Source organism: Juglans microcarpa x Juglans regia, chromosome 3S, assembly GCF_004785595.1.
Source record: "Juglans microcarpa x Juglans regia isolate MS1-56 chromosome 3S, Jm3101_v1.0, whole genome shotgun sequence".
Classification (NCBI taxonomy): Eukaryota; Viridiplantae; Streptophyta; class Magnoliopsida; order Fagales; family Juglandaceae; genus Juglans; species Juglans microcarpa x Juglans regia.
The window spans coordinates 22,349,283-22,488,287 of NC_054599.1; the positions used below are offsets into that span (position 1 = coordinate 22,349,283).

At 36.7% G+C, this 139,005-nt stretch overlaps 18 protein-coding genes and 2 long non-coding RNA genes across 23 annotated transcripts in view; 12 read left to right on the forward strand and 8 right to left on the reverse strand.

The window, feature by feature from the left end:
• Positions 1 to 4,083: 4,083 nt before the first annotated feature.
• Positions 4,084 to 6,943, forward strand: LOC121257445 (probable xyloglucan endotransglucosylase/hydrolase protein B). The gene is made up of 5 exons (XM_041158445.1): positions 4,084 to 4,234; positions 4,368 to 4,558; positions 4,705 to 4,805; positions 5,017 to 5,210; positions 6,381 to 6,943. Exons 2-5 carry the CDS (start codon positions 4,372 to 4,374, stop codon positions 6,778 to 6,780), a joined length of 882 nt encoding a protein of 293 aa, XP_041014379.1. The 5' UTR covers positions 4,084 to 4,234; positions 4,368 to 4,371; the 3' UTR covers positions 6,781 to 6,943.
• On the forward strand, positions 5,217 to 6,090 carry LOC121257446. The gene is made up of 2 exons (XR_005939214.1): positions 5,217 to 5,376; positions 5,417 to 6,090. It is a non-coding gene; the product is annotated as an uncharacterized LOC121257446 (long non-coding RNA).
• Positions 6,944 to 7,926: 983 nt separating the features above from the next.
• On the reverse strand, positions 7,927 to 11,473 carry LOC121257444 (glyceraldehyde-3-phosphate dehydrogenase A, chloroplastic-like). Its single transcript, XM_041158443.1, has 5 exons — positions 11,304 to 11,473; positions 11,101 to 11,217; positions 10,144 to 10,448; positions 9,787 to 10,031; positions 7,927 to 8,602 (listed from the first exon to the last, which is right to left on the reverse strand). Exons 1-5 carry the CDS (start codon positions 11,343 to 11,345, stop codon positions 8,100 to 8,102), a joined length of 1,212 nt encoding a protein of 403 aa, XP_041014377.1. The 5' UTR covers positions 11,346 to 11,473; the 3' UTR covers positions 7,927 to 8,099.
• Positions 11,474 to 12,829: 1,356 nt separating this feature from the next.
• LOC121257447 (CDP-diacylglycerol--inositol 3-phosphatidyltransferase 1-like) lies at positions 12,830 to 17,835 on the forward strand. Of its 2 annotated transcripts, XR_005939215.1 has the most exons (12): positions 12,830 to 12,982; positions 13,579 to 13,710; positions 13,891 to 13,975; positions 14,075 to 14,124; positions 14,838 to 14,877; positions 15,057 to 15,101; positions 15,222 to 15,287; positions 15,439 to 15,553; positions 15,643 to 15,699; positions 15,796 to 15,897; positions 17,600 to 17,687; positions 17,750 to 17,835. XR_005939215.1 is itself a non-coding variant. In XM_041158446.1 (11 exons), the coding sequence occupies exons 2-11, from the start codon at positions 13,650 to 13,652 to the stop codon at positions 17,301 to 17,303; spliced, it is 681 nt and encodes a 226-aa protein (XP_041014380.1). In that variant the 5' UTR covers positions 12,830 to 12,982; positions 13,579 to 13,649; the 3' UTR covers positions 17,304 to 17,366. The 2 variants fall into 2 exon arrangements, 1 of the variants encoding a protein (XP_041014380.1); XM_041158446.1 differs by lacking the exons at positions 17,600 to 17,687; positions 17,750 to 17,835 and adding an exon at positions 17,244 to 17,366.
• A 329-nt stretch (positions 17,836 to 18,164) lies between these two features.
• LOC121257448 (heparan-alpha-glucosaminide N-acetyltransferase-like) lies at positions 18,165 to 24,094 on the reverse strand. The gene is made up of 13 exons (XM_041158447.1): positions 23,398 to 24,094; positions 21,717 to 21,854; positions 21,376 to 21,457; positions 21,056 to 21,132; positions 20,601 to 20,710; positions 19,984 to 20,098; positions 19,757 to 19,873; positions 19,574 to 19,665; positions 19,303 to 19,369; positions 19,139 to 19,217; positions 18,947 to 19,038; positions 18,634 to 18,777; positions 18,165 to 18,521 (listed from the first exon to the last, which is right to left on the reverse strand). The coding sequence occupies exons 1-13, from the start codon at positions 23,659 to 23,661 to the stop codon at positions 18,495 to 18,497; spliced, it is 1,404 nt and encodes a 467-aa protein (XP_041014381.1). The 5' UTR covers positions 23,662 to 24,094; the 3' UTR covers positions 18,165 to 18,494.
• A 2,398-nt stretch (positions 24,095 to 26,492) lies between these two features.
• LOC121257450 (NADH dehydrogenase [ubiquinone] 1 alpha subcomplex subunit 2-like) lies at positions 26,493 to 28,330 on the reverse strand. The gene is made up of 3 exons (XM_041158450.1): positions 28,163 to 28,330; positions 27,890 to 27,996; positions 26,493 to 26,818 (listed from the first exon to the last, which is right to left on the reverse strand). Exons 1-3 carry the CDS (start codon positions 28,246 to 28,248, stop codon positions 26,715 to 26,717), a joined length of 297 nt encoding a protein of 98 aa, XP_041014384.1. The 5' UTR covers positions 28,249 to 28,330; the 3' UTR covers positions 26,493 to 26,714.
• Positions 28,331 to 28,471: 141 nt separating this feature from the next.
• LOC121257449 (60S ribosomal protein L10-like) lies at positions 28,472 to 30,691 on the forward strand. Of its 2 annotated transcripts, none has more exons than XM_041158448.1 (2): positions 28,472 to 28,629; positions 29,814 to 30,691. In XM_041158448.1, exon 2 carries the CDS (start codon positions 29,819 to 29,821, stop codon positions 30,491 to 30,493), a length of 675 nt encoding a protein of 224 aa, XP_041014382.1. In that variant the 5' UTR covers positions 28,472 to 28,629; positions 29,814 to 29,818; the 3' UTR covers positions 30,494 to 30,691. The 2 variants fall into 2 exon arrangements, with proteins under 2 accessions (XP_041014382.1, XP_041014383.1); XM_041158449.1 differs by having other exon boundaries at positions 28,482 to 28,629; positions 29,818 to 30,691.
• A 3,861-nt stretch (positions 30,692 to 34,552) lies between these two features.
• LOC121257452 (DNA repair RAD52-like protein 2, chloroplastic) lies at positions 34,553 to 38,502 on the forward strand. Its single transcript, XM_041158451.1, has 4 exons — positions 34,553 to 35,104; positions 35,240 to 35,277; positions 35,408 to 35,499; positions 38,127 to 38,502. The coding sequence occupies exons 1-4, from the start codon at positions 34,668 to 34,670 to the stop codon at positions 38,262 to 38,264; spliced, it is 705 nt and encodes a 234-aa protein (XP_041014385.1). The 5' UTR covers positions 34,553 to 34,667; the 3' UTR covers positions 38,265 to 38,502.
• Positions 38,503 to 41,924: 3,422 nt separating this feature from the next.
• LOC121257454 (ankyrin repeat domain-containing protein 2B) lies at positions 41,925 to 46,607 on the reverse strand. The gene is made up of 8 exons (XM_041158453.1): positions 46,407 to 46,607; positions 46,031 to 46,182; positions 44,942 to 45,154; positions 44,695 to 44,843; positions 44,388 to 44,556; positions 43,758 to 43,850; positions 42,339 to 42,478; positions 41,925 to 42,223 (listed from the first exon to the last, which is right to left on the reverse strand). Exons 1-8 carry the CDS (start codon positions 46,438 to 46,440, stop codon positions 42,124 to 42,126), a joined length of 1,050 nt encoding a protein of 349 aa, XP_041014387.1. The 5' UTR covers positions 46,441 to 46,607; the 3' UTR covers positions 41,925 to 42,123.
• A 1,207-nt stretch (positions 46,608 to 47,814) lies between these two features.
• LOC121257453 (UDP-rhamnose/UDP-galactose transporter 3-like) lies at positions 47,815 to 50,252 on the forward strand. The gene is made up of 5 exons (XM_041158452.1): positions 47,815 to 48,049; positions 48,297 to 48,484; positions 48,597 to 48,797; positions 49,458 to 49,619; positions 49,699 to 50,252. Exons 1-5 carry the CDS (start codon positions 47,914 to 47,916, stop codon positions 50,068 to 50,070), a joined length of 1,059 nt encoding a protein of 352 aa, XP_041014386.1. The 5' UTR covers positions 47,815 to 47,913; the 3' UTR covers positions 50,071 to 50,252.
• A 1,301-nt stretch (positions 50,253 to 51,553) lies between these two features.
• On the forward strand, positions 51,554 to 58,233 carry LOC121257455 (chloride channel protein CLC-e). 2 transcript variants are annotated; one of them, XM_041158454.1, is made up of 7 exons: positions 51,554 to 52,022; positions 52,165 to 52,600; positions 53,203 to 53,403; positions 54,414 to 54,880; positions 56,097 to 56,654; positions 57,048 to 57,253; positions 57,456 to 58,233. In XM_041158454.1, exons 1-7 carry the CDS (start codon positions 51,606 to 51,608, stop codon positions 57,484 to 57,486), a joined length of 2,316 nt encoding a protein of 771 aa, XP_041014388.1. In that variant the 5' UTR covers positions 51,554 to 51,605; the 3' UTR covers positions 57,487 to 58,233. The 2 variants fall into 2 exon arrangements, with proteins under 2 accessions (XP_041014388.1, XP_041014389.1); XM_041158455.1 differs by having other exon boundaries at positions 57,048 to 57,234.
• A 1,716-nt stretch (positions 58,234 to 59,949) lies between these two features.
• On the forward strand, positions 59,950 to 63,337 carry LOC121257456 (tetraketide alpha-pyrone reductase 1-like). The gene is made up of 6 exons (XM_041158456.1): positions 59,950 to 61,170; positions 61,317 to 61,486; positions 61,951 to 62,139; positions 62,284 to 62,446; positions 62,575 to 62,767; positions 62,923 to 63,337. The coding sequence occupies exons 1-6, from the start codon at positions 61,044 to 61,046 to the stop codon at positions 63,059 to 63,061; spliced, it is 981 nt and encodes a 326-aa protein (XP_041014390.1). The 5' UTR covers positions 59,950 to 61,043; the 3' UTR covers positions 63,062 to 63,337.
• A 1,257-nt stretch (positions 63,338 to 64,594) lies between these two features.
• LOC121257457 (tetraketide alpha-pyrone reductase 1-like) lies at positions 64,595 to 67,605 on the forward strand. Its single transcript, XM_041158457.1, has 6 exons — positions 64,595 to 64,789; positions 64,936 to 65,105; positions 66,375 to 66,563; positions 66,711 to 66,873; positions 67,017 to 67,209; positions 67,430 to 67,605. The coding sequence occupies exons 1-6, from the start codon at positions 64,663 to 64,665 to the stop codon at positions 67,566 to 67,568; spliced, it is 981 nt and encodes a 326-aa protein (XP_041014391.1). The 5' UTR covers positions 64,595 to 64,662; the 3' UTR covers positions 67,569 to 67,605.
• A 1,548-nt stretch (positions 67,606 to 69,153) lies between these two features.
• LOC121257458 (phototropin-2-like) lies at positions 69,154 to 93,521 on the forward strand. Its single transcript, XM_041158459.1, is given in 25 exon segments — positions 69,154 to 69,462; positions 69,656 to 70,312; positions 71,414 to 71,596; positions 72,530 to 72,621; positions 72,697 to 72,982; positions 73,179 to 73,395; positions 73,895 to 73,965; positions 74,718 to 74,824; positions 75,025 to 75,074; positions 75,191 to 75,295; positions 76,546 to 76,605; positions 77,146 to 77,235; positions 78,584 to 78,660; positions 79,870 to 79,954; positions 81,048 to 81,128; positions 82,078 to 82,181; positions 82,628 to 82,677; positions 89,530 to 89,636; positions 90,189 to 90,311; positions 90,855 to 90,906; positions 91,561 to 91,599; positions 91,602 to 91,672; positions 92,896 to 93,036; positions 93,223 to 93,341; positions 93,510 to 93,521. Coding segments are annotated over 23 exon segments (2,925 nt in total). The 5' UTR covers positions 69,154 to 69,462; positions 69,656 to 69,695; the 3' UTR covers positions 93,340 to 93,341; positions 93,510 to 93,521.
• LOC121257460 lies at positions 83,302 to 89,129 on the reverse strand. The gene is made up of 2 exons (XR_005939217.1): positions 89,006 to 89,129; positions 83,302 to 83,454 (listed from the first exon to the last, which is right to left on the reverse strand). It is a non-coding gene; the product is annotated as an uncharacterized LOC121257460 (long non-coding RNA).
• A 583-nt stretch (positions 93,522 to 94,104) lies between the features above and the next one.
• LOC121257459 (AP-1 complex subunit sigma-2) lies at positions 94,105 to 96,642 on the reverse strand. The gene is made up of 7 exons (XM_041158460.1): positions 96,467 to 96,642; positions 95,793 to 95,879; positions 95,140 to 95,231; positions 94,921 to 95,029; positions 94,781 to 94,816; positions 94,497 to 94,583; positions 94,105 to 94,414 (listed from the first exon to the last, which is right to left on the reverse strand). The coding sequence occupies exons 1-7, from the start codon at positions 96,467 to 96,469 to the stop codon at positions 94,343 to 94,345; spliced, it is 486 nt and encodes a 161-aa protein (XP_041014394.1). The 5' UTR covers positions 96,470 to 96,642; the 3' UTR covers positions 94,105 to 94,342.
• Positions 96,643 to 97,540: 898 nt separating this feature from the next.
• Positions 97,541 to 100,162, reverse strand: LOC121257463 (pentatricopeptide repeat-containing protein At4g38150-like). The gene is made up of 2 exons (XM_041158463.1): positions 99,068 to 100,162; positions 97,541 to 97,920 (listed from the first exon to the last, which is right to left on the reverse strand). Exon 1 carries the CDS (start codon positions 100,078 to 100,080, stop codon positions 99,085 to 99,087), a length of 996 nt encoding a protein of 331 aa, XP_041014397.1. The 5' UTR covers positions 100,081 to 100,162; the 3' UTR covers positions 97,541 to 97,920; positions 99,068 to 99,084.
• Positions 100,163 to 100,262: 100 nt separating this feature from the next.
• Positions 100,263 to 102,091, forward strand: LOC121257462 (transcription termination factor MTERF6, chloroplastic/mitochondrial). The gene is made up of 2 exons (XM_041158462.1): positions 100,263 to 100,455; positions 100,789 to 102,091. The coding sequence occupies exon 2, from the start codon at positions 100,794 to 100,796 to the stop codon at positions 101,790 to 101,792; it is 999 nt and encodes a 332-aa protein (XP_041014396.1). The 5' UTR covers positions 100,263 to 100,455; positions 100,789 to 100,793; the 3' UTR covers positions 101,793 to 102,091.
• A 116-nt stretch (positions 102,092 to 102,207) lies between these two features.
• Positions 102,208 to 106,107, reverse strand: LOC121257461 (probable L-type lectin-domain containing receptor kinase S.5). Its single transcript, XM_041158461.1, has 2 exons — positions 104,627 to 106,107; positions 102,208 to 103,212 (listed from the first exon to the last, which is right to left on the reverse strand). The coding sequence occupies exons 1-2, from the start codon at positions 105,876 to 105,878 to the stop codon at positions 102,359 to 102,361; spliced, it is 2,106 nt and encodes a 701-aa protein (XP_041014395.1). The 5' UTR covers positions 105,879 to 106,107; the 3' UTR covers positions 102,208 to 102,358.
• Positions 106,108 to 135,997: 29,890 nt separating this feature from the next.
• The window catches only part of LOC121257466 (AT-rich interactive domain-containing protein 6-like), a 6,246-nt gene continuing 3,238 nt past the window's right edge, over positions 135,998 to 139,005 (forward strand). Inside the window, exons 1-7 of the mRNA XM_041158468.1 lie at positions 135,998 to 136,110; positions 136,194 to 136,344; positions 136,626 to 137,461; positions 137,548 to 137,587; positions 137,945 to 137,997; positions 138,305 to 138,350; positions 138,489 to 138,560. Coding sequence (XP_041014402.1) covers positions 136,707 to 137,461; positions 137,548 to 137,587; positions 137,945 to 137,997; positions 138,305 to 138,350; positions 138,489 to 138,560 — 966 coding nt within the window. The 5' untranslated portion in view covers positions 135,998 to 136,110; positions 136,194 to 136,344; positions 136,626 to 136,706. The remainder of the gene's footprint in view (positions 136,111 to 136,193; positions 136,345 to 136,625; positions 137,462 to 137,547; positions 137,588 to 137,944; positions 137,998 to 138,304; positions 138,351 to 138,488; positions 138,561 to 139,005) is intronic.

Consider the following 139,005-nt stretch of genomic DNA (forward strand, 5'->3'; position numbering starts at 1 on the left):
GCACAGGTTGACAGTCTTCTGTTGGTGTGCAGTCGGCAGACCAGCCACATGTTTTCAAGTCCTCTGGACCCCACTTCCTCCCAGCCTTATTCCTTTATCATCATCCTTCGTAAACAGCCACGCTTGGACCTTTCCTTCAAGTTCAAATAATACTACCGAATACTATGATACTCTTAAGGTATCCTTTGATTCGAAAATGAATTTAAAGGAATTATGAATAGTAATAAAATAGATTATGAATAATAATAAGATGGGTTGTAAATAGTAATAAAATTTATGAGTTAAAATTATTAAATAGTAGTGAATAATAGTAAGATAAGTTAAAATAGATTGAGATAGATTACGAATATAAACCGGTCGTTTCTTTTTATTACTAATTTACTATTTTTTTTTAATTTTATAAAATTAAATTTATTTTAAATTAATTTACATTATTACACTAGTTAATTGAATTTTTTTTTTAAAATTATATAAGAAGGTTATGTTGTGATATTTTTAATTCAGAAATAAAAGAAAAACAAAAATAATCATGCTCTTACAAACTTTAGCCACACAATCATATTATCATGATCATCATCTGTTTGCATGCATATTTGGATGACAAAAATAATGGCCCGGGTTCTTGAATCTGGGGAAAATATTTTCTTAGAGCATTGGTAATGGTCTAGTAATTATCAAGTCTAAAGTTTAATTAGAATCTTAATTTTTAATTATAATATCAATTTTTGACTAGGTGAGTCCACATTGGACTAATCATTATAAAGTTAAAATAATAATATAATATATATATTCTTTTTCAAATACAATTTATATATTTCTTAAATCTGTATACTTTGTAGAAATAATGTATCTACTCTATCAATTAGTATAAATAATGTTTTACCATTCAAAAAGAGAGAAAAGTGATGAAATAATTAAATATTACTTTTTATTATAAATAATAGCTAGTCATGTTTAGAGAGGACTTAAAATTTACTATTCATAAAATCTTAAACTTTGAATTATTGACTAATCTAATATAAAATTTTTTTTTCACATCTAACTAAAATTTAAATTTATATTGACATTTAACTAATCCATTATCAATACTCAGCCATACTCATTAAGCTGCCGGAAAAAAAAAAAAACTCAGACGCAAGCACTTCTACAGAAGACAAAAGAAGGAACCAGTTGGATCCAACTAGTAAACACAGGGGCCCAAGTTCTTTGCTGTTCTTTAGAGATTCGGGGTGGCCAAGTGATCGAAGGGACAGGATTTCCTCGAAGGAACCAGCAGATCAAAGGAGAACTTTGCAGTACACCTACAGAAGACTCTAGAACAATTCTGCATAAAGGAAAGAGTGAGTTGTCATGAGAATGGTCTTGTAAACAGAATTATATTATAAATTATGAAAGTGATCTTTTGAGACACGTGTTACAGAATTATATTATGTGAGACACGTGTCATATATGTGGAGAGTATTCTATTGTGAAAATCATCTATATAAACTTTGTAAAAAGGCATGACTATGTAGAGAATTAATATATAAATTATGAAAGTGATCCTTTGAGGCATTTCATCAAACACCTTGTCTATCAATTACATTTTCATTTCAATATGGTATCCAGAGTCCAATAAGACTCACGTCGTCCCTTTACAGAAAAATGACTCATCCATTTCGTCCGAAAACTCAACCCAGAACCCCTCCCCATTGTCAACACATCCACCATCAACTTTGCCAACCATTTTGTTACCATTAAACTCACCATAGACAATTATTGCTGTGGAAAGCTCAAATGTTTCATTTTCTCAAAGGAAACTAGTTATTCAGTCATGTGGATGGCTTTTCTGTTATGCCTTCTCCCATGATCGACTGCAACCATAACTCAAAATACACAAAATAGAATTTGCTATATCAACTTATTATTTCTGTTTTTAATTCTTCTTTATCTCAACATGTGTTGGCACATATATTTGAGTGTACAACCTCCCATGGGGTTTGGACCACCTTGCAAAACTTATCCATTGCCAAGTCTTCTGCTCACAACATGCAGACCCAATTTTAACTTGATATTCTCAAGAAGGGACCAAAATCCATAACTAATTACTTTCACAAGGCCAAAACTCTAGCTGCATCACTAAGTGTCGTAGGGCACCCCTTTATCTCCAACTAAATTTTCTGTATATCTTCTAGCTGGCCTCGGCATCGATTATGTTTCCTTGGTAACATCTCTTACCACACGGGCTGACACTTTATCCCCACATCAAACCTATAGCTATTTTCTCAATCATGAGTCTAGACTAGCCCAACAAACCCAAATACTATTGTTTGGAAACCCTTTAGCAGCTCACTTTACCATCGCAAAGTCATCCTCACCTTCATCAATTTCTTCATCCAATAGAGGCAGAGGTGGTTGAGGTCCTAGACGAGGCCGTGGAGGAGGTTGTGGTGGCACCAACTATTTTTTCAATCGAACTGATCAACACCCTACCTGTCAAGTATGCCATAAAATTGGACATACAGCTCTGTCCTATTATCACAGGTTTAATCATACCTATCAAGCTCTAGCCCCACCATCCATCTCAACCAACCTCACAACCACTCATTCACCCTCACTTTCACCCCACCTTAACACCTGGTTTCTAGATACGGCCGCCACAAATCATTTCACTAGAGATTTCAATAACCTCAACCTGGATTCAATATCCTATCAGGGATCTGATCAAGTCAGTATTGGGGATGGTTCCACTATTCCGATTCAGCATACCGGCTCAGCTCATTTACATACATTCTCTGGCAATTTTCTTCCGCCTCAACTCTTGCATGTTTCTTTAATTACAAAAGATCTTTTGTCAGTTCGTCAATTTTGCTTAGACAATTTGGATTTGCACACCCGAGAGGTTCTTCTTCAGGGCACTGTTAGAAATGGCTTGTATAGTTGTATGTACTACCCATAGATGTTTAGGCCTCACCCTCCATCGCCGCCTCCCCTCATGCTCTCATTGGTGAACGTACTTCATCTTACAATTGGCATATGCAACTTTGTCATCCCTCACCAAGCATATTCATCCTATGGTTACACGATCGAAAGCCATGTCCGTGCCGCCACCCCCTTCGCAATGTCCTTCCTTGATTTCACCTGCAAAAGCATCTCCTCATCCAACTCATCCTATGATTACGCGATCGAAAGCCAACATGCGGTGTCCTCGAACACGCACTGATGGCACCATCCCGCGGCCCCCATCCAAACCCCTCCCTCTCTCTCACGGTTTCTGAAATCACTGATATCCCTGGAGAACCCAAATCATATACTGAAGCGTCCAAATATCCCGAATGGCGAAATGCCATGAAAATTGAATTCCAAACTTTATTGAATAACTCCACCTAAGATTTAGTACCATTCTCTCCATCGTTCATTATCTCAGGACTAAAGTGGATCCTCAAAGCTAAACGGTGAGCTGGTGGAACTATTGAACGGTGCAAAACTCGCCTTGTAGCCAAGGGTTTTCATCAGTAGGCCAGAATTAATTACCACGAAACATTTTTCCCTATTGTCAAACCCATAACTATTAGACTCCTCATCTCTTTGGTTGTTTCCTCCAACTGGCTACTACATCAACTTAAAATCCAGAATGCATTCCTACATGCTGACTTGGAGGAGGCAATCTACATGCAGCAACCTCCTAGATTTGTAAATCCTAATTTTTTTAGATATGTGTGTAAGTTGAAAAATGCCATCTATGACCCCAAATAGACTCTTGTTTGGATAATGAGATAAGATAAAATAGTTTTTTATGAAAGTTGAAAGTTGAATAAAATATTATTTTTTAATGTTAATATTATTTTGAGATTTAAAAGTTAAATTATTTATTATATTTTATAAAAAAATTTAATAAAATTATAATAATAAAATGAAAGATTTCAGAATTGAGTAACAACTAGAAAACTTTCGCTAAAAGGGAGAATCATTAAAAATAAAATTGACTAGAAAGAAAAGCCTCCACCAGTTACCACCGCCATTGATATAGCTGTATCCTCCTTGCTATTATTAAAGTTGCGAGTCATTAATCTTGTCCATGTGTTACTTAGTAAATTAATGTTGCAGCAGATGACCTATTAATCGTATTGTATGTGTATGTAGATAAAATCAGACACCTACAAAAAGGCCTCCCCCTCCTCCACTTTTCCTCGCCACACCCTTACTACTCTCTCTCTCTCTCTCTCTCTCTCTCTCTCTCTCTCCCTGTGGCCAGGTACTGCTCCGGAAGACTATAGTCTCATTGCCTTACTTTCTTACTTTCATCTATCGTTAGAATACTCCTGAGTCTGTTTTTTCCTCCACTACATTGAAAGCGTTGTTTTTTTTTTTCTTTTTTGTTTATGCAGGAAAATGGCTTCTTATTTGTGGACTCTGCTACTGGGTTTCCTTTTCGTTGTCCCCGGAACTCTGGGAGCTGCTCCGAGGCAGCCCGTACACGTGCCATTCGGTAGAAACTATATGCCGACTTGGGCTTTTGATCACATTAAGTACTTTAATGGAGGCTCTGAGATTCAGCTCCACCTCGACAAATACACTGGTAAAAAGAGCTACAAAAAACTATTCTTTTTTCCCATAAATAGACAAATGCCATCGATTCGTAAAATAAGTCTTTGTATAAGTATCTTCCTTGCCGTTATCGCTAACATTCTCCCTACACTTCTGTGCTGGATTCTGAAAAAAAAGGTACTGGTTTCCAATCCAAGGGTTCTTACCTGTTCGGGCACTTCAGTATGCAAATCAAGTTAGTTCCAGGGGATTCTGCCGGAACTGTTACTGCCTTCTACGTGAGTGATTTTCATCGCATTTTCTTGTCGGTTTTCTTGCACATCAGTAGGAAGGTCTTTTCTTTCACCAACAGATGCGTAGTGTTGGCTCGTTGGTTGAAAAAGCAGAGACTTTTAGGCAGATTTCGGGGCTTTTTTTTTTTTTTTTGGTCCCTAGTTCAAGATATCTTGTTTCCTGTATAGAACTGATCTTAAAGTATTCATGCGGCAGCTATCATCTCAAAACTCGGAGCACGATGAAATAGACTTCGAGTTCTTGGGGAACAGGACGGGGCAGCCTTATATTTTACAGACAAATGTCTTCACAGGAGGGAAGGGAGACAGAGAACAGAGGATTTATCTTTGGTTTGACCCAACCAAATCCTACCACTCCTACTCCGTTCTCTGGAATCTGTATCAGATTGTGTTAGTTCCTCTCTTCTCTCTCCGTGATCTTTCTTTTCATTTCTGCATTTAGTTTGAAAATTACCGTATTAGATCCTTTACGATGATGTTGCTCGATGATGTTGCTCGTATCTAAGTATTTAGATAGCAAAATGGAAAATAGGAGCGTCTCCCGAACTCTAACAAAGTCTCGATCTCTAAAGGCTGCAACTTTTGTGGGAAACAAGGTCCCCCCCCGTTTGATACAATCAGATGCTGTTTGTTTGGATTAGATTTTCCTAAACGTCCACAGTTCTATTTGTCTCTTTTTTAGTTGAGATGTTGATCATTCTGAATATCACTTAATCCGAATGTTTTAAGAAGACTCTTATCACCCTGTTTTTGTAGAATTAATAACTATTTAATCTCGATCTCCTTTGAATTACGATCTTCCGAGTTATCACATGAAGTTATTCACAAGGACCCTTTATTTCCCGACAAAATAAAAAACTGCTTTGATGAAGCTCCTCCCCTGATATCTTGCATTCTTTTAAAAGACATTTTTAGAACTCATCAACATCCAATATCTGGCCGCAATCAGCGGGGATACAGATATCGCACATGTAAACAGGATTTTCCAACAGAATAAGAACAACAATGAGAAGTTGGGAAGTGTCCCATTAGTGTCAACTTCAGTCATCAGGAACGAGGATTGTTGGCCTCACGGGTCTTGCTTTTCAACGTTGATGCCGACATAACTTTCAAAAACCAATAGTTTTTAGCGGATTCGCTTTTTGACTTTTGTTTCTTTCGAAACCTGAATAAATATTAGCTTGTCTTCACGTGGAATGGGAGATTGGGCGGGAGATAAATGTAAATTTTTAATTTTTTTTATTAGTTATTACTTCAGTTTTTTAATTTTTTTTAAATTCAAAATTTAGATTTTAAATTTTATAATTTAGTTGTACTTATGAGATTTTAAAATAGATAATTTTAGATAAAAATTTAAAATTAAATAAAATATTATTAAAATATTATTTTTTAATATGATTGTTGTTTTGAGATTTAAAAAAAGTTAAATTTTTTATTATATTTTATATGAATTTAAAAAAATTATAATGATGAGAAGAAATATTTTTATTATTTAAATTTTTAAGTTTTTTTTTTTTAAATACAGTTAATATTTTATTTATTTATTTTAATAACGTGCAGATTCTTGGTGGACGATGTGCCCATTCGGGTGTTCAAGAACTGCAAGGATTTGGGAGTGAAATTCCCATTCAACCAACCCATGAAGATATACTCAAGCCTCTGGAACGCCGATGACTGGGCGACCAGAGGTGGGCTGGAAAAGACAGACTGGTCCAAGGCACCGTTCATAGCCACATACAAGAGCTTCCACGTCGACGGCTGCGAGGCCTCTGTCCAGGCCAAGTTCTGCGACACCCAGGGGAAGAGATGGTGGGACCAGAAGGAGTTCCAGGACCTGGACGGATATCAGTACAGACGCCTCAAGTGGGTTCGCAGCAAATACACCATTTACAACTATTGCAATGACAGAGTCAGATTCCCTTCCCTCCCTCCAGAGTGCAAGCGCGACAGAGACATATAATCATCCCTCCTACTGCCCTACTCTACTACTACCATTTATTTATTTTTAACATATGAATTAATGTCGTGATTTTTCTTTTATCTTAACATTTTTACGAGATTTCTTATGTTTATCACTTTGATAGATATTGATTTATGATGGGGAGTGCTGGCTTTATCTATCTTTATACTAATATATGGTTTAAATTAATTGATCTGATGATCAGAAGATTTGCATGTTAGGACAGGTATCCAGAGATTCGTGTATTCACATGCTTGGCTATTTGGGTTTTTTAATGATTTATGTTGATGCAATTAAAGATTCACGCGAAAGGTGCCGACTTTGCATGTGCATTAATAACAACACCTTACAAGGCTACGAGTTTTTGTGTCCTGCTTTTTCTACTTCATCTTCCTACACAGTTTCAATTCTCACCCAAAAAAGATGAAACTATAAACCATTGAGAAAGTTTCACATAGTTTAGAAATAAATTCATCAGGAATAACTCCACTCCTCTTATTAGTTTTTTTTTTTAATTTTTTTTTTTTTTATGGAGAGAAATGAGTGTTGCTATATGGTATTAGAGCAAGTTAATATATAATTGATGATGAGTTTCTGCAATCTATTCCATAATAGTACCGGAAATATTGGTCCACACGTAAGGGGGTGTATTGAGAAGTCTCATATGGCTTAAGAATAAATTCATCTTGGGCTTTATAAAGAGTTAATTTTACTTCTTTTATTAGACTTTTTGTGGGAAGAAATAAGTGTTTCTATATAAATTATATGTATATTTAGAAAAAATCTATTCATCGTTTATTTTCTCATCATTTTCTTATCATCTCATAATATGATGTTAGATGATAAGTTTATAAGTAGAATATAATAAATAGTCTTTAATTATGTAATATCACATCATAAGATAATGAGAATTGGGATAATGAGTAACATTACTCGTATATTTATATATGCATCTATATTTATAGAGTTTGATTCATACCAGATTAAAAATCATGGGCTTTTTTCATCAATTCTGTATTTGTTTTATGAAATTGGGAAAGAAATATTATGCAGTTACCTCTGATCTTAATTCAGTTCCTGTTACTAGTACCCACAGTTGCGCAATTTTACTTCTCAGCTTTTTATTGTTTGCTTGTTGCTCTCTGATTATTTCAAATAGGTTGCTGCTTTGCATTTCTTCTGATAGCTGGATGAATAAAACCAGTACTCATCTAAAAAAAAAAAAAAAATATCAGGTTCACATCTGATTACATATCTTAAAAATCATAAATCTACAAGAAAACTGGGAGACAAGTCCAGAAACAGCAGGAAATCGAAGATCACTTCCAATTGTTGGCAACAATGTCAGCAAGATCAACTACCCTCTGCGAATAACCCCACTCATTGTCATACCAAGCAATCACCTTAACCATGTCATCTCCCATAACCATAGTTAGTGAAGAGTCCACAGTTGAAGACACATCACTGCACCTAAAGTCCACTGAGACAAGAGGTTCATCGCACACAGATAGGATACCCTTGAGCTCTTTTTCAGCAGTAGATCTGAAAGCTTCATTTACCTCCTCTGCAAAGGTCTTCTTTGACACTTGAACAACGAGGTCAACAACTGAGACATTAGGCGTGGGCACACGGAGGGCAATGCCATTCAACTTCCCTTTCAAACTAGGAAGAACAAGGGCCACGGCTTTTGCGGCACCAGTGGAAGTTGGGACTATGTTGAGGGCTGCAGCTCGTGCACGGCGAAGATCACGGTGGCTTGCATCAAGAAGCCTCTGGTCTCCGGTGTAGGAATGGGTGGTTGTCATGGTACCTTTGATGATGCCTGAGATATGATATTTTACATTAGTCACTATGGACATGTCGTATAAGTCATGACCATGCCGGAGGAATTAGTAGGATTGCTGAAATATTCATGATTACAAAGAGTGATGAGATAACCGAAAGGAAAACTTCTTATAGAAAAATATTTACTAAGACAGTAATTAATGCCAACCCCAAACATTCATCTTGACTACATGTGCAATTATCCCAAGATGGTGCCCAAATCCAAGCAGAGAAGGCACAGAACAGATCATGCAAGAACAATATGCTGTAAATATTATTCTCAATGACTGGTAAAAAATGTTTTCAAGTTGGAATAAGAGGGCCAAGTGGATAAACTAAGAGATGAAGAGAATCCTAGACAATCATAGATCAGTATGAAGCCTGTCTCCTCTTTCCTTTTCATTGCTCAGGTGTATAAAGTCAAGCATTTTAATTTTTGACCGTTTCTAAAAGCTCTCTGCAGTCTATAGGCTATGCAGATGCCAATAAAAACAACTTATGATCTTTAGAAATACAGAATTTAGTTTTTAGAAAGTATTTCTCTTTACATCTTTTGCATATTCTTTAACTTTGCCATTCCATGCTTATTTCCCATTGCACTGCACACATTGTACGAATATGATAAAAAAAAATCTCCCACGGGGAGAGATTGTTCTTTCCATCCTCCAAAAAAAACCAAATGTATACAAGACTAGAGGGTGTTGAGGTTGGGTAGGACTTCCAATTCTTAAGCCACTAAGATGCCAATAGCAATGCTACTTGGGATATTTGAAAAGGTGATTGTGCCAAAATTGAGGAAGTTATATGGCCAACAGGTGAGGGTACAAATGACAGGGTTAAGCTTTGCAATCGGAAAACTAAGAACTTTTCTCTCAATCTAACGGGCAGAATGTTGGGGAGTGTTTGTAGCTTGGTGAATACAACTGAATGAAAATACTAAGATAATGGCTGAGACTTGGATAAACTATCCTCCATGAGGCACCCATGGAAACAGTCTTTAACAGAGCTACAGATTTAAGGAGAGAAAGACAAAGCAATATCATCGATCACTGAGGAGGAAACCTAATTGCTGTTGAGCAGTCATTCTGGAAGGAAAATATCAACGAATGGTTTGGGCATATATTTATAAAAAAGATTAGAAAGGCGAGATGCAGAGAAAGGCGGAGGTGAGAGGAAAGTTACCGAATTTCTGGTCGAGCACCTTGACAAAGGGGGCAAGGCAATTGGTGGTGCAGGAGGCATTGCTGATGATGGGCTCATCCGGGTTGTAGGCGTCGGCATTAACCCCAACCACGTATGTGGGTATGTCACCTTTCCCCGGAGCAGTGATGAGCACCTTCTTGGCCCCTGCCTGTATGTGCTTTCCAGCACCATCCCTGTCCACAAACACCCCCGTCCCTTCGATCACCAGGTCTATCTCCAAGTCCCTGCGCAAACCACCCTTTTTTGAGTTACTCTATATACGAGCTATTCCTCCATGCCCAGACTTGAACAGAATAGATGAGGCGTTCCATTTTTGGAGTCAAAATTTGAACTTACTTCCAGGGAAGGTTGACGGGGTTGCGGTTTGAGACAACTTTGATGACTTTTCCGTCAACTGAGATGCCATTATCACCAACGGGCTTAACGTCGGCATCAAAGATGCCGAGGGTGGAGTCGTACTTGAGAAGATGGGAGGCCTGCTTGACACCGCCTGTGTCGTTGATGGCAATGACGTCTAGTGGGGAGTCCTTCCGGCCATGCCAACACCTCAAGAAGTTCCTTCCGATTCTCCCAAATCCATTGATCGCCACCTTCAGCTTGGCCTCCACCACTCCCTTCCTGTAACCACCGTTGCTGCCCACCTACAAAAATGTCCAATACTCAATATATACCTACGTTGAGAACTCCAATTCTGCCTAAAGGTAATTAAAAACGAAAAGTATTTTTATTCTATCGCATATTTTGTTATTTTGCAAATTAATCTTCACTGAATCAAAGGAATGCGGCCCACGTTGGGTGTCACTAAACATACACAATGCAACTGGAAAGATAATGAAACATTCAAGTTGTACATAAAGCAAGGAATTTCTATTCCAAAATATGCGATGAAATCACGAAATCTCCAACGACGTTGAGTTTCTTCATTTTATGTTCAAGCTGATCATGTTGCGTGAATCATTGGTCTAAAACAACATTTTGGGTACTTGCCACCAGAGGTTGATCCTTTGCCAACGCCAACGATGGAAATTGATACAATTATATTTGAAGTAGAATCAATCACACTGAGCTGAAACTGGATCATCCAAGTGGATCATAGCCCAAATTATTATAAGAGTGTGTACTTTTGGGTAAAAAAAATAGCAATTTAGCATACACTTGTTATGGTTAAAATGAAGTAAAAACGATGCAAACATTATGAAGTATCAGCTTATCAAACTTGTTTCCTCTATTGCATTATGACTTATGAAGTGCCAACAAGAAGTTGAGAACTTTGTTGAGAAAATTGAAACTCACAGCCGAAGTCTGGAAGGCAATAACAGAGAGCAAGTCATCGGAGGTTTTCCGGGCGAAGGGAAGAGAAGCTGCTGAACTGCGAAGGCCAGCGAATTCTGAGAACCCCTGACTGTTTACCTGAATACAGAAACTAATCGATCATGTCAGTGGAAGCTAATGTGGAAGACATGGATGGGTTTTTTCAAGATAGTATTAAAAGAGACCTTGAGAGACGGCTTGGCCACAGAGAGAGTAGCAGAAGCCATGGTTGTTTTACAACCTGATCAGGAGCAGCAGCAGCAGTGGCTAATGTGAGTTCAAAATCAGGAGGTGGGAGGGTAGATAACATGGAGAGGATGAGATTGCCGATAGCCTCTCATTCAACTTATGGCTGTGGTTGCGTGGCATGTTACTTCTTCCACCCCCATCATCAACCTTACGGTCTTTCTCTCCCATGCACCTAAGCCATTGGCTTTTCGGGTTGGCCCTACGTGACCCTTGACCCTTGTTAATTCTTTCATCCAATTGGACTATATTCAGTGCATTGTTTGGAATTGCTGTGAGTAATATAGTTTTTATTGCTTGATAATCATACTAAAATACTTTCAAATATATTAAATTTATTTAAAAAAAATCTTTTTGCGGTTGAAATGACATAACAGTCCATTTAATTTTTTAAAAATTTTGATAAGAATATAAATCAAACCTTATAATCAAATAATAACGAAAATAGTCTAATAAGATTTTCAGTAAGTATAATGAAGAAATCCTTTCAACAATGCATAAGATCAAAGGGTAAAGTTATAACTATCTGAAATTTATATGGTTCTTTTTGCTCTTAAAATTAGAACTTGATTTCGCATTATTCAAAAAAGCAAATTTGATGTATTTAAGGTTCTCCTTAAATGTACTTTTTAATTTTTTTTCGATTGAAAATTACTTTAATATATAACAATTTTAGAATTACTTTAACGACTACTAACGCAACTACAAACAGACTCAATTTTAGAAAATGATATATACATCAACGGGGTGTACAAGTCTCATTTAATCCATTTGAAAATAGTAGGATCGACGGTAAAATAATAATAATAATAATTGTTTTGGATATTTTCCAATAAGACTTGCACAAAATTGGTGCAAATCATTTTCCTTTATGATGTAGTAAGCCTCTAATGAAGATTTAGGTCTCGTTTGATTACATAGATGAGATGAAATAAGATAAAAAATTTGTGAATAGTAATGAAATAGTTTGAGTTAAAATATTTTATGACATTTTAGAAAATGAAAAAGAAAAAATTGAATAGAAATATTATAAAGTTAAAATAATATTAGAATAATATTTTTTAATATTATTTTTGTTTTGAGATTTGAAAAAGTTGAATTATTTTTTGTGTTTTGTTTAAAAATTTTGAAAAGTTGTAATGATTAAATGAAAAATTTTAAAAATTGAAATTAAAATTTTTTTGTATTTGAATAGTATTTAGATATTGAGTTGAGATGAATTAAGACCATCTGTAAAACCAATTGAGACCTTAATGTTATATCTATTTCTTTTTACGTTATATCCAATTCGATTGAAAAATTAGAGGGTCTCAATTGGGCCTGCACTCCTTCCCTAATCGGGAGCCCGATATGGTGGGTATATGGGTAATGGTCTGTTTGGGCGTGGGCCTAAGAAATGGTTTTCGGGTCTAACTCCAAATGGAGCATGGGTCGGGTGCGTTCGGAGCCAGTTTGGCAAGGTTGGCAAAAGAGAGTGAACCCACCGAAATGGTCGTCTCTATCAATCTAACAATTGGGCAGCATCGGCAGTTCAGAATCAGCGTCGGCAGTTTAGAACCAAAAATATTCTGTCTCCGCGTATCGCTCTTTTTCCGTTATCTCAAAGCCTGACTGACTGGTACTTCCATCTCTATCTCTTTTTCTCTCCTTTTCTTTTTAGAAAGCTGCTTTTTTTTTTGGTTGAACTTTTTAGCAGTCTCCGTCTTCATAGGAAGAATAGAAAACTTCCGATACCATAAGTGGGTTCTATTTCCACTTCAATTGAGGTACTGTATATGATAATGAAACCCCTTCCCTAATGCATAAAAACATTTATTCTTGTCAATCCCACAAACGAGATTTAAGAATAAGATTAGTTGATTGAACGAGAGGAATATGTCCTGGGATCAACTGGTGCTGTAGCGTAAAGGAATCACTTTTCTTATTTTTTTGGGGGGAAAGAACTGTTCAAGAAACCCAGAATATGAAAAAGTAAAAAGCAGCGGAAACATATTCGTCATGTCTGTTTGAAGGCCACTTTGGCGTGAAAAGCTACGGTTTACATATCTGCACATTTCACTTAACTGTAATAGGAATTTCCTTACCAGTATTTTAAAAAAAGTTTAGGAGTGTGGGTTAAAGGCAACAACAAACAACTTCTCCTTCCCTCATATATCGATTTCCTTGCCTACAATTTTCTACGTTTGTTGGTTGACATGATATTGAACTGTGCAGGTGAAAGATGAATTTGGCGATTTGACAGTTTGGGGCAATTTTTCTGTTATTTCGAAAAAAAGAAGTCCATAATGGACACCAAGTTGCCTCGTACAAAATTATCTGTGTACCTGTACATTCCCAATATCATAGGTTTGCTTGATCTTTATTATATTTTTCTCATTGCGCGTGCTTTCTCTTTGCAATAAGAAAACTTTACATAAATTCTCAGGAAAAAATATCTCAAGAACGAGTTCTCATGTATTTCTATATGGTTTTACATAATTTTGTTGCCTTTTGAATGAATGATTTCTGCTTATCTTGAGCGTGTAGGATACATAAGAATACTCATGAACTGCCTTGCCTTTGCCGTATGCTTTTCCAACAAAAAGTTATTTTCCATTCTATACCTAATCAGGTCAGAGTCAATCTTTTGGCCTCTTCTCTGTGTTGAGTTTTATAAGCTTTGCTATTTGTGAAACTAGTGCTTCATGCTTATTGAAATATTCCATTTCAGCTTTGTCTGTGATGCCTTGGATGGCTACTTTGCCCGCAAGCTCAATCAAGGTATAAGTTGCATCCTGTATTATCACCGTCATTAGTATGTTATTAATCTTTTAACTGAAGCGTAATGCAACTGATTGATCCATTTTTTCAGCTCCCAACTAGTAATTTTAATTTGGTGCGCCTCAATTTTCTTTGTTGCCACTCGTGTTGTTAGATACATCAGTCAACAAAACGCCAAGTTATAGCAATCGTTTTCCCATGATCTATTTTAGTGGTAGAAAGTTTTCCATGTGGGAACTTGCCACCTTTTGACATTTTGTCTTTCAAACGTAATTGTATCATGGCAGGTGGTATTCAGTTATTAATTCAACTATCTGTAAAGAACTAACAAGTATAGGAAGTTATAATTCTTTCCTACTGCAGGCAACATTAAACCATATATGTTATGAACACATTATAATATGCCAGTGCTTTCTATAGTTAAGATAAAGCAGTTGGTGGAAGAGGAGCTTTTAAGAATCGTGATACAAAGAATACTGATAATGGTTGTTGTGCATCTGGAAAACTACCAGAAGCCTCTCTCTCTCTCTCTCTCTCTCTCTCTCAGTGAAACACTAACACCTTTTTTTTATAATGATTAAGATATGGAACTTGCTTTGATGATTTTAGCTTACATTACTTCTTAGACTGCTGATATCAAACACACACACACACACACACAGAAAGAGAGGTGATCTTATAATCTCTGTAATTCTTATCCTTTCCTTTTCCAGTTTCAACCTTTGGTGCTGTTTTGGACATGGTGACAGACAGGTGATCTTAATAATCTCTCTTCCTAATACCCCAATCCCAGCTTCCTCTCCATTTTTATGTGTCTTCTAGAAACGTGTCATGCTTCCCTCCTTTCTATATTAATGTTCAAATTCTATTTGTTCTTTATGTATTATCAATGTAAATTATCTATCAATGTAAATTCTATCTTTTCTTTCCAGGATTAGCACTGCTTGTCTTCTTGTCATCCTCTCTCAAGTTTATAGGTAAGATTAATATTATTATCTCTCTCAAGTAAGATATGTGATAATATCCCTCTTCTATTAATTTAATATACACGTTTTCAAATGCTCACTTAATTGTATTTTTAATGGGATAATTTCCAGGCCTGGGTTGATCTTTTTGTCATTGCTTGCCTTAGATATTGCCAGCCATTGGCTGCAAATGTACAGGTATTTGTTTTTCACCATGTTTAGTCTAACCTTATTCATATTAGATCTGTCCAGAGCGGTTTACTCCAGAAGAAGAGTTCCCTCTGCTGTCGAATAAAAACCAAGTGGCCATGATTTGATGTTACCTTCATTTTTTTTTTTTTTTTTGCAGCACTTTTTTGTTCGGTAGGGCTAGTCATAAAGATGTAAAAGACAGCACAAATTGGCTTTTTAAGGCATACTATGGGAACAGGATATTTATGGCTTACTGTTGTGTGTCATGTGAGGTTGTTATTGTTACTCTGGACTATCTTTTTAAAACATTTCTTCCAATGATTATTACTATTCTCTTGAAATGATTTTATGGCTTCTACAGGTTCTTTACATTATTCTATTTCTTGTTGCAAAAAACCAAACAAACGATGTGATTGATGTAAGCCTCTATTTTGTTTGTTCATGGCATATTTTTTTCTTTTTCCTTTTGAGTTGAACATTAGGTGGTAATCTAGTTACTGTCTTCACATTGTAGGTTTTAGTATATACTGCAAAACAACAGAATTCACTCCTGTCTCTTTTAGTTGCTTTAGCACTGTTTGGCTGGGCAATCAAGCAAGCAATCAACATAATTCAGGTAATATATAGACATGTATCTGCTTTATTGAATCTCATATCCTTCAAATTCTGTATGGAATTGAGAAATGTTCTTTAATAATTTTTCCCTGATCACTGTTTTTTGCAAATCCATGAATTTGGTTGGTGAAAGCTGCTTTTGTTATATTTCTTGTTCTAAAACATGTTTGATTTTTTCAAAATTTATGCAATGTGAATGCACGTGGTCGCGATTTTTTGGAGTCTTTTATATGGTTGACATTGTTGGTAGATGAAGAAAATGAATCATTTGGGTCATAATTCAGCCACATGCTGCATAAGAAATGTTAGATGATTATAGAATTGCCTATTTGATTCTGGGAAATTATTTGAAGGTGCTAAAGTTTTGAGCACAGGATTAGGATCCGAGAACATAGGCATGCCTGCCAATGGTAGAATAGTCTGCTGGCATGGGTTTTGGCCCTTTGGGTCCTTGAAACCTCATTTTCATGAGTAATTAATGTATAGTGTAAAAGTATTGGGGTATGGTAGAGTGAGCAACAGATTTATGATAGTGAATTACAATTGTAGGATTCATGCTGACAAGGATCTCGGGTAATTAAACCATTGTGAATTCAGAGTATTAGTAACCGTTATGCTAGTTGGGTTTTGTAATTAGTGATCGCCAATATTTCATTAATGATAAGCATGTTCATGGTGCATCACGTACAACATCTATTGAAGGACGTTAGCTGGGATACCAGATTTACATCTACATTACCCTACCTCGGCATTCTCTGCCCATCTGGCTAGCAGATGTGCCTGCTGATTTTGCCTCTTGGCATTGCCAGGGTTGTTGTTAGTCTTCGTACAAATCGAATTAATGACATTCCCAGTGATCCAGTCAGGGGTCTCCTTCCTTTATCGGGATAAATTGCTTCCTTTAAAAATAGAGGATGAAAAAAAAAATGTAGCCTGAAATCAAAGATCAACGTAAGGTATTCATATTCTGTATCTGGCTTGACAGTAATGTGGTGGAACATTGCTTTGTTTGGCATGTCCGGATGAAGTCTAATGGCTAAAAGTCAATGTGGAGTTTGTTCCAAGTGTATGGGGCCAAGTGTTGCATCTTTAAGGATGCTGCAAAGAAGGAATGATGATTAAGCGTTGGAAATGAACACTTTAGGCATCTGTGTGTAGGTAAACATAATAAATGCATTTAGTTCTTTTGAAGCAACATACTTAATATGGCATGTATGGATGTGTTCTTTACTACCTGATTATTTTCCTGATATGCCTGTGCTTGTTTCATATTTTCACTTGAAATAAAGAAACATTGAAAATAAAAATAGTGATTTAGACTATATCCAAATCCTCTCTTCATTCCAGATGAAGACTGCAGCAGATCTATGCGTGCTTTATGACATCAACAAGAAGCAGCGGCCCTGAATTTTATAAACTCGTATTTTCTGGGTTTGAGGTAGTTAACCTCTGTATATACTTGAAACCCAACTTATTGTTCTTGAGCTTTTATGTAAAAGTGGCATTTTTTTTTTTTTCAAATTTCCTCTCTTCTTTTAACGGGTAAAAAAATGATACAGATTGTCTCTTATGCTTGTTTCATGCAATCCGACGGCCAAAAGTTACCTAATTAGTAAATGATTCGGGCATGAGCTACTTTTGTGAATAGTACGCAATTGTTCATTGCTGATTTGCCTGCTGGTTTATATATTCTCGTTTACTAGCCGAAGTGGTGGTAAAAGACAGCTTAATGAGAATGGGCGCGAACTGGATTCTTAACTTGGGATTGTAGCAAGGTGTTCTAGTAACAAGGGAAGAGTCGCTACCGATAAAAAAAAAAAAAAAAAAAAAAAAAAAAAAAAAAAAAAAAGAAGGGAAGAGTCGCAAACAGCTCAAGGTTGCGTGTTTCAGATTTATGCATTTTTTTGAAGAGTGTGCGGAATTTTTATACTCTAAAACTGCAAATATAATTTCTCCTCTTCCACATTCTCATATGGTTCCTTCCAATTACTAAAACATCTCACCAATGATATCTGTTCCATATACAGGGAGTAGATCTCATTCCTCTTCCCTGTTTCTATGGTTCTGTACTGAGTTTGCTTTGGATCTTGGAAAATGTTTTCCTTTCCATATTTTTTATTCTAGTGGTCTAGCTTATTGAATCGTTTCAGCCGTGGGTTTTAACAAATGAGGTTGTTTTGATACTATTCTCCATCTCTTTTCCTCGATCTCGTCTGAATAAATTCCATACATATGGTACCAACAATGTAAACTCAGCGAGTCAGCTTGCTGATAATGACATGCATACTTCTGTTTAGCATTCTTAATCATACCATCATAGAAAGTTGAGTCAGAATAGGATGAAAAAAACATTTTATAACGAAACAACATCCTATAGGTACGACCAAAAGTTGCAATATCAAGTTTTCCCATTTCAAAGGTTTGCCTATATATTTCTACAAAAGCTTCCGATGGAGAGCGTGTTGTTCATAAGAGACACAGGAGAGTTTGCCTCCAACACTGTGAAGAGCCGATTCCGAAGTTCTCTCTTAGCACCAACTGCAACTACCCAAAATCGATAAGATGTAGTTAAAGTGGCTTAACTTCAATGCTACCATTTTATGCTCCAATTCCAATTAACCTAAGCTGCAGGAGATGAAAAAGGTTATCAGATCACAATTCAATGAGTCACAGGTGCAGTAATATCCAACAGCAGGGAAAGCAAGAGATCACAAAAAAAGAAGATCAAAGGAGATACAATATTATTCTGAGGCCTCCTCCAATAGAATCCCTGGAGGACAACTGGGAGGACGTTGCAGGCTGCAAGGACAAAAATAATCAGTGCATGCATGCCCATCCACTCCATCACAGCAGTGGGACGCCTATATCTACACACATCAACCTGTGGAAAACCACCATGATTATCAGCACGAAGACAAAGATAACATATAAAGTGGAAAATAACATTTAAATGGAGTTCATTGTTTTTAACCGTAACTTCACCAGAAATAAAGATCCATCCTAGACAATGATAAGCAAATGAGCGAATTTAAGATTATTAGACATCCTACCAATATGTAAATCCCAGCGAAAAGAATACCAGCAGCACCAGCAGTGAAACACATGTAACTGAACGTGTAGAGAACCTTGTTAAAATGCATCCCTGCAACAGTGAAGCATATGATGAAATAAACTGTAAGTAGCGTAATGACTACCCAATACCATATATTAAATTTTGAGATATATGTGAAAAGACTACTTACCACAGAAGTCCAATGCAAGGCCAAAGACAACAAGACAAGACGACGTAACCATCCAGTGAAGGATCCTATCTCTGTGGTCCTAAATGACAGTGAATACAATTCGTGAGAGGAAATAAACCTTCAGTGAAGTAAGGAAAACACGCTCCGACATTATTATTTATCACCTTATAATGGACAATAATGTGCCCGTAGTGCAAACCAACCAAGCAGGTAAGAATGGCCATCACTGAACTACAAAAATAAAGATGGTGGTCACCCCAAAAGCACCAAAATTAAAATTTGATTATAATCTTTACTAGCAATCTCATCTCCTATTCAAGGATTCTAAGATGATGGGATTCAGTTTAAGAAATAAGATCATCCAATGGCCCAAGTAGCATTGTTCCTTTGTCCAGATTATAGTGGAACTTTTCTTTAAGCTATACCAGAACACACCTTAGAAGTCCTTCAGGATCAAAAGGGGCTTGACACCATGTCGGAGCATCAGAAGGTAATGGGCCATAATCCGGGGAGTTAATACTGCATTGCTGTGAGCAAAGAGACAGAAATATGAGTTTTTTAGGGAAAAAGGGCAGCCCGGGGGGAAAGGCAATTGTAAGCAACTTTACAAAAGGATACCGGTGTTCGTAAATAGATTGCTCTTTTGTACAAATGTTGTATACCCAATATCTTACGATCGATCATTCCAACAGCATTACAAGCTGGCCCAGTGTCACCATGCACTCCACATTTCACCTTCCAAAGAGAAACTTCAGCCATCAGTTTCATATGTAAAACCATACCTCAGAATTCTTTAACCTTGTGTAAAATCATCATGGGGGATGAAATAAAAGATCAAATCTTACCGAAAACAATTTTGGTGTAGAGGAGTTTTCAGTTGGAATTTGGTACTCCCAATCAGGCACATACAAGCCATATAACAAGGAAAGATATAGAGTGGTAAGCATCAAAGCCAAAGCCCTGAGAGAGAGACAAGTAGCATACATTAAAGACAGTGCAAATGCAAATACACAAACAGAGAAGCCAACATTTGAAACTACTAACTAGGGAAGAAATACAACATTGGTATTTCCACGTTCAGAGGCAATCACCTCATTTCCAGCATATTTTTTCCCCATGTATCAATATATCACAATTGATTTAAGCTTCCAAACGTCATTATCATATTCCCCCCCTCCCCCTCCCCCTCCCCACAAGGAATGAGTTCTATTTTTTTCCCTATTATTGCTTAAGGTCCCTTCTCTGTCAGCTATTTGTTTTCTCAGTCACTTGTGTAACAAATCAGAGATATCATAGATGGACTTTCTGAATTAGCAAACAATCACAGATATGATCCACTTTCTCCAGTTTCTATAAATTTAAATCCATTGGCCTCTACAGAGGCACAGGTTCACCAATACCTCAAATTCATAAATCTAGAGTTTGGCTGAAAATTAGAAATAATGCAATCAGCAAAACCTACCATTGGAATCGATATTTTCTGAGCAAGGAAGACCCCAAATAAACATCATCATCATCACCCTTCAGCCAAATCTCACACAGTGCTGCCAGCAGATATGCTATTGCAATTCTCTGTGGGGGCAGAGAGGGAGAGGGGAAAGGCATGAGTTATTAAAGCTGATGAATGCACTGCATAAAATTGGAAATTTGTTTCATTGGCAGTCCATAACAAATTATAGGTTAAATCTAGCACAGTATTAAGCCAGGCAAAGCCAATTCCAGAAGACATTAAATCACTTATGCAGTATGTTCTGCTCTCAGGTTCAACTAATAGAGATTTGAATGAACCATTTTTTTGATAAGTAAGATTTGAATGAACCATAGCCCACCATGACTATGCTTCTTGCTTATGGTACCTGGCATAATAAACATTCAACAAGAGAAAAACCTAGACATACCCACACACACAAGACATACCTGTAGAATACCCATCCATCTCATAAGGTTAATATCCACTCCATATGTTAAATCTTTAAGGCCATGGAGGAAGCCACCTGTACAGGAGGTAGAGTATACATTCAGTAAAAACAAATGAAAGATGCATTCTTGATGAAACACCCCCAAGATTAATGAACATAAAATACTCGGCTTCTGCAAAACAATGAATATTATTATCGTTAATATCCTACTGTTACTGCTAAGCATTTTACCTTCATCTGCAGGGTAACAGCAAAAAAGAAAAACTTGGATAAATTCTGGTATAGAGGAGGCCAAAACATGAATATCTAGTAAATCACCTTGAAGAAACAGGCCTAACATTAAAAGCTTTAGAGCCCGTAGTATTGCTTTTCTAGTTGCAGTAACTCTGCATGACAATCTCTGTAGATGGCAAGGACTTTTGTTAGGCTCAGGGATCAATAGTAGTAGAAGTAGCATCCATGCAATAAGATTATTTTCTCTAAATACAACATATGATCTAAGTTATCTTCTTCTCTGCCTTGAACAGAATCACAAGAAAAGACAAATTAGATTGAAAACAGAAATGAAAGTAACATTTCACATTAATCATATTAAATATTGCATTAAAACTACTTGGATGCTGATGATAAAAGCACTAGGTTGCCAGAGCAAGAGATACCTTGTAAGTAAGTGCAAGCGAAATACCAACAATAAAGAGGAAAAACGGCATGACAAAATCAGCAAGGGTTAAACCATTCCAAGGTGAATGATTAAGAGCAGGAAGGACTCCACCAGCATCATCCACGATTATCATTAGCTGCATCAAGAATGAGAGAGATTTGGAAACATAACACCAGTTAGCATATATGTAGAGAGTATGGGCAAAGAGAAAATTTTGTTTAGCATGTACATGGAGGGTATATTATTGTCAATAAATGAAAAAGGGGCTTGCACCTTGCCTTGATTGAGGGACATCATAGTGCTAAAACGGACATAACTAACATATCAATGACAATTGGTGCCTAACTCAAACAGTTGCTCACTTTTTCCCATTAATCTGCACAAATGCAGTCCAGGTATACAGTCCATGCAAGCATCATGCTGTAGAACACACCGCTAGCTTTACTTATTTATTTATAGTTAAGATGGAAAACACCATAAACCAATTGCGACTTTAAACAAGATAGATGCTTTTCATTTCCCTAAAAACTCCAGTTAGTTCATATAGAGCAAACTAAAATCGACATATATAAATCTTTTATACCCCAACATGCATTCCCTTATTTTATATCCCCCATACTCGAGGCTTCAACAAGTTTGAAGTTCTGCTGTGTTCCACTCTGCATTTGTGCATCATTGGCAGGGCGGTCTAAAGTCTTAAGAGTACCAGGTTTTAAACCCTATGGTGGTGTTAGCTACCCAGCACATCCCAAACAGGCCAAAGTCCCACATAAGCAGCTGTTCTAAAACAGTATAGAGAAATGACAGAGGACTAGTGCAAGCTTCCTCAACAAGGTGGTGGGTCGGGGGGCCTGCTCCCGAGTGCCCCGTCGATACTAACTAATATAAAGGAAAGTGGTGCATTAAATGCCTATATCAAACAATTCGGGCAGACATTATGACTGTTGATTCCTTTAGCATAAAAGCGTTACAAAGGAATATCGTTGACTTTGCCAGTCCAATCGTTGCCTGCATCAGATGCTCTTGATCCTTTACTCTTTCAAGCGCCAATGACTTCCTCTCTTATTTTTCTTCCAATATAAACTATGAATCATTATGATATGTATCTCTAAACCATCTACCATAAATACATATCATATACTATGGATTTGGTCTAGTGCACATCAACTTTAGAACTTATTCTGAGACACTGCAAATTACAACGCAGCTGAAGCCCGAAAAATATAAGTGTTTATAGGGACGTACAAAGCTTAAGTAGCAACCCTTTTGATTTAGTAACTAGATATAAGTCCTCTTTCTCCTCGTTTAGATTAACTCAAACAATAAGGATCATGGGGGCAACCAAACCAATTCAGGAAATAGGAAAAAACAATTTCTTTTTTCAACCAAAAAAATAATATTCTTTTTATGTTCTGCAAATAATAAAACGAAAAGTAAACTGTACTCAATTGAAACGGAAGTCAAATTCTTCCTCGGACTGTAGAAAATCGAAGCCGCATGAAGAGGACGTTGTCTGATCTCAAGTCCTCTGCTTCCGAACTCCCAAAGATTTGGTTAAAAAGAATTAAAAACGTGCAGTGGAACCCCAGTTTTCTAAAATCCACATTATGTGTGTGAAAAAAATGAATGCAAAATAAGAGGCACATAGGAGAAAGATGATGGGCGTGGGGAACCATTACCGCAACAGTGATGCCACGAAAAACGTCCAGCGAAACAAGACGTTGTTGTTTTTGCTGCTGCTGCTGCTTTTGCTTGGGGATTTCCTCTTCGATCTTATTTAAACCACCACCACCGGCATTGAGAATGACGGTGCCGGATCTTCCACGGACAGCCATTTCAACATCATCTTCGTCCTGAACAGACGAGGGCTTCACTCCACGCTTGATTTTCTCCTCCTGCTCCTCAGCATCATCGTGCCCTCTAATAGGTTCGTATATTCCCATCACTCACTCTCTCTCAAATCCCGTTCTATAGATTTATTTCCCGATGCTTCCTCCGTTCACTCAAATGTCAAAAGCAAAATGCAGTCCCACGAACTAGTCCCATCAACACCTCTCTCTGTTTGTAATGCGACGAGAAACACCTGACTGAGAGCGTCAGATTTGTTGTCGTTGCTGTTGTTTTCTTTTTGAAGAAAAGAATAAACTTTCCACAAATGAAAGATCGATCAGATTTCCCTTTTCAGTTACCCTGAATCCTCCCCGATTTTCTCTTTCTATTTCGTCTTCGTCTTCTGCTTCCCTTACTCTTTTCTTATCTTCCCATATTTATAGGAAGCAGGAGTTTTGGAGATAGAGATCAAACGGGTAGAATTGATCTTCAAGGAATAACATTGACGGGTTACGAATAGCCGAATAAGAATCGCATTATGATTGTTCTTTTGAAATCCACCATTTTCTCCACCTCTGATATCTATATTTAAATAAATAAAAAAAAGAAAATCTCAAAACAGAAACAAAATCTTGGTAAAAATCTTTCTTTTCTTTTTTGTTCTCTTTTTTGCATGGCAAGTGGTCGAAAGGGGTTGAGTCGTGGCAGTAGCTGCAACCGACAGATCATCCTCGTTTAATGCTAATAATATATAAGTATCGAATCTATGTAAAACAAATATCTAAATATCGAATCTAAGTCGCATAGATGCAATGTTTGTTCTTAGATTTCTAATAGTTCTTTTACCGCTCAATAAAAATCACGTGGAAAATATGCATCTATAAGTTAAAAAAAAGACTTGGATATGTGACACTCTAAGATCTTCATCCACCAAATCTCTATCTTATGAATGTTTATGAAGAAAATTACAAAATCAGAGTTAAAAAAAAAAAGTTATTTTTTTAATTAAGAAAAATAAAAAGGAGAACCAGCTGGCTTTCTGTAGCTGAATGATAAGGAGCAGCATTTATTCTGTAGCCGCAATGGCAATAGATGGGTTTCTTTTTAGTAAAGCAACATGGCAATCGATTGCAAATCGTCCACAGTAATTAGACCTGCCACCACCGCCCAAAGCAAAGCAGACATCCCCAAAGTTGCTGATGACCAACCAGTGACAGACACTGATGTATGCGTGCGCTTGCAGACACGTATGATGTTGAAAAGATGTTGCTCATGGCAAGATGCAGAAAAATAGCCAATAATTTACTCCACCTCTATCAAATAAACTGAGTCAGATTGAAGACTCAGAAAATTTGCTGTATTGTAATAGAGCACACGGAAGGAAAAAGACATGGAAGATTGATTATGGCCAATATTACCTGAAAATGATGGAAATAAGAAAACATGACCAGGCAGACATGATAAATTTTCAAAGATTTTATTCCTACCTCATCAACCTACATTTCAGAGCATGCCCTTTTTGTTTCAGAGCATGCCCTTTGATCGGTGCGGTACTAAGCTTGTTATGCCTTAATTATTAAAAAAAAAAAAAAAAAACAGAGAGCCTTGTAGCATGCATTTTGATCATTATGTTTTTTTTTTTTCTTTTCTGTTACTTATGAAATTGTTCATATGTATGTTGTGTTTAAGAGCATTCTTATTAGCTTGATTAAATGAGAAGATTGACTAAAATTTATATAATTGATGTTAAAAACATCCCACATTAAATTGGACAAATCTAAAATAATTTAGATTCTTGCTACGATAGTTAGCCAAAGATAGAGAACTACAATTGATTCATCAAACATTAAAATACTAATTTCTCACTCCAAGCAAACATTAAAATATTAATTTCTCATTCCATGCAAAAATATTATTTGGTTTGTAATTGAGAAATTTAGATAGAATTTTAGATGAATTTAATCAAATATTTTTTGTTATTAGTATTAAATGACTTTTGAAAATATAATTTTTTAAAATTAATTTAATAAGAATAAAATTATTATTAACATTTAATTGTTAAAACTACAGAATGTAATCAAAATAAATTAAATAAAAAAATTATTAAATTAATAATATTTTATTATTATATAGAGAGTGAATGTATAATCTAATGTGGAGATTGAATTTAAATGAAATAAGCAAATACAAAAAAGTGTAATATTGACTAAATTTTGAAGATAAATTTGACCAAATTAATGAAAATGCTCTAAGAAGAGGAAGATAGTAGCCTTCAATCATTTGTGGGTGTTTTAAGTATTGATTCCACTATACTTAAAGTAATGATATCATTGTTTTAAGCCAAATTTTGTAAATAATAATGAAAAAGTAATGATAAAATATTGAATAATAGTGAATAGTAATAAAAAGTAAGTAAAAATTAAAAATAAAATAATAAATAATAGTGAGATATTTTTAGGATCGACACCCAAACTAGAAAGAACCAGACTGAAAAAGTGGATTATGGCAGCAAAATTATGTCACCTAAGAAGAAGAACATCCGCCCATCCATACAAGCAGATGGATAAGGATTATCTGAAAATATGAATTAAAGATGGTCCTGTGCTTCTATCCAACAAGAAATAAAGAGAATAACTGGAAAAAAACAAGAAGATATCATTCATGACTATTGGATTGTCTATTTTGCAAGATTATTACATTTAGAGCATCATATATCTATTACCATTAACGTACTCACATGTAGAGATTGCCTGAAACAATTAGCTACTAAATACATTGTGGAATGGCATTGCATTGGAGTAATGATAAAGAGTTTTGCACAATTTATTGATCAATGATAGAGATCCTCTCAGTTTTATACCAAATCGGATAATTCAATTCACTTGTTGATCAACACCAAACAGTACCCAAAAACATAGGTCAGATTATAGAATTGAACTCATTGTTTGTAGCCAAGCATTGGCCAGATGGTATATTGGTTTGATTAAAGAGAAGATGCTGGTACATCAAATTATCAAACCACACGCCAGAGATAAGAGTCCTCAATAAACATGTTTTTTTGGAAAAGAAAAGAAAAACACGACTGATTGTTTGGACAAAAAGGTCTCTGGGAAGATTCTCCACTTGTATTAATTTATTCCATTTCATAGGGTCAATGGCAGCACCATCAGGCTTTAAGAGACGCCCCCACTTTCACGAGGTCTTCAAGTGCCTTTAAAATTTGTACCTCATTCAAGCCTTCCAAACGAATGCCCCTCTCAACACCCATGTCTGTGGGATAAACAAACATTAAATACATGAAACTAATGCATACAATTCAAGTTCAAAGAACAGGGCCAGACAACCAATGATCGATTGCATAACATGAATAAGCTTAAACAAAGAGACTCTATTCACGTATCAATAAGCCAATGCCAAGTCTTCCCAATTGCCATTTTATATCTAGAAGAAACTTCGATGTAGAAATGTTAAATTTAGCCTAAAACCGTTTAAGAAGGAGAGAAGCTATTCATCATCAAATATCTATTGTCTTCTGTTAATCATTCGCCACATCTTACGTGTGTTAGTCCAAATTACCAGACAAACTGAATGAGATAACTATGCTAATAGGCCAGAGTTGGCTGCTGGTACAACAGGGTGGCACCTTCACCTGTCACCTCAACCATGCAAGCAAATACTCAGTTGAGAGGCTATGTCCTCCATCCTTTTTCTTACAGTGCTGTTCTTACTATGGGAAACCCTATTTCATTCATTACATTTCTCACCGGCACGCAACTGATTGATGTTTTGTTCCTATGCTTAATCTATTAAAATACTGCACCATCGATTATTAGACACATATTGTGGAATTACTGAAACCACTGAAACACAGACACCCAGGCACATTTCCATGTCCTCAATGCCAACCAGCTCACTGACCCTTCCCTCCCTTAGTGACCACAACTCTCTCTGCAAATTGCCTAGAGGAGGGCCCGATGTCAAAGAATATTCCTATAAACTTAACTATCCAGGTCACCTCCATTCTTACAGGATAAAAGACTTCGACCCCAAAAACATATGCATATACCACAAGGAGGAAATGCATCTGGACTTGGATAATAACAATGTATTTCAACAAAATACTTATATATTAATAGACATTACTGCATATTGGTTGCTTGCTCAATAAGTGAAGACGAATAAGTGAACATGAGATTCATAATTCGTGGATATTTACACACTCCTAATAGATTTTTCCAGTTACTTTAATTAAAAACATTAGAAGCATCAAGGCATGGAAGTCTGGTAAATCGTCGAGAAAAGGAAAAGGAGAGACACAGAGTATACAAGAAAAGGAGATACCATATCTAGCCCATAACTGGGGCTCGACCCCACTGCATTCACGAATCAAGATTGGGAGTTTAGGGTTCAGTGTCTTGAGATCCTTGTAATTCTTCTCCACGAACGCTCTTTCAGAAATTCCAAACAACAGAACTGATTAAAAGCATATCATTGCAGATTATATTTGGAAAAAACACTAGCTTCTTCAAGTCCGCCAGTAGTAATAAACAATGAAAAGAACATTAATATCTCAAATATTATATATATATATATATATTGGTAGAAATGAAGAACCTGGTAGCCGAGCTCGCAGGGGATGATTGACATAATAGGATCCGAAGCTCCTTCATATTCCGAGACAGATGTCCCCTCCACGCCATTCTCTCTCTCTCTCTCTCTCTCTCTCTCTGGTTTCTGCCCCTGCGATCTTCAGCAGTTTTCAAATAGCGAAGTGAATTGAAAAGGAAGGTGGGCCTTGGCCCAGTATACAGCCCACAAAACTAATGGCTGGCTATAGGACAGCGTGTAGTATTTTAGCGTTACTCGTTTATCGACCGCGGTTTAGAAAGCAGAAGAGTATAAACCATGGTTAACCGAAATTGAATGACATGCGGTGAAAGTGTGGTTAGGTTAGGGTTTGCGAATCCTTAGCAGCAGATACGTGTCGCCATGACTCTATAAAAGGAAGGTGCATCCGAAGTGGAACGGCCGCCCCATTTCTTCTCGTATCCAGCTTCGCGAGCGTCCAGAGGTGTACACAGGTAAGCCCTAATTTACTGAGATCTATTGTTATTCTATTACTCCAAATATGCGTTCTGGAAGAGGATGCTCTGATTTGCGTTCGTTCTCTTTGTTTTCTTCTGCTAATGGATTCGTGTCGTAGTATGTTGGATGTTGTGTTGTTGTTTTTTTCTTGGAGAGAGTTTCGTTTTCGTTACCTTGTAAACCTAGAAACATATGAAGATTTAATTGAGACTTTCTCATATTGTGCGCTGTTCTTTGTGTATTAGTTATATATATTTTTAGGAAGACAGCGGTGATTCAGGTCTCAGAATTCATAATGCGTGAGTTAGAGTTATATTTGAAGACGATATCTTTTGTAAAATACTGAATATGTAATAAGATGACTTCCTCATGGTAAAAAGCTTTTCGCTTTTATGTTGTTTACAAGATCTTATGCGATCTTCGAAGGTCTTCTTGGATCCCTGAATTAATGATATGATTTGGGTTCATTTGGGTCAGGTTCCTTGGGGAAGATCCATGGCCTGTCATCTCATAATTCACACTGGAAAGTATAAAATTTACTAGAAAATTAGCTAATGTCCATGATTGATGATTTTTTTACGGTTCATATAGATTGGTAAAGCCCGGTTAAATCTGACCTATTTATCAAGTTTGTGGATTTCTCTTTTTTAAGTTCTAGTTGCTACTTTTTAGAATAGCTGTTGGGTTTTTTGCTAGTACCCGGTGGATTGCTTCAATGGGCGGTGTTCATTAATCAAATTTCTCTACAATCCGTGTTCACGTTTGTTTTACAGAGTACTTGCTACATGCTTCTAGTGTCGATTTGTTAAGCTGATACTGTTCAATTGGGTACTTTTTTTTTGCCTCGTTTACATGATTGCTCTTGCCTGTATCTGCTGGCATGTTTTTATGGGAAAATATTTGTCTCAGTTTACCGGATTGTTTCTCTTCTTCATGGATCCTCTTTTAGTGGTTGCTTGAATGTTGCTCCCAATGATTGAATAGATGTAAATCAGTTTCAGCCTTGTCTGAATTTGGATGTTGATAACTACACTTCTGAGGGAGCTTACTTATATTTCTGTTATGATATTTGTGGATGGGGGTGTAAGCACAAATATAAATAATAAGTGATGTGTGGATCTTATCTCCTTTTGCTTATAACTCTCTCTCTCATTAAAGCCTTCTCTTTATTTCTGGGCAGGCAGAATGGGTCGAAGACCAGCAAGATGTTACCGCCAGATTAAAAATAAGCCATATCCCAAGTCTAGGTACTGTAGAGGTGTTCCTGATCCTAAGATTAGGATTTATGATGTGGGCATGAAAAAGAAAGGAGTTGATGAATTTCCTTTCTGTGTCCATCTTGTTTCTTGGGAGAAAGAGAATGTCACAAGTGAAGCCCTGGAAGCAGCACGCATTGCGTGCAACAAGTACATGGCCAAGTTTGCAGGAAAAGATGCATTCCACCTTCGAGTGAGAGTCCATCCTTTCCATGTCCTGCGTATCAACAAGATGCTTTCTTGTGCTGGAGCAGATAGGCTCCAAACTGGCATGCGAGGTGCCTTTGGGAAGCCCCAGGGGACTTGTGCCAGGGTAAGTATTGGTCAGGTACTGCTGTCTGTCCGATGCAAAGATGCAAATGGCACCCATGCACAGGAAGCACTCAGAAGGGCCAAGTTCAAGTTTCCTGGACGACAGAAGATCATTGTCAGCCGCAAATGGGGCTTCACAAAGTTCAGCAGAACTGACTATGTCAAGTGGAAACAGGAGAACAGGATTCAGCCGGATGGAGTGAATGCTAAGCTCTTAGGATGCCATGGACCCCTTGCTGTGAGGCGTCCAGGGAAGGCTTTCTTGAGCGAAGTATTGAATCCTGCAGCTTGATTTCTTGGCGTTCAGACAGTTTGTCATCAGAATTAATGAAATACCTTAATGTCTTATTTTAGACTTTGTTTCCGTTTTGGATCTTTGAACCCTTGTTAAATCTTTGAGCCTTTGTTGAACTGCCGAACATCTATTTCGATGACATTTAAATTTGGATATCTTTGTATGTCTATAGCACATGCTGTGATCCTTCTTCAATACTTGAGATCCAATGTGGATGTGGATGTCATATTATGCCCTCGGCCTCCATGGTATACGTACAGATGCGACCGTTAGATATGCTAAAGTTCCTCCCATAACTATAAGTCTATATATATACATCAGGTCAGCGCCAACCACCTTCAAGGGAAGATAAGTCCCTCTACCTGCCATCATGCACTGGAATCCTTCATTTTTTCTAGTAGGTTTGGCATCCCTAAACAAAAGCGCTATGTCGACAGATTTATTCCCCATTGCGGCTAAGAACTCACTCATATAAACTTGAAATGTTTATTTTCTTCCCCCATCTGTCATTTCTTTCATTGCAGAAATGGTCTTGAAAAAAATTTTTTTTAATAATATTGTGAATTTTTTAAAAATATTTAAAAGTGTTAAAAAAATACATATAAAAAAATAAAAAAAAGGCACATAACGTATGACTAGGGCCGAAAATTGATGTGTTTAGCATGGTTTCGGTGCCAAACCGACATTGAAGTGACAACGTCTGTCGTGAGAGAAAAGAATCGGCCAAAATTGGTTGATGGGGGGAGAAAATTGATCTCGGTGCAGCGTAGTCTGGTTTCTCGATTTGCCGTCGACGTCTCTGTGAGGGAGGAGGGATGCCGTCAACATTCACCATGAGAGAGCAGAAGAAAGTTGCATGCGAATTGGCGACTAAAGAAGGAAGAAGACGTGAGGAAGAAGAAGAAGAGGGGCCACAGGGTTTATTAAATCCATTTTGAAACGGCGCCGTTTGGCACCTTCCATATCTTTTTTTATAAAAAAAGTTCCAAGGGGCAAAACGATGTCGTTTTACTTATTTAAGTGAACGACACTATTTTATATACATATATTTAAATATATATATATATAGAGGGTTAGTCTGTTCATCGATTTTCCAAGGGTATGTCGAACTGGCCGATATTGATTTTCATCAATTCCTGCCGCTCAACAATCGATTCCTTGCTCCGGCGGCCGAATTGATAGGTTTTTGGCCGATTTAGGTGGTTCTTGTACACCCTTACGAGAGACCCAACGGTGTCTATAGAGCGGCTAGAGCCACCATTGTTTGATTACATTTACCCCAATATCTTCAACCAAAGCTTTCAAATCTGCAGGAACCTGACTTGACTACAATGTCTGCTCACCAAAACCAATATAAGTTTGTAGATATGTTTGAAGTGAGATGAAACACAAAATTCTCATCTCATTTCATCAATATACTTTTTTTAAATTTTTACACCAAATATAGTAAACAATTTAACTTTTTCAAATTCCAATTCAACTTTTTCAAAATCTACTAAAAAAATTCCAACTAACCAAAAAGTTGGGACCTTTCCAAGTCTTGCAAACCTCTTCAAGAATCCGGAAGTTCACAATGGCAGCTTTCACACCATACCAATGAAACATGGTAAAAAGAGAAATAATATTTGTAAGTTTAGAATGTTCAGTTCCCCGTGCATTTTTTTTAAATAAATATATAAGACTTATGTGAAGAATCAAAATTTTAATGGCAGATTTCACCCTTTTTTAAAAAGAGTATAGAATTTGTACATCTTATGATTATATCTAACATTACTCTCTTTTAAAAATAAAAAATGCTAGTGGAGCCCTCAAACTTACTGCTCATGCATTTTATTTAATTTAATTTTTTTTGTATTTAATGGTTAAAGAAATGACTATTAGTGAAATTATATATATATTTTTATTTTTCTTAATGATTAAGAATGTTAAAAAAATACTTAAAAAAAATCAAAAGAAAAAGAACAAACAATTTATAACGAGCGGTACATCCAGCGGTAAATGAGCGGCCTGTTAGCATATAACACTTCGATAATTAGAGGTGAATTTGTAATATTAATTTTAATATAATAACATAGTAAGAATTTATATCACTCATATTTTAAGATTATTTAATAATTATTTTTTAAAAATGACAATACATTAAGAAATGGGTTAAATTATCCAACAAGGACCACGAAGATGGAACAATAAACTAGTTGAGCATGCCTTTTTTATTTTATTTTAACAATCTATCAATGAATCAAATCAACCCAATTAATTTAATGTGGTACTATTGTACAGAACGGTTCTTCAGCTCAGCTTGAGAGGAACTATACTAAAAATATTAATAATTATTAGATAATTTAAAGTATCTGTATATTAAATCCTATTATATCATGACATTGAAAATTAATATTAATAGAATCTGCTCCATCTACATTTTATAGTTTCATAGTGATCCTTAGGCCGCCAGCGCCTACATGTTAGAATAGTTATTCTGGTCCAACTTCTATTACCTCATCACACATGTCACGATAAATCACGTATAACCAAGCATCACAAACAGGAATTATTCGTTCTACGCATTAATCTTATTAAAGTAATTTTCCTAGTTGGCGTGTCAGTTAATTTTCTTCTCAGTTGAATTTTTTAATTAATATTTTGATGAGATAAGACTAGCATTATCATTACTAAATCAACTTATAATTTGTCATTTGTTAAAAAAAAAATTATATAGATGTGCAATTCTTGTAAAAAATATGAATAAATATAGATAGAAGTCACTGTTGGAAGTAACCATTTTACACACATGATGTGACATCATCTAGACCACACATCTCCCAAGTCTAAAATAAAAAAATAGAGAACTAAAAGTAGTCATGTAGTGAGTGCAAAGTGTGCACTGCTATAGTGGCTTCTCTCTAGCATTACTCAAAATATATATATATATTTGCAACTGTAAATTGTGCAAATGTTGGCTAATTGTTTTGAAAAAAGTGAATAAAATATAAGACTCACATGAAAAAAATTAATTTTTTAATAGTAGATCTTACTCTTTTGCAAAGCGACTACGTGACATTTATGCACTTTATGATTATATGTAAAATTAATAAAAAAAATACACAATCAAATTCAATAAATGAAAATAGAGGAATGTTAGAGATATAATATAGGAATTCCACGAACTCACCTCTCATGTCAACTTTTTATTATTCTTTTCTCATTTTCTCCCCTCCCCTTCCCTAAACCCTCGAGCCAAGCACCACTATAGCCCTTCATTGATGTCGCCAGAGCAGCTCCTCATCGACGTCACTGTCGCACCTCTCACCGCAACCCAGTCATCTTCCTTGCCCCGTCATCGATGTCAGAACATCGTCATCATCACCCTACACCTATAGGTACGTGATCTCTCTCTCCTGATCTGGGCTAAGGGGGTGGGTAATGAGGGCAAGGAAAGTGACAATGCTAAGTACAAGCTTAAGTTTTGTAAATATTGTGCAAGCCTTTTATTAAAAAAAAAAAAAAAAAGGGGGATCCCACTTAAAAAAGTAATTCCCACTTATATTTTTCTATGGTAGAATTTAATATTTTATAAAGGAACTTAGCAAGATTTACGTATTTAAGATTTATATAAATCATTATTTAAAAAAAAAAAGGTAATGTCAATCCCTACACAGTTCTTTTGAAAAAAAAAAAAAATTAGAAACTACGGTTAAAAAAATAATTTTTTTTATATAAATCTCCGATTAACTCTTTTTTTTTTAACAAAAAAATAAAAAATACACAATTTAAAATTACAAATATCAAAAACCCATAAACGGGTGGTACACAGGAGGGTCCGGGGTAGAAGACAGAGCCCAAGATTGGGGGTGGGGGGACTGGGGGCTGATATATGTCCCAATCTCGGGCAATGCTGACTAGTAGCGTTAGTAGGTGAGCCGATTAGAAAGTGCCGTTGTCGTGGCCGTGTTTCCTTTCTTCTTTTTTTTTTTTTTTTTTTTTTTTTTTTTTTAATAATTCTATATTATTGACTTAATTATTTTATTTTCTTTCTTTTTTCTTCATATTTCAGTTCCTAAATCTATATATCTACCGGTCCGTCCTCTGTCTTCATCTTCCACTCCGATCACGTTTACTTTTCCTCTCCATTCATAATTCCGAACAGTGATTGGAATTTTTGGTGGATCCTGTAATGGCTTTGCAGAGCCTTGCGAATCATCATCCGTTCCTCACGAAATCTGTGTCGCCATCCGTCTCCCCCCCATCTTCGTTTTTGTCCAAATGCGACAACGTTAATCAGTTGGGAGTCGCTCGAGTTGGAACGCAGGGTAGGAGCTCCAGAAGAGGGCGGAGGGATGCTCTGGAACTCGTCGTGTGCGCTCTGGACCGTACCAATGGAAGCAATAACAGCAGAGGCGCCAGCGATGGTGGTAAGAAGGGAGCAGTGTCCAATTCCAACTATGTGGTGCCCCTGGACAAGTCGTTTTCCCCGACCAACTCGTCCTGCATCACTCGCCCTCTCGTCGAGATCCTTCGTGACCTCAACAAGAGAATCCCCGACAATATCATCAAGACGAGTTCTCCCCCGCCTCATGATGATCATACTGTGCCCACAACCTTCATCCCCTGGTAATTGCCACTTGTTCTACAGTTCGAATTTTTTTTTTTTTTTGTCTCTATAGTTTAGCAAGGAATAATGGATATCAATCCCTTGGTGTTTGATCCAATACAAGTTTTTGGTGATCTGACGATGCCCTTGTGTAGGTATCATGCCAACCGGATGTTGAGCTTCTACGCCCCAGGTCAGTCTAATCCTTCCTTACCTTACTTCCCTAGCTAATATTATTTAGTACGTACATGCGTATATGTGCCGCGATCTCAACATTCAGATTTCTAGAACTTATCATGCTACTTAAAATTTGAATATGGCAGGATGGTGCGGAGAGATGCGTGATGTTATATTCGCTGAAAATGGAAGTGTGACTGTGGTTTATCGTGTCACCATTCGAGGATCTGATGGAGAGGTGTGATTTTCTCTTTAGTGTCCTATGTGTTTTGTGTATGGACGGACACTAACAAACAAAACTGAATTACATTCCTATCTAGCACACTTAAAGATATAAAAATTTTCTAGGATGCAATGATGCCCGTTTGTTTGGTTATTCAATATTTGTTTAGGTGAAAAGTATCGATTCCTCTAATGTTACTTTATCCTGCATCCTGCATCATGCATGCCATTACAAATTCTCGTTATTCTGGTTAAAATTATCCCTTTTGTATTTTGGTAACACCCTTTTTGCTTATCAATAACAACTAACTTATCAAAAACCTAATTACATGGGATTTGGGAAGTACTAAAAAAAGCAAAGCATGAATATAGTGTTTGAACCTGCATGATAAAATTCATGGTTGAGAAGATAGAATAAACCATTCAGCTTGTAGGGAAGCCAGACGAGGGAAACTGATATACATTAGCAAAGGAAAACTTAAGGGTGTGTCACCGAAGAGAGAGGTTAGAATTGAGTCATATTCAAATTTGTCTAATCAACTAAGATCTGCTAGCATGTTTTAGGGGTTTGAATGGCAACTTCTAGGCCCTTGCTCCAGTGGACGTTCAAACGGGTGGTCATGTAGTTATATGAAATCGGATGGTGGTGGCTGGTTGGGTGGGTGGTTTTAATGGTCTTTACAAATAAATCGAGTCATGGTACAACCCCTCCATGATTCGTTGTTTACAATTTAATTGGCTACTCAAGGGATTAAATGGTATAGCTGCTACTGATAACATGACTAATGCTTTTAGATAGGTCGTTGCATAAACTCTCCTTAATCAACCTTATGCGTTACATTTTTTTAATCTCAATAAATATATGTTATGGATTAGGTCTTAACTGTTGTTTTATTAAGAGGGTTGGTCCTGCTCCTGTAACAGTCTTTTACTTGGCGTTTTCTCTTCAACATAAGTAATATTCTTTCGGTTTTGATAGAAGTATCATATTTCTTGTTGTAGTAATGGTTATATATATGTGTTCTCAATCAATTGTGAAGTTGTTATCTTCGGAATTTAGGAAAAAGAGGCTAAAACATGCAATCTTGATTGTGATTGACAAGGTCTTTTATTATAAATAAATAGAAGTTATTGACAAGGTCCTTTGGGCATCTAAGCCATGCTTGATCCAGACAATCAGCTGAACTGTCTTGCTTATTAACTTTGCATATAGTTATTTTGGTGTTTGGGTGGGTAATCGCAATGTAAGAATCTTCACTCGTGAGAAATGATGGACCCTTTTACCTGAAAAACGTGAAATGATTCGACAGATTCATATCTGGTGTCATCTAATGAACCCCTCAGTGAATATTTCAGAAGTTTATCCATTTGGAGTTGTATTAAGATCATTAGTTTTTATGGATGTGTTTTCTTATTAGTCAATGTAAAACATTTTCCTTGTGACAATTTTTTTAATTGAAACCTTTTAAGGGAACATGTTTTATTTTATTGCTTAGTTGGAACCCCAAATTATATTAAAAAACCCCACAAAAGCTCCCAAAAGTTGGTTGGTACTGACACCAATCAACTATGATAGATTGGATTGTTGTCAGGTTGTGTTAGCTTGGGCATACCCTTTGACATGTGAATGGGGAGTGAGAGGGGAGGATTGATGACAATGGTAAGTGTGGACGAGAAGGAGGGGGTAGGTAGCGGTTGTGGTAATGGTGTGAAAGAGTGGAGGATAAGAGAGGGAAGTGGTGGTTTTGGCATGGAGTGGAGGGAGAGGGCATAATGAGAAAGGTATCGGTCGGGAGCAATTAGTTGTGAAAGTCAGTTGCCATTGCAAATGAGGAAATTGGGTTGACATAAGATTCCAAAGGAAATTAGTAGGCTTGATAAGGTTGCCGGTTTTCTTTGTGGGTGGCCAAATCGGTATTAGGAATAAAATTGTTAGGAGAAGTTGATGTTTCAGAAGATTCTGAATAAAAGTTTTTCTTTTCCCAATTTTCTTGCCTATTGGATGTCTAAACCCATAATGCAAGTGTTGGTTAATTTCTTGATACTAGGAAATTAGTATTCTCGGTGAGAAAAGCCTTTCATGGGAGGAAATTATGGTGCCCCTCTAAAAGAGGTAAAAATAATAATTTGAAAGAGGGCTTTTAAGGTTTGGATGACGAGAGAGATGATTAATGTGATACGAAAATTGGTAAATGTTTTAGCTGGGTGAGATGAAATTGATCATAATTTACTACAATTAGGAAATATCAACACTTCCACAGGAGAAGACCAATGACCATCACAATTCTCTTCAGTCTTTAGTGAAAACAAGAAACAAGAATAACCTTTAATTGGAATTAAGTTGATGTATTGAAGTTCATTGTTTCAGAGTTGTATGAGGAGTCTCTCTAATCCCTTATTTTTACTTAGAAAGAGTTGTATGAGGATGACATGGAGAACGGTTTTTTTAAGAAAAATGTTAGTCATCTCGTGGTTGTACATTTTGAGTGTTGCCTAAAACTTGGATGAATTAAACCTATATATTATTACATATGCTTTAGGAAGAGGGATACGCTACACCTAATAGTACAAGACCAAGAAGAAAATCTCATAATGCTTCATTTTAGCTCTAACGTATATTGTTTATCTGACACACTGATACAGGCTCATCGCGAGTCAACCGGAACAGTATCGCCCGGTGAGGGCCACATTGTGGATCCAGTTGCTGCAGCAGAGGAAATAGCTTTCTGTAGAGCATGTGCTCGGTTTGGCCTTGGCTTGTATCTCTATCACAAAGAATAGATAAGACAGAGAGAGAGCAAGGAGAGGTCAATCTTACAATTATGTATCGAGCTTTTGTTTAACTTTTTGAGAGTTGGACGGTACTGTCTGCCCTTCCAGTTGATGTAGATATATTTTAATGATACAAAGTGTAATCGAGAAGTTGCAGATTATCCAGTTTGGTGAAGAACTAAGCAGTAGACGGTTTGCTACAGAGTTTTTCAATAGCTTATAAATAAGACAAATAGATGTCTATTTTTAACATGTTTGTGTAGAAAGGAAGACGCAACCTGCAATAATCCTTTCTATTTGTTTCTGAGATCAATCGGATGATGCAGAAGATGCAGAGGAGAAACCTTACATTCCTGGTTTTCCACCAACACCACCACCACCCCCTCCACCACCCCCCCCCCCCCCCCCCCCTCCCCGGCGTCTCATCCCCGCCCCAGGAAAGTGCCCTGTGCTGGTTTTCTGGAACTACCTGTTATAAGATATACAGATAGTGAGGATCCTGGAAATGGGGGAAGAAGACATATCCAACCTCACAGAACTCTCACTGGCTACTTACAGGTTCTACATGACCAGAAATATTGTTGCAGGAAAATATTGGTTGATTGAATTTTTCACCATGAACGTAAAGCTGCAAATTGGAACCATCAAATACTTGAGATGTTGATACATGGTTGCACATGAACAACGCCCAAAACATCAAATTACAGCCTAAATTGCATTTCAAACTCGATAGAGCTTCCGCAATTTCGCACCATTCATAACAAATGAAAATCAAAAAGTAATTTAAACAAGAGCAATCTAAAAAATAGTTTGGATAGTGAGTTGAGTTTAGTTGAGATAAAAGTTGAAAGTTGAATAAATTATTGTTAGAATAAATGAGTCTTAAAAGATATAGTATGAATCAAAACCAACCACCAAAGTTGAAAAAAAAAAAAAAAAAAAAAAAAAATAAAGAAAAGAAGAGATCATTAGGTGCATGGCAACTTCTTTAACATGACTTGTTTGCAGATAGAAACAGAGTACACACATACAATAAGAAGTACACACCAGGGGCATGTCAAAAGCAGTAAAGTTCCCAACAGGTTTATTTGCAACAAAGACCATGCGTATTTTCGACAAGTAGATTGTTCCCTTTGTTTTAAGGTGGCCTCCATTAAATCTGGCAATTCAAGTGTTGAGTTAATTTTAAACTAGAGAACAAAAAACACCATGAAACTCCATCAGCATCAAACTTAATTAAGAGAAAAGGAACCTGAAACACGTGTGTGCTTTTAACGCTTTAGGCAGCAAGCCATACCACAATTAGTTATTCTTTGGCAGCATTGGTGTTATTCTATCATGGATTCCAGTGCTCTTTTGGATTTTCGACAGCAATCTCTTGAGAGGATACAGGGTGCACCCCAATGTGTTCTTGTTTATTTTTGTGTCAAGAAATTTCTTATTACTTTATCAAAGAACAACAGCATTTATAGCTGTGAATTGTGATGACCGTAGTGAGTTGCATCCCAATCTTTAAAATTTCATGAATAACAATCACGAGACATCTTCCAGAATAGTTTTCCAATTGGCAGCAGAACAGAGTCCAATGCCACGCTGAAACTTTTAAGGGTACGGATAACCCAAACACCACCACAGAAAGCACGATCTGAAACTTCATTTCTCGTTTCCAAATTCAAAGAATCCTCATGAGTCCTACTTTAACACACCGCCAAAAAGAAATCAATTCCTTTCTCACTAATCCAATCGAGAATCGACGAATAAAGAAGGAAAAGGGGCAGGTCGCTCAGAAATTTTTAATTATACAAACTAAGATTATACACAATAGCAGTGGAAGAAGAAGAAGAAACTGACCCGGGGATCTTATCGACCTCGAATTCGACGCCGTCCCTGGCCAAAACGAACAACTCGTTGACGAAAGGAACCGGCATCCTATTAGGAAACAGCTGCGGGTTGATGATCAAAGCGAAGAAAACCACGAACGCTGCCAACTAACTATTGCAGGAGAAAGCAGAAGATTCGACTACGTTCCATCCTTGCCGCCACCGAATGAAGCGAACACGTACTTGAACACGTACCTGCAATGCCTTCGTGAAGCCATTAGATCCAAGACATCAAAGAGAAGCGTATGAGTTCCAATGGATAATTAACTCTATAACCATTGTTGAAGATATCGAAGATGACGAGCAAGCACTCAAACCGCCAGCATATGACATCTGACATCATTTCTTTGATCCAACTTGGCTTATACAAAGACACAGATGTCGAAATAGGTAACTACTATATGTTAGTTAAATGAGTACTTAAGTGATTAATTATAGTACATATTTTATAGTATGCGTAATAGTAGTAGGTAGCACTTGGTAGTTTTATTTAGTACAATGTAGAAAGAATATAAGAAATGTATTCATAAAAATGTTATAATCTGATAATTCAATTTTAGTTGTAAAAATTCCATTAGATGTATTTATATATATATATATATAATTTGGTATTTTTAATTATTCAAAATAAATAAATAAATATATAAAATAGTACAAACAAAACTCGAGTAATAACTTGACTCGACTCGACTCAGTTCGGAGTCGTTAAAGAGTATAGACAAAGATCGATATATAACTAGACTCGACTCGATCTCGTGTTTGATCAACTCGAGCTTGGCTCGCCATGATGAGCTTTCAATTTGAGCTCAAGTTATTTGAGTCCAACCCGTCTCCATAATCCAAAAACTCAACTCACTTCGGATAGATTACAACCCTACTTCCAAACAAAAGAGAAGTTTTGCTGCAAACTGACAATCAATGTCTTGCGAAGTTGGTAGAGATCTACTGTTGGTTCAGTTGTCCTATGTTATGAGAAAGGAAAACACTAGTCTGCCGCCCCAACTTGACCGCTCCTTTTGACCGCTTGGCAAATTTTTTTTTTTTTTTTTTTACTTAGTAATTAAGGAATTTTTTTAAGTATATTGGTGTATTTTTTTTATTTTTTAAAAATATTTAAATGTATTAAAAAATGTGAAAAAAAGATTAACACGCGGTAAGAGTAAGGCAGCAAAGTAGTCCCACTCTATGAGAAAAATGATATAACCATTGGGGCCCCGATCGATAGTGTGTGCAAAATGTGTAAGAGATGAAAAAAATAAATAAATATGAGATTCATATAAAAAAAATTAATTTTTTAATAATAGACCCTACTCTTTTTTCAAAATAACTGCACGATATTTACACACTCCACGATTGTATGTAACATTACTCAATACACAATCAGTCCACACTATCCGTTCACTTAGCATATTATTATTACGAGAATTTTATTTAAATAATTATAAATTTATAAGCATAATAGATTTGCGGTATTCGCACTGTATCTTTAGCATTTCTGTACCAGCATTGTACGATAGCAAAACCGGTGTATAATCAAATTACAAAAATTTAATTTATTTTTTCAAATTCACAGAAATGATGGTGAAAACCATTTCCTTCGAGAAATCAAGCAAAGATGAGAAGATGCAAGGGTCATCATTATGAGTGATGTTTGTCTACTCGAAACATGCTTCTTTCTTTTATTCCACCTCAGATATAATGTGTAATTTTCCTTTTCCTGTTTGTCTGTAGGCACTAAGACAAGTAAAAGCAATGGGCTGGGAAATACAGCACACGTGGAAGGTCACAGTGATCCATGAAAGAGACTTTTTTTTACGTCACTATCAAATTCATGCAAAGTAGCAATCAGGGTAAATACAGGATAGACAACGGATCAAGTTGTGGTGATTGCAACCTTATGCTGATCAAAGCAAATTGGTCTAAAGCACAATGAAAATGCTATAACATGCCACAACAAAAGCATACATATGCCACCCCACCTACAAAAGTTACAGGAAGGCATCCTTCTCGAGCAGCTTCAGCGCGTCTTGTTGGTTGTTTAACTTAGCAACATCAATGGGAGTCTTTCCATCCATGTTCTGAAGTGTACTGCAGAACGCGGAGGAAAAATAAAATAAAATTTTTGTGCTGCAGATCCAAAAATAAGAAGTAACAAGAAATCAGCCTGTCAAGGATGGAAAACATTAGTAAGTTTTTTACTTACACGGCGGCACCGTTCTTCAGCAGTAATGCCACACACTCCTTCCTTCCATAACCAGCTGCATAATGAAGTGCAGTATTTTTATTCTTGTCCACTGTGTCCACTGTTGCTCCAGCTTCGAGAAGGACCTGAGCACACTTCACCTAAAAGGAATTCAAGAGCATCTGCTCAGACTTGGCCAATTTCTTGTAAAAAATTCGAAAACCCATTTCATTTCACCTCCCCCATTTATCATGAGAGCAATGTCAGTATCCCGATCACTTCGCCTAATTTCTACAACCATTATAACTAATGCAGTCTAGACTCTAAATAGTGAAGAAGTTTTACAATGAGCCCCTAAGCCCAAGCCAATTACAGCAGGTTTTGCTTCGACTCGTTGGATGAGCTCGCAACAAGGGTGTGCCCTACTTCGATACAGAAGCAAACGACAAGAAGCACATAGCTTTTCTGTCATGGTTGCAACAGTTCCAAACCATAGTTAACTACCAAACACTGCTACTGGTGGTTAGATGATGCGCTGATTAGTACAAGCTATAAATGCTGCGATTGCTCTCTCAGTCTGAATGGCAATAACTTTGAGAACAAAGTCCATTAAGTCAGCCAAATAATTAATGCACACATCAAAATCACACCAGTTGGGGTTGGGTTGCCAACCGATTCCACCTCATGGTATATCCTAATAAAAACTCAAAATAAATGTGTAAGGTAGAACAAATCACAATCCTGCAGAATCCGATTCCATGAAATAGAATGTCAGAGATAAATCTCAATCCATTGATCAACAAGTCCAAGTATTTGGTCAGAACCTTAGTTCACTGTTCGGTAAAACGAGAAATACCATTTTCCCATTCATGTGTTTTTTTAAGTATATATCTAAATACTATTATAATTACACCAAATGAAATTGCACACACCTCATAAGAAAAAATATGAAACCAAAGGCATTTATGACAATATCATCAGGACAAACGACAGAAACAGAACATTGAAGCAAATCTGTAATTCCTGACAATATAAAGGGGCATTTTCGAAACATTCGAAAAAATGCAGGTTCCAGAAACCAATTCAACTTCTATCACAATGTAAACTCACTTGGCTTTGGCCCACAATCAGAGCCTTTTCAGGAATGCTAGGGTAGAGTATCACCTTTTCTATTCTCTTTTATTTCTTTTTTTTTTCATTTTAGGATTCCACAGAATCTTCATTCCAAACATCAAGCAGGTACAGGATTCTCAAAATTTACTCATAATCAACTCCCAATTTAGCCATTCCTCATATCAAAACAGTCTGACCATTCTACCTGCTAAGGCTTTAAAAAGCCCCTTGTCCAAAGATATTTAACATTTTTTTAAAATAAGGAAGAGGTCTTACTCATGGGGAAAAGAAAGGAAACGGTAAGAAAACTTGTGAACAATGACATACCTCACCATACCCGCATGCAAAATGCAATGCTGTCCTTCCCTCCGAATCTTCTTCATCCTTGTCAGCACCAGAGGCTAGTGCTTTTTTCAAACCCTAATTGATATACAGAGGGAAGACTTCAATTCTAGCAAATCTGCTAAAATGAATTACCTATAGAAAACAACCTCCAGCATCTTTCTTAGGCAATTCAACACCAAGACAAGGCACCTGATGTAGGATGCTTAATTTTCTTAAAACAGATTGACAAGTATTCTTAATTTCTTTCGTACATTTTACAGGGAATAAGGTGTTAATTTGTCATATCCATTTCTATCTCAAAACTGATCTTGTTCCCCATTAAAATGGAGTTAGAGGTAAGGATATAGATTCAGAATCCACAGAGTTCATATTTAAACTTACCAATAAATGAAAAAAAAAAGGCTTGATTGAGTTCAGTTGAGTTGTACAACTCCTTGCAAGGGAGACACATTGCAAAGGAGATAAACTATTTTTTTAGACAATCCCCACACCAGTAGTCAAATTTTAAAACATTTTTTTAACTCTTCACAACCACACCTCAATCACACTTCCAAACCACACTGACCAACCAAACAGCACCTGAAAGGTATATGAGAAATGGGAGTGCCATACCTCTACATCACCAACACTAGCAGTGTGATGAACAATTGACTCATCCTCATTACCCGGATCTTCAGGTTCATCTGGTACAGAATTTTCAGCTGAAGTGGTTGCATCTCCTGCAACTGCAAGACCCATAGCTTCACCCAACTTCTGTAGAACGTCTTTATCGTTCCAGTACCTGCAATACCAGAATTTTACCCACTCTAAAGAATGAAAGCTTAGGGTCAACCGAATCCAACCACCATACCATACAGCAAGTCCAAAAATATTATAGCACAAGCGTTTAATGATACAATGATATCTTAATATTCCCAACCTCATCATGGCAGCGGGACCACCATTCTCTATCTCTTCTAAAATAGGCTTCAGAGATGGATCTTCTTTGATGCGTGCCATTCGTTCCTCAAGCTGGTCTTTGTTTGATGGATTTGAAAAACTTTCAAGCACATTAGACATTGATGGATCCTAAGAAGAGATAAGACTTAACATCTGACAGATGACACTTTTATAGTGCATTGACAATAATTACAAAATAGGAATAACTTATAATATACAATAAATACCTGCATTAATGAATTACCAAGGCTCTCAGCCATGGTCATAAATTGGGGATTCTGCATAACCTGTTGCATGGTGTTGTAATATTGTTGAGTATCAAACTGTGGGAAACCATCTTCAAGTGATGCACCCTGAAAAGTCTTCTGGAGTTGCTCTGCCATCTGGTTGAAGGAAGGATCTTTTGATATCTGTTCAGCTAATTCCTTAATGCTTGGATCCTGTGTATTTCATGCATTGGATTTTTGTAAGCAAAAAATAGGGGACTTAAATAGATGTTGAAATTTAAGATCAAGTTCAAGGTCAGAGAAGAAATGGGGGAGGGCAGAAGAAGAATCAAATGTTATATCCATATGGCTCTTACACCATTTCACAAGAGAAAACACCTTTAACTTGTAGAACCCTTCCAATTTCCAAAATTCTAGAATTCTGGTGCTTATCAATCAGATTCGAAAAGTGATTTTAAAGGCAATACTTTTTCCTTGGCAGGCAATCCATATTTCAACCATCTGAACATACCAGGGTTCCCTAGAGTGGTTGTACTTTCAGGTGGCCATGTGTCATTCTAAGTGCAGACATCCTATCAATGTATATGGTGCACAAAAGCAGGCCAACACCCAACACTAGATGTAGGTGAGTTGGCTCATAAAGTCTAGCTTGGCATTTTAATAAATGAACTTTAAAACTTGTGGATAGAAAGATTTCAACACACACACACCCATATGGATACAAAACAAATGCATGCATGCCCTTAGACAGCCATCACTAAATTACACATTAAATAGTAATAAAATTAATATTTATAAAATAGAATGAGAGCTTATTAACAAGATAGATAACAAATAATCTGTAAAAAATTCCTTCTCCCACTTAAAATTACAGACAGATCCTCTTTCAAACAAATACAATAATCAAACTAGCGATAAATACAGAATTGCATCCGTCGAAAATCAATTGAACACCATAATCAGAGAAAGAAAACATAAAGGTTATCAACTGCAATAATAATTCCTAACTGCGGGATCTTCATGAATGCACCGTGTAAAATAAACCGTTCAAATAAAACTGACTATGAAAGGCAATAAGAGATACTGTACATTGAGCAGACCAGACATGGCTGAAAAATCGAAAGGATTGTCAGGAATCCCAGCTCCTGGCGGAGAAGTAGGCCCTCTTTGTCCTGTCTGTGATTCCCCGGAGGATGTCTCAGTTTTGGTGTTTTTTTTATCTGTTGAACCTGACTTTGCATCTAAGACGCAACAGACATATGTAAGAGAACTAAACACCTTAAAGCAGTTATCATTTTCCATCTATCAAAAGAATCTAAAATCAAATTACTCGTCAAAAACATCATCACTGACGCTGCGGATAACCCAAGGAAATCCAACAAGCCTTGAATCCCAAAGCAAACGAAAACGAATTTATAAAACACAAAATGAAATACAAAAGGCATAAGTAAAAGCAGCAGCTCACCAGCAGGAAGATCCTTCGAAGACTTAGAGGCCATCGGGGAAGAGGAAAGGAAAACGGAGATGTAACTTAAGATACTCTTGAAACCTTGATAAAGCTGTATCCAAATTCCCAAAACCCTATAGAAGAGCCAACGGAATTGCTCAATGCTTACCACCAGCACCAGCACAGCACAGCACAGCACAGCACCGCACCGATTATATCATATAATACAGCTACACAACCCAATACAAGCCGAGCCTAAGAACACTGTCGTGGGCCATACCAATCTTCATCATTTTGATTTTATTAAACGACCCTCTCGCCTTTGGGCTTTCTTCTAGATAGCTTCAGCGGCTGACCAAATAATGGGCTCAATTATGTCCACCAAGATTGGGCCCTAGGCTTGTGGGCCAAGAACTAGCAACATATTATTAGATTCAAAATAAAATATTACATCATTCATGTAATTTAAAATAATACTATTTGATTTATAAAATTAAAATTTTAATATTTATCTTTTAAATCAAATTATAACATATTTTATCAGGTGTTATCCACACCGAATTTTAAATATAATTTTTCTATTCTTAATCAAATACGTTGATATTTGAGCTTCGGAAAAATAAAGAATCAAGATAATTTAAATTAAGTAAAATCAAGAAGAAAGCTAGGAAAATGGAGGAGATATTTTCATAATTTAGTTATAATATCACGTTGAAAAAATTTAAAAAAAATTATATAGAAACGAGCTTGTATCTTTCTATTTGATTACAATTATTTATATAAATAATCACTTGTGAATAATACAAAAAATATAAATTGTAGTTCGATCGAGATACTAAAAAGTAAAAAAAAACATTATGAACATGTTCACCACATGTGGGGGGCACGTCAATCGATTCACAGGGTTGACTCGTGATTAAAAAAAAAAAACATAAAATAAATTCCAAGCATTTCCGAAAAAATGAAGTCATTGAAAAAAGTAAACTACTTGGAATGTAATCATCCTAGCTAATTGCTAGGATGCTAGCTGCAAGATCCTGGTTTCCGCTTCAAATTCATACATATATACATATATATATATATATATTATATATAAAAGGAGGAGACATCTTTCAAGTTCCAATGGTGGAGGTGTGGAAATGAAGGAAAATATGAAGGAGTAATGGAAGTGAAGGAGGAAATCTGGATCATCAATAGTCAATACTAACGTACAGGTGTTAAAAAGGATAATAGGGTTAACCCCATCTTCACTTCACGTCTATATTTATTTATTTATTTTGTATGTGTGTATTTATGTGACTAACATGCTGATTGCTCTGCAAGACGGCAAAGGAATGAATATACATACATACATACATATATATATATATATATATATATGAAATCAGCCATAAAAAAACAAAGCACTTTCCCGAGTTAAAAAAACATTATTGTTTGTGTTATAAAAAGAGTCACTATACTGATCTGTACGTTGTCCATCGGCTAGAACTTTGGCATCTTTATGCGATTTGCCAAGTTTACGTAAATGGAGAAGGAGAGGAAATCATCGACTGTAGCAGTGTCGGATGTTGGAGCATGGGCTATGAACATTATAAGCTCTGTTGGGATTATCATGACCAACAAGCAGCTTCTGTCCTCTTCTGGTTTTGCTTTCACCTTCGGTCAGTTCCTTTTTTTCTTTTCTTCTTTTGTGTTGTTTCTTTCCCATTTGCCTTTGAAATTGAGTTACAAATAGTAAACATTCATTCTATTTACCTCCTACAATTTGAGATCATGAAATACTACAGCCTGCAATTATGCTAATGGGTGGGTTTGGGACAAAGCTGTGGATAATGTCCAAGAACATGGCACTTAATCACAATCACTTCCTGTAAAAACTGACCCTTGTCTCTGCTTTGCACTCTACAGCAACAACTTTAACTGGCTTCCACTTTTCTGTGACTGCATTGGTTGGTTGGTTGTCTAATGCTGCCGGTTATTCTGCTACATCAAAGCACATCCCGATGTGGGAGCTTCTTTGGTTTTCAATTGTTGCCAACACTTCAATCGCTGGAATGAACTTCAGCCTCATGCTGAACTCTGTTGGATTTTACCAGGCACGCATTTCTTAACAAGTTTTTCTTTTTTTACCCATTTTTCTTGTGGGCAATTAAGTTTGCATACTTGCCTTACTTTTGATCTTTTCTATCTTTTGCTGATCTGGTGCAGATTTCAAAATTAAGTATGATTCCTGTGGTTTGTGTGATGGAATGGATTATTCATGGCAAACGGTATTCAATGGAAGTCAAGATGGCTGTTGCAGTTGTTGTTGTTGGGGTGGGCATCTGTACAGTAACAGATGTGAAAGTTAATGCCAAAGGTTTTCTCTGTTCCTGTGTTGGAGTTATATGTTCATCGTTGCAACAAATTGTGAGTATTACCCAAATTTTGGTTTAGTTTGCTTTGGTGTTACTCTCGTCATGAATTAGGCAAAATAACCTCTAGACGATGATAACTAGAGCATACTATCTCATCTCATCTCATATCAATATTCAAACACCATAAACACAAATACTTTTCAATTTTAAATCTTCGACTTTTTCATCTAATCATTACTTAATTATTACAACTTTTCCAAATTTCCAAACAAAACACAAAAAATAATTTAACTTTTTAAAATCTCAAAACAAAAATTATATTCTAAAAATATTTTAATTTTATAATATTTTTATTCAACTTTTTTTCTCTCATTTTCTAAAACTCCATAAAACATCTTAACTCGAACAATTTCATTACTATTCACAGATCACTTTATCTCACTATCCAAACATCTTAACTCCATAAAACATCTTAACTCAAACCACCGGCATAACATGAATTTGCTCACGCGTCTTGTTCATTACATGCTCTGTGGAAAATGGACAATGTTCCTGCAAGAGCTTAAGATTTCAGTTTTCTCATGTTTGGGTTTGTGGAGACTGGGAACATATATATCTATGTTGTAGAAATCTCTTGGTATCAGGTTGTTTTACAGCAATACCTCCAAGCATTGATCTTTGATTGTAGTTGATTAATGATCTTTTGGAACAGTCGATTGGTTCCTTACAGAAGAAGTACTCAGTAGGCTCTTTTGAATTGCTAAGCAAGACAGCTCCATTACAAGCTCTCTCCCTTCTTGTTGTTGGTCCAGTAATCGATTATTACCTTACAGGAAAACTTCTATCAAATTACAAGCTGTCTTCTGGTGCAATTGTAAGTGCAACCTTTTTTTATATGCACTTAGTTTATCAAAAAAGAGATTGTTACTGATCTTTAGAATATATCTGTGCAGTTTTTCATACTACTCTCTTGCTCTCTGGCTGTATTCTGCAATATGAGTCAGTATCTCTGCATTGGACGCTTCTCTGCAGTCTCCTTCAATGTTTTAGGTCACATGAAAACAGTATGTGTCCTGACATTGGGGTGGATACTCTTTGATTCAGAGTTGACACCGAAAAACATCCTCGGCATGATGCTTGCCGTCATCGGCATGGTTGTGTATAGTTGGGCAGTGGAGGTTGAGAAGCAAGCTGGTACCAAGATCATTGCCATGAAACACAGTATATCAGAAGAGGATTCACACCTTTTGAAGGGGGAAAATGGAGAGGGTCTAGAGAAGGATGTAGAAATTGGCAAGTCCTTGAATAGGCCAACCTTTTCATAAAGCCAAAAAGTACAATTTCTTTAGACATATATGATCAAGAACATGTGTGAGCATGATCTGCAAACTTGTCCATTGAAGATGTTAGTCATCTGTTTTCTGTTTTTTCTTGCACAATTGTTCTTTTATCATTTTGGTAGATGCTAGGAAATGAAGTTTAGGTTGAGTTAAATACTGAACTATATCACATCAAAAGCAGTCAATCGAAAGCAATTAGAATCCAGTGGATGCGTTCTTCTTTTATCAGATTCTTCAAAACAAAAGAGCATAGTGCAAAGAAAGCAGCAGATTTGTATCCTGCAATTTGGGGTGCTACCCGCCCCCTACGGGGCAGGGCCACCCCTTCCCTGCACTCCGCCCCATGGGTTTTCAACCCCATTCCCCATCCCCGGGTGAGGAGTGGGTGCCCCGCCTCCATCTACTTAAACAAAACACTATATTTTACTTGATTTACAAATTATTTCTAAGTCTAAAAGTGATTAAAAATACATTTTTAGACCCAAATTATAAATTTAAATTTTATAAATATGACTATAATTTAAAAACTATGTAATTTTTAAATTTGCTAATACATATTTTGTGTAAATTGTAGTGTATTAGTTTTTAAATTTGTCAGTACATATTTTGTGAACAAGTCTAATAAATTGTAATATATATTTATATATACATAATTTGTAAAATATAAATATATATTTATGTTTGTATATATAAATATATATTTATGTTTACATATATAATATATATATATATATATATGTAAGCGGCGTCAGGGCGGGGTTGGGCTCTCCCCGCCACCCGCTCCCGCTAGGGGCCCTAGATGCTGGGTGGGGCAACGGGCACTGTTGCCCACCCCTATCTGCATGATTAAAAAATGGAAAATGAGATGAGTCAAGCCTCAAATAACAAGTTGTAGTCTTGATGATATTCTACTGAAAAATTTTACTTATATAATTCTTTTAAATCTTGTTTCTGTATTCATGTTATGTCTTTCGCTCTCATTTTATAATGAAGTCTTACACCATACACATATATCTAAATAATATGTGATTTGTTATTTTTATCATTCTATTTAAACATACATATTTAAGATAGAATGACAAATCGCATATTAATTAAGTAGAGGTGTATGGTGTAAATTTTCTATATAAAATTTCTCATGCTAGATAATACAGCACTAATAAGAGTCATGGCCCATAAAAATTAAAGTACTTCAGAATGAATCGAAATGATCGAAACGGCTGAAATTTAGAACGAAACAAAACGAGGATATATAATGAATCGAACAGTGCAACACAACAAAAGTTGTGACTGTTCTGATTGGAACAAAACGGAATTCCAAATTATGAAATGAATTATTTAATACATTTGTCAGATTTTCGTCCATTAGAATGCCACGTCCTACCCCTCTTTATTCAGTTAAAAAAAGATTATTTAAACACGCATGGAGAGATAGAGGTAGAGAGAGAGAGAGAGAGGTGTCAAGATGAGAGACAACGACGCAGACGTGAATCTGCTGCAAACGGAAAAGAAATAAGATAATGCGGAGTTTGGAATGGACATGGCGCTTCACCAATTTGAAGCGCCACTGTTTCTATCAGAAGCCACCAGGCCCTCCGCTCCTCCTCATCTCCGCCTCTTTCTGCAACAAAATTTCACTCCAATCTCTCAACAACTCGTTTTCGTCACCGGTTTACAATTGCAGTAGCTATACGGAATCCGGGATTGGACTCAGGCCTCCCTCTGCTCTGCCTGATGGTGGAAAGTTCGATGAGGATGATATGGGTGCGGACGGAAGTAAAGAAGAAGAAGAAGAAGAAGATGAAAAACAGCAGCTCAGAAGCGTGGCAACCGCTTCAACAATTTCCGTCGCAGAAGAATCTAATTCGGCGACAATAATATCCTCTTGCTTGGTTGGTCTTCTTACAGGCGTTGCCGTTGTGCTCTTCAATAACGCAGTGCGTCTCACTCTCCAGTCTCTCTATCTCCCTCCTGTATTTCATTACCACTTTCAGACTTCTTCTTTCCTTACCTACTATATCAATTTATGCGAATTAATGTTTAGAAGTATAGTTTTGTGTTTTGATTTGATTGGCCAAGGTGCACGAGATACGTGACGTTTCCTGGGATGGGATTCCGTATCGGGGTGCCTCGTGGTTGAGAGAAGAGCCCACTCAAGTGATATGGAAGCAAGTCATTTTGGTCCCTGCTTGTGGGGGCCTCATTGTGAGCTTGTTGAACCTGCTTCGAGCTGATCCTTCTCTGCAATCGGACCAACAAGACTCTTCTCCTCCCCCTTCTTCCGCACCAACCATTTCGCTTTCGCTGCCTAATAATGTTAAGGCTGCATTGAGACCATTTTTAAAGGCAGTCGCTGCTTGTGTCACCCTCGGCACGGGGAATTCCTTAGGGCCTGAAGGTCCTAGTGTTGATATAGGCACTTCCATTGCCAAAGGTGTTGGCACTTTGTTCGACAAAAGTCCCAATAGAAAGCTCTCTCTTGTGGCTGCGGGATCAGCTGCTGGAATCGCTTCCGGTTGGTCATTCCTCCTTTTTAGTATAATGTTCATGTCATCGTGGAAACGTTCTTAAAATTTTATTGTCTACATTAATTTCTGCAGAGGTTTTGGTAAATATCTTGTGCAAACTGCTATTCATGAAGGTCTACATTTTTGTCGAAAAGTACATAGATATTGTTTTGGTTAAGATTCTCATGAAAATACCACTGAATTCCATTTCTTTCATTCCGTAAGAGACCATGAAACATCTTTTTTGACTCGTGTTATCGTCGTCATCATTATTAGTTGGGTTACGATTTCACGATCTTTGACTACCTATATAAAAAAAGTTGCTACGCATACTTATAATTCTACATAATCCATTTTATTAGTTTTCTTTTTAAATTCAAGTTTTGAATTTCATAATCTTCATATATCAATACCTGACATGTTATGTTTACTTCAATAAAAATTGTAAGTACAAATAGCATTTTCTAAAAAAATGATTTCACGATCCTTGACAATTTAACATGTTGCCGATACATTGATTGACGCATGGTGCAGCAAGCAATGTTCTTTGCATGCTACTTGTTGTCAATATTAATTTTCTACCAATGAAGTTCAATTTTTGCTTTCACAGGGTTCAATGCTGCTGTAGCTGGTTGTTTTTTCGCTGTGGAGTCGGTGTTGTGGCCATCACCAGCAGAGTCGTCCGTATCGCTTACAAATACCACTTCTATGGTTATACTTAGTGCGGTAATAGCTGCTGTAGTTTCGGAAATTGGTCTTGGTTCTGAACCAGCATTTAAGGTTCCAGAATATGACTTCCGCTCACCTAGTGGTAAAATTTGATTTTTTTTTTTAATTAGAAACACACTGAACAAATGTACTTTTTCTTTAATTGTGAAAAGCTCTTGCTCTCCACTTTTTACTGCTGCCAACATGACTCTCTCTCTCCAAATTTGGTAAAAGTACTCAAAGCAATCTAAAATTATAAGAATAACCGGGTTTTTTTTTGGGGGCCTGGTCTGATGATCCATACCATAGGTTGAACAAGTCATTTGAAGGACTGAAAGGAGATGAGCAAGAGACAATACCCTTTCCTAATTCAGTAACACTCTTTCCTCTGTTAATAGACCATCACTCCGATGATTGCGACCACAACACTGCTATAGCCATCAGCACATTTGCCACCAGAATTACTTCCTTCTCCACCACACCATTATCAATTTATTCTTAGGTTCTTCTAGAAAGGAATTTGGCTCAATAATTTTATTATTAGATTATGTGTCATTGATTGCTCTCATGATTTTCTTTATTGAATCTGGCTTCAATTTATTAGTAAGTTTTCCATATACCTTCTATACTAGAACCCGGGCTAGGCATTACCTCCTCCCCAAATTTAATTTATGAAAATAAAAAATAACCCCTGCACCAAATAAAATACTCTTGAGAAAGATAGTTCAAATTTATTTATTAGTTAAGCACGTGCAATTATCCTATTTTGTGGGACCAGCTAAGAAAATCTGTGCTTACGTTGATTATTAACTTGTATATGTTAATCTTATTATAACTTTTTTTTCTTCCTCAAGAGTGGTATTTTATTGCATTTTTATTCAACTAACATTTATATTTATACATATCTGCTCTCCAACTTTTATATGCTACTGATAAGAGGTTTTAAGCTTTATAGTGCGCATACCAAGTGCTTTCTTCAGGTTCAGAATTTTTAGGACAAACGTTCTATGAGATAGCAAACATTGCAAATGCCACCTCAATGTTTCTAGAGTTTTAGCAAGTTTTTGTTAGAAAGGCAAGATATTTACCCAAAGCTATTCAACTGTCTTTCAGAGCTCCCACTATACTTATTGCTGGGTATGCTATGCGGCTTCGTTTCATTGATCTTATCTAGGTGCACGTCATACATGTTGGTAATTGTTGAGAATCTTCACAGTTCCATTGGCATACCACGGGCTTTGTTCCCTGTAATGGGAGGCCTAGCTGTTGGGTTGATAGCCTTGGCATATCCTGAAATCCTTTACTGGGGCTTTGAGAATGTTGACATTTTGTTAGAATCTCGACCATTTGTTAAAGGTTTATCGGCTGATCTATTGCTTCAGCTGGTAGCAGTCAAAATAGTAGCAACCTCTTTGTGCCGGGCCTCTGGATTAGTGGGAGGCTACTATGCCCCGTCCCTCTTTATTGGTGCTGCAACAGGAATGGCATATGGGAAATTCATTAGTCTTGCAGTTGCTCAATCCAATTCTCTGATTCATCTCTCGATATTGGAAGTGGCATCACCCCAAGCATATGGCCTGGTACTGCTCTATGCCTTTCCATTTTAGCAAAGAATTACTTTATCTACAATTCTCATAAATTTGAAGGGTTCCGCTGTTTATGATTTGGTAACTGAGAACTGAAATTGCATGTGATGTTGGAAGGAGTTGGCCTTCTTGCAATTTAACCAATTCCGTGTAGGGAAACTTCTGAAGGTGCGGTGCACGGGACCAGAGTTTACTCTGTAGAGGTAGGTCCGAAGGGCACTGCCTTGGAGAGGTTCCTTGACATTAAAAAAAAAAAAAAAAAAAAATGGAGTTGGCCTTCTTTGCAGTAGAGCTATTTAGTATTTTCCACAATAATCAAGTAAATATTTTTTCTTGTTCCTGTTCTTGTTATTTCAGCAAACAAAAATAGTAAAAAATAAAAACAACAGGAAAAAAAGGTAAGAATGGTGGAGAACCTATGGTGTAATTAACTCCAAGAGTCACAACCTGTCCATTCTCTACTGTGATTTATAAAAGATGCTATATTTCCAGGACAATGGATGGAAAGTTGCTTTATTTTCTATTACTAAAGTTTTATTTGATCTAATGTGTCTATTTGCTATAGGCTAATGTTACAAGTTTTTATGGGAGGGAGAGAGAGAGAGAGAGGAATCGCCTGTTGTTTAATATTTATATGTTTAAAGTGTAAAGTTAGATTTATAATTCAAGTGTGGTAGATAAGTTCGGTATGGTTGAACTACTAGAGAATAAGAACCATACAATTCAAAGCCATGGTAGCCTAGAACATTATAGTACACAACCACGCTGGTCCATGGTTTATACAAAAATGATGGTATATTCTGATAAGATATTAGTCCTTGCAAAGCAACTTCACCTTTTGTGCTTTTAAATTACTAACATGTGCCAGATATGGGATAAGACATGTTGAAAAAAGATCTAAGATGAAGCGTGGCTGCGGATAGAGCTAAGTGTTGAAATAGGTTGATGCCCAAAATTGCCAACTGAGGTTTTTTGGACATTGTTTACGTTAAATCTCTACATGATATAGCACTTACCAAGTATGTGCATATATATATATATATATATATATATATATCAATTACCTGATATTACACATCCAAATAAAAAGCATTTATGTAGCATTTGGGACTATAAACACTCATTCTTTCTCTATAGTTGCTGTTATTTGGATTATCATGGATATCCAAAGACCGTGATCGGTTGATCAGTGGGGAGCTTCTCCTTGCAGGTTGGAATGGCTGCTACTCTTGCAGGGGTGTGTCAGGTTCCTCTCACTGCAGTTTTATTGCTTTTCGAATTGACACAGGACTATCGGATAGTTTTACCGCTACTTGGAGCAGTAGGACTATCCTCATGGATTACTTCTGGACAGACGAGGAGAATTGATGTCAAGGAGATTAAAAAAATCAAGCAAAATAGTTCTACTACGACCCCACAACCTGAAATGTCTTCCTCTTCTACAATGGGCGCATCTTCTTCTGCACTTGCTGAAAAGGCATCTTATATGAGTAACCTTTGTGAAGTTGAAAGTTCACTTTGTATAAATGATTCTGATATTGAAGCCAAAGAGTTAGAAAAGAGAATATTTGTTTCTGAAGCCATGAGAACAAGATATGTGACTGTCTTGATGAGCAGTACACTTAATGACACAGTGAGTCTCATGCTTACAGAGAAGCAGTCCTGTGCAATGATTGTTAATGATCATAACATCTTGATTGGTTTGCTGACACTTGGAGGCATTGAAGAGTTCAGCAAAATTGTGAAAGCAAGAAGCAAAAGAACCAAGGTAAATAACACTTCTCCAATCACTTCTAAAGAAGAAACACAAAGCAAATCAAGGAGAGGGAAGAGAATGGAAAAATGAGAATGATTTCTTGTGGAAGCTAGATTGAAGTTCATTTCAAATGGATAAGAAAAGTTGAGAGAGGTAGTCAGTTGATTGGAAGTAACAAGGTACCTCTGAAAATACATGCTTTATTAGAGAACATTCAAAATTTCCTGCCTTACAGTAAGATCAGAACAAAAAACCTTGTTAACCAAAAGCGCTCTAGACATTACAGTTTCCAATGCAGAATTTTCACCCAACTGTTTCTCGTGTTCCTCAACCATAAGTGAGTAAATTCTATCTGCACCCTCTTGTCACCGTGTAAGCTTGACTAGTTGGTTACTTCTATTACAGGAGCTTTTGGTATCTGAAATGTGTACTTTGGATGAGGAAATATGTCGAGTACCATGGACTGCTACACCTGGGATGGATCTTCTTTCTGTTCAAATTATCATGAATAAGCATGGTGTGAGTCAAGTACCAGTTATAGAGGATGTTGAAGATCACCGAGGGCATTTAGTTGGCCTGTTAGACGCAGAATGTATCGATCTAACTTGCAGGTCTAGTGACCAATTCTTTTTACCTCTGCCTTCATACCGAAATCAAATTAAAACGGAAAAAAAAAAAAAGAATAAAAAATGAAACTTGAAAAGAAGATGTTTAGTTTGAAGAGAATCGATAAATAACTTCAATTCCTTTTTATTTGGATGAATGGTTTAACTAAGGTTTTTTATTTGCTGACCTTTTTGGTGGTGGGTGCAGAGCTCTAGCAACTAGAGAATTCCTAAGCTAATTTTCCGCTTGAGAAAGGCACGTCACTTACTGAGGATGGTCTGAGTCGCGTAATACTTGCTTGAGAAATACTTTAGATGAACCCGACTACCTGACACTAGAGATTGCTCATCTTTCAATTCTGGAGTTTCCTGTCTCAGGCTCTCAACCCAGACCAGACAAGCGTGTCGCGGGCACACGCCTGGATGGTGCCTTAGGGGACCTCATCGGCTCACCCCACATGGTGAAAGGTTCTTGCACATTATATCATGCATCCAGAATCATTAAGAGTCCGACTTAGATCAACTGTGCTATATTACAAAGAAAGGTGAATACAGCTTCTTCTGTAGCTAACAACCAAATGCAGCCCTTGGAGGTAAAAGAATGGCAAGATGGACTCTCCCGGGGACAGGTAGATTTGGTCCATGATCGGAATAGAGCTCGTGTTCATTTAAGGTTCTCTCTTTAATCTAAAATTACTTGGATTTTCCTGTTGCGTTTGACCCACATTTATGCTCCATCTTAGTGTGACTAAACTTGTGAGATTAATCTCATAAGTTAAGTGCCAAATAATTTGATTGGTGAAGTCGTTTTAGTTCTCGGACGAAAGTCCATCGGTCATAAATGTCTTTACATTTGATAGAAAGGCATTAAGATTTTCTAGTGTCCATATTCGGACTGGTCCACGGTTAGGTTTGGACCGCTCACACAAGATACAATTTAAGATCGCATCGAGAGATCAATAAACAAGCGGAACTAGTGTGATTTTTAACTTCAAGTTTTTCACAAATTATATATATATATATAATATTTATATAAATATTAAAAATTATAATTTTTTATATTAAAAAATAGAGAGGTGCGTAGAGGGGGTGGGGGCGGGGCCTCGTGAGCAATGTTTTGAATACCGTACCGGACAGCGTACCGGTCAAGGCACTGGAACGAAATATTTCAGTACCGGTACCGTTTCGGGATAGCGTTTTGGGATAACGTTTCGAGATAGTCGATCTATAAATAAATTATATATATAAATATATATAAACATTATATTCTAAAATAATAGTCTATATATAAATAAATTATATACAAATACATATATATAAATTATAAATAGTTTAGTCTGAATTGAGGATTAAAAAATAAGTTTGTTGTTTGAAAAAACGAAAAAAAAAAAAAAACACAGGCCGAAATATCAGCCGGTACAGGCCGAAATTGAGGCCGGTACGGAACAAGTATAATACCTGTACCGGCCGGACGGCCGAAACGAAAAATTTCGGCCATAACGGCCAGTACGGTATGAAATTTAAAACTTTGCTCGTGAGCCCCGGCTGCCCACCCCTAGCTCAGATGATGAATCCCAACTCCCAAGGCTTTGAGTTGGACATGCCTCGTAATCTGTTTTTTGAGACAGACTATATTAGATAGACAAATATTTAATTGATAGAAACTAAAAATTAAATTGATATTGTTTAACGTAGTAAGTTAAGTTATAAAATTATTTTTATTATAAATTAGATCTAATACATCATATTAATTTATAAATTTTTTTTTATAATTTTTTTTTGTAATTATAGTACCTTTTTAATATAATTGTACAGTTATAGTATTTCCATTTCTCACATACTCTTTAAAAAATGCAGCCAAATTTGTGAGCTACGTGACAAAAATCTACTGTTTAATGGCGAGTCTTACTTATTTTAACTGTGAATAAAAAAAAAAAAAATTGTGAATATCTTAAAATTATATTCTGGCATTAGTCTTTATTACAAAATGCACATTGTATATTTTTAGTATAACGTGTTGTATTTGACAATTTGTATATAACTTAGGAATGTGGCAAAGTATTTCAATAGTATTATTTATTGTCCTTTTAATGATCATTTTATGTTTATTTGCCATGTTTTGCTAAGAGCATTAGCATTGGCTTTATCAAAGCCATCTTCAAATTTTGATAAAAAATACATATTTTTCATAAATCCAAAACCTCTTTAGTCATAACCCCACATTGGATTAGTCAAAATAATTATATAATATTATTTTTTTAATAATAATATTTAATTTTTTTAATTTTTTTTATATTTTACAATTACATTAACTATATGTTAATTAATAATAATATTTCTTCCTTCACATATTTCAAAGTTGAGCACAAAAATGAAAATGAAAGGGCGTTCGAGGGAAGTAAAAATCTTGAGAAATGAAAACTGAAAAACAAAGCAATTGGAATAATTTTTAAAACAAAATATTACTTTTGAAGATGAATAGTACATCTTCAAATTTGAAGATATACTTAAAATTACTGTAACTCATGGTTCAAACTTTTACTTTTTGAAGAAGTCAATGTAGATCATTTTATCTATATTTCTTCAAATTTTGAAGATGTATTGCTCTTATCACTTTTACTTAGAAGCAGTGCCAGTGCTCTTATTATACCAATCATTTAGAAATGATAAAAAAAAATAATAGTTAAAAATGACAATGAGCATTACAAAAAAATTAATAGTTAAAAATGACAATTAATTTGCAATGGAACTTCCATGGATCGGCCTTTAGGAGGCCTATGCCTCCCTCCGCTTTTTTATCAATGTCATGGCATTTTCATTCTATGTATTGCTACCAACAGACATCGATTTTTTTTTCTTGTTTTGGTTCTGTGTTCAACTCTCTCTCTTTGATCATCCTGTTGTTAGTGAAGGGAGGCAGCAGCGCCAGCCGCCAACAACGACACCGACAACAGGCAATGGATGGTGTCGTGACAAATGGAGATTTTAAGATCGCCAGGAAGTAGACAGATAAAAATAAATTTTAGCAACGCCACAAGAGATTAAGATTTAAATGGTTATGTTTGAACAAAGACTATATCCACTGGTGAAGATGATCACAAAGAAATTCACCAATAAAAAAATAGAATATGAACGAGAAAAATGATAAAATTATTAAAACCCAAAACTCCATTACCCTCAAATCTCACTCATACACAAAAGATTTTTTTTTTTAAAAGAAAAAAGTATTATGAAGTTTTCTATAAAAGAGAATTCTATATATCGATCCCTATTCACTTTCACATCTCACACCTATAGTTTTTTTTTTTTTTGTTTTTTTATAGGATATGTCATGGGTATTTTTTATAGAGTGTGGGGTATGGAGTAGTAAATAATAATCGATAAGAAGAATTTTTCATAACTCAAAAGACCTCAAACTTTATTCTCTTATGTGCATCAACAAAAAGGCTCAAAACTCTCTTCGTCACACTGAAAGGTGGAAACTAAAGAAAACAACTATCTATTTTTTTGCGTATTTCCTAATTTCTCAATGTACTTTGTACCTTCAACTTTATAGATCATGCATGAAGTTTGAGGTGTTGAAGCAAATATTCTTCCCCACGTGAAGAAGAAGCGAAGCCACTCAACAGATGGCCTAGCTACCTTCTCCTTCCATACGTTTGGAAACTCTCAACAACAACATAACCTCTACCATCCATGCTCTTGGTGTTTCCCAACAGCTAGCAAAAGGGAAAGCATCATGCCCTCTATATAAAATGACGGAAAGCAAGCATACTCTTAATTGGTAGCCAAGACAATGGATGGGAAGCTCGAATCTAAGGGCAAAGTTTGTGTGACAGGGGCTTCTGGCTTTCTGGCTTCTTGGCTAATTAAGCGACTTCTCTTGTCTGGATATCATGTCATTGGAACTGTTAGAGATCCAGGTTTTTCTACCTTCATTTTTCTTGATCCCCTCCCCAGAAAACAAGAAAAACAAGCAATGCTAGCGGCTACTGCATGCATCATCCCTTCCATTCTAGCTTCTTAGTTGTTTTGAAACTACCGTGAGTTTGTCTTTATGCATGAGCAGGAAATGAGAAGAAATCAGCGCATCTGCTGAGGTTGGAAGGAGCGAGGGAGAGACTCCAGCTGGTGAAGGCTGATCTAATGGAAGAGGGCAGCTTTGACGATGCAATCATGGGATGCCATGGTGTTTTCCACATTGCTTCTCCTGTGCTCAAACCTTCATCTGATCCAAAGGCATGTTCTTATATATATATATATATCTGACATATTGAGTCTGCAGCTTGCCACTTTTATAATTTAAAGCCACCAAATTAAGCAATGAGAGGTTGTCTCAATGATCCAGATTCTCTCAAATTTCTCATCCAAATTTGAGACATTTAAATAGAACAGATATAGACATATGAATTGCACCTTACATTATTTATTGTGCTAGAACATTTCCATGCTAGCTAATAGAAATGATGTAGAGTCTATTTATTTGCCTATTTCTCTTCTGGTTGAATAGCTCAAACTCTTATCTTTCTCCAGTCTCAAATGATCAGAGACCAAAACGCCCAAATGGTAGTTCATGAAGTCTTGCATGAAACTCGGTGTAATTGTCTCTCTGATCAGTAGGGATCAGATCTTAAAAGACTAATTGATTAAGCTGGAAACATCCATAGCCTTATTTTGCTTTTCTCTCCCATTCTCACCAACAGGCAGAAATCTTGGAACCGGCTATTCAGGGTACACTAAACGTTCTAAGTTCATGCAAAAAGAATCCATCTCTAAGGCGTGTAGTTCTCACCTCATCTTCTTCAACCGCGAGGGCAAGAGATGATTTTGACCCCAATATACCTTTGGACGAGACATCTTGGAGCTCTGTTGAACTCTGCGAGAGACTACAGGTTACATATTAATTAAATATTTCACGTGTTTGACTCGCACTTATTAAGGGAGAGAATGACTCACATGAGAACAGTTTAGCTTAAACCATGAACTAACATTTAGTTTGTCATCTTCTGGGCATGGTGATTGATTCATTGCTAAAGATATGGTATGTTTTATCAAAAACGCTAGCTGAGAGGGCAGCATGGGATTTCTGCAACAAAAATGGGATCGACCTGGTGACCGTACTGCCCGCATTCGTCATTGGACCTAGTTTGCCACCAGACTTGTGTTCTACTGCATCAGATGTGCTTGGCTTACTTAAAGGTAGCTTCCAGTTTAGACTGGTCCTTGAAATCCAATTGGGATTATGGATTCAAAAATACTTATTTTCCTGTCAATTTTTCTAATATTTTTTATTTTTATTTTTTTAAAATTTTGAATGAATAAAACAGGGGAAACAGAGAAATTCCAATGGCATGGAAGGATGGGATATGTCCACATAGATGATGTAGCACTTTGCCACATCCTTGTTTACGAACATGAAGCTGCTTTCGGACGATACCTTTGTAGCTCTACTGTTGTAGATAATAATGAGTTAGCATCCCTGTTAGCTACTCGATATCCTTCCCTGCCTATCCCAAAAAGGTAGATGGTATTTCCTCCTTAGACACTCCTCTTGTAAACCTCGTTTCGTTTCATTATACAGATAAGATGAGATGAAAATTGAAAGTTGAATAAAATATTATTATAATTTAATTTTTATTTTAAAAAATATGGTTTTTTTTTTTTTTTTTTTTCAGGTTTGAGCAACTTAACAGACCATATTATGAGTTAAACACGTCGAAGTTGGAGAGTTTGGGATTCAAGTTCAAATCAATACAAGAGATGTTTGATGAGTGCATTGCATCCCTGGTGGAGCAAGGTTACCTTTCTGTCTAGCAATGCTCGGTGGTGACACTTTCTCCTGCTCATAGTCACTGCCCGGCCTCAACTATAATTAATGAAGCAGTTAAATAAGGAATAAATTAGCCTCCTATGATTAATGTCTATCATCCTTTCTATATCCCTTTTTATATACATTCGCGGGTATAAAAAGAATAACACGTTTAGAAAAACATCGTGACAACATATGTATCCAACGTTTGTGACCTCAGCTTGTATCTAATTTTTTATATCATTTACACGACTTGATGATCGCATTTATGTACCATACTTCATGCATGTATAAGTGATGTGATGAGTACTGTCCATACTTTCCATCTCTAGCGCGCATGGTGACCGCCTTTTTAACTTGATGTCTATAATGCATTCTTACACGGCAATATATCTTTCAAGAGGTATGTATACACATTGATCGAGTATGACCACACTATGTTTGTCGACTCCACAAAGCCATCTATGGCCTTAACCTAAGCATTGCCCCACAAGTATGTTTCATCTCATGTGGCCACAATGTGCTTCTTCTGGTTGAGCTCTAGTGCTCTTTGTGACCGCGATTTTGTTGTTTCCTTTTCGATTCAAGCGCATTGATATAAAGAGGGACAGTGATCCCAGTTAGTTCGATCGGCATATATAGATAATCAAAAGCATAGTATTTTTTCCCCCCAAAGGAAGTGATATAGTGTTGGGATTCTAGTACTTCCATTATTAAAGAAGTTTACTTGTATATGAGTAATGCTGCATACAATCGTGAAATGGTAATCGTCACGTAATTATTTTAAAGAATAATAGAGTTCATTATTAAAAAATTAATTTTTTATCATGTAGGTTTCATATTTAGTCATTTTTTTTGAGAGATTACACAATATTTGCATATTATACTACTGTAAATATCATTTTTTTAAAAAGTTATCGCAATCTTGAGGTTTTTTTTTTTTCCTGAAAAGGACAACACCAAATTTAATTAGAATTGACAGCAAAATCTATCTTCAATCTGCCACATTCCTGTTCTGTAGCCTCACAAACAAATGCCAAAGCGTGTCCTTCTATTCTCCCATACGTAGCATCATTATTACTTGGGTTTTTCTTTTCTTTTTGCTTTTCCTCCAAACGCAGAAAAAAGTATTCTGAAATTTTCTTTAAAAACTCCAAAAAAGGTGTTATTTAGTTATAGCATTTCACTCTTCTGTGTTAGTATAAATCAAAAGACCTCAAACTTTATTCTCTTATATATGTGCACCGACAAAAAGGCTCAAAACTCTCTTCGTCACACTGAAAGGTGGAAACTAAAGAAAACAACTATCTATTTTTTGCGTATTTCCTAATTTCTCAATGTACTTCTGCATGTACCTTCAACTTTATAGATGCATAAAGTTTGAGGCGTTGAAGCAAATTTTCTTCCCCACGTGAAGAAGAAGCCAAGCCACTCAACAGATGGCCTAGCTACCCTTCTCCTAATTCCATACGTTTGGAAACTCTCAACAACAACATACCCTCTACCATCCATTCTCTTGGTGTTTCCCAACAGCAAAAGGGAAAGCATCATGCCCTATATATAAAATGACGGAAAGCAAGCATGCTCTTAATTTGTAGCCAAGACAATGGATGGGAAGCTCGAATCTAAGGGCAAGGTTTGTGTGACAGGGGCTTCTGGCTTTCTGGCTTCTTGGCTAATTAAGCGACTTCTCTTGTCTGGATATCATGTCATTGGAACTGTTAGAGATCCAGGTTTTTCTACCTTCATTTTTCTTGATCCCCTCCCCAGAAAACAAGAAAGACAAGCAATGCTAGCGGCTACTGCATGCATCATCCCTTCCATTCTAGCTTCTTAGTTGTTTTGAAACTACCGTGAGTTTGTCTTTATGCATGAGCAGGAAATGAGAAGAAATCAGCGCATCTGCTGAGGTTGGAAGGAGCGAGGGAGAGACTCCGGCTGGTGAAGGCTGATCTAATGGAAGAGGGCAGCTTTGACGATGCAATCATGGGATGCCATGGTGTTTTCCACATTGCTTCTCCTGTGATGAAAACTTCATCTGATCCAAAGGCATGTTATATATATATATATATATATATATATATACACATACCTAATATATTGAGTCTGCAGCTTGCCACTTTTATAATTTAAAGCCACCAAATTAAGCAATGAGAGGTTGTCTCGATGATCTAGATTCTCTCAAATTTCTCATCCAAATTTGATACATTTAAATGGAACAGATATAGACATATGAATTGCACCTTACAATATTTTTTGTGCTAAATAATTTCCATGCTAGCTAGAGCATCCTCATTGATTTGGTCAAATTCATTTTTAAAATTTAGTCAATATCAATTTTTTTTTACATTTGCTTATTCTATTTAAATTCAATCTCCATATTGAATTATTCATTCATTTTCTATATAATAAAAAAAATATTATTAATTTAATAATTTTTTATTTAATTTATTTTTATCACATTTTATAGCTCTATCAATTAAATGTTAATAATAATTATATTCTACTTAAATTAATATTAAAAAATCATATTTTCAAAAGTCATTTAATGTTAATAACAAAAAATATTTGATTAAACACATCTAAAATTCTATCTAAATTTCTTAATTACAAACCAAATAGTATTTTTGTTTGGAGTGAAAAACTAATATTTTAATATTTACTTGGAGTGATAAATTAGTATTTTAATATTTGGTAAATCAATTGTAGTTCTCCATCTTTGGCTAACTACTGTATCAATAATCTAAATTATTTTAGATTTGTTCAATTCAATGTGAGATGTTTTTTATATCAGTTATGTAAATTTTAGCCAACCTTCTCATTTGGCCAAATCAATGAGGATGCTCTAGGGTCTATTTATTGAGTTTTGCTATGTACAAGGAAATTTGCCTACCAATCTGCGTATTAATGTTATTGCCTTCATATTATAAATTCAAATTAGTACTGTTTTCAATAAAATCTACTTTCTGACCAATCATATTGAATGAGTGCACGTATTAGTGTGCATAATCGCTTACAATTATATTTTTTTCTATTTATTTGCCAAGCCAATCATATTTTAATGTTTGTTTGGAGTGAGAAAATGATATAGGGTCTATTTATTTGCCTATTTCTCTTCTGCTTGAATAGCTCAAAATCTAATCTTTCTCCAGTCTCAAATGATCAGAGACCAAAACGCCCAGATAGCAGTTCATGTAGTCTTGCATGAAACTCGGTGTAACTGTCTCTCTGATCAGTAGGGATCAGATCTTAAAAGACTAGTTAATTAAGCTGGAAATATGATCCATAGCCTTATTGTGCTCCCATTCTCACCAACAGGCAGAAATCTTGGAACCGGCTATTCAGGGTACACTAAACGTTCTAAGTTCATGCAAAAAGAATCCATCTCTAAGGCGTGTAGTTCTCACCTCATCTTCTTCAACCGCGAGGGCAAGAGATGATTTTGACCCCAATATACCTTTGGACGAGACATCTTGGAGCTCTGTCGAACTCTGCGAGAGACTACAGGTTACATAGTATTAATTAAATATTCCATGTGTTTGACTTGCACTTATTAAGAGAGAGAATGACTAACACGAGAATAGTTTAGCTTAAACCATGAACTAACATTTAGTTTGTCATCTTCTGGGCATGATGATTGGTTCATTGCTAAAGATATGGTATGCTTTATCAAAAACGCTGGCTGAGAGGGCAGCATGGGATTTCTGCAACAAAAATGGGATCGACCTGGTGACCGTACTGCCCGCATTCGTCATTGGACCTAGTTTGCCACCAGACTTGTGTTCTACTGCATCAGATGTGCTTGGCTTACTTAAAGGTAGCTTGCAGTTTAGACTGGTCCTTGAAATCCAATTGGGATTATGGATTCAAAAATACTTATTTTCCTGTTAATTTTGCTAATATATATATATATATATATATATATATATATATTTTAAAATTTTTGAATGAATAAAACAGGGGAAACAGAGAAATTCCAATGGCATGGAAGGATGGGATATGTCCACATAGATGATGTAGCACTTTGCCACATCCTTGTTTACGAACATGAAGCTGCTTTCGGACGATACCTTTGTAGCTCTACTGTTGTAGATAATAATGAGTTAGCATCCTTGTTAGCTGCTCGATACCCTTCCCTGCCTATCCCAAAAAGGTAGATGGTATTTCCTCCTTAGACATGCTTGTCTTGTAAACCTTGTTTGGTTATATAGATGACACGAGATGAGATGAAAATTGAAAGTTAAAAGTTAAATAAAATATTATTATAATATAAATTTTGTTTTAAAATTTTAAAAAGTTGAATTATTTATTATATTTTTTTTCTTTCACTCACCATATTAATTTCAAAATGTGGTTTTTTTTTTTTTTTTCAGGTTTGAGCAACTAAACAGACCACATTATGAGTTGAACACATCGAAGTTGGAGAGTTTGGGATTCAAGTTCAAATCAATACAAGAGATGTTTGATGAGTGTATTGCATCCCTGGTGGAGCAAGGTTACATTTCTGTCTAGCAATGCTCTGTGGTGACACTTCTCCTGCCCACAATCACTGCCCCTCGACTATAATTAATGAAGCCGTCAAATAAGGAAAACATCGTGACAACGTATGTATCCAATGTTTGTGACCTCTTGTGTCTAATTTTTTATATCATTTGTTACACGACTTGATGATCGCATTTATGTACTATACTTCATCCTGTATAAGTGATGTGTTGAGTCTCCATACTTTCCATCTCTAGAGCATATGGTGACCGCTTTTTCAGCTTAGATGTCTGTATTAAGAGCATTCGGTGCAAGTGTCCCAAAACACTGTTTTTCCTATCATTTGAGTCTCATTTTACGGTTTTGGTTGAAATCTCTCTTACATTTGAAAAAAGTTTAGGGGAGGAATAGTAGTTTTTCAAATATAGAGAATCACTATTTATCTCCTAAATAATCTTTTATCAATATTTTATTCTAATAAATAAAATAAATTCTTCTTCCAATCATATGCACTTTCTCTCATACTCATATTTATTATAGTTTTAAATAATAATTTTAATAATTACTGAAATATAAAAAAATTAATTTTAAAAATATGATCATACCCACAAAAAAAATAATTTAAATTTTTGTCTAAAATATTCACTAGAGTAATAGTTGATCAAAACATAAGAAAAAATATTGAGTAGTTAAGTTTGTAAACGGAAGTGAGAGAAAAAAGTAATAAAGAAAGAATAAAAAAATATTATTTTAATAGAATAAATAAAGGATATGAAATATGATGTAGGAGGTTTTTGAGAGATGAGTAAAATTTAAGGAAAAAATTTTTAAAAATGTGATTTTTAATTAAATTATAAGAAATTTTATGAAGAAAGAGATGAAAATGCTCTAATGCATGCTTACACGGCAATATATCATTCAAGAGGTATGTATATACATTGTTCGAGTACGACCACACTATATTTGTCAGACTCCACAAAGCCATCTATGGCCTTAACCTAAGCATTGCCCCACAAATATGATTCATCTCATGTGACCACAATGTGGTTCGTCAGCTCTAGCGCTCTTTGTGACCGCCATTTTGTTGTTTACTTCTCAATTCAAGCGCATTGATATAAAGAGGGCCAGTGACCCAAGTTGGTTCGATCTGCATACTGAGTAATGTTATATATAGTTATTGAGTAATAAATACTATACAATTATTTTAAAAAATAATAAAATTTATTATTAAAAAATTAATTTTATCATATGAGTCGTTTATTATTTATTTTAAAGAAATCGCGCGGCTTACAAATATCATTTTCGTAAAAGTTATCGCAATCTTGAGGTCCTTTTTTATTTATTTTTATTTCACCTGAATAAGGACAACACCAAATTTAATTAGAATAGACAACGAAATCTATCTTCAATCTGCCACATTCCTGTTCTGTAGCCTCACAAACGAATGCCAAAGCGTGTCCTTTTATTCTCCCATACGTAGCATCATTATTACTTGGATTTTTCTTTTCTTTTTTCTTTTCCTCCAAACGCAGAAAAAAATTGGATAAGTAAATTGATGGCTCAAACTCATCTGTACGTGCAGACAACAGACGAACGTCTAAGAAACAAAGGGTGTGATAGCATGTTATTCGAACGTTATCTTCATCCACATGTTTTCCTCTCTCTACATCACAACCAAGATATGAAAACCAGGCGACAACTCGGGGATGAATGCTAAATATTATTCCCTCGTATCAGCACGAGCATATTGATCGAGGAATATCAGTTATGGGTCTGCCATGCATGCCATATTAAGTTCATGCATGCTTCCAAGTTTGAGCACATAATCTTCTGATCAAAAAGTGAGAAACCTGTTCGTCTTCCATTTTGCAGCTCTTCTATATATGTCTGCAACATGATGTTGATCTTACACTTGAGATAATTTGTAAGACTCTTTCTAGTTAATTGTCATAGCAATTTCCGGATCATTTCTCTTTTTTCCAGATTTGTTCCTTGCGTTTAATATTGTACATATGTACGTAGTATGTGTTTTAAAACTGCTTTGTTCTAAGTACGTCGATCCATAGATCAAGTACTAGCGCAGCTCCGCTCATTTTATTGCTCTGGTACTTTGGCAGGCAGTTCTTCATAACTCGCTGAAGAGAGATTAATCGGAAAATGGAGAAACCGAGAGCAAAACCTTCTGCAGTGTACGAGGGAGATGATGAGTGGAAATCCATTGAGGCCTTCGAACTGCCGGAGAAGATTCAGGGTGAATTAGGAAGCTCTTCTTCCATTGCTTCTAGTAGTACTGTTGGTAGCAGAGATACGGACGCGAACAAGTGGATGGCATTTGACCGAGAGGGCGTCGGCGGCAAGCCGGCAAACTCAAATTCTTCTAGCGATAAAATAATAAGAACTGAAGCTGGCATATTGGAAAGGACAGCAGAGTGGGGTCTGGTGGTGAAGGCAGATCCCGTGGGAGGAGGAAGTTTCAGAGCAGTGGGGAGTAAGAACTTCCAGACGGCGGGGTCATCGCAGGAGCATGGAGATCGGAGACTTCATGTTAGAGCGGAGTCGACAAGGACATCGGAGGAATCGAACTATGGATATGAAACATCATCGGGGAGCTTCATCCCGAGAGTATCGCAAGAGTTGAAGGAGGCTCTGGCAACTCTGCAGCAGACATTTGTGGTGTCGGATGCCAGAAAACCAGAATGCCCCATAATGTACGCCAGCAGCGGCTTCTTTGGCATGACCGGTTATTCGTCGGAGGAGGTCATTGGAAGGAACTGGTAACCCACCGTCCCTCTATTTTTTATTTTTAATATATTTTTTACTTTCCTTTTTTCTCATATTAACATGTTGTTTATATATTAATTAAACTTTGGAAAATGCTTTGGCATGACCGGTAGTGATCGGTTGCCAGCTTCTAAAATGATAAATGTTCTGTAAAAGGAAAGGCGACAAAATCCACTTTTGAAAAGTTTTATTTTTATACAAATTTTTTGTGATTAAAAAAATAAGAAAAGTGTTATTTTCCATCTTAAATTTGGTATTTTCGTTGATATTAACACAGCTTATTTTAGGAAATTCTTTATATTAATCACTTATATTCTTATTTTATTGCTCAAATTCTTAATAACCTTAAATTTATCTGAAATCTAATTTTACTTGCTAAGGTATCTTGAAGATCATAAGAATGTCAAGATTCTAATGTTATATATAAATGCTGTAGTTATAAAGACATCTCACAAGCGTAAATCTATATTTTTATAATATGATATATTATATTAAGCTACATTAATTTATTAATTTATTTTTATATTTTTTTTAACTCTTATCAATTCTAAAAAAATTTATAACAAAATATTTCTTCTTATTTTATGTCCCCATTTTATTTAAAGTTGAGTTATTTTATTTATCATTCTTATATCACATATTTATTAAAAAAAAATAAAAAATAAAAAATAAAAATAAGTGTTAGTGTTGAGTCTGTTAGATCAGTAGAACCTTTTTAAAATTATTGGTGAGGTATGCTTCATGAACACCTACGTACCCAAAGGGCCAAAGGGCGGGAAGTGGGAACTGGAAGCAACTTGCTGAAACAAAGTCGACAAAGGGCAGGGGAAGTGAGAAGGATTATGGAACTTCGGTGGTCTTTGTCGACGAAGCCGGACCCGTCGATATGGATTTTGTGTACACCAGCATTCTTTATCGCTCTCTGATCTTTTGGGTTTATCCATTCGTTGTCTGAGTTCAGGGTTTAGCAGAGTCTGGGCAGTGAGCACCAAAATTACGAAAAACAAAAAAGAGAAATTATCTCAAATGGTAGTGTCCCATGAAAAGAATGAGAGAACTTGAACTGTGACTTTAGTGAGGTATTTTGGGTGCAGCCGATTTCTTCAGGGGCCGGAAACAGACCGGAGTGAAGTGGCCAAAATACGAGACGCAGTTAAAAACGGGAAGAGCTACTGTGGCAGGCTCTTGAACTACAAGAAGGACGGTACCCCTTTCTGGAATCTTCTTACTGTCACTCCAATCAAAGATGACCGTGGGAGAACCATCAAATTTATTGGGTAAATGTTTCTTCCTTCCTTCCTTTCTTTTTTTATTTTTTTATAGTTCTTTTCAAGAATTTGTTGGGGTCTAATTTATGATATTTGTTCTCTAGTTACTCGTAGAATTGTACGGGCGATTCTGTAGGTTCATTCATGAAGTTGTAGCTCCTTTTCTTGGCCTCAGCTCAGGCCTTGGCATTTTTTACCCATTTTCTTTGCACGAGTAGCCAACTTACGCTAACGCTGATTTTCTTTCCATTAGTATTGAACCAAAATAATCTAAATATGAACGCTGAAAGTGCTTTCGCCTAGAAAGAGAGGGAAAAAAAGACAAGTTTATGACCAACAAACCTCAAGAGTACGGATCTCAGAGAATTAAATTCCAATGGACTCAGAAACCTCGGGCTCAATAAAGCTACAGTTTGATTTACAATTTTAAAAGTTCGTCAACTTCTTGGGATATATGTATTATGGTTTGAAAAATTGTTAAAAGATCGTGAGGTGTCCTAGAGTTGTGAAGTTTCTCTTCTCTTGTTCTGTCTATGGCATGTCATGGGTTAAAATGCCCATGTTAGTTCATTCCTGCAAATCTGCCTAACATGGGATGTCTACAGGTGACTACATCACCTCACAATGTAATTTCGTGATGTTTAATAAGCATTCGTGTCACCTTACTGTTATAAGAATCTTGCGGTTATTTCAAACGAGGATTCCTTGACATTGAGTTCCGAATCTCCAATTTCATAATAAAGAATCTTATTTATGGCCTTTAGAAAGCCGAAACCCCACCTCATTACTCTCTGCATTTAATGGGTTTAACAATCGTCTTTTTTTTTTTTTTTTTTGCCTTTTTAATTATTATAGCAGTTGTTTAGTGCAGTGCTTTCCTTTTTGGCATGAATTATGATCTTATCTTATTCTGAAATTTTTTGAATGATGCTGGCTCTGCAGAATGCAGGTGGAGGTCAGCAAATACACTGAAGGTGTTAATGATAAGGCATTACGGCCAAATGGGTTACCCAAGTCTTTAATCCGTTATGATGGTGAGCATGTGTACCCACTTTGTTATTGGATGCGACTATGACTTCACTTAATCATCATATTTTCTTGCATGTCAGCTCGTCAGAAGGAGAAGGCCTTAGGCTCAATCACAGAGGTGGTGCAAACTGTAAAACATCCAGAATCTCACGTTCAAGCTATGATTCATGACACTACCAGCTACCATGAAGAATGGGAAAATTTCAACCTTGATTATATTCTGCCAAAATCTGCAGAAACTCAGAATACGAATACACCTAATAGACAAAATCGTTGGTCTGATTCCAGGGGCGATGTGTCTCAGTCAAGTTCTTGTCAGGAAGCAGACAAGAAATCTAGAAAATCCGGACACATTTCCTTAATGAGGTGAGTTTCTTTGATTTACTTTGCTTCATTATGGTAAGGCTGAGGCTGCATTGCTACCTAAGGGACTTTTATGGTATGCGCCTTGGTGTTTCTTATGCAAAAATGTATTCTTTCGAGGATGGCTATGAAATTCATAGCAGGACCCATGAATTCCTTAGAAGGGTCAAATTTCTTATTGCATGTGTAAATTCTACAGTTTTAAAGGGCGGTCTCTGAGCTCTGCCAGGAGGCATGAAAAGAAACAAAGTATAGAACAAGAGGTTTTGATGACTAAAGACATAAAGCGCTCCGACAGTTGGGACCATGCTGAAAGAGAAAAGGATATACGCCAAGGAATTGACCTAGCAACCACACTGGAACGCATTGAGAAGAACTTTGTGATCACTGATCCTAGACTTCCTGACAACCCTATTGTAAGATGAAAGTCAATTATGTGAAAAGCTCAAGATAAATATTCCAAAAATCAGATTTTGGTAGTTTTTCATCTAAGGCTCTCAAATATAGTGAATTCAATCCTCTCATGTTTTTTAAATGTAAATGTGGCATGTCATAGATGTAAGATGCTTCTCTGAAGTTATTTCCTGCACACCTCTGCTCACTTTTTTGAAGTTGCTTCCGTCACAGCATCCTGCACGTCTTATTCCCCGCTTTGCATAAAAATATAGCTCTACACCATATGAAAGTCTTAATATGTTCTCTTTATGCGTAAACAAATTATAAAAAATAACAACCGTCATCTATACTAGACTGGCGCTGCATATTTTATGTCTTAAGTAGTATCAATACACAACACAGTTACATACACTCTCTATTCTACATAATCTAACTGTCATGGTTCTCGTTTGCAGTAGTTTGTCATCTACACATGGTACGGATTGTATTTTGAAACTGATCTTAATCATTGATGTGCAGATATATGCATCTGATACCTTTCTCGAATTGACAGAATATACACGTGAAGAAATTTTGGGAAGAAACTGTAGGTATGAAATAACTATATTTTATATATTTGCTACATTGTATTTTTGTTGGGTTGCCATTGACCTCCCTCCCGTTTTAGGCGATTTCAAGTTGGACTCACTTTTCTCGCACACATCTTAGTATTTTTCCGTTTCCTCCTTGACAATTGATTCTCAAGCATTTTTCTCTGATTGTAACTTGTAGTATTGTACTTCAAAGTATTTCTCACTCTTCTGTTGCGATCACTCATATATTAAGATTCCGAAACTGTTGTTGAACATCCTAGGCATGGATGATGTGAAATTTTATATGGTCTGGGAGATGGATAAGTATGTTGGCATGTGATGCTTTCAGATGTGGTTGAGATTAGAAGTAGGCCACTTCACTTTAGCCTCTTTACCCCATCCAATAAAGACTCTTAGAATTCTGATGGCAGATTTATTTCTGATATTGGTGCCTGTACTGTATTGCTGCCCCCATTGGATTGGCACCATAAAGTTTGGGGAATTCAGTATAAAAGTTCTGCCTATATTATTTTCAGATATGCTATTTTACTTGCTGGGACTTTGAGTAATATTAGATCTTATGGCAATTTGTCTGATATGATTTGTAAGAAATTAGCATATCATATTGTTTGATCTTATCATCTTTATTATCTCTCACTTATAAAAAGAATCATCTTTATTAGCTTTTTATTTTGTTATTTTGCACTTGTCTAAAAAGCCTTTGATTGGTAATGCAAGCTCTACCCTAATTTACCTGCTGCATTTTACAGATTTCTTCAAGGACCTGAAACAGATCATGCAACCATCTCAAAAATTAGAGACGCCATTAGAGAACAGAGGGAAATCACAGTTCAGTTGATCAATTATACTAAGAGTGGTAAGTGAATTCTATTGATACTTGTTGCTTGAAATCTAGGGAAAGAATGGCATTTGGTTGGAAGTGTCATATAATATATATAGTGCTTTGGTTTTGGTGTTATGATATTTCCTTGTTTTGGAGACTTAATGTTTTACGTTTTTTTCCCTTTCAACCTTTTATTGCTGTCATGCTAAATTTTTATGATTTCATGACTCTAGGAAAGAAATTCTGGAATTTATTTCACCTGCAACCTATGCGTGACCTAAAGGTAACAGATTTTTTGTATGGAGAATTGTGAAATCAATTATTGAATTCAACATCCATTGAAATAGGATTTTAATTCCCTTTGCGGGTTTTCACTAGAGGTTGGTGTAACTTTGATAGGGTGAGCTACAATACTTCATTGGTGTCCAATTAGATGGAAGCGATCATGTGGAACCCCTGCGCAACCGCCTCTCAGAGACAACAGAGCAGCAGAGTGCCAAGTTGGTGCGTGTGTTTTTTTTTTTTCGTCTTATGTTTTCTTTTGTCTCTGTAAAGGATTTCTATAAGAGTAGCACGCTTTCATGGTTGGTAATGCTGGGTTATTAAAAACAACAGAGTTATGAAGTAAAGTAACTAATATAAGAATTGCAAGATGAATGAGGGGACATACCAAGAAGTATGGGATAAATAATGAAGATGTCGGTCAAAAATTGGTTGTGGCACCTATTGAGGAAGAGATGAGGGATGGCTATCCAAAATAATACAGCCTTTTCACTAAACTAGCACGCATAGGTGATGCTCTTGTATATTGTTTTTTGATAGATAAGAAGATTTTATTAAGACAAGTAAAAAGGCATAGCCCAAGTACACATGAAGTATACGAATGCATAAACCTAGTTACAGTCAGGAACTAGAGAGAAACAGGAAAATCATGGACACTGGTTCCATTAAAAACAATGTCTGAAGCCTAAAGAAATAAGCCTAAAGAAAATCATGCTCTTCTATATGTCCCTTATACTTGGGCTCTGGCCTATTCTTATGATTAGTAAAGCTTTGTTTACCAAATATATATATATATATATATATATATATATATATATATATATAGCCTTTTATGTGAACACCAGTGACTACTAGTAGTAGTGGCTAATCTAACATGAGAAAAGTTGACAGAGACGTTGGATAGAACAGACTGCCCCCAAAAAAGATACATGCCGATTAGTGTTCATAGATCCCATGGTGATTAGTTGCGATTAAAGCTTAGTTGAGTTGAGTTGAGTTGCATGTGTTCTCATAATTCACTTTCTATGTACCGATAAAAAAAATTCACTTTTTATGTGCCGATAAAAAAAAATCACTTTCTAGAGCAGTGATAATCACGTCTGAAAATTCAAACAATTTTACAATTACAACTACATATCCCTTATTGATGTAATCAACCAGATTATGCTTTGTGCCAAACTGCCTATCTAGGTTTGGTAGAATGAAAGACAGTATATGATGGAATTAATTTTTTTTTTAACAAGTAAAAGACGAAATTAAAAATACGAAATTAATAATTTGGAGATTGGAACTGCCAGCCAGAATATTTAAAATAGTACTGGTGAAGGGATTTGAACTTATTTGATACCAGTGCCAACTCATTCCATGTCAAGTTCATCTTTTATCTTCATTAGGTCAAGCTATATTTTGAAATCAATGGTATCTTCCCCCCTTTTTTTGTCATGTTTCAATGTTTGTTTCTCTTTTGTCAGGTCAAAGCCACTGCAGAAAATGTTGATGAAGCTGTCAGAGAACTTCCTGATGCCAACTTGGTAAGGTACTCTTTTTTTCATGTTTGGACTGATATGATGCATATATCGTTGCTCTAAAATATTGTAATGTTGTTTTCTTTCAGAATACTATTATATAAAGTTGCATGGTCATCGATTCTTACAATTCATACCTCCAAACTTCAGAAAGGAATAACGTGACTCATCCGACTTCATAAAACTTCTTCAGAATATGTCTATAAAAGATATGTAGCAAATGTTCAAACCATAATATTGTGAACATGTATAATGTTGTGTGTATAAACACACAAACAAGTGCATGCCAATTCCCACACACCTATATAAGCACTGACTTGATTTAGAAACTCTGGGACATCTTATGGCATGGATAATTTGTCTGATACAAATTCTTTCATAACATAAAGTAGTTCAGAATTTACAAGTATTTTCAATTTTGGATAAGTCATGTTTTTGTATGACATAAATCCTCAAAGTTTTCTTTTCAGTTCTTAGGACAGCTTATATGTTAGCAATTACGTTGGTTCATAGCTGATACAACTTTTATACCCTTCAATTTCTCAGAGACCAGAAGATTTGTGCGCAATTCATTCTCAACCTGTCTCTCCAAGACCGCACAAAAAGGACAGTCCTTCTTGGATAGCAATACAAAAGGTACAAATTTGTAAAAGTTAGATTGTGCTGTGTTACATTCAAATACCATTCATATATTTTCACCAAACTGATGTTGTAAATTGAACCTCAAGTGGTTGGGATAAGGATATAATGAGTTGACTGTAAAGTTAGTCTATATAATTTTCATTATTTTTATTACATAGAAATTGTTTTCTGGCATATATATATTTGATGGTGTCAATCCCAAGTGCATGGGTTCTTTTTTTGGGATTTTTAAACTTCTGAAGCTTCGAGTACTTCTGTCATTTCACCTTTGTGGCTAACCTTTCTAAGTAATTGACTCAAGTCCTGATTGAATCTAAAATATTATCAAGGGGAATTTTGCACCTAAAGCACAAAAGAGTAGTCTATATCTTAAAGTCATGCCTCAAGGCTACATTTAGATTTGAGCTTAGGTATTATAGATGTCCGCTATGTGGATTGGCATTTCCTAGAAAGTCCCAGTTATCTATGGAGTTGAATATGGATCTATATATAGCTAGGCCCTCCATTTGAATAAGTGGTTATATATCATGGTATTAGGGGTTAAGATTCTGTGTTTAATATTGTCTCATCTATATTCCTACCATTTAGCTTAACCATCCACATGTTTGGCCGCACATAAATTGAGACTCATTTCTATTTCGGGGTAGGCATGCAATTTTGAGCCTACTCCTGAGAGTGGGAGTCAAAGATTCCTCATTGACTAGGTGTGTAATTTGGTATGGATTTATATACTGTCAATGGACAGTATATGATCAATCTTCTTTCCTCATTTCACCTTTACTTAATTTACATAGGCTTGTACAGTTAGCATATTGACAGAATATATAGTTTCCATATAAGGCTAGACTGCTAGAATCACTCAGCAATTAGTTTCTTTCCATGTATTGCTCTCTTGTAAAGTTCATATATAATATACAGATCACTCAAAGGCCACTTGATTCGGCCATTCACACAATACTTTGACTTACTTTGACATATACTAGTACAATTAGTAGTTTAATTTTTTGGGACAAAGTGACAGTTTATCAACATTAGATTAAATGTATTGAATCTGCTATGGACCAATGCACTAGTTCAGCCTCTTCATGTAAATAGTTTTAGCTTTTGGTACAAAAATGTAATTTACTAACATTCTACTAAATATTATTGATGGTTTTTTACAAGTATCACATGTGTTATGTATTGTTGATTCTGCACCATTGGCCTTGAAGATTTGCTATTACAAACTGAGATTCTTTGAAATCCGTTAATGTTGTTTGTGAGTTATGTATGCTTTGGAACCTAGCAGCTGTTATCTTTACTATTATCTCATTATTTCTTCCTTTTATCCCTTTGTAATCAGATCACTGCACGCGGGGAGAAAATAGGGCTACATAATTTTAACCCCATAAGACAATTGGGTTTTGGAGATACTGGCAGGTACAGTGCTTGTATTCCAGATGGGATTGAAATGGATTGTATTTGTTCTGAAAACTTGTGACATAATTTTGTCTGACTTCCAAACTACAAAATAATGCATGTCTAATTTTCTGTTTGCATGGATGCGTATATTATAATATTTTATTTATCCCTATTAATGACAAAATGCTCTTCGTTTTGCATTTTAGTGTGCATATCATATATTTGCTGGGAACAAAGGAAGGATGGTCTCCCTCCTTTTTCAACTTCTATAAAGATAGGTTTCTGAAATAAATCTTATAATTATCTAAACTTAGGGCATTTTATTCCCGTCTGGTCCGAGTCACTCCTGCCATCTTCCCTCTGTGGTTACTTCAGACCTTTGGAATATTTTGATCCTGTACTTCAATGCGTGTATCATGTATACTTTGTCTAATCTACTATCGATCGCACTTGCATTCCCAAGAATCCCTATGAGGTTTTAATGCTGCATCTACCGATCATGTAATCTCATCGACCAAAACGAATGGATTAAGGACAACATTTAGTGGGGACCTTTTACCCATTAAACATAAAAAATTAATAAAATAAAGCATATGAATGTTTCAGATGTAAATTTCATATTCTTCTTGCATTAAGGTATAGAGGTGGATAAATACCCAAAAAAAAAAAAAGGTATTTAGGAGGACTGGAAGGGTATAGGAATAAGTGCACGACAAACTCTTAACTTATTTCATTGGATTATGAGATAAATAAGTCTGTAAGATATTTTAGAGATGCAAAAGTAGTCCAATGGCATGAAACTGCACTACCTTAGAGACCTAAAAGTTATAGGATAAATTGGTAAGACCATGAGGATGTAATTGATCAGAACAAGGAAAAATGAAAAGGAATTTGGACCCCATAAATCTTGGAAGCTTTTCAGAATCCATGTTTAACAGAAAAATTGGTTTTTTTATATGAAAAGGAGAGGATTCATTTTATGGACAGCAGATGAATCTAGCCCAGGCAATATGCTCAACTTGAAGGACAGTGTCGCTCAACTGTAACCTTGGCACGTATCTTTTCCAACACTCACCAATCCAATGACTTCCCACATTGTTTAATTTATACTGATTTATTTAGCTTGAAGGAAAATTGAATTGTTACTCCCTTTATTGCACATGGTGATTCACTCATGTTTTTGAGACTGCTGTGTAATTGATTAAATTACTCGGGTATTTGTTGCAGTGTCCATTTGGTGGAGCTGCAGGGTACAGGTGAACTGTATGCTATGAAGGCAATGGAAAAGTCGGTCATGCTGAACCGTAACAAGGTTTGAATATAGAAGAAAACCATGGTTTGACTATTAAAGATGCCTAGACAACTTCCTTTCTGTTCAAAATCGATGTAATAAATGATCTGACTGCAATTTTCCTGTCTAATTGATGTATGCTACCTGGAATTAACACAAGCTTTTTTCCTTTCGCTATATTGTTGATTCTGAAATGTGTTGAATGCAAGCATTTGCTCTATACAAAGAAAGTTTCTGACAATTTTTCTTGGGTGTCAATTAAAGCTGACTCCTATCGAGTCTGGAGACTATTTGGTTTCTGTTTCTGTTCTAATATTGATACACTCCATGACTGAATTGCTTAGAATCTGTGGCATTTTCTTACTGTCATTATTTCCTCATAATGCAAAGATACATACGTGCATTCCTAAAACCATATGAAATATGTATTTCTATAAAAGGTACAAAGCTCGGGAAAAGTATGTACATGTTTGGAAATGTTTAATGCTTAGTGAAGCTATTATCTTTGACTATTCACTCTCACTTGTGACAAAGGTTGTTTTGATGTTCCCTATTACGTTAAACGTGGCCAAGTTAAGACCAGTCTATCACCTATCACATTTTTCTTAAAAGTTAAAACTGGTTGGCTAATAAAGAAAGAAAAAGTGCAGCTATAATAGTTTCTCTTTATAAATTGGAATAGGTATTACAATTTCAGATTGTGAAAATTTATTCTAATTTCAGTATCCCATGTTTAAAATTGGGCACCACTATCTGCCAAGTTATTTGACTTACGTAGGTTACTTGTGAACTTATGGTTTTGTCCATGTTGTAGCAGGGCTTGCCCCACCCAACTTATTAATTGTTTATACAATACTCTGCTGTTTTCACACAGACTAATCCATCTGTTTTTTTATACTTTCTATAAATCATAATCAAGAAGTATAATTGTTAGAAATGCATCCACATATCATCAGTGATGTTTACATAGGATTTTTGTTACTTGGTTTATGCACGCATGGCACTCACACCCATCTACATGCTTATATATGCACTCTTTTTAGTTTCTGCAGAATTTTGAATTCATTTCACTTGTATGTTCTAAACCTCTACTATTATCATTGGTATTGTACAGGTTCACCGAGCATGCATTGAGAGGGAAATCATTTCACTACTCGATCATCCTTTTCTTCCCACACTCTATGCTTCATTTCAGGTATTCTCGTTTTTGTAACCATATTTTTTCCTTACTTAAAATCTATTTGCTCAATAACATAGACGTGTGTATTATCTTCAGAATTGGAGTCTGTGAGCTGTAACTGGAATACCATAAAGATTCAATCAGACTTTATGGCTTTCAAGCTTACATACACTAACTCTAACACGACTGATGTAATCATGCAGGCATCATAATTTAAACAATTGTCAATTTTTCTTTTCTGTTTTAAACCTGTCCTGAAAATTAACTTGCACTAGTTTTCCTTTTATGAAGTTGAAGAGGTAACCCCAAGGGGTTGGCCCAAGTGGTGAAGGCCTTCGTCTTGGGGTATCACTCTCTTTAAGGTCCAAGGTTCAACACCTCATGGGTGCAAACAATCCTTTGGGGCCACACCCCCTGGTAAAAAGCCAGTGATTTAACCAGTTCCGTGTAGGGAACTTCCGAGAATGTGGTACACGGGACTGGGGTTTACTCTGCAGGGGTGGGTTTGAAGGGCCCTGCCTTGGAGTGGTTCCCCGACATAAAAAAAATAAAAAATAAAAAATAAAAAAAAAGTTGAAGAGGTTGTATTGTAGTTTACATGATCCCAATATATACCCTAAAAATTGAAGTTTTATTTGCGTTTCCATATTCAAAAAGTTCATTTTCAAAATTTGTATTGTTTTAGTAGAGTATTGAATACATATTGGGAGTATCCATGAATATAGGAACCCTTGTAGAAGCATTTGAGTTACATAAGAGAAAAACAATATCCAAAAGATTGACTTGTAAAGATGTATTTAGGAAGAGGGGGGTTGCTTCTTTTTCCTGTTAAACTATTGTGGGCACCCCTTAATTTTGTGATCTTACATACTTCATTGATACCAGTATTGGTAGTTTCCTTTTTGGTTCGTATACTGAATTTGTAATACATTTTGAGTATACTGATCTCTTTCTATCTCCTCAGACATCTACACACGTTTGTTTGGTAACAGACTTTTGCCCTGGTGGAGAATTGTTTGCTTTGCTTGACAAGCAACCAATGAAATTTTTTAAAGAGGAATCTGCGAGGTACTCTTGGTTTGTGCTCTTGTACATATTTGAGTGCAAAAGAAACTTGATGCATGATCTTTATTAGAAATTCATAGTAATGAAAACATATTTTAGCCAGTCAAAACTCTTGATTCTACTGGAATTTTGCTACCATCAAAGTTGATATAAACTGTCGCATATGGTTGCTGCAACTATAAATGTTATGACTTCATGTATCCCTTGAAAAATGTCTCTAAAACTGGGTTGTTAATTGTTGGAAAACTCTGTGTGCCATGCTCCCATCCCACTTTCATCCCACTATGATGAGGTGGCATTGCTTATCAACCTTCGCATTTTTCTTTAAAGAAAATAAAGGATGATCCAAGGATGATAAAAGTGCCACATTTTATACAGTGGGATGAAAGTGGGGGGGGAGTATGCGATGTAACATTACTCTTTTGGTGCTAACTTTTGTTAATCTCTAGGTTCTATGCGGCAGAGGTCGTCATTGGGTTGGAGTACCTCCACTGTTTAGGTATTTTGAAAACATGAGAATCTCATGTCCTCACTGTATTACTCAAGTTTTTTCCCCTTTCCCTTTCGTTTATATAATGAATCAGATGAGACCACCGGGAAATTTTATATGCAAGTGTTGTCTAGGACAGTGGAAATCATTGTTGAGATATAAGAACTGAATCATTTCCAGGGTCCAAATGTAGGGAAAATAACAGGTTACTGTTAGCGAGAGGGAGAAACATGAAAAAACTAACGATTATTTTCATTTGTATGTTATTTTTTTATTTTTTACTTATAAAAAAAATTATGCTCAAACCACAATTGGCATTCCTCTCTTCAGGCCAAATGCACACACAAAGCTACTGAAGAAACCGGAAAGAGTTCCATTTACCAAAACAGAATGGTGCACCATAGAAATACAATCCACTATCCAAGATCACCATTTTTTTCCAAACCCTTATATCCTCAACAAGTATAAAAGAAAATCTCAATTGACAGTATGATAGGCTTTCTCGATCTGCTTTGTATAGCACCTCTAGCTCTGCGGATACATGCCTACCATCCTAGCTGTCGTTAGCTATAAGAATGGAGTCTGGGATTTGTCTACCTCTGGCTAAGAAATTCTAGGGCCACGATATGATCTTCTATCGTGGACAGACGTTCCAGGAATTCAAAATTATATCTTTCAATACTTTCTTCCTTTGGACACCCTCTATAGACTTCAATGGGCTAACTTTTCTTGATTTAAATGTAATGATAGGTGACTCTCTTATATACCTTGTGTACTTGGGTGCACCTTTTCTCGTTTCTGGCTAGTGATGCTGTTCATGGGAGGTTGAGTGAGTGATTCATTGCAAGTCTGAGTTCACATTCAAGTATGCCATATGCTGTTGCTATCGATCGTAAGATTTTTGAGGTTGCTAGAGAAGGGCGATGGGTGACTATCACAGAGAGGGGGTGGAAGTTGGTGAGAAGTCTTCATCTGGACTTAGCCACGGCACGATGGTTCACCAAAGCTCTGGAAGACTGCTTGAAGGTGGGAAGGAAGGAGTTTTATTCAGCTCACAGAGATGGGGACAAGGACCTCATAGCCCAAAGGTGTGTTAACTCTCAGGGGGCATTCATGTCGTTGGTGGAGTTTAGAATGGGGGGGAGGAGAAATAGTATCCTCATTCCTGAAGGGAGGGATGGGAGGGGGTGGAGAAAATTGGTGGAGGTGTTGAGGGAGATCAGCTTCGCAGTTGGCCCTACGGTGGTTATGACGTCGGAAGCTCATCCCCCGACATCGTATTTGGATGCTGTAAAAAAATATTCAAGGGTTTCGGACCCATCCCATCAACTTGTCAGACAGAGAGGAGAGGCGCCGCTGCAGTCTGGAGATGGCGTGGCCTCAGTTGAGGTAGTGGGTTAGAGTTTGGAGGGGGCTGACAGAGATATTATCGGTCTTAATAAGGAAAGCCTTCTACGGGTAATGATGGAGATGCATAAACAATTAAACGATTTGAAGGCAAACTTAAATGACATAAAACGGTGCGTTGAAAGAGAGGTAGAGGTGGGAGTGGGCGCGGGCCTGGGGAAAAGGGCTACAGTAGGGCCTCTAGGCCAGCTGAATGGGCCCAAAACTAATGTGCAGGCCTTAGGGCCTCAGTTTCAACCGAAACAGAGGAGGCCTGTTTGGCGGAGACATGTATCGTCCGCCCTAGGCCCGTCGACGAGTGGGCCTCAGCCACCGTCGCCAGCGAAGAGCCAGGTGGCCCCCGCGAAGGCGGCGACACCTCCGATGGTTGCCGGTAAGCTAGAAATTGCCGATAGTGGAGGAGGAGGTCTCGCGGAAGCGCGCGATAGGTCTCGTGATCTATTTCAGGGCCCCCCAACTACTGCCGGTAAAGCGATGGCCGCAAAAACGATGATGATGCCTTCGTCGGTAGCAGAGGCTCGGAGCTGTATGGTCTCTTCCTGTGAAGAGACGCTTGCGATGGGGGGCTTATAGTAAGCCAGAAACTGCCGATAGTGGAGGAGTCTCCTCCACTGTGCGGCACTGTTGTGGCTTCAGCCAACCAGAGGGTGCCGATTTGCATGGTGGGAGAGTCTCCTCCCCAAACGGAGGCCCATGGCCATCCCAAGGATCATCTAGATAGTATAGTCGCAGGAAGTCTCAATTTTGAAGCTCATCCAAGGACTGAGGGGGCAGGGGCAGAGGCAATTGATGATGGGCTTTCTCAAAGTGAGGTAATGATGGTCCCTGAGACTCAATCTCCCATTAGTAATGCAGTGGTTGCATGGAGGGCAGGAATTTATTTGGGGAGGAAGAAAGGGCGACTCCTAATCTGCAGTGGGCTTCTAGTGATGGGGAACCGATACCGTTAAACCATGTGCTACCATATGAGCCGAATGTTTCGGATTGGGTGTTTCAAAAGGTGAAGGATTTGCATCGCTGGATAGGCATGGAATGTGGGGCTATGAAGAGCAGTTTATGGCTCTACTTACTGCAATTGAAGCGAGTCATACACAGTCTAAGAAATCAGGGTCGAAAAAAACAGCGGGAGCTCAAACACCTAACTTGGTCTTTCAATTATGAAGGAAGCTCAAGCCGTGAAAGATCCAAAGGAAAGGGGCATGCTTATCCTTTATGAAGCCGAAAATTGTGTCTTGGAATGTCCGCGGGTTAAATGAGGCGAATAAGCAGCTTCGCATAAAAAACTTGTTGCGAGAATGGAGGGTGGATATAGTATGTTTGCAAGAAACTAAATTGAAAGTGTATCTCGAAGTTTAATTCGAAGCATTTGGAGTTGCGCTTATGCGGATTGGGTTTATCTAGCTTCGAATGGGGCTTTGGGTGGAATCATTGTGATGTGGGATAAAAGAGTTGTTGAGAAAATGGAGGAGTTTGTGGGGAGTATATAGTGGCATGCTCTTTTAAGAGTGTGGCAGATAACTTTGTATGGGCTTTTGCAGGTTTATACGGTCCAATTGTAGACAACGACAGACGTTTCTTATGGGAGGAACTCGTTGGGTTACATAGCTAGTGGGAGTTTCCTTGGTGTATAGGAGGGGATTTTAACGTAATCAGATTTCCTAGTGAACGATCGGGAGAGCGTAGGCTATACACCCAGCAATGACAGAGTTCTCAGATTGTATCTTTGATTTAAACTTGCTGGATATTTCTGTACTAGGGGGTTCCTTCACTTGGTCGAATAATCAGACATGGTCCTGGCTAGACAGATTCCTAATTTCACTGGAATGGGAGGTGCACTATCTGGAAGTGTTCCAAAAGAGGCTGCCATGTCTTTGCTCGGACCATTTTCCTATACTGTTGGATTGTGGTGGCATAAAAAGCGGGCGTCGATACTTTAAGTTTGAAAACTTGTGATTGAAAAGTGAAGGCTTTGTGGATAGGGTTAGGCAATGGTGGTCTTCTTATCAGTTCCATGGTAATCCCTCATACATCCTAGCTTGTAAGCTAAAAGCTTTGAAAACTGACCTTAAGCTTTGGAATTCACAATCCTTTGGAGATATTGGGGAGCGAAAAAAATCCATGGTGGAGGAGTTACAACAATTTGAATAGTTATTGGAGGCTAGAGCCCTTTCACCGGATGAGATATTGCGCAAGTCAGAATTGGTCGTTGAATTAGAAAGAACACTATCCCTTGAGGAAATTTCTTGGCACCAGAAGTCGAGAGCTTTGTGGCTGAAAGAAAGGACCGGAGTACTAAGTTCTTCCATAGAGTTGCTAACTCTCATAGAAGAATTAATACCATTGATATGTTGAATATTAATGGTATGGAATGTAAGGAGGCCCCTGTGATTCGTGACCATGTGGTGGACTCCTATGATCAACTGTTAACAGAGCGTGTGGTATGGAGGCCAAAGCTGGATGGTCTTGTTTTTGACACTATTGCGCCTCAGGAAGCCTCTTGGTTGGAGATGCCTTTTGAGGAGGAAGTGTATGATGTAGTCAAACGTATGAGTAAAGACAAAGCTCCAGACCCAGATGGTTTCTAAATGGATTTCTTCCAATCTTGCTGGGAGGTGGTGAAAGCGGACATTATGAATGTGTTTCAAGAAGTATTCTTGGTTGGAAAGTTTGAGAAAAGCCTAAATGCTACTTTTATCGCGTTGATTCCAAAGAAGACGGGAGCGGTGGAGATTAAGGATTTTCGACCCATTAGCCTTGTGAATGGGGTGTATAAAATTATATCCAAAGACTTTGCTATTAGACTGGGGGCGGTTTTGGGCAAGATTATTTCGAAACCACAAAATGTATTTGTTAAGGGGCGACAAATTTTGGATTCAGTCCTTATAGCGAACAAGGGCCTGGATAGCAGATTAAAGACTGGCTCTACAAGTATTATTTGTAAGTTAGATATAGAAAATGCATATGACCATGTCAATTGGGATTTCCTCCTGTATTTGTTGGGGAGATGTGGCTTTGGGCCTATGTGGCGTAATTGGATTAGTTGGTGCATTTCCACAGCCAGATACTCAGTATTGATTAATGGTTGTCCTATCGGCTTCTTCAGTAGCTCTCGAGGTCTAAGGCAAGGAGATCTTTTGTCCCCACTTCTCTTTGTTATTATTATGGAGGCTTTGAGTAGGATGACATCGGCCGCGGTTACGACCGAGTTTGTGACTGGATTTCCGATTGTTGATCCCAATAGGGGTATTATTACTTTGTCTCATTTACTTTTTGCAGATAATACACTCATATTCTGTGAGGCAGATCAAAACCAGTTGAGGGCTTTGAAGGCTTTGTTACTATGCTTTGAAGCAGCGTCAGGAAAGTGAATTTTGACAAGTCAGAGTTAGTGCCAGTGGGAAACGTGAGTAATACTAGGCAGCTAGCTAGTATTCTTGGGTGTAAGGTAGCCTCTCTTCCTATTACCTATCTAGGATTGCCGTTGGGGGTTGCAGCAAGGGCCTCATCCATATGGGTTAGGAAGGAAATTGGCAGGGTCAAAAATATTGTACTTGTCGAAAGGTGGTTGTTTGACTCTTATCAAGAGTACCCTTTCTAACTTACCTAAATACTTTCTATCTTTGTTTCAGCTGCCTACCAGGGTAGCGGCTTGGATTGATAAATTGTATTGTGATTTCTTATGGGGTGGGCTAGGGATGAATTCAAATTTTACCTGGTCAGCTGGGATAAGGTGTGTACACCACTCTGTCTGGTGGTTTGGATATAAAAAATCTAAGAACTTTCAATTGGATCCTGCTTGGGAAGTGGTTATGGAGGTATAATAACGAGACAAAAGCCTAATGGAAGCTGGTGATTGACTGTAAATATGGAAGCATGTGGGGGGGATGGTGTGTTGAAGAGGTGTACGGGGCTAGAGGTGTGGGAGTTTGGAAACACATCAGGAAAGGGTGGGGGGATTTTAGTAGCCTTTTTAAATTGGTATTGGGGAGGGGTTCTTGCATTAAGTTTTGGAAGGACATATGGTGTGGGAACGAGGTCCTAAAGGATACATTTTCAGCTATTTTTGAGTTGGCATGCAACCAGGAAGCTTCAATAGAGGACTTTATGCTTCTAACAGGGGACCAAGTATAGTGGAACGTCACATTTAGTAGAGAGGTGCAAGACTGGGAAGTGGACACCTTTGAGGCGTTTTTCAGCTTTCTTTATTCTGTGAAGCCGAATGGACAGCAAGTCAATAGGCTGTGGTGGACTCCTACGGGTAAGGGCATTTTCTCAGTTTGATCCTTTTTATAAGTCCCTTTCCCAAGTTGCCAATACCCCGTTCCCATGGAGGAGAATCTGGAGAAATAAAGCACCTTCGAAAGCGATTTTCTTTACTTGGACAACAGCGTTGGGGAAGATTCTGACTACCGACAATATGAGGAAGTGCCGTTTAGTCATTCTAGACTGGTGTTGCATGTGCAAGAGATCTGGCAAAATAGTGGATCACCTTTTGCTACATTGCGAGACTACTAGAGCCTTGGGTTTGAAGTATTTAGTTGGTTAGAGTTAGGCATTGTTATGCCTGCAACGGTGGTAGATCTATTGGCCAGCTGGACACTTTTGAGAGGAGTTCAACAAATCAAGGCGGTGTTGAATATGATCCCGATCTGTATTATGTGATGTGTATGGCAAGAGTCCAACGATCGGACTTTCGAAAACAAAGAGCGGTCCTCAGAGGAACTTAGAATGTTTTTTTTCCGTACTTTATTTCTATGGGCCATTGCTTTAGATTTTAATGGCCTGACTTTTCATGACTTTCTAGTTTCCCTTACTTCGACCTAGATAGGTCTTATCTCTTGTATACCATCTTGTGTACTTGGGCTTTGCCTATCTTTATTAATATATCTTTGATTACTTATAAAAAAAAAAAAAAAAAACTTGGATGCACCTTTTGTACTTTTCAATGAAGTTTTTTTTGTTTTACTTATTAAAAAAATATAGGACGGAAGAAGTATTTTAATAGATATTAACTGGTGAATTCTTTATGCACAAGATGTTTGGTTATTAAAAAATATAGGAATGTAATTATAAAAAAAATAAAAAATAAAAAAAAATAAAATACATAGATATATAGGAATGTAACCAAACTAATAGCACATGTTACCTAACAGTTAACTGATTTTCATATAATATTTAGTTTGAAGGGTAGTACACAATGTTACCATCTAAAAGTAGTGCTTATCTTTGGCTACATAATTAAGAATCTCTACTATTAAGCATTGGTCCATCAGAATCCTTTAGAAACTGAGTTCCTGCTTATGATACAGCTATAGTAGAGTAGCCTAATTATCTAGCATATCAATTGATGCTGGTAAGTGTAACAAGCTTGACTGGATGATTTCAATCCACATCAATGAAGAGGAAGAAATTTCAGCATTGCACTTGTTAATTTTTTCCCATGCCTTTGCACAGGAGTAGTTTATCGTGACCTGAAGCCTGAAAATATCTTGCTACAAAAGGATGGACATGTTGTACTAACTGACTTTGATCTATCATTTATGACCTCGAGTAAACCCCAAGTATGTTATATTTTCTGTCAGAATATTTTCCACTTTACATTTTGCAGACTCGTAGATGAGCTTCTTTTGTTTCCTACTATGGTGTACTTGTCTTCATTACAAGGCCACCTTAAGTTGACAATGTAGAAATAAATGTTAAAATAGTGATAAAAGTAAAAGTATCTATTTAAAGTGCAAACTGTTCACAGGAAAGCAATTCACTGCTCTTTTTCTTACTGGTGGATCATGCATGGAAAATCTATTGTGTCTTTGACAGGCTGTGTGATTGAAGCCAGAATAATCCTGTTGCTCACTCTTCTAAATTGTATATCTTTCTTTTCATGAAATGGTGGACGTCTGTGGTTCAATTCCACTGTAGTAGAAGTTTTTTGCTTCTCTTTCTTGGTTCTATCTCCTCATCATCATTATGCCGTCACCATATGAATAAGCTTTATACTCCATCAATTATCTGCTCCCAAATACTGTTGAAAATTCTCTTTGGATCTTTTCTTATCCATTCAGAATAATTTTTGAATGCTACTGACTGCTCATACATGCTACTGTGTACTGCAGATCATCACACACCCACTACCTGGTAATAGGAGGCGATCTAGGAGTCAACCACCGCCAACATTTGTTGCAGAGCCAGTTACCCAGTCAAACTCATTTGTTGGAACTGAAGAATATATTGCTCCTGTATGGTGAATCTTCAATCGCTCTAAATGTCCATGTGCTTCATGCCACTCGAGTCCATAATTTATCACATGAGACAAAACCATTGTTTTGGTTTCTGTCAGATTCTAGAATTCTCGGGAAATTCTTCAAACCATCTTTTATGGAATGTTTTGAATGTCTTAAATGTCTATTTTCCAGGCATCCATGGAAAGATAATAATTGTTAGGTGAACCCGTATGTCCTGCAAGTCCTTTTCTGTTTCATGCCCTTTTGCATGCACCCAATTGCTAAGGACGTTGCTTCCCTATACTAGGTTCTGGATCTAGTCCTATATGGAACTCAGCTTTGATGTCCCGGATAAGAATTTCTTGCATGGGCTTTTCATAATTTGTAAGAAATATGTTTCTGTTTCAGAACATGCGAGCTGTTCCATAATCCTGATCATATTTAGCAGGAAGTGGTCTTAAAAACTACAAAGATTATTGGCTATGAGAATTATAACGAGAGTAATAATATTTTATCCACTAATTTCTTTTCAAAGTTCTCATGAATACTTGATTTCAGGAAATTATTACAGGTTCTGGACATAGTAGCGCCATTGATTGGTGGGCTCTTGGTAAGCACATGCTCAATCATGATATACAACTCCGATGCGTTCTGTCAGTTATTATTACTGTTTACATTATTAGCTTGTTTGCTCTTCTTGTTGTAATAGCGTGAAAATTGTCTTTCGGAACTGTTAACTTGATTATAAAGGATATGCAATTCTGTATCTACAAAGGTTATAGCACTGCACTGGGCATTGAAGGCATAAGCCTCCAGGCACAGGGCATTAATTTTTAAATGCTTTTATTGTAGATTATAAGTATATAAAATATAGTAACAATTCGGGAAAAAAAAAATTGCAAAATGTTAAGTTGGACAACCTTGAGCATATTTATATAGCAAAGCAAAGAAAAATCATCAACTCCTCATCGCATCCAATTGCATCAACATTACCATGAATAGTCAAGTATTTCATGATTTAAGGCATGAAAGGCTCATTTTTTTAGTATGCTTTGGCTCACTAGGTGTATGCATGATAAGATTCCTGATTAAATTTGAAAGAATCAAGGCATTTTAGAACTGCCACACTCTGAAGCTAGCCTTTTGAAGTTTTATTTACTTCTTTCTCTGTTTATTTTACTAATGTGTTTTCTGTACAATGCATAATAATTTTGCACGTTCTTTTGTCATTGTTGCCCTGAAGTGATTCATGTTTAATATCCAGGTATCTTCTTGTATGAGATGCTCTATGGTCGTACACCTTTTCGGGGAAGAATAGGCAGAAAACATTTACCAACATCTTGCACAAAGTTCTGACCTTTCCAAGCAGCATTCCTGTGAGTTCAGAAATTTTTTATGAGCATGTGTATGTGTAGGGAAATTTTTGTTCTACTATCCTGCTGGAGGTTTTGGTTGATGATGTCTGTGTAGAGACAACATTTAACAATAGAGTGGAATTAATGCTAGTCAACTATACTTTTACTTAAAACTTGACCCTAACTTCTGCTTATAGTGAAGAGCAATACGTGGTATTTTGCAACAAAAAAGATTCCAGATAACCTGGGTTTAGCCCAAAACTGCTACTGTCAAAGAAGTGGAAACACTCTCTAAAGTCGTGAGAGTTTTAATATATAAAAAATTAACACAAGGTTGTAAGCTGACATTTGGGTCCAAGCCCTTTTTCAGCATTTAGGTTATTGCTTAAAAAGAGACAAAAAAAGGTAAGTGAACCATCATCACGAGCCAAAACTGACCAGCCCAGAAAGCACAACAACAAAAAAATGACATTTTACGCTCTGCACAAACTTAGTGCAACAGAAAAACAAAACCAATGTTTAAATGACTGTAAATATTATCAGGGAAGAGCCAAGATCTTTGCAGCTGCAGGTACTGCTAATTGCTCTGGACTTTGCTGTTGCTAATGCTATTAGTCTTGCATCTCAAACTCCCCGATCTCTGACTTTGGCTGGCTAATGAAATGTTGGTTAGAAGTTCTAGAAAGTTTCAAAATGTACATACAGTTAGTTGAAAGCCTAGAGTTTACTTCAATCGATATCCCTCAGATAAGTTATTGCTAAAGAAATGTTCATATCTGGAAAGTCATGATTTAATTAAGGCTCCATTTACTAAGTGGACATCATTTGTGGAAAATAAATATATTGCACTGCTAAAGGAGACTGCTCTTCATCAAAACTGTGAAGTTAATAATGCAAATGGTCCATTTTTTATTATTATTTTAAGGAAGAATAGCATCTTGAAGAACCATGGATATGCCATGTTATAAGGAATGGACTGTTGTTATCTATGATAAACTTATTGCTTGTAAGTCACAAGATCAGTATGTTTATGATTTCTGGGATCCACATTCTAGATCGCCAAAGATAGTCTATCTTATCTTTTAATGTGATAATAGTTATGTATTAAAATGCATCCCGGGACGACCAGCAATTAGCTTCTTTAAATATTGGATTTATCATATTAGGCATGCATTGTTCAATCATTTTTCTTGGAGCTTCTCTGCTGATTATGCAGCAGCTAACCTTATTTCCTAACGCTGCAGGTAAGTCTTACAGCCAGACAGTTGATTTACGCATTGTTGCAAAGAGACCCTACCAGCCGTTTAGGATCAAGTACTGGTGCAAATGAAATCAAAGCACATCCTTTTTTCCATGGAATTAATTGGCCTCTAATCCGCTGCATGGTAGTATACGCAACAGTTTTAAGTAATAGATGAATCCTTCATACTGGTTCCTAGAAATAATGATAAACGACTTGAAAACCTGCTGAGAACTAGAAGAAATGAATCTTTCAGAGGACTTGATACAGGCTAAAAATACTGTTTACCCATGCACTCTCTCGTCTTGATTATCAGCTTGATTGCATGCAGAGTCCACCGCCATTGGATATGCCTCTTCAATGCATCGGAAAATATCCAAATGCCAAGGAAGTGCGGTGGGAAGATGATGGAGTGCTTGTTCAGTCTACAGATATGGAGATTTTTTGAAGGTTCTCATTAATTGATTATTAACATCAGTCACTATTCACTACCCTACACCTTATGAAAATCACTCACACAATAAAAAATATCCGTACACCGTATGTGTGAAATGTAAGAGTGAATAGTGCTGATGATTCTTCTTTAGGTTTTACACATTTTTTGTATCGACAGTGCAGGCAGTTATTGTGTTGCAGAAATTGAATCTCGTGATGTTGGTAGACGGGCCACCTCAACTTTGAAAAATGCAAGAAAAACAGTCATCAGGAAGGATCCTGTAGCATGCTTTATCTTGGTTGGGCTTGGCTGTATCAACGGTATGTATGCAGGGAGAAAGTGGTGTAGAGATTCGGTATTATTAGAGCTGTTACTATATGTACTAAATAAAGTACATGTTGGTCAGTTTCCAATTCTGTCGAGATACATTTCCTTCTAAGTTAAAAATACACTAATTTGCAGATGTGGAAATAAATAATAGGATGAAGAAAATCTTTATTTATTTATTTAATAAATGTATTCATTTATGAATAATCCAAAGGGAATAACTTAATTCACAAAACTAATTACAAAAAAAAATATCTTACAAACTGAGGCTTAATGGGATTAGACTGTATTTAGTATTACTCTCTAAATATTATTTGTCCGGCTCATTGAGCTGGTCGCTTCACAAATAGAAGATTGCATTATTTCATTTTATTTTTTAATTATAAGAAATGAAAATGCATCCGTGAGTCATTGCCTTGCAACTAGCTTGCTAAACATACCCTTGGAATGGTGGAATGGTATTACTTACAAAATACCTAACAGAAAAATGATCTCCAGTATCCGGAAGATGAATAAACCATATACAACATGTAATCAAGGGAAAAAGCAGAAAGGCAATAATCGTACAATCTTGAGAACACAAACAACAAAAAGATGCATTCCAGTTGTTAAAAGACTGACGGACACAGAATAACAAAAATACAGACAGCACTTCAATGTCGATTAGGCAACTAAAAACGCCTGCCCTCTACTTTGTAGCCTGAGCAATTATATTACTTATTGAACTGCGCTGCTCTTTCGCGGTCTCTACCAATGAATCCTAATAACCAACAGTATAATGCACTCAGCAAATGGTAAATTTGCCAAACAAAGGCATGAATACAGAGAAAAAGAACACGTACCTGCGCAGATATCAACCGTGCAACTGTCTTCTTGCTAGGCTCCTGAAGTTCGCCAGCAATCAATAGTTCATCCAGTATATAGTAGGCCTTCACGTATCAAACAGTGAATCAAATGAGCTTGCATTCACATCCTTGTTTATTAAAAATCCAAAAGAACAACGTGGTATTGTTACTGACTTAAGCTTGAATTATATACACGATGGCAGGTAAGTGGACTTAAAACCATCCTCAAATACCAGGATAACAGAAAAGCTGGCCATAAAAGGCACACAAAGTAGAAATACCTTGTGGAAGTTGAAAATCAAGTCCAGCTCACAGACCTGCAAAGCATTAATAGATTAGTGGGGTGTCTTATCCTTTATCAACGATCAAATAAAAAAGAGTGGACTGCTCTTATAAATGAGTCAGATTATGATTCACTAACACTGCCAAAGTATCGGTCCAGAATCTCCACATAATGATGAATTATTTCAAGAATCTCTAATTCGTTGTCTTCTTGATCAATGCACATGCAGAAATACAGGCTGGCATACCTGCACAGACGCATATTGGAATCAGCTCAGCGGCTCATATTAACGAAAAATAATATTTCTCAACAAAGAGATTTTCATCGTCATCAAACATGGTCATATTCTTGCATTACCTTTTATAAACAACTTTGTAACCTTTCCATTCAACAAAATTACACAGCTTGGGTCCTCGGGTAAGGATCACTCCACTTAGCTCCCGTATAACCTTCACAAAAAATGCAAAAAGTATATGCATATACATATATATCAATATTGGAAATACATGCAAATAATATTCAGAAACATCAGCATAAACAATACTCAGTTAGGAATGCAATAAACAATACACCTTATTTTACAATCAACCAATGCGATTGTCACTTCATTAAAAATAATTTCAATTTTCTGTAACTACCCACCATTTGAAATAGACTTGTAATATATTTTTGAAAGAGTTGTAAATTTATCATCAACCCTACAAAAATTATCACCCCAAAGATCAATAGTGGTTTTCTACATTATGTTCTTTTCTCAGCATTCACATTCATCTTGATAACAAAAAATCAAAAAAATATAATCTGATCGTGAATAAACGCATCTATTTCTCTGAATTATATAAAGCCTTGGTAATTGGGAATAAATACAAATTCACAATCAAGCGAAAGATTTAAGATCTATTTTTTTTTATCGGTAAAAAATTTATATTGATCAAAAGAGTAGGCAAAAGCCCAAGTATACGGGAAGAAAGATTTAAGATCTGAACTATACAAAAAAATGCGGGTGATACCTTAGTTCTTTCCTTCTGCGAATAAGGTGAATACCATTTTGTCAACCTCACTTTTCCTTGCCGACTAATAAGAAGCACAAAGTGAATCTACAACAAGTACAGGAAAATAAACCATTAAAGAAGCAGCAAACATAAAAACCTCATCATGCCCCGAACCCGGCAAAACTACTGCACAGTGGAAACGGGCGCGTAAAATTGTGGTCAAGATGGATAGATCTGAGTGACATGATTCTTGAGCTGACAAAGCCACCCAAATAGAGAACACTCTCAAATTAGGTCATAACCAGAACAGCCAATAGCAAATGCAAGAGTTTAGGCGTGATTTTCAAAGTTTTAACCGAATAAAGAAGCACAGATCTACAACAGTCAAAGCCAACGCAAGAAGAAATTTTTACGAACGAATACAACAGCAGCAGTGAATTTAAAATCTAAATTAGAAAAAAGGCAATGAAAGAGAAACAGATAGAAAACATATATATAGATAGATATATAGATAGAAACATAGATAGATAGAAACAGCCGTAGTCAACGACCACAATCGCATAAGGTTTCAGAGATATATAAGGAATTCGTTACTCATAAATTTCGAGCTGCAAGAAGGAGCTCCAGATCTAATATCCCTGTCATTCATATTAATTAAGCTAACAATTAATTCATTCACTCGCTAACAATACCATTTCTCTGGGTGTTTTGCAATGAGATCAAATGCCACTGCCCAAAAAGCTCAGAAATTCCTAAACCACACGCCAATTATACTCGCTGCTTCTTCTTCTTCTTCTCTGAATTCTTAAAAAGAGGCTACCCGACCTCGAGACGAATGCCAGACACCTTGTTACAGGCTTTAGCTGATAAAGACCAGATATTGGGCCCTAAAATTGCAGCAGAAATAATCACTTAGGGCCCACCTCAATCAATAATGAATGTATGAATATGTACGTGTATGTGTATGTATACGTATTTTATATATATAGAAAATATTAGTTAAATCGATAAAAATGATTAATTGAATTTTAATTTTTAATTTTTTTATTTAATAATTAAAAAAGTAAATATTAATAAATTAATATTTTTTAAAATATTTAAAACTGTGTAAAAAATATTAAAAAAATAAAAATATACATCTGCACTCATAGATACACTTCTTACGATTAAATATCAGTCCGAGTAGCACTGTCCTATATATATTAGTTGAAACTTGAGTTAATCATTCAAATACATTAGACTTATTTGTGATATGAATTAACAGATTTTCCTCCAAATAAGGTTGGAAGAATTTTCTCCAATTTATCTATAAGTATTTATTGAGCATATAACGTGTAAATACTTTTCTAAAAATTTTTAAGTTAAAAAATTATAATGTTCTTTCAATAAAAAAACGCATGCTTGAGAGACGTTATTTTTTAAAACGAATTCAAGGAATTTCCTTCCTTCCAACTTAGTTTGGAGGAAAACTTTATTTTTCTAAAAATAAATATGGTTGAAAATAAAAATAAAATAAAAAATTATATAATATGCTTGAAAATATACCTATAATAATAATAATAATAATAATAATAATAATAATACTAATACTAATAATAATAATAATCTATATTTATGTCTCATATTAGAGTTTTTATACAAAGTTGGAAAGGAGATTCTTCTAAAAAAAAAAAAAACATAAACCTAATTTGATTGGTGAGATCTGTGATCGCCGAGCAAGGGCAATAGTAAGTAGCTATGCATTGCCTGAATCCTATGTTGTTTACTTTTGGCATTTGCCAACAGCAAAGATATGCATTAGACACACGCTGGAGCACCACATGCTCAATACAACATAAACTCATCAGGCATCAATTACAATATAGATAAAGCAAATGTAATGAGGCAGTTCCTTCTTGTCTGGATCCGACTACCATCAACTTGGCAGCCAAAAAAAAAAAATTAAGGCAGACCGAATCACAGATATCTTCTAAGGCATTGAGAATTATCTTTGGTGAAGTTTGATCAGCATTTAACTATCTGTACGTTCATATCGTTTTCTTCACTTGGCTAGCTTGAATGAAACAATTCCTGACCCCTTGGTGCGCATAAGAAGCAGACTCGATGACCAAAGCGTTCGGCGATGGCAATTTAAGATGTCCATGTCCTACAAGGTCAAAGCACCTTATTTTAGAAACGGTGGAAACTTAGAGACCCTATTTGCAATCCAAAAGAAGAAAAATAAAAGGGAAGAAAAAGGAAAGAAATAAGATCAACCCATGATGAAAGTTTTCTCTAGGGTTGGTGAAAGCACTAGGCGCACTTACATGCAAGCGCTGCCCTAGAGCTTAGGCACAAAGCACAAACATGCAGGCCTGATTGAAGTGACACACACATGACAGTCAAGTGATCAACTAGTGAGGTTAAAGCGCGCTTTTGTAAATGCACTTAACTTTTGGTAAGCAGAGCACTTCGGCCTTGGTGCTTTGCACATCAGTGTGCTTTCACCAACACTAAGTTTCATCTCCACTGATAATTCTGGAACTAAATTACACATGTAACAACTGTAAATTGAAAGAAAGTGAACTAAATTATGCACTCATAACTCTCCTCCTCCTCTACCTCCTAATCTTCCTCCAAAGCACCATTGCTACTACTGGGACCACTGCCACCTCCCTTCTCCGAAAATTCGTATATACTATTACCACCACCAGACAGACAAATACTCACCACTGCCGCATACTCCCCTACCACCCACCCATGAAGATTCACTTAAGAATGGATGGTAACTTCTTGCAACATAAAAACTGTAGCACCATTTTCCTTCTATATGTTGAATAGAAAGTATTAGTTTAGAGATTACTATCATCACCGAGGATGACCATGGAAAGGTTGTCCAAGTACACAGGGTGCAAGTCCAACAGATATATAAATAGAGATGGGGGAATAGTGAAACATTAGACCAAGTGGAGAAGCAGAAGTATTTGCTGACCATACGCTCCTGCCTCCATATTGTTCAAAATGAAGGTTAGTATGGAGATATTTAGAAAATAATTTTAGTTGTTGTCTACTGCTAGTACTAGGTTGCAGAAAGAAAACCAGTGTGTCTCTTTAACAAAATACGCTACCCAGGGGATTAAAAATTCCATCAACCACATAAAGCATAAGAAATTATAACCACAAGTAACACAGCAATTACACTAATGACTCTGAATGAATGAATGTGATTCACATGCTGTCTGGCATGTGAGGATAGATAAAAGAAAAGCAAGGAAATATACTCATGGCAGGCGAGGATAGAAAGAAAGCCTTACAATATTTATCAGAAACCTCAAAAACGAAATGGTGCCTCTCGGCTTTCGTTCCCGAAGATAGCTTCCCAAACAGATGGATGTGTTGGCTTTTTCTCCATATATTCTTTAATAGCTTTCTTGTTGACGAAAAATCCCTTTTGCGTTAGGGTTGCAATTACGGTCCGAGCTTCTTCAACACCCTTATTCAAACACAACCTGGTGACCAAGCCCAGAAAGGTGGTGACATTTGGAGAATGACCAGCTTCCAACATCTCGATGCAAAAGGCAGCAGCGTCGTCCAACTCGTCGCACTGATACAGACCCTGTATCAAGACAGAGTAAGAGAAAGCATTAGGAGAAATGCCATTGTTTTGCATTTTCCTGAAAATCCTTTTGGCATCCTCAAATTTGTGGGCCTTGCAGAAGCCATCGACAACAGCAGTGTAAACAACAACTTCGGGAATGGTACCCTTCTCGCGCATTAAACCGAAGAGCTTCATGGCTTCTTGAACCAGGCCATCTTTGCAAAGGCCATCGAGCATGGCCACGGAATTGGGGATGAGACCCGTCTCCTTGAGTTTCTTGAAGATCTCATCCGCATCTTGGGGCGGAGGCGGCGTTGGTGTATCCGCCTTTCCTTCCTCTTGTTGTTGTTGTTGTTGTTGGAGCCGGTTGGGGAACTTTTCCCCCTTGTCGAATCCACCACCAGCACCAAGCTTGAATTTCTCAAGGAATTCAAAGCTGTCTTGGTCACTATCGGCAGATGGTCTTCTGTTGCGAAAATGAATGTCGAACTTTGAGTTTCCTTGGCCTCTCAAAGGCCGATTCGGAATGGGCTCCGGAGGAAAATCTGTGAGTTTTTCGCCACTTTCACTTCCACCTCCATCTCCACCTCCCGGTCTCACGGATCGTCCTCTGATGCCGCCGTCGTCTTCGAGGGAGCTAGAACTCAAACAGCGGCGTAATTCCACCCAACGGGGAAGGGGCTTCGAAATAAGCTTAGAAATCCGACCCTGAATTTGCAGCGATGCCATGTATAAGAATGAATCGATAAGACGACGAAGCTAGGGTTTAGGGTTTTTGTTTTCTCCCTTTGTTGTGCTCATCACTAGTCTAAACCCGGCATTGGAGGTTAAATGAGTCATTTTAAGTTCAAAGAAGAGGGCAATTACGGTAAAACGGTCAGCAGATAAGGCACATTCTTTTGAGGCTTTTCAGTTCTGTTTTGTGTTGGCTGAAACACAAATACTGCCCCTCCAATTGCCACTGCCTCCATTCCCATACCTCCCTGCTTCTGCATCCACCTCCGGCGCCGGCGATGGACTTGTAGATTAAGTGAAATTATAGAGGTTTTTTTGCACTTCTGCGTTTGATTGTTCTCCGAATGCTTCTTAGCTTTTAGTCAAAAGGTAAGTGGCTTTCGTCGCATATAGAAGCTGCCACACCTGTATAACCTCTTCCAATGAAGTTTTTGATTAATTCGTGGGGTGTATTCTCGAAGTAATTATTATATTTCCTTTGCTATGTTCTCATAAATCGTAAAATCTGCTATCTTTCTGTTTTGGGTTTTGGGTTTCTTCGGTTCGTGATGCGTATCATCATCATCATTTTCCGATGATTGTTTTTACGAATGAAATACAACATCCCTTATGAAAATCTCTCTATTTACAACTGAAAAACCTATAAATGTAGAGTTTTGTTAGCGTTCATTGATCTAAATAACAAATGTCACACATTGTTAGGGGATATGGAAATATGCAGCAGTCAACGTGGTAGTAGCATCATTTGGTTCTTCAGGGATAGAGGTTTTGATGATAAAAGTATCCAAGAGATGTTCAAAAAGTGCAAGCGCCTTGAGGGTGTGCAAAGTGACAACGCCTCCCAGAACTGGGCTTACCTCAAAAGCATTGGCATTCATGAGAGAAAGCTCCCATCTATTGTTTCAAAGTGTCCCAAGATACTTGCACTGGGTCTCCATGAGAAGCTTGTCCCCATGGTTGAGTGCCTCTCCACGCTCGGTCCAAAACCCCATGAAGTTGCTGCTGCCATTGCCAAATTCCCCCACATACTCTCCCATAGTGTGGAAGAGAAGCTCTGTCCACTTTTGGCCTTCTTTCAGGCACTCGGTGTCCCTGAAAAGCAACTTGGCAAGATGATATTACTCAACCCGAGGCTCATCAGCTACAGCATCGAATCAAAGTTGACAGAGATGGTGGATTTTCTTGCTACTCTTGGCCTTACCAGAGATGGGATGATTGGCAAAGTTCTAGCAAAAAACCCCTTTATTATGGGTTATAGCGTTGACAAAAGGCTACGCCCTACTTCAGATTTTTTAAAATCAGTAGGTCTTACGGAGCACAATCTTCAATCAGTGGCAATGAACTTCCCTGAAGTTCTATGTAGAGATGCGAACAAGGTACTGCAACCCAATTTTGCTTATTTAAAGAGATGTGGTTTTGGAGATCACCAGATTGCAGTTTTGATAACTGGTTTTCCTCCCATTCTGATCAAGAGCATCAGGAATTCTTTAGAACCTCGAATCAGGTTTCTGGTGGAGGTAATGGGTAGACAGATTGATGAAGTCACTGATTATCCTGACTTCTTTCGGCATGGGTTGAAGAAGAGATTACAGTTGCGGCACAAACTTTTGAAAGAGAAGAATATAGCTTGTAGCTTGAGTGAAATGCTGGACTGTAATCAAAAGAAGTTCTTAATGAAGTTTGGTTTGTTTGAAGGGTATGCCTAAGGTACTCTTCTTTTTCATGCAATTTTCTTAGAATTTAGGTTAGGTTGCTTTTGTAATTTATCTATTTGTTCTTGGATGTGGAGTGCATTTAACTATTACAAGGTTTTGGGTGCGTCCATTGAAAGCTTCCGACTTCAGTAACTGATGAAGTGACTTTCACTCGTTCAAAAAACATTTTATGATATATAGGACCATAGGTGCCCTGGATCCATGGGTGACCAACTAAATGCCGTGGCTACAAGCCTACAACATTGTTTTTTGAGTCTGAATATTTAAGAATCTGATCTGGCTTCACTGTATGCCATATTAATTGTTATTAGCTTATAGCAGGTGACACACGGTTTCAAACTTTCAAGCCTTAAGTTTTCGAAGAAACCAACCAATTAGATCGTAATATGCACTCCAAGACAGAATACAAGATGAACAATATGTTCAAGAAATCAACAGCATGCAGCATGCGTGTGTAAGGATGATCTGCGGAGAGTTGAGGAAACATTAATGCAACAATTCACGAGTTTACAAGGAGTCCAGAAAAAAAAAATGGGCATCTTTAAAAACATCCCATTTTAATGCAAAGGAGAATGCCTAAGCGACGACTCCTCCTCTCTGGGTGTTACGTCCTGTACATCCACATTAATCACATGAGAAAAACCTTGGGAAGAGAATGTTCCAGTTGAAGTTGTACTCTGATCAGTGATGCTCAAGGAAGGTCCCATGGAAGGCCATGTGAAGGCAGGTTTGAATGGAGGTACATGGGGAGCGGGCATAGTGCCGGCTATGATCTGGAATATGGCCTGCGTTTGAGGCCTCTCACTGGCAATGGGATGTGTGCATGCGAGGCCAAGAAGTAAACACCTCTTTGCTTCATCAACCACATAGTCTTTGCCAAGCCTCTCATCTACAGCTTCAAGAATGCTGCCCTCGCGGTGTAACGTCCAAACCCAATCGACCAAGGAATAGAGATGGTGGTGGTAATTGATTTGGATTCGAGGACTTCTGCCACACACGACCTCAAGCACCACTATCCCCAAACCAAACACATCAGATTCAGGCGTGGCTTTCCCTGTGTGGAAGCACTCAGGAGCAACATAGCCCAAGGTGCCTGCGACTCCACCTAATCCTAGTTCTGCGTAGGAATTCCGGTCGTTATCCAAGGCTCGGGCAAGCCCGAAATCACCCAGGCGAGCATTGTAGTCGGAGTCTAGCAAGATGTTGCTGGCTTTGAGGTCACGATGCACAACTTTCTGATCATACTCATTGTGCAGATAATGCAATGCTGACGCCACGCCGGCTAGTATCCTGGATCGGCGTTCCCAAGTCAAAGTGTTCTGGTTGGAACCCTGGTATAGTTGTTCATCAAGACTACCATTTGGCATGAAGTCGTACAAGAGGAGTAGCTTTCCTTTGGCGTAGCACCACCCTGAACACAAGACCCAGCTATATGTTAGGATGGCAATAATATATCCGCGATGAAAACTGGCACATACACATATTCAAGCATAAACTTTTAACATCTAAGAGTGGAAGAAAATCACATAAAGTATATCCATGACACACTTATTAAACATTTGATGTTGATAAGAAAATTCACACGAGCAACAATAATAAATTACTATGATACTCACTAAAGAATCTTGCAGTAGTATTACGTACGAGAGAGGCCAGAGGGAAAATATCATAAAATCGTTTGGATTCGAAAATGAGTTGAGATAGGTTGTGAATAGTAATGAGATGAGTTGAGATGGGTTGTGAATAATAGTGAGATTTGTAAATTAAAGTTGATGAATAGTAGTGAATAGTAGTAAAATGAATTGAGATGAGTTGAGATAGGTTGTGAATCCAAACCGAGAAGCGGCCTATTGGTTAAGGTCTTGTTTGTTTTCATGAAACTTTTCAACTTATCTTATCTCATTTAATTATTACAAATTTTTTAAATTTTCATATAAAATAAAATTAACAATTCAATTTTTTTAAATATCAAAATAAAAATAATATTAAAAAATATATTATAATAATATTTTATTTAATTTTTAATTTTAACCTCAACTCTCTCTCTCGTGAAAACAAAGCCTAAGTTGACTTCGTGATATATGGGATTTTAACTTAATTGGCAATAAAGACAAAAAAATACATTTGAAAATTATTGGAGATTCCAATACAGAAACGTACGAGTTTTCTCTTGCCAGAATATGTAAGCGTAGTACGTACTAAACTACTATTGACCAAGCAATCTTCCATTTAACCAAATAGAAAGGATTCTTTCGTTCAAGGGCTTTAGCGTTTTGATTATGCAGTAGTATTACGTACATAACTTGCATATTCTTGAACAGAGAATGATTCGTGACGTACGTAAATGAGAACAACTAGAATTCTGCGTTTCATCGAATGCAAGGATATATCAATGAAAATAGATGGTCAAATGGCCAACTTCGAATCCGATCTAATTATTTTTTTAAGGAAAAACGAATATTTATGATAGATTATTTGTGATAAAAATAATTATTCATGACGAAATTAAATTTATTTTGATAAGAAATAGATATTTTTACAAAAAAAAATAACGGATCACAATTAATAAGTTGTTTTGTAGTGTATTTCTTTAGGGACCACGCGAAAATCACGGCAAATAAAATCAGATGATGTTACTTTGTGGATAAGCTTGAGATTATCTTTGAATAATTTAAGTTTGTACGGATTGCAAGTTGTGACAAATCGTTCCCAAAAGATCAAAAACAGCAGGCCAGCCAGGGAGAAAAGTAATTAGAACCATACCCTACCAAAGAAGAACAGGTACAGAAATTATGAAGAAGATGAAGAGAAAGAAGTTTAATTACCAACTAAGCGGACGAGATGTTTATGGCGAAGGCGGTGAATAATGGTGAGCTCAGCCAAGAAATCATCTTTGCTTTTGATGTCATCTCTGGAGAAACGCTTGACAGCTATTTCACTAGCAATACCGTGATCTTTGGCATTCAGAATTCCTTTGTAAACGATCCCAAAACCACCTTCACCCAGCTTCATACTCTCATGGAAATCGTTCGTTGCCTTCTTTATATCTTTATACTTGAATTCCCTGGGCATCCCAGGCAACCATCTCAAGTGCGCATCAAAAACGTCCTTATCACTGCTACTGCTGCTTCTCTTTTTCTTGTTCACGTACAGAACACCGCACAGGATTAACAATGTCGCCGCCGGGACTCCAATCCCAGCACCTATCTTCAACCAAGTCAAATCACTTTTCCCGGGCAGAATATCTATCTCTAGACTCCATTTCAAGACGCAATTCAGCTGAATATTCGTACCATCACCTGTAGAAGCAGCAAACCCAAAGAAGGATTCTTGTCTGACGTAGTCTTTCAGGTTTATGTCCTCGCTGAGAAGAGGTTTTTCAGGCTTGGGCACCCCTTCTTTTGCCATGAAAATCTCCATCAGCTTGGACGCGCCATTGTACTGTACCCATACTGTGTAAATAACGGGATTTTCGGGAGATAATTTGATGTCATGATCATCGAGAGGGACGGTCTTGGCTGATCTAACAGAGTTGATGTTAAGGCCAATATGATTGTCATCTGGATCAATGTCCTCTTGCTTTCTGGTATCAAATTCTATGGCCACCATCTGGTTGGCGCGGTTCCCATCGGTTGCAGCGCTGGTGAGCCCAAGCCATTGCCCGTAACTTTCTTCAGGTATAGATATATCGGGGGCTATGAGAAAAGCAAGGCCCTCCCCAGCAGTCCAGTTTGCCTCTCTGAAAACATTTATGACGAAAGTCGAGTTGAAGGAGGCTGTATCATCGGAAGACCAGAGCCTGAAAGATCGTGAAAACATAGCGCGACCGGACTTGTTTCGGAGTCTGCCCAAATCATTTCTTGAATCTGGAGTTATCTGAAGGGCTTCAGAATCAGTTTCTGCAGAGCCTTTAAACTTCAAGTGCGGGTCGTCCCTAGTCTGATCAAAGTTTTCAAACGAGAAACGATCCCTTCGCACGACTGGTAGTACTTGAGCTTGCATGTAAGCTGGATGCAGAAGGCTGATCAGCAGGATAATGGCAACGGAAATTATCGAACTTCCATTTGAGATACCCATTTAATTTGTTTGAATATTTTTCGAGCGAACGAAGGAGAAGAATGCATATGGGGGGAGGATCAAATGATCGCACGTTGCTACCTTTAATTTCTTTCTCTATATTAATATTCTGAGTTTATTGCTTAGAAATATGAGTGGATTTCCCACGCCACCGCGTCAATCTATATGAATATATATTTGGACCCATTCCACGAAATTATATCTTGTCTGTTTCTTGTAAATCTAGGCGATCTGGATGAAAAGTAATGTTAATGTTCATCGCTAGTGAAAAATATTACTTATAACTCTTTTATAGCTATATTATAATTATATATAGAATGAATGATACTTTTGTAAAATCGATATTTATTTTCATCATAATAGCATGCTTGTATTGATTAATTATATATTGTAAAATCGTTGTGGATATATCATTACTCTTACTATATTGCACTACAACATAAATGAGTTTTTGTGATGGTTTGGCAATTGTAACAGTCTCCAAACCGTCACAAAACAGCATTTTCTGTGACGGTTTGTGAAAAATGTCACTAAAGGCAGTTGAGAAATTGTGTTACTTTCGAACGTATACATATTCACATTAGAATGTGCTCTGGACATTCGAAGGTTGAGACTACTTACGTGCGAACGTGAAAATTTTTAGCTCCAATGTTTGAACTTTAGTAATTCATGTTCAAACGTTAATTGATGTAATATTAAAGTTGGATATTTCAGATTAAAAAAATTGAGAATTGAACTACAATGATTTAATATTAAAGTTGGATAAGCTAACATTAAAAAAGATTGAGAATTAAAATTCAAAAACAATAGATATATTAAATAATATTATTCATTACATATGATAAAAACAAAGTACAAAATATGATAAAATTTTGTAAACAACACGATAAAAGTAAAAAAATACTCAGTACAAGTTGTTTACATATGTATTAAATTCGTCAATCAATGTGTTGACCTTTTCGTTTAGGATATCTAATCGATGGCCAACCTAGGCGGCACTCTGTTGTATAGACGCAATCTGTCGATCGATGTGCGCAGTAATATCTTAGACCATCGCATTAACCCAAGTAGGCCACGCGTCTCCCCTGATACATTTTAAATAGTTTTATATATCAATTACCTAAATGTTAGCTATTTAAATTATACCAAAAAATAAACATGATTCAGAATGATAAAATATAAATGAAAAATATCATTTCTCAAAAAAAAATATTCTATGTAACCAACTTAGTATATTTTGAGATTCTATATAATGAATAAAATATATAGAAGAATGTCAATATTAGCATCTTGAATGATTCCCAAATCTATTAATTAATTTACTCTAATTTGTTTCTATATGAATTAATTAATGACGAGAAACGGTACAAATATATACTTGAGTGAGAGATCAGGGACAAAGAATTATTTATATAGTGTGCTAAAATTATTAATTCAATTGGATGTATTATTTTTTATAAATTTAACTTAATAATTAATGATACATCATCTAGTTTTTAGATAATTAGAAGATAAATGAGGAGTGGATCATGACGTAAGTGGCTTATAGCTAGGAATAAATTAAGTTCCATATTTTGAAAATTACATAATATATATATATATATATTATATACGTATAGAAAGATACTGCATGGATATATATTTATTAATTATAAACTCAATTTGGAATGTTTATTAGTCAAAAATTCCAACCACCCAAGTTTGAATTCATTTTGGAGAACTGTACGTAAGTACTTCGAAGAAACGCGTTAGGTAATTGGCCACAAAGCATACAGAGAGAATTATATCTGTAATATTATTTATATATATAGATATATATATAATTTTCAAACCCGATTCGAGACGTGTGGTGTGCGGTGTATGAGAAAGAAGCTGAGTAGATTTTTCCTTTTCCATATAACATACAAGAATGAGGATCGATCGGGACGTGACAAGTATATAAGCATGGGCAGCTAGCTAGTCTTCACGCTGCATGGCCTTCTATGATCTGAAGCGACCAAGTAGATAAGTACTTTTATAAGTCCGACTAGTATTGCTTAAATGAAAAATCACTGATCAAAATGTGATATATTAATTAGTAGAATTCTGAACAAATTAAATATTCATGTTGGGAGAAAAAGAGAACAATAAATGAAGGTTTTGTTAATGGGATTATTCTATATCGGTTGTGGAAGTAGTTAGTAGTCAATTTATAAATATAAAGAAAAGTCTTATCTCTTGAGTTAGTTTTTGGGAATGATAGTGGTCCATGAACACTTAAACTGGTATTAGAGTTAAGGTTTACCAATAATTCGAGGGAGAAATGGGTTATGGTTGTTCCGACTTAGTGTTTAATGTGTGAGAGAGAGATTGTTAGAATTGTTTTATATCAATTATAGAATAAGTTGGTGGTCAGTTTATATCACCACCTAACATGTTTTACAGCCAAACTAATTCACTCGAGAAAAAGAAAGTGACAACCTGTCTTGTTTAATTCACATGTTCTAGGGAACGAAGCATCATGAGTAGATAGAACTTTAGCTATCCAAAGTGGAAATTAAAGCTGAACACATGCATCAGAACGAATCAAGGGTGGCCTTGTGTATATGGCTGCTACTCTTTATGGAACGTCGACAAGAATAAAGTAAAAAAGGCAAAAGCTAGCATAGCGGAAAGGACTTGATTCAGAAACTGTTCGATCGAGTTGGTCTGCATGCTCATCATGCATGCGCTGCCACTAGTACGAAAGAATTAATTAATTAGGTTGTCAACTTGTTCACTGTCTAGCTTTGACCATTACGTGTGTTAACATGTTCACTGAATCAGTACATGAACTATTGCTCCCTTTTGGCTCACTTGTTTTTTTCTTCTTTTTGGTATTTGTTTGGTGCCAAAATCTAGACCTGAGTCAACCCTTGGTGATCAGATGACCCCTAATATTATGTTGATCATGAAGGCCGTGTGCACGACCATAAAAGAGAAATGTTACATACTTACAATTACGAAAAGATTTTATAAAAATAAATTTATAAATTGATATAATTTTATATATTACGTTAAATTTATTTTATAATAAAAATAACTTTATAATTTAATATTGTAGCTAGGGATAAAAATATGTGACACGACCCGTTAACTCAATACGAGTACGACACGATAAAAGTGAATTAAGGTTGAGTGTTAACGGGTTCGAGTCAAAACGGGTTGACTCGTTAAAACATTATTGCTTAACGGGTCACTAACAGGTCAACCCGTTATGACCAGTTAAAAAATTTAAAATTACCCTTATACCCTTATGACCTAAAGGCTAAAACTTAAAAAAAAACAAAAAAAAAAAAAAAAAGAAGAAGAAGAAGAAGAAGAAGTAAAAAACCCTAACTCTAATCTAAGATTCTAACCAGCTGCCCCCATCCCCCCGTTTCACACTCTGTGTTTCTCCTATAGAAAGTCATCGCGACCACGCTGCCCCATGCGCCCCTCCAGGCTCGACTCCTCTTCACAGTGACACTGTGTCGCCACCACCCTCAAGTTTTCATCAGTCTTCACGGTGATGCCGGCCCCCTCCAGTTTCACGGTGACGCTGAGTCGCCCACGCAGACTTAAAGCCATGGATTCGCACTGCCCGCCACCCTCGCCCAGTCGCCTATGCCGCGCCACCCATTGTAAGAAGATTAGCTTGATTTTGGTTTCTATTATTCTATATTTGCTGTGTTGTACTCAGTGAATACTCGGTGTACTCCACTTTTGACGAGTTTCGTGTACTGTTGATCTGGGTTGTTATTATATATTTGCATTTAAATTGCAGTAGAGGGGCTATAAGGTCGAAAAAAAAGAAATTGAAAAAAAACTTTTTTGAGTTATAAATCTGTAGGAATCTAGGATGAACATAGAAACATTTACACTGGCAAGAATACCGATTTACCATCTGGAGAGCTATTTTTTCTTCCCCATCTGGAAAGTTTGCAGAGAGTGCCTAGAGGTAAGAGTAATAAGCATAAGTAGATAGAAGTGCCCTTAGATCCACGAAAAAACAAAAAATAGGTGAGCAGAGGAATGCCAATGGAAAAATAATATAATTTAAAATGTAATGACATGTTGCTATTGCACCAAAATTATAGAGACAGAGCACTTAAGAGAGTTAAGTATGAAGCGAACAGTATTCTTAAAACACAATATTCATTATCCTAAAAACTAAGAACATGTTTGCAAATTTGGAGAAAAAGTGGTGTTTGCACTTTGCGTTTCTATCTGTGAGACTCGTGGGGACCATTGATAAGAAGTTTGATGGTTTCTTTCCTTTTTTGGATAGATGGAAAAGTATTTTGTGTCAAAATGCGTTGTGTTGAAAGTTGAAGGAAAATGAAACTTTTTTGATTGAGAACATGATCTAAAACTCTTACCTGTAAACCATCCTCATTCAGCTTTTTAATTGCAACCACAATTGGATCGCCCTTTTCAATTGCAGGCTTGATTGAACGTGCTAATGCTTAAATTTTAATACATTTTTATTAAGCTTTACACTAGAAGAAGAAAAAGAAGAAGAAGAAAAAAAAAAAAAAAGATTCAAATGATATTGATCTTGCTTTCATCATTTCTATTATCTGCTATAAATTGTAGTGCTTACATTTTAATACATTTTGATTAAGCTTTACACTAATAATGACCATTTTAATGGACTAGTGTCACTGTCCTACTCTTATATATAATGTCACTCTTATATTTGTTCTTGTTGTTTGTTGTCAGATGAGTTTGGCAACAAGAAAAAATGACGATTTAATTGATTTGGATCCGTTTGACTCACAAAGTTTTCAAAATGAGGGAATTAAAGCAAAAAGACGGAAACGGTTAAATGTGTGGGCTTTTTTTGAAATGGTTCATGATTTTGAGATCAATGATGGCAAGCCATGAGCCAAGTGCAAGATGTGTGGAGTTACTTACATGGCAGCAAGTAAATATGAAATCGAAAATATGAAGCGTCACATTGACACATGTCCTAGGAGAAGTTCGCGAGATATTGGTCAGATGATGTTATCACAAAATAGTGAAAATATTTCAGTAAGCACTCCTAAATTTGATATTGAACAATATAGAGAAATTTTGGCAGCTGTCATTGTGAAGCATGAATTGCCTTTTCGGTTTGTTGAATATTCGGGGGTGAGATCTTTACTACAATATTTGTGTTCAGATGTTCCAATTATTTCTAGGAATACTGCCAATGCTGATTTGGTTAAGATGTATCATCGAGAAAAAAAAAAGATTAAATAGATGTTAAATGATTCTCCTTGTAGAATTAGTCTAACATCTAACTTGTGGACTTCTATAACCACTAATGGTTATATGTGCATTACAACACATTTTCTGGATAAGAATTGAGTTCTGCAGAAAATGGTTTTGAACTTTTCTTTTATGCCACCACCACATAATGACACATCTTTATATAAAAAAATTTATAATTTGTTATGTGAGTGCGGAATTTAATACAAGATTTTTGCATTGACTTTAGACAATGCTTCTTCTAATGATGTTTCAGTAGAGTTGTTAAGAACTCAATTGAACATTAAGAAAGTTCTTCTTTGTGATGGTGAGTTCTTTCATCTTCGTTATTGTGCTCATATTTTGAATTTGGTAGTACAAGATGGGTTAAAAGATATTAATGTTGCTATCCAAAAAGTTCGTAAAAGTATTAAGTATGTCAAAGGATCACAAACAAGGAAAGTAAAATTTATAGATTCAACAAATCAAATGTCTTTGGATAACAAAAAAGGGGTTGAGACAGGATGTCCCCACTAGATGGAATTCTACTTTTCTTATGCTTGAGAGTGCTCTTTTCTATCGTCGTGCCTTTACTCATTTGGAGTTGACTGATTTCAATTTTAAGAATTGTCCATCAATATCTGAGTGAGAAAGAGTACAAAAGATTAACTATTTATTGAGAGTTTTTTATAGAGCCACTTGTAATTTTTCTGGGATGAAATACCCTACTGCCAATCTCTACTTTTCATCAGTGTTTTCGATTTATTTTACATTAAAGCGACACTCTGAGAGCCAAGATGACTACATGAAGAGAATGTGTTGTAAAATGCTTACTAAGTTTGAGAAATATTGGTCCGAGTTCAATGTGTTGTTGGCTATAGCAGTTATATTGGATCCTCGATACAAGCTTCATTTTGTTGATTTTTCTTATACAAAGCTTTATGGAGAATGTTCCATAGAGTATATGAATGTTCAGAGTAACATCTCTTTTCATAGAATATGATTCTTCTAGTGCTCCCACAATGACATGTTCTACCGCAACTTCTGATAGCACTGTTAATAGAGAGGAAAGTCAGTCTTCATATGATAATTTTTTATTGGAAGTAATATCAAATAGTATTTTTTGTTTAATGATTTATATTATATTGTTGTTTCATATCACGTATTAGCTTGAAATATTTTTATTTATTTTTTGTGTACAGGAATTTGACGCATTTAAACCTGATGAACTTTTTGCCCATATGAAAAAAAGTCAATTGGATCTTTACATGGATGAACCTAGGGCAAATAGAAATGCAAATATTGATATTCTTTTCTTTTAGAAAGGAAATGAATTTCGTTATCCTGATCTTACTCGTATGGCTCATGACATTTTGAGTGTTCTAGTTTCTACGGTTGCATCTGAATCTACTTTTAGTGTTGGTGGGCATATCATTGATCAGTTTAGGAGTGCACTAAAAGCAAATATTGGTGAAGCATTAGTCTGCACTAGAGACTAGTTATATGGCGATGAGCAAGGTAATATTATTTTTATTTTATTGAATAAATGACTGTAATTTTTTAATAATATAAAATTTTACTGATGTCTTTTTTTTAATAGAAACACAAGAAGTTAAATTGGATAAGTTAACCGAAGATGTAATGGAGTTGGAGAACAAGGGCAAGGACTTGGAGGATGCTCCACCTCATTCTTCAAGTTCTAAATTTGTTTAGATTTGTGTTTTAATTATATGAGATTGTAACATTAATATATATACTATGTGTGTTTTGTTTATTATATTTGGGATGTAATTTTAATATATTATTATAATGTGTGGATTATATATGTTTGGATTGTAATTTTAATTTTTAGACTTGTAGTTAATTTTTTTATATAGATATTATTTATATTTAAATATTTATAATCAGGTCAAACGGGTCATGTCGTGTCGTATTGTGTCTATTCAACCCATTAACATAAACAGGTTGGAACGGGTCGGGTCGTGTCGTGTCAACCCGTTATCTTATCGTATCGTGTTTGTGTTGATCTATTAACTGTAATGTACATACTCTGACACGACACGAACACAATCCGTTAACATGATTTGACACTCCTAATTGTAGCATATCAAATCATATCAATTTATAAATTTACTTTAATAAAATCTATCAAGAATATCATGATAAGTCCATCAATTTTGGAAGCATGCTCTCTATTTCCTCTTGCTGATTTTTAAAGACACATTTCCCTTTTACTTTTTCAAAAGCGAGAGATATGTCTAGTCAAACAATTCAAGTCAATTCAACAAACTCTAAAACCCCATTTTCCAGGATGGCCGTGGGTTTGTTCTGACTCAGAGAAGGAAAGGGATCAGACAATTCACATAAGAAGAGATAAAATAAATTTAAATAAAAATTAAAAATTAAAAAAAATATTATTTTTAATATTATTATTATCTTAAGATTTTAAAAAAATTAAATTATTTATTATATTTTGTATAAAAATTTGATAAAATTATAATAATAAAATAAGATGAAGTAAAACTAGTTTAGTATTCGATTTTCTTCCAAACAATTCTTTATATTATGTCTACCTAATTTTTTCTTTTATTTCAATTTTTTATTTTCCTGATCAATGGCCACATTACCTTTAATTCGTCAAGGTTGAACTTTCGCTTTAAACTTTTATAATTTCATGTCTCCCACATTTAGTATGTTATTGGTGCACTTGTACACATGGCTGACTTCAACTAATATTTCATTGATGCTAAGGATGTAAAAATAGTCATAATAATGGACAATTTTATGTAATTTGATGCTAGATCTAATAGTATATATATTAATTGATCATGCAACGTATTGGTACGTTTGATTATCAAATTCATCTCAACTCATCATTACATTTTTTTTTAAATTCTAACACAAAATATAATAAACAATTTAATTTTTTCAAATTTCAAAATAATAATAATATTAAAAAATAATATATTATTATCTCAACTCAATTTAATTCAACATCCAAACGCAGCCTAACTCTCTCTCTTTTTTTTTTTTTTTTTTAATCTCTATATTTCACTTGAAATCGATACTATTCGATGATTTGGAAATATAGTGTATTTTGATCATTTCATTTACCAATTTAATTAGATTTTTTTTTTTTTTTTTGGCATTGAATTAGCCCATTCTGTTATGTCTTTTACATGGGCAACATTAGATATGGTGCACCTCTCCCATATGTCTAATTTCTCTCCTAATTACACTAGAAATTAGGACCGAAAATGAAAGTAGTTCATCATGTTGATTACAAAACAGACAGCTCCATGGTCAAATGGGAATTGTTCAGCCAAGTCCAAACAGAGATTGGATCACACATTGAATTACACAAAGCCAAGGAGATGTCCTCCACACCCTAGAAATCCAAAGTTCCAAACTATATGAGATTCAAACTCAACTAATGATCTACAAATTAAGAAGCCAAAATGGAGATTCCCTGGCAAAAGAAAAACCCAACCGAAGACCATCCTCATTCATAGATTGTAAAACCAAACACACACACACACAAAAAAACCATGATCAACTAGAAGAATGCTTGATAAGATTAGCAAAAGAATCGCTTAAAAAAAAAAAAAAACCAATTCACAGCTGGTAATCATCTGAGACCAAATAAGACATGGTTGCAATAGCAGCAGAGACTCAAGCTGTATAAATTCTTTCATGTTGCAAAAACATGCCAAACTCTTTGTAGTTCTTATCCAAATTTGAGAGGAGCGCAGGAGAGGACTGAGCTCGGCTCAATATGGGCACTGGTGGGTCAGCTTCAACAGGGAGCGCACAACCATACACACCCGGCTCATCTGCCTCTGAAGCTGGTGAATAACAAACACCTCTAGCAGGATAATAACACCATCAAAGGAAGAAAAAGCTAGCCATGTGACAGTCCAGACTTTTCGCACACTTCTTTCTGCAATCCAGTCCTTGCCACATGGCCCACATCATAAGTTTCCAGAGATTTCGCCCCTTCATCTACAAATCTTGAAGCCTCGTGACAGAGTATTACGTCGGGTAGTATGGGATTCTAGATAATTGGGGGATCTTACAACATTAGTTCGTTCTTCTAATATAACAGTACTGCTCTTGGCATTTCTCGTCCATCGTTTCAATATATATAGGGATGGGAGATCAAGCACATTGGTCCCTTTAAAAACTGCCAATAAAAGAAGACCTTTCTTTTTTTTTTTTTTTTTTAAGAAGAAAGAGCCGGTAGCCACACATGACTCCGTCTCAAGTTTATTAATAATCTCTCACTTATGGTGGAGGAAAACCGTGGTAACAAACCAGATAATTGAGATTTACAAAAAAAAAAAAAAAAAACCAATAAAAAAACCAACCCAAGCATCATAATCCAACTAAACCAAAACCAAACCAATAAACGAATAAATGAAACAAAATAAACCAACACATAAACTATACTATAAGATTAGGAATACTGATTTTATCCATCCTAACCATGCCTCTCAAATGACGTGGGAAAACATCTCCTTCCTCATATCTACAATTCAAGCCAGCTTTCTCTTGTTGAGACAAAAAATCCGCAACTTGGTTAGCTTCCCTATAAATATGTTTAATAGAGAAAAGTATTCCATGAAGTTCCTTATTAACCTCTTCCCAAAACTCCCAAAGGTACCACACCGTACAGCTACCAGAATTGATCCAATCAACTATTACCTTTGAATCACACTCAATTTCCACATTAATGAAATCCATTTCTTTACATAACTTCACCCCCTCAAACAAGGCCCGAAGTTCAGCCTCATTATTAGTACCCTGACCAAAAAAACCAGAGAAAGCTCCTTTTACCTTACCATGGCCATCTCGGATAACACCTCTGCCCCCACAAGACCCCGGATTACCCCTACAACTCCCATCAACATTCAGCTTTATCCTTTGAAGATTGGGCTTAGTCCACCGTACAATACGTTGTCTACGGATCTGCGTCTGCACCATAGGAATATCCAAAGAAGCAAGAACCTGTGCATCACTAACCGAAACAGAATCCACTTTTGCATGCTCAGCCATCAACATTCGTAGCCAATACTTAATAGACAACTAGACACTTTCAACAGATTCCAATAGACCTTCCATGCGCGCCTTGCACCTGCATTGCCATAGTCTGTATGAAATAATCGTGGGCAATAAACCAATCAGAATCCCCTTTTGAGACGACTTCTTCGCTATGGCAAACCAAGTGGAAACTCGCCCCCACCATGTACCTGCAATCATCATTGGCATCCCCATTACCCGTTCCGCATGAGCCCAGACTTGAGACGCATATTCACCCGAGCATAACACATGTGCCAACGTCTCACATTGCCGATTCGTGAAACAATCACATCTTGACGCCAACTTGATACCACATCTGATCACTTTATCATCCACAGGAAGACAATTAAACCTCACCCTCCACATACATACATTTTTTTTTTTTGGTAAGAGTTTATGCCAGATCTACCCCATTTCAGGAAACTCTGCATGTTTTATCCGAATTACATCCCATGCACTAGCTGTAGAGAATACACCATCTGAAGTTGGCTTCCAAATGAGAACATCCGTCCCTTCTCTCAGTGTAGGTAAACAACATAAAATCTCCCCCATAGTCTCCACTCCAACCAACTCCTCTAACTGCTCTACGTCCCAGCCATTCACATTCCAACACTCTTGTATTTTAAGGAGAGGATTTACAATTGTTGATTCACGCAAACAGAATGGCCCTGAATCAAGCCGTTTATCATACCAAAAGGACACCCGTCCTTCTCTCACCCGCCAACTAATATTCTCACAAACATCCGGCATTACTCTCATAACCGACCTCCAGAATCTCGAACAAGCTAGAGAATTTTTTATAAGCAATAAATGACCACGTTTCACATACTTCGCTTTGAAATAGCGAATCCATAGATTATCCACAGCCAACAATCGCCACACAAACTTCATATGCAAAGATCGTTGCACATCCCCAAACTCTCTAAGACCCAAACCCCCTTCCACAATCGGCATACACATTTTATTCCAAGAGAACAATTTCTTCTTGGCCTTACCATCCACATCTCCCCAAAAAAAATTCGATAATATTGCGTTGATTTTCCTCAACGTGACCCTCGGAATATCCAGCATCGCTAACAAATGCGTTGCCATACACGAGAGAACGTGCTTCAAAAGAACTAACCGACCCCTTTGAGAAAGCAACTTAAATTTCCACCCCGCCACCTTCTTAGGAATTTTTTGTATAAGAGGCTCAAGAGTTCTGGCATTAAGACGACCAGAGACAAGAGGAACCCCTAGATATGTCACAGGAAAATTCCCTTCAACAAAACCGGAACACCTCAACAAAGCCCGCCTACGTGCCAAATTAATATGCTTGGAAAAAATACATAGCTTATTTTTCCTTGCTAATTTGTTGCCCAGACCAATTTTTATAAAGTTTCAAAGTTCTTAACAAAATTCAAAATGACCGTATATCACCATTTGAAAAAATTAGAAGATCATCCGCATAGAGTAAATGGGAAATCAATGGTGCTCCAAGCGGATGATAAAACTTACCAATGCTTCCTCCATAAATTTCTGATTAAAAAGTCAAGAGAAGACTTCTTCCATAATAATGAAAAGGTAAGGCGAGAGAGAGTCTCCTTGTCGCAAGCCTCTAGTAGGTTGAAAAAAACCTTTATAAGTACCATTCAACATAATAGAATACCACGGAGATTAAATACATTCCGCAATCAGCCTGCAAAATTGACCATTAAAACCAAATCCAGCAAGAACCTCCAACAGAAATGGCCAATGGACTCTATCATAAGCCTTCACCATGTCAATTTTCATCATAATATTCCCTCCATTATTTTTTCTATGCATCAAATGTACCATCTCCTATCCAAGCGTAATATTTTCAAAAATATTACGTCCCGGGATAAACGCTCCTTGCTCCTGTGAAATCAGCTTAGGCAACAAATTTGTCAATCTTTGAACCAAGATCTTAGAAAAAATTTTATAAGCCACCGAACACAGACTGATGGGTCGAAACTTGTCAAAATTTCTTGGATCCGGCACTTTTGGAATCAAAACAATGTAAGAAGAAGAATAAAACCTCGGCAAAGAAGCCCCATTAAAAAACTCTCTTGTCGCTTCCACCACATCATCCTTCACTATCTCCCAACAAACTATATAAAAACCAGATCCAAAGCCATCTGGGCCCGGCGAGCTGTGTTTTGGAATAGAGAATACAGCTACCCGAACCTCCTCAATCGAAGGGGCATCACAAAGCCGATCATTATCCTCTTCCGAAATCAAAGGCTATATTAAATCTGCTAACTCAGCCTGATGCACATTCGGCATCAACGTGAGGAAATTTTTGAAATAGTCTAGAGCCCCCTGATGAATCTCCTCCGGCGTTGCTAACGTTGTCCCATCCGCTAGACGCATGGACGACACAACAGAGGCCTTCCATCTTTGACTAACTGAGGCATGAAAAAACCTGGAATTTTGCTCCCCTTCTTGAAGTCATTTCCGCTTTGATTTTTGTGCCCATCTACATTCTTCCCTAGCCTTCCACTCAGCTAATTCCATCTTAGTCAATAGGAACTCTGCTTCCACTGCTGGGACACGTGCTTCTTGGAGCTGAAAATCAAGCAACTCCATTTTTTCCTCTAGTGCCTTTATAGTGAGATCAACCCTGCCATAAATATTTTTATTCCAAGTTTTCAATGCCACTTTAAGCTTCTTCAGTTTAGCCGCCAACCTCAAAAGACCATGACTACATTCTGGTTGCACCCAAACATTCTCTACAAACTTAATAAAAGACTCATGCAAGCACCACATATTTTGAAAACGAAAAGGAGATGGCCCATACGACGATCTCGGCAAACTCAGATGCACCACCATAGGACAATGATCAGACGTCTTCCTCGTTAAATATTCCATAAAAGCCAACCCGAAATTAATAGAGAAATTGATATTTACCAAGACTCTATTTAGGCGAGCCCAACTTCTTGAAGATCCCACATGACCATTACACCACGACATCATTTGGCCCTGAAAACTCATCTCCACAAGACCACAAGTGTCCACACAGCCATTAAATTCCGTCATTGCCAACAATGACCTTGGGTTGCCCCCAATCCGTTCATCATCCGAACGAATTGCGTTGAAGTCCCCGACCACCAACCATGGAGACTCATTAACCTGAACATTTTCAAGCTCCTCCCACAGCTCTCTACGCTCTATCTAAGAGCATTTTGCATAGACAAAGGTCACCATAATACGGTAAGAAGCCAAACACAGCCATCCCGAAACCGCTTGGTTTGACATATGCACTACTCCAAAATCATATATCTCTTTTCAGAAAATCCAAACTTTTCCCCCAAAGATTCATTACAGCAAAATTTAGGAAACTCCAAATACGAAGCCAAACGATTCATTCTCCCAGCATCCTGGAATGGCTCCAAAATTCCCACAATACCCACTCTGTGTTTTTTGAGTAAACTCTTAAGGCACTTTCGAGAAGTACCCAAGCCCCTAAGGTTCCACACCAAAATTGTATCAATCATAAATTAAGTTTAGAGATGCGAGTAGCAACCCGCTGTGATTGTCGAACCCCTTGCACACCCTGGGCTTTACTTACAAGTTTAGTAGTTTCCGGTTCAGGCTCATACGCTTTTTCTTGTATCAATAATCCCACAAGTTCATCCTCTGCCCTATCGGACATATAGTCCCTGATTTCTTCAACAGGCAAACGTCGTTCCGATCTCCTACCATGACTCTCCATTTCCAAAACCGTTGAGACCACTTGGTACTGTCCACCCTCAATCCCACCCTCAGCAGAGTCTGTCAGAACCAACTCCAATTCAATCAAGTCCGGTTCTAACAATCGTGGTGCACTCTGTTGAATCAAAACACCACATTGAGCCACTCTCAGGTCAACCTCACATTCAATTTCCTCACAAACCTCCTCATCCTCCAATTCATTTTCCTGCACTTCTTTAATAGCCAAAACTTCCACAGTCTCCCCGTTCTTCGCTATACCTTCAACAGATAAAGAGGGGCCATCATGTCCTATCCTATCACTCCATTCAATCATTACTTTTCCAGACACCTCACCCTCCCCTTCCTTCATTGTATTTTCAACATTCTTTTTTTTTTTTCCTTCCAAATCCGCTTTGGTCATTGTTTAGCAATTTGATCTCTCTCAGAACTCTGTACACCGACCTTACAAACTACTGAAGTGTGCCCCTGTCTATGACACTTAAAGCAATAATATCCATGTTTCTCATATTTCACTTTCTGCCAGATCTTCTTCGTTGCCGACATCATAATAGGAAACCCCTCCACCGGCTCCTCTGTTAGATCCACTTCTACACACAACCGTGCTCCAGATGCTCTGGTCTTATTAATAGTGGCATTATCAGTTCCCAAATAACGGCCAAAACGAGTTGCAAGAATTTGTAAACAATCCGTACGATACAGATGAAGAGGTAGCCCTAGTAGAAAGATCCACTAAGGCGCTAGGGGAGATTCTTTCGACAAGTCAAAATCTTTGGTCCATCTAAACAATCTAAAACTTGAGCCACACATGATACGTCCTTAACGAGCCCAAGCATGCAGAGAATCACGTTCACATCGCAACTGAACAAGGACGTGCAAGTCATTCATAAAACTCACAATCAGGATCTCACTCAAACCCCAAGCTTTCGCAACATTAGAACGTATATCATCAATGGACGGTCGAGTACGAGAGAACTTCAAAACCAGAGCATATTTAAAATCATCCGCAACTTTCGACATCTCTACTTCTGAAAAAACAAACCATTGTTCACCATCAACCTCTACCGAATATCTCATAGGAATCCTAAACGTAGACTGTCCCGTTCCGTTAACAGCTTGTGCAAACGTTTTGGTGGTCTGTGCCGTGGCGACAACCCCTGCCGCAGGAGGGGGAGGGCCAGCCTCCATGGCCAACCTTAGCAAAACCAACGAAAGTTGGCCAAAATTGAAAATTCAGTTCAAAACGGACTAACCAAAACTGACCCCAGAAAAATCGCCAAAATCGCCACGAAAACTTAGAATATCTCCGACTGCCAATGGCCCTTTCCTTTACAAGAAGACCTGAAAACTCAAACATCTGGCAATTACAAGTTGCTTTTATGATCTCCAAAACCTTGATTTTAACATTGCCTTTGTGATCCTCCCCAAACTTCATTATTTCCCCACCATCCTCAGCCTTGAAGTTGGATGCAATGAAAGTTAGAACCTCCTCTTGAAACCTCATGGACTCTTTTTGTTATCATTAGCATCACAGTCAAGAATTCATGAACAGTTATCTTGTGTAAAGGATGCTTCGTAATAAAGCTCCAGATATTGCCATTAGCCATGTCTTAACAGCCACACAAAGGATGCCTCGGATTAATTTATTAGGAAAGCACAACCAAACAAAACGATGTCCATGATGTTTTACCCTGGATTGATCGTTGTCACCCTGCACAACATAGATGAAATTGGGGTTCAACTTCTCCACCTGCATTTGCCGCAAATAACACAAACCAAGTTGAAGGTCCTATTCTAAACTCTCTCCTCTGGCGGTTTTTCCTCATGCAGTTTCCACAGTCGACCTTCATAAATCCAACTTTGCTTATTCCACCATACTCTTTAATGAGGGCGGACATGATCCTACGAGGACCCATTCCAGCAATCTAAAAAGTGTCAATCAAGGTCTTGGCAGAACCAACACATGGTTGTGCTCCCCGACAAACCCAAACACAACCCATTTCCCTGAATCCTGCACCCCTACACCTGGGAGTTGGGCTATCGGCCATTTCTTCATCATCGATGTCCACACCATCATCAGCAAGCTGTCTTCCATTACCACATCCTCCCAACCCAATATCAAAATTTGAGAATCCTGTTTCCATGCGTGGCCTATTGAGGAGCTCAATCCAACCCCACCGAGTGAATTGTTATATGCTTCGCAGTGGAGAATGGCATTGAGCAATACAAATTTGAATGGGCGTAATAGACTTTGAGAGCTCTTCAGCCAAAAGAATCTCTCTCCCCAAACTATTACACAGCATGAACAATAGAGAACAAGAAAAAGGAGACCTCCCCCCTCCCTCCCCAAAAAAAATCAACAATGTTACAGGTACCCGGCGTGGGTACCTTTTGCGGAATCGCTGATGTGGCTAATTAATTAAAAAAAAAAAAACCGAATTTAGAGCAAATGAAAGCCATCCCAGCGCCAAAATGGGTCTCAGTTGGAAATCAAACCTAGTGCCAAAATCGGCTTAAGAAATCAAACCCATCCCAGACCGGGTACCTGTAGCGTCGTCGAACCCCATCGTCTCGGAGAAAGATCTGAAAGAGAGAGTGCCGTTGTGGGTATGAGTTGTTTGTTCCTTTGTTTTACGCAGTTTTTGTTTCCATCTTTCTAGAATATTTGGCTTCTTGTAATGAAATGTATTTTGTAAGTAAAATGGAAGGAATGCAAGCCGTTGGCCACCACTTCTGAATAGGAAAAGAAAAGAACAGAGAGAGATTAAATTCCTGCACATTGTAATAGAAAGTAGGATTTTTTTGTTTTGATTATGAACATTTTTTTTGGACCATATCATTGCTAAACTCTCCCAGTAGTTTGTAACAACAATGCTGTAGAAATCCGTTTTGCAGTTCCTCTGGAATCAGTTTTTTTTTTTTTTTTTAATAGCTTGGAGTGCATGCAACAATGCTTAGTTGCTTTTCACTTATTTGCTTGTTTAGCAATTTTTTTTTTTTCTTGAAGTGGGGCTCGCTGGAGCAGCAATCCATGTTGTTCCTATCTCATGATCATCTTATTCTGCTTATTTATCTTTTAGCCCTTGTTGTTTTTATCTTGTAGAAAATTAGAGTCATCCATCATTTGAATCATGTTTAGTTGTTTACTGATTTGTAGTAACATCACTGTGTGGGTTAAGTTTCCATGGATTTTTCCTTGATATAAAAGTTGTTCTATAGGCATAGAAAGGAATTAGAATATTAGAGGTACTGGGCGTCAGTACTCCCGACCAAGTTGTTTATAAATTGTGTGTAAAAGAGTTTATAATATATTTCTAATATTACGTACAGAATTATCAAAGTTTTAAAATTTTATAGAAAATCTTACCATCAATAATCCTGGAATATTATTAGATGGCATTGGTGCGTGCCATCTAATGACCCACTCATTCACTTTATTTAAATCCTGATCTTTGTCCACTCCCTCTCTGATCCTGCAAGTACCGCAGCCCTTTTTATCTCTCTCACACACATGATACACATAGTCAGTATTTTTGTCTGTTAATTTTTTTTATTTATCACCAGCTTGCTCAAGACAGCTTAACTGTTGATATTAGTGAAATTCAACTTTAAAAAACAATGATTGGGAGTTAAGAAAGCATAATATTTCTACTTACAAAAAAAAAAAAAAGTTTAATATTTCTGTACTTTTTATATTTTAATAGTAATATTGACATGACACTAAGATTTGCATATTAATTCTTACAGATGTAATTTGGGTTAAATGGATCACAACTGGTTGAATTTGGGTTGAATGGATCACGACCGGTGCAATAGACATGGCCTCTCTGATGGGATTTGTAAATGGAGAAATTATTTACTTCCAATTTTCTTTTCATTTTGTCTATGTAGTTCTTGCAATTGTAATGGACATGACCAATGCCTCTTTAATGGGATTTGTAAATGGAGAAATTATTTACTTTTATGGTCTAGTTCATTTTGTCTATGTAGTTCTTGCAATTGTAATGGACATGACCAATGCCTCTCTAATGGGATTTGTAAATGGAGAAATTATTTACTTTCATTTTTTCTATGTTTTAGTTGGCAGGTTTGTTGTTGAATTCTGGGCAGGTTTATTGTTTAATTAGTTATTGCCAGTTGTAATGGACATGGCCAATGCCTCTCTAATGAGATTTGTAAATGCTGAAATTATTTACTTTCATTTTTCTTTGCATTTTTTCTATGTTTTAGTTGGCAGGTTTGTTGTTGAATTCTGGGCAGGTTTTAGTTGCAGGTTTTTCTATGTTTTAATTGGCAAGTTTAGTCATTTTGGGAGGAAACTGTTATTACCTGAGTTCATGCAGGGCAATATTTTGATTTCAGGACTACAATCACATTTACATGTCTGTTTTAGAATAAAGTCAACAACTGATACAAATTGAAAAGAAAAACTGATAAAAACTGTTCCATTTACATCAAGTGGGGCTGGCTCAGTTGCGAGAGAATCAGACTGTTCCATTTACATCAAATTGTTCCTACAACTGATACAAACTGTTCCATTTACATGTATGTGGACGCTGATAAAAATTGAAAAGAAAAAACCTAAAAAGCTGGGCGCTAGAGCAAAAGTCCCGACTAACACAACATAAATTCCCAGTAACTTAAACTACATGTTCAGGCTAAGTTGTAACATCACCAACATATAAAAAACTTAGATACACACAGCACCAACATCATATTTTAGCTTCAGGTACAACAAGCACCAACTCTTTTTTTAGAAACTCCTCATTTTTATTGGATAGCACCAACTCGAACTCATCCGCTCTCTTACCAAGATCAATCTGTCAAAATAAGGTGAAACACTGTATGAATGGCCGAATGCTCTGGCCTTGAGGGTTCCGTATATTATATAATCTATACAAAGCAATTCTATACATGGAAATAAATCATTATACGCCTAATTCTAGCCCTATACATGGAAGTTACAATCTATCAAATATTAACTAGAGAAATAAGGAAAGAGTTGAATAAGGAAAGAATAATGGGCAGCGTTGTTGTCCATTGACAGCTCTCCTCAAATTGATATAGGTTGATCAACAAGCATCAATTTGCTACTTAAGAAGCAATATCGATGGCGAGTAAGAGCTTTGGTGAAGATATCAGCAATTTAGAGTTCAGTGGAAACGTGTGGAAGAGTGATAACACGAGCTTAAAATGCTTCACGGATAGAGTGACAGTCGATTTCAATATGCTTCGTGCGCTCATGATAGACAGGATTGGCCGTGATTTGAATAACACTCGTATTATCAACATGTAGAGGTGTAGGATTGGTCTCAGAAAAATCTAGCTCAGCAAGCAAACCTCGAAGCCAAATAATTTCGGAACAAGCAAGAGACATCGCCCGATACTCAGATTTGGTAGATGACTTAGAGACTCTGTCTTGCTTCTTACTCTTCCAAGAGATCAATGCATCACCTAAGAACACACACCAACCAGTGATGGAACGACGTGTATCCGCGCAACCGACCCAATCAGCATCACTATAAGCAGTAAGACGAGGAGAAGTGCCTGAAGGAAAGAATAAGCCACGGGCAGAAGTGCCCTAAACATAGCGTATGATCCTACGGACAGCAGCCAAATGAAGATGACGAGGAGTCTGAAGAAACTGACTAACTTGCTATACTGCAAAGGAAATGTCAAGTCTAGTAATGGTGAGATAGACAAGGCTACCCACCAACTTCTGGTATAAACTAGGATCAGCAAGTAAGTCACCCTCTTCTTTGCAAAGCTTGACATTCAATTCCATGGGAGTATCAACAGAGGTGGCCTCCTGCAAGCCGGCTGTAGCCACCAGATCACTAGCATACTTATGTTGGTTGAGAGAAATACCAGATGAACTATGATGCACCTCAAGCCCGAGAAAGTATGTGAGAGACCCAAGGTCTTTCATATGAAAGGACTCAGAAAGATGAGTCTTGAGCTGGCCACTTAAAATAGAATCAGAACCAGTAATCACAATATCATCAACATAAACTAAAAGAACAACAATACCCATATTTGATTTCTGAAGAAACAAGGAAGTGTCATACTTGCTCTGCTTGAATGAGAATTGTAATAAAGTGGTTCGAAATTTATCAAACCAAGCCCTCAAAGCTTGTTTGAGACCATAAAGGGAGCGACGAAACTTACACACATGTGAAGTCGAAGAAGAAAACAATCCCAGGGGTGGCTTCATATAAATACACTCTTTAAGATCCCCGTGAAGAAAAGTATTCTTGACATCCATCTAATGTAATGGCCAATCATTGGAAGCAGCAAGAGCAAGAATCGTACGAACAGTAGTCATCTTAGCCACAGGAGCAAAGGTTTCTTCATAATTAACACCATATTCCTGATTATTCCCAAGTACAACAAGCCGAGCTTTGTAACGATCCAAACTGCCATCCGATCGAACCTTGACTGAATAAACTCATTTGCAACCCAGAGAAACAATTGTTGGAGGACATGGCTCAATGTCCAGGTGTGATTGGCCTCTAGAGCAGCACTTTCTTCCTGCATAGCTTGTGGCCAACAATCATGCTTGGCAGCTTGTGAGTAGGATGTGGGAATATCAAAATTAGACAATACAGCAATAAAAGCTGAAATAGAATTGCCAGAACTGGAAGAAGTAAACCCATACCTATCCGGGGGTATCGACACTCGAGGAGAGCGACGTACCAAAGGCGCTGGAGGTACTGTAATTGGCTAATTCAGGAGCATGGTAGGACCAGATATCGGGTGAGCCACCGGAAGAGACTTTGGGCGGAAGCGTCTTGTATACACAATACCTGGTTTAAAGCGAGAGCTGACTTGATGAAAATCTGAGAACTGCTGCTCAAAGGAGGGAAGGACCACAGTAGAAGAAGAGGGCACATAAGACACATGAAAAAAATGTTAATTTTCAAAGAAAATAACATTCCTAGAAATGCGTGTACGATGTAATGTAGGATCATAGCAAACAAATTCCTTTTGACACACATTATAACACAAGAATGCACATCTAACAGATTGAGCATGTAATTTATGTCGCTCATGAGCAGGTAAATGAACAAAACATACACCACCAAAGGTATGAAGATTATCATAACTAGGTTGCTTAGCAAACAAGCAGAAGTAGGGAGACTCCATATGTAAGACTTGAGAAGGTAAAAGATTAATCAAATGAGTAGTAGTTTTCAGAGCCTCGACCCAGAACATGGATGGAACAGATGATTCTAACAAGAGAGTACGTACCACATCTAGGAGATGACGATTTTTGTGTTCGGCTACTCCATTCTGTTGTGGAGTAGCAGGACATGAACGTTGATGAATAATACATTTGGAAGCCAAGAATGCCTGAAACTCAGTAGACAAATATTCACCACCAGAATCTGTGCGTAATGTCTTAATAGAAGCAAAAAATTGATTGTCAACATACGCTAAAAACTCAGTGAAAGTACGAAAAACTTCAGATTTAGAGCGAAGAAAATAGACCCAAGTAAATCTGCTATGATCATCAATGAAAGTCACATAATATTTAAATTTTTCATGTGAACTAACCGGGGAGGGTCCCCAAACATCACTATGAATAAGATCAAAGCAGTGAGAAGCTCTACTAGCATGCAAAGGAAAAAGAAAAGTTTTGCTTTTACCAAGTTTGCAAGAATCACACTTAAAAGATAAAGAAGGACGTTCTTTATTACCAAGAAAAACAGAGTTCAATACATGAGATAAGATCTGAGTATTGGGATGGCCTAAACGATGATGCCATACCATACTAAGAGTTGGAACATTATTACAAGCAAAAGACTGAATAGAAGAAACTGAAGAAAGTGTTGGAACAAGCAAAAATAGTGGAAACAAGCGCCCCACTTTAGGTCCCTTCGCGATCGGCTTCCCCGTTACTTGGTCCTGCACAACACAACCATCATCAGAAAAATTAACAGCACAATTGTTATCAACTAATTGACCAACAGAAATAAGATTCGTGAAAAGCTAAGGAGCAAGAAACACATCAGTGAACTTAGAAGAGGCATCTTCAACAGCAGTTATTGGCAAAGAACTGTCATTGGCAGTATGAATGGCAGATTGACCAGCATAGGGCCGAACATGACACAGAGCGGTGGGGTTGTTCGTCATGTGATTTGAGGCCGCTGAGTCCACATACCAGAGTTTAGTAGAATTTTTACCTTGGAACCCCATTGTCGATAATGCTGAAATGAGCATCTGTTGCACCATTTCTGGTGTGCAGTAATTTGCTGCAGGAGGTGCAGAAACAGAGGAAGCACCTGAAGAAGAGCCATGTGTTGCAGAAGTTGCTGCTGGAGGAGCAATAATAGAAGTTTGAAATGCTTGGGCCTGACGATTCTGGGAGCGGATACGACATTCTTTGATAATGTGACCCTTCTTCTTGCAATAAGAACAATATTTCTTAGGACAATTGGCAGCAATATGCTCATATTCCTTACAACAGAAATACTGCAAATTTTTAGAATTCATAGGTGGTCCTCGTCCCTGGACAGCATAAGCCATAGTTGTGGTCCCAGAACCACCATGAGATTGCCCTAGAATAGCTTGAGTACTAAGACGTTCTTCGCGAAGTAACTCACCAAAACAAATATCAAGAAAGGGAACAGGTGATCTGTTCAATAGAGAAGAGTGAACAGATTCATATTTTGGGCGTAGTTTCATAAAAAACTGATCACGTCGACTAGTCTTGTAAAGAATCTGAATAGTCGAAAGAGCGACAACAAGAATATCCGCTATAACCAAATCAGTATATTCATGCCAAAGAGTCAGGAATGCTGAGTCATAGTCTTGGATGGAAAGACTACCATGTTGAAACATGACAATCGCATGTTCCAACTGAAAGCGACGAGCATCATTAACTTGATGATAAACCTTCTTCAAGTAATTCCACATAGATTGAGCGGAGCGATGAGCCCGCAAGTTGGTAACAATGTGTGGTTCCACCGAGCCAAGAAGCCAAGACATAATCGGAGCGTCAAGAACAGCTCATGAAGGAAAAGCCTTGGACTTGTCATAATCCAAGCGTCAAGAACAGCTCATGAAGGAAAAGCCTTGGACTTGTCAGGAGTGAATGTTTGGGCGACATCTGTACCATCAATATGACCCCAAAGATCTTTTTTCTTGAGAAAAATTTCAAACTGAAATGCTCAAGTAGAATAATTTGTGCCTGTAAACTTGATACACATAGGTGCTGAGTCCATCTCAAATAAAGAAATTCCGACACAAAGCAAAGCAACAAAAAAATAAAATCTGCCGAGAAACACAGAGAATTGCCGCGTGGATGCCGAAGACAAATAAAATTGCCAACAAATTACCACATAAAAGTGCTGAAATTACCAAACCAATAAAAAAATTTGCAGAAGCAAGTTGCGTCTATATGAGAATCTAAGATGCCGAGAATGAAGAAGTGCCGAGATGCCCAGCCCAGAAATTCCGAGATGCCGAAACTTGAACAGAGGCTGCCGAAATTATCACACCAGGAACAGAAAGTGCCGACAACACTAACCCAAAAAACAAAGACCGAAAAACAAGGAGCCCAGACGTTGGGTTCACCGAGAACAACCCAGAGGATGCCGACAGACGAAACCGAGGAGAGGAAGAAAACACACGGGCGAAAAAAAAAGCTCAGAACACACCGAGAAAGTGAAACCGAGAAAACACTGTATGAATGGCCGAATGCTCTGGCCTTGAGGATTCCGTATATTATATAATCTGTACAAAGCAATTCTATACATGGAAATAAATCATTATGCGCCTAATTCTAACCCTATACATGGAAGTTACAATCTGTCAAATATTAACTAGAGAAATAAGGAAAGAGTTGAATAAGGAAAGACTAATGGGCAGCGTTGCTGTCCATTGACACAATCTCCCTTTTTTCAATACCGTTGAGTATCCCTGGGATTTTATACATATTTTGGAAAAATGTTAGATACACATAACTCCATATAATTGCAAATAATCCGATATTGAACATAAGCATGTGATATCATCTTTCTCAAACCATACTAACTATATATAAATAAGAAAAAAAAATCATGATGATTATAAATGTAAATCTACCGAATGCTTAAGAGAGGTTGAATATAAATGTTAATTTAAACATCAGAATGCATAGTTTATGTGCACATTCTTGGAGTATGAACATGGAGAGGAGCCATGATAATAATTGAAAAGACAAAAACCATAATTTCAATTGGTCAAGTTTGATGCACTTTACTTTCTTTTATTTTTATTTACACTAAGGGAATTGTATCAGCAACTTACCACTCCACACTTGATGATAAATGAAAATGCAAATTGACCCAACCAATGTGTAGCTTTATTTTTAAAGAACCAGAGGCCCTATGTGTACAACCAAAAACTGAGGACAAGTAATGTCATACCCCATTAGCCACAGTATATTCCAAGAAAACATGATTAGCATTTTCAGCAAAGCCATCAGGACTACAATCACACTAACTGGTGATACCACAAAACTGAAAAATCTGAAAACTTTTTTCTTACTAATGAAAACTTGGGGATCAATTTTACAACAACTTAAGCCCCCCCTTTTTTTATGGCAACACATTTTACTCCAGTACTCAAATCTAGTAAGCTTGATGACAGCAGAAAATGGGAGGTCTGATCATTTATGATTGTATAGTGGGTACACACTATAACAATCAAATATAAAAATTCCTGTGATGATTCATTAATTTGGAATAGATCCATAGGGGTAAGGAGTTATTATTGAAAAATCTAAAACTGGAAAAAAATTTTAGCAGTTTTATGAACATGGAATCATAGTCTAAAAAACGAAATATAACCATGATTTATAAATAGAATCATGATCTAAAAGAAAAGTATCCATTAAACATAGTTTAAAAAAATGGATCGATTGATTCATTCTAATTCATTGATTTAATCTGGTATAAAATTGATTTTATTTAGTATAAATAAAGAATAACTATTGAAAAAAAATAGGAGCGCCATCTTCACAAAAATGGAATAGATATATATATATATATATATATATATATCTTTTTTTCAGATTCATTCGACTTTTCCCAAATTTTGGTGGGCAAATTCCATTATGAATAATGAACAGCGTAGTGACCATGATCATGATCATGAATCCCTCGCCTCACTCTGTCCCCATCAAACAGACCAATAATCAAACAGTCCCCATCTCCTCCTCATCTTGTTCTGCATATGTTAATCGGAACATAAAATGGGAGATTTCTTCTTCAGTTTAGGGCATGCGAAGAAATTGGGGGGGGGGGGGGGGGGGCGATGCGAGGAAGATGAGAAGAAGATGCGAATCAGTAGATGAGAAGAACCTGTCTTCGTGGTCGTCTGTGGGGAAGCTTGCACCCAAAGCCGAATCTGTTCTGTGAGTATATGAATGAGAGTGCTGAGAAGAAGAAGAAGATGAGAAGCAAAAAAATAAAAAAATGAAGATGAGAGGTACTTCTTCATGGTTCTCTGTGGCCTTGGTACAAGAAGAACAAAAAAAGAAGAGGAAGATGAAGAAAATCTCCGTGGGTTTCAGCCGATGGTTCTCTGTGGATTTGGTTTAGGAATTGGGAGGGTTTGTTCCTTCCCAAAAAAAAAAAAGAAGAAACAGACTTCGAAGAAAAATTAGATATGAAGAGAGAGAGAGAGAGAGAGAACTTGGAGAACGGTGGGCAGGTTCTTCATATTGCATTCCATTTCTAGTTTCCACCGTCGAAACTCTCATCTACCGTATATTAAGACACATTTTTGTTTCTTTTGATAGGGAATATATATTAAGACACGTTTAACTTACAAGGAATGTATAAATATTCATGTAATCAGATCCCAGTACTGCTGCATACAGGCACAGCGAACTCCACTGACGTGGCTTTTTCAGCGATTATATTATTTAAAAAAAAAAAAAGAAGGCAGCCACAGCGAAGAATTTTCGTTCGTTCAAACGTCGAAGAATTTGCTTCTTACTTCCATGCATTCATCGCCATCATTATAATACTAAGATAATAATCCACCCATTATTGCTCTAAAAGTCCATTCTAAATTCATTGATGTTACTGTTTCTCCAGCTCCTTTAAATATTTTCAGGGAGTTGGTGTTTTTGTTGCCATGGATACTTAAGAAGCTACTAAGGTAGTTTTCTCTAGAATCCAAAGTCCAAACCTTGGACCATGAAAATGCCAGGGCTACCTTCTCTTGCAAGACCATGGTGAGAAGGAGATGGTACGCTTGGCCTTTGGACCAGACATCAATCTTCAGAATCTTATCCTTAAAGCCAAAACCCACTTCGGACTGCCCTCAAACTCCATAGCCTCTTCACTCTCTACACTTTCCTGATCTCCTTCTCCATTCAAACCCATCTCAAGGCCCAACGCTTTGTCTGTCCCTCTTCACCACCTCCACGTCCAGAAACACAGCTAATGGCATTGACGTCACAATTCCATCTTCCCCTTCCGCTTCCCCAAACCCTTGGCCTCGTACTGGCTTTTCCACTACTCCTTCTCTCTCTTACGCCAATGTTGTTAAAGAAACCAGTGATATTGGTCCCGGCTTATTTTTATCTTCCGCATTGCCCTATAACTCTAGTGACCTCATTGATGATCACTACCCACTTCAAGATCATCTTGCTTTCCTCAAAGATTCTAAGATCGATGACTTGCTCGATCTGCGGCTGGATTTGACCGTGAATCCGGGAGCTTATGTTGAATCCTTTTTCCACGCCCGAAGCTACTTGGCTCCTGCAGGTGTCTTCTAGGCCGGAAGACGCAAGCTCTGGGCTTGAATGGAAACCATGCCTGTATTTCGCCAGAGGGATTTGTAAAAATGACAGCAGTCGCCGTTATCTTTACGCTGATTCCTTGGATACTGCTGCTATTGTTGGTTCGCCGAGCAAACTCAACGAGTTTAAACAGTGCGAGAGTTACTTAGATCAAAGGCAGCCCACCAGCAAAAGCCAATCACGGCGTCGCAGTTCACGGTCGAGCTTCTTACCAATAAGAAGAAAACGCACCGTTTGTATTCAATTCAAAACGGTGCGTTTTACTCCACGTAAGATGTATTTCAAGGGGCCTTCCCCCTACGCCTGCGTTTAGAGTTTTTCAATCAGATCCTGATCGCTTATTTTCAAATCAGAGATAAATTAAGTTTGCATTTTAACTTACAAGAAATGGGGCGCAATTCACTTCACTGTGACTTCTAGTCATAATATTAAAGTTTGATAATCGGATTGTATCAAAATTACTTCAAATGACTTTTTCTTGTGAAAAATAGGTGAGTCAAGTCATTGACTTTAGATTTATCTTTTTTTAATTTTATTTTTTATGTTTTATTAATTAGTTTGAGATCAATGTTGAGACATCTCATCCGATTGACTATTATATAATCTAGCTGTTAAATATATTTATAATAATTGCTTTAAATAAAATAAAAAAATAACAAGAAGACACCTAATAACAGTGATAAACAGTAACACAATTTTGTAAGGATCTTGCTACAGTCACCTTGGGTGCCCACAGGGACACAGAACATGCAATTTATTTTTTTATGTTTCTTTTTTTCTAAACATTTTTTAATCAATTTTTTTTTAAAAAAAATCACAAATTTATTAAAAAAAACAATTCCTTAATTATTAACAGAAATGTTATATACAACCGCCCTGAGAATCTTTAAGGAACCATTGTCCACGTGGAGATGAAACGTCCACGTGGAGACGAAACGTCCCGTTTCATTTGATGACTCAAACGCCCCTCCCCTTCCCTTCATCTTCTCCACTCCAATCAATCAGATCTCTTCGTCTTTTCCACCTCCAATTGTCTCCACGAATTCACCATCGAAGACCACTTCATCATCTCCACTCAGAGCAATCCCTTCTCTTCTCCACTCAGATCTAGTCTCCATGAACCCACGATAAAAGCCATCAAAGCCCCCATCGATTAATCCACTCAAAGCTGAAATCCACTGAGGTGAGTCCCAACACCCAAGGAAGCCATAGTCACAGACATTGGTGATTTCTCCCTAAAAATACTAGATAAAAACTAGCCAAAGCAAACCCAGCAATGAAGGCTAGGAAGGAGCAAGAGGGTAGAGAGAATATAACAAAGAAAATAACCCAAAACTAAGGAGGAAAATATTGAACAAGAAATCTAATGCAAAGAAGATGAAGATGATGTAGTTGGATTAATGAGATTTTTTTTTTTCAAGGCCAATTTTCTACAGAAAGATTAACTGCAGTTAGCGTCCATTCTTCATCTCATCTCCAACTTTCTTTTCATTTTATTTAATTTAATAGATGATTTTTTTTTTTACTCCTCATATCATCTTGCATCCATTGTTTATAATTTGTTTTCATTTGCATATATCTCATCTTCTACCATTATAGTGACACGCTCGTACTTTTAACAAAAATAAATATATATATATATATATATATATATATATATATATATATATATACCGGCTAACCTTTTGATTTCCACGTGGGCAACGGTGATCTCGGGACGGATGTCTATATCATTCCTGAATTATTAAATAATAAAAACTAAATCAATAGCTTTATCGGTGGGGGTCCTAAGTGACTTGAGCATTTTCCATTTTGTAAAGCTTGTGAAAAGCCCCGTGTGCAAATCATTTGTGATAAACTTTATGCATCTTAAATTGTCTTATTTTGTTTGAATTGTATCATTTATTAATATTTGACGTTAAAATTTAACCTATACTTATTTATCTTAAAAAATTATATTTACAAACTGATGTAAAGAACACACTATCTATATTGTTAATATGTTATAATTTGATTTGCAAAAAAATTTTAAAATTAAATATTCTTACAAATCAAATTAAGACATATCAACAACGTGAAAAGTGTGTCATCCTCAAGGAAACTTCTAGCTTGTTTTTGTTTTTATTTTTCTTTTAAGTAAGAATAATGCTAATATATCTCATCATTTTATTCTCTTATTTTGACCGTTTATGCATTTATTTATTTTTTGTTTACTAATTAAACAAGTAACTATTAGTATATTAATATTTTTTTTAAATATAAAAAAATAATAAATTTTACCCAAAAAGCATGTCTCGCTGTAACTGCTAGACGGGCACCCTAACATTACTCTTTTAAGGAAATGGCACTCCCAACGGGTTAGATAAAACACATGTTTCTTCTTAAAAATATAAATATTTGTCTGAAACGAAGGCCCAATGGATCATGCAACCCATTTGTATTTCCCATGGACCCATTTATCTAAACCCATGTAGCAGGTACTATTCACCATTTAGTTTTTTTTTTTTAAATTATTTCTCTTTCCATCCCTATTTCTCTTTATTCTCTTTATTTTCACTTCATACCTTAATTTCTCGCAATATACTCAAAACTCTATTGAGAATATTTTATTAATATAATCCCATTTTTTAAATGATCAAAAAAGTATTTAAATAATATAAATTAAATAATAAAATTAATTAAATAATCTTTTAAGTGAGCTTTTAGCGATATATTATAAATAAAAATAAAATGATATTTATAGTTTTAGAATATATAAGTTCTGAGCACTTGTTTTGAAATAAATATGAGATTTATATAAAAAAAGAATGCACAGAGTTTATACATTCTAAAACTAGACAGTTTGAATAAAATAATAAAATTTAGAAATAATTTTAAATAAGTTGAATAAAATATTGTTAGAATATTAATTTTTAATATTATTATATTTTATGTGAAATTTTGAGAAAATTATAATAATAAGATGATATGAGTTGAGATGAGTTTTCAATCCAAACTGGAGCTAAATAAAAAATACGAAATGAGTATTTAACCACCAGAATGTGAAACTTCATATAGGTCGTTAATGTTAAAAAATAATGTTAGGTACAAATTCTAAATAGACAAATTTCTTACAAATTATTTGTAAAAAAATAAATTTCATTAATAAAAAATAATTTTTGTACACTTTTTAAAAATAGATCTATATTTTTACAAAAATCTATATAAAATTTATCAATTTAAAATTGATACAAATCATTTCTCAATAATGCGAAATGCCGATCGCCCAAACAAAAGCCCATCAGTTCTTAATTCTTATTAACAAGGGGGAAAAGACAAAAAAGAATTTTAATTTTTAGTTTCGATAGAAAAGAAAAGTCATATGCGGAGAGTATGCAAGAGCCTTACCAAAAAGCTGTAGCATTGGTAGGGGTAAGAATTTATATGGAAAAAACTACTAGGAGAGCTAGGAGAACTTCTTGTCTTTGCTGACTTGCTCCGAGTTTTGGATGCAGAGATCAACTGAGAGAGCTAGGAGAGCTAACTTCGAGCAGAGACCGAGCGGACGAACATTCAGCTACAGTAAGCGTTCCCCAGTGGCAAATTGCCGGTATCATCTTTGGGTGAAACAGCATTACAAAACCACCTTGACTCGCAAGCATTGAGGTTTATTATTCTTCCTCCCCTCCTCCTCCTCCTCCTCCTCCTCCTCCTCACCGTTTCATTTTATCTGTTTTTGCTGATATTTCATGTATTGTTTTTCCAACTTCGATGGGTTTGTGCGCTTTTGCTTTCTTTCCTGACTTTATCTCTTAACTTCCCTAACGCCCTTTGTTATTTCATTAAAATACTCCCTTTTTATTGGCATCTCTTTTACACGTTTGAAGACTGTCTCCTTGCAGAATATGATGTGTGGATTTGTGTAATGAACCTTCGTAATTTTGTAGGCTTTGGGTGCTACTATAAAGGAAACCATCTCCAGCTCCGTTAACAGGAAGTAAAAGGGAACAAGAAACAGAAAGAGAGATATGGATGATAACATGGAATCGGGCAAATATTCGGGAGAGGATAAGGATGATAATCTGACAACCCGTATGAGTACACGAGCTGAGGAAGAGGAGGAGAAAGAACCAAACCCCACCCAGGTTCAAAACGTGGATTTGAAAGCCGAGAACAACATTGATGGTAAAGGTCTTGGTGAATTCCCAATTGAAAACCCAGGTCCGGTTGATTCTGCTTCTTCGACCCTGAAAGCCACTAATGATGATGATATGGCTGCCAATGAGATAGTAAATGGCAACGCTGGAACTGATGTTAGCGATGTCATCCATTCAAATCAACTAGAACCCGCTTCTCCTCCTAAGGAGTCTATGGATATGGAACTCGACGTTCAAAAGAAACAGGAGGACATCGAAGAAACTGATGGTAGTCATTTAAATCCTTCGAATCGGCTAGTTCCCAATCCATCTCGTGAGAGGTCTGTGGAGATGGAGGCCAAAGATGATGAGAAAGGGCATGAATTGAATGTTGGGATGAGCAACATGGAGTTGTCTCCGAATAGAGAGATTAAGGAGCAAGTATCAAAATCCAAGTTGAATGAAGGAAATGAAGTTCCAATGAAGGGGTCAGAGCAGTCATTTCTCTCAGCGCTGGATGAGGGTGACGATTCAGGAACAGAGGAGGAGCAAACGACATTCATGACGGCGGTGGAGAACTTCTACAAAGAGAGAAGCTTGGAATTCAAGCCCCCAAAGTTCTACCAAAAGGAATTGAATTTGCTCAAGTAAGTGTCTGGCAATTTGTTTATGATTAGATTAGAGAACCTCTTCGTACTTTCCTTTCAAAATACTGATTCTTTATTGCATCTAGGTTATGGAGAGCTGTAATAAAACTTGGCGGCTATGAACAGGTTTCCCTGGTTTATTTCTCCTTAAGTTCCAATTGCTTTCTTTTCTGTCGAGGGCCACCTTTTTGTAATGCGTAAGACTTGGAGAATTTTGTTTGAACAATTTCAAAAAGAAACCACAAAATCAGAAATACATGGCTTGATTCTGAATATATTAGACATAATTCAAAATATTTATGGATGATTTCACAGAATTCAAAATACAAGGCCTAGTTCCTCCCTCACCCCCCCCCCCCCCCCCCCTTCTCTCACATATAGACGTGCATGATACACTTCAATGAAACTTCACGTGCTTTTCTATTCTTGTCACTGCCATGATAGTGTATTACAGGCTTGATTTCTGTTTCTGGCCATTCATAGGTGACTTCATGCAAGTTGTGGAGGCAAGTGGGACAATCATTCAATCCACCAAAGTAAGGGAAAGAAAAGTTTTCTTTTCTTTTTTTGTTTTTAAGTTTATGCCTGTCTGTCTTCTGGCTAAGTTAGAAGTTTATAACAAAAAAATTAAAAATTGACAACTTCAGTTCTTCTTAGCATGGGAAAAAAGGGAAAATCAAGAGAACTTTCAATCCCAAGAGAGTATCATTCTTATTTAGTTATAGTCCACTTCCCACCTGCACTAAAATAAGCTTCGTTTCCAGTTTTGCAGGGACACTATATTTATAGTTTCATTTTTATTTTGAATATAACAGCTGATTTCTGATCGTTTTACTTACCCAGGACCTGCACTACTGTTTCTTGGACTTTCCGAATTTTTTATGAGAAGGTTATGCTCTACTTGCTAAGTTTCACTTCTTGTATTAATTATCAAAAAAAAAGTTTCACTTCTTGTACACTAATTAGTTCCTCCTTTGTGTTTTCTTATTTTTATGTCTTTTGTCGTTTCTGATTATCATTTCTGCAGGCACTACTTGAATATGAAAAACATAGAATGGGTGGTGGTGAGCTCACAGAGTCCACGATAGTAAATAATCAGGTATATGACATTAGCTAATCATGTGGCCAGGTTTTGATGATGTTTCTATAGGCAATGATGTCCCTTCCATTGCCAGTATGGAAACTCTACTCCAGTCAATTTTGACGATTAGGCTGAAGAGAACTGGGGAGAGGGTGTGGTGGTTGTTTGGTTGAGGAACTGTACGTTTGGTTTTTTGCCACTAAGATTGAACAATGCATGTTAGAAAATGGTCTGGCTGATAAGCTTTTGAGAGACACTCTATTAGGGCTTGAGAAATGGATGTCTTGGCAAATTCTGGAATTGCTGCCCTAATTACATGAGCGAAGTTATTGGATGATTTGTTGGAAGGGGATTATGAAGGAAATAAAATTATTCTTATGGGAAAACTGTGCTTTGACCAAGATTCACAAAAATGTGTCCATACATGAGATGTTTTTTTGAGTGATGAATTGATTTGAGAACA

Excerpts from the sequence above, each read along its gene's own strand:
- LOC121257445 (XM_041158445.1), top strand. The coding sequence starts at position 4,372 with ATGGCTTCTTATTTGTGGACTCTGCTACTGGGTTTCCTTTTCGTTGTC. Across the intron at positions 4,806-5,016 it reads GAACTGTTACTGCCTTCTAC|CTATCATCTCAAAACTCGGA; the intron begins GTGAGTGATTTT and ends TTCATGCGGCAG. Across the intron at positions 5,211-6,380 it reads TGGAATCTGTATCAGATTGT|ATTCTTGGTGGACGATGTGC; the intron begins GTTAGTTCCTCT and ends AATAACGTGCAG.
- LOC121257444 (XM_041158443.1), bottom strand. The coding sequence starts at position 11,345 with ATGGCTTCTGCTACTCTCTCTGTGGCCAAGCCGTCTCTCAAG. Across the intron at positions 11,218-11,303 it reads TGGCCAAGCCGTCTCTCAAG|GTAAACAGTCAGGGGTTCTC; the intron begins GTCTCTTTTAAT and ends TTCTGTATTCAG. Across the intron at positions 8,603-9,786 it reads GGTGCTCGACCAGAAATTCG|GCATCATCAAAGGTACCATG; the intron begins GTAACTTTCCTC and ends ATCATATCTCAG.
- LOC121257447 (XM_041158446.1), top strand. The coding sequence starts at position 13,650 with ATGGACACCAAGTTGCCTCGTACAAAATTATCTGTGTACCTGTACATT. Across the intron at positions 13,976-14,074 it reads TCCATTCTATACCTAATCAG|CTTTGTCTGTGATGCCTTGG; the intron begins GTCAGAGTCAAT and ends ATTCCATTTCAG. Across the intron at positions 15,102-15,221 it reads ATCCTCTCTCAAGTTTATAG|GCCTGGGTTGATCTTTTTGT; the intron begins GTAAGATTAATA and ends GATAATTTCCAG.
- LOC121257448 (XM_041158447.1), bottom strand. The coding sequence starts at position 23,661 with ATGGGAATATACGAACCTATTAGAGGGCACGATGATGCTGAGGAGCAG. Across the intron at positions 19,874-19,983 it reads CTACACCAAAATTGTTTTCG|GTGAAATGTGGAGTGCATGG; the intron begins GTAAGATTTGAT and ends TCTCTTTGGAAG. Across the intron at positions 18,778-18,946 it reads TCGCTGGGATTTACATATTG|GTTGATGTGTGTAGATATAG; the intron begins GTAGGATGTCTA and ends GGTTTTCCACAG.
- LOC121257450 (XM_041158450.1), bottom strand. The coding sequence starts at position 28,248 with ATGGCGTGGAGGGGACATCTGTCTCGGAATATGAAGGAGCTTCGGATC. Across the intron at positions 27,997-28,162 it reads CCTGCGAGCTCGGCTACCAG|AGCGTTCGTGGAGAAGAATT; the intron begins GTTCTTCATTTC and ends AATTTCTGAAAG. Across the intron at positions 26,819-27,889 it reads CCAGTTATGGGCTAGATATG|ACATGGGTGTTGAGAGGGGC; the intron begins GTATCTCCTTTT and ends TTTATCCCACAG.
- LOC121257449 (XM_041158448.1), top strand. The coding sequence starts at position 29,819 with ATGGGTCGAAGACCAGCAAGATGTTACCGCCAGATTAAAAATAAGCCA.
- LOC121257452 (XM_041158451.1), top strand. The coding sequence starts at position 34,668 with ATGGCTTTGCAGAGCCTTGCGAATCATCATCCGTTCCTCACGAAATCT. Across the intron at positions 35,105-35,239 it reads CCCACAACCTTCATCCCCTG|GTATCATGCCAACCGGATGT; the intron begins GTAATTGCCACT and ends GCCCTTGTGTAG. Across the intron at positions 35,500-38,126 it reads TTCGAGGATCTGATGGAGAG|GCTCATCGCGAGTCAACCGG; the intron begins GTGTGATTTTCT and ends ACACTGATACAG.
- LOC121257454 (XM_041158453.1), bottom strand. The coding sequence starts at position 46,440 with ATGGCCTCTAAGTCTTCGAAGGATCTTCCTGCTG. Across the intron at positions 46,183-46,406 it reads TTCGAAGGATCTTCCTGCTG|ATGCAAAGTCAGGTTCAACA; the intron begins GTGAGCTGCTGC and ends GTTGCGTCTTAG. Across the intron at positions 45,155-46,030 it reads CCATGTCTGGTCTGCTCAAT|GATCCAAGCATTAAGGAATT; the intron begins GTACAGTATCTC and ends TGAAATACACAG.
- LOC121257453 (XM_041158452.1), top strand. The coding sequence starts at position 47,914 with ATGGAGAAGGAGAGGAAATCATCGACTGTAGCAGTGTCGGATGTTGGA. Across the intron at positions 48,485-48,596 it reads ACTCTGTTGGATTTTACCAG|ATTTCAAAATTAAGTATGAT; the intron begins GCACGCATTTCT and ends GATCTGGTGCAG. Across the intron at positions 48,798-49,457 it reads GTTCATCGTTGCAACAAATT|TCGATTGGTTCCTTACAGAA; the intron begins GTGAGTATTACC and ends CTTTTGGAACAG.
- LOC121257455 (XM_041158454.1), top strand. The coding sequence starts at position 51,606 with ATGCGGAGTTTGGAATGGACATGGCGCTTCACCAATTTGAAGCGCCAC. Across the intron at positions 53,404-54,413 it reads TGACTTCCGCTCACCTAGTG|AGCTCCCACTATACTTATTG; the intron begins GTAAAATTTGAT and ends ACTGTCTTTCAG. Across the intron at positions 56,655-57,047 it reads CAAGAAGCAAAAGAACCAAG|GAGCTTTTGGTATCTGAAAT; the intron begins GTAAATAACACT and ends CTTCTATTACAG.
- LOC121257456 (XM_041158456.1), top strand. The coding sequence starts at position 61,044 with ATGGATGGGAAGCTCGAATCTAAGGGCAAAGTTTGTGTGACAGGGGCT. Across the intron at positions 61,171-61,316 it reads TGGAACTGTTAGAGATCCAG|GAAATGAGAAGAAATCAGCG; the intron begins GTTTTTCTACCT and ends ATGCATGAGCAG. Across the intron at positions 62,768-62,922 it reads TCCCTGCCTATCCCAAAAAG|GTTTGAGCAACTTAACAGAC; the intron begins GTAGATGGTATT and ends TTTTTTTTTCAG.
- LOC121257457 (XM_041158457.1), top strand. The coding sequence starts at position 64,663 with ATGGATGGGAAGCTCGAATCTAAGGGCAAGGTTTGTGTGACAGGGGCT. Across the intron at positions 64,790-64,935 it reads TGGAACTGTTAGAGATCCAG|GAAATGAGAAGAAATCAGCG; the intron begins GTTTTTCTACCT and ends ATGCATGAGCAG. Across the intron at positions 65,106-66,374 it reads AAACTTCATCTGATCCAAAG|GCAGAAATCTTGGAACCGGC; the intron begins GCATGTTATATA and ends TCTCACCAACAG.
- LOC121257459 (XM_041158460.1), bottom strand. Across the intron at positions 95,030-95,139 it reads TACAAAGTTGTTTATAAAAG|GTATGCCAGCCTGTATTTCT; the intron begins GTAATGCAAGAA and ends GCGTCTGTGCAG. Across the intron at positions 94,415-94,496 it reads CACGGTTGATATCTGCGCAG|GATTCATTGGTAGAGACCGC; the intron begins GTACGTGTTCTT and ends GTTGGTTATTAG.
- LOC121257463 (XM_041158463.1), bottom strand. The coding sequence starts at position 100,080 with ATGGCATCGCTGCAAATTCAGGGTCGGATTTCTAAGCTTATTTCGAAG.
- LOC121257462 (XM_041158462.1), top strand. The coding sequence starts at position 100,794 with ATGGAAATATGCAGCAGTCAACGTGGTAGTAGCATCATTTGGTTCTTC.
- LOC121257461 (XM_041158461.1), bottom strand. The coding sequence starts at position 105,878 with ATGGGTATCTCAAATGGAAGTTCGATAATTTCCGTTGCCATTATCCTG. Across the intron at positions 103,213-104,626 it reads ACATCTCGTCCGCTTAGTTG|GGTGGTGCTACGCCAAAGGA; the intron begins GTAATTAAACTT and ends TCTTGTGTTCAG.